Here is a 144,179-nt window from a genome sequence, read left to right as displayed (position 1 = left end):
CTGAAGGAGCATGGTGTCCGGGAAGTCTGCATCTGACACCACAGTCCCTGGAATAGGCATGCCTAGCCTTTGTAGACTGTTCTCCATCACCACCGATGTTCTGTCCCCAAACAATGCAGCGTGACTATTATGATGCAGCTACAGGGGACTGACGCTGGACTCTTCTGCACATGCGCAGAATGGGTCCCGCACAAGCAGCATAGTTCCGCAGTCATCAGATGATTGCATACACCACAGGGTTTGCGTACTAGCCTAAATCCATATAAATCCAGTCATGACCTCTTCTTATGCAGGAATCACTTCTTATGCTTCTGATTGAAACAATTTTTTTTTAAATCTGAAAGTTTCTAAAGCACTTGCTGCTCCTCAATTCTTTTACATCAGTCTGTAAATACGCTCGGTTTTATTACCTTAGTGGGAAAGAGATTACTCATTTTAAACATTTCTGGGGGGAATGTAATAGGATGAGAGATTCAGAAAGTGCGAGATTTCCAATCTCCAGTTTGATTTTGCAGTGTGAATGATTGTCGCTTTAAAAAAACTGGCGATTTCTTCCCAAATCTCTCACTTTCTGAATCTCACATCCTACTGAATGTCACCCCAAAGCTCTTCTAAATACCGCAACTGCACTTGGAGAATTAAATTATGAGGGTAATTCAGACCCAATGGCAGATGCAGCAGGAGGTATCAGCCGCACGGGGGATAAACCCTATGGGGGGGGAGTTGTTAACACTACAGGCGGAGCAAATTTTTTTTGCAGGGGGGAGCATACTTAATAGTTATGCCAGTGCACCTCTCCTGTACTCCTTTCACTGTAATCTGCCAGTTAATCAGATAAACACCTCTTTTTTGCAGTCAGCCTTTCCTAAACACCTTGTTGTGTGGCGCAAGTTGAATATAGTCTTTATTCTAGACCATGGCCGGATTAAGGGGGGGCAGTACCCCTGGGCCCCCCTCTATCTAGGGCCCCAGTGTGGTTTGCATGTATTTAAAAAAAATTGCTAAAGGTTTTGTGCATGGAGTGGGGTAGTGCTGCAGATTCACCTATCTGCCAATGTGACAATGATTAATAGTGCTGAGCATCAGGAGCCAAGGCACACTGGGCCTTATTCTAGTTCACTCTTTCTGACAAAATCCTTCTTAAGCTGTGTACACATGCTTAGATTTTTCCCTGTTTTCGATTCGATTTTGCTTATAGAAGCAAAATCGAATCCACATCGAATGGTTTTTAGGACACTTTCGATCTACATTCGATTCAATGCGCGCTCCCGTTTTCTCAAAATCGAATATAAAAATCTACTGTGCAGCCAAGGAAATCTCGAATTCGATCCAGTAAATCGAATGAGTACATTGTGCCTACATTGTGAAATCGAATCGAATGCAAAAGTACAGATCTAATGCCAAATCGAATGGGATGATCTAATGCCAGATCTAATAGAAAATCGAATCTAACATCAAATCTAAAGCACATCTAAGCGTGTACAGGGCTTGAGATGGACAAAACCATGTGCACTGCAGGTGGGGCAGATGTTACTTGTGCAGAGATTTGTGCGGGGTTTTACTTCAAAGTGAGAACTATATTGCAGTGTGAAAATAAAGCAGTCCGCATTTTCACTGCACAGAAACAAAATACCTCACCCAAATCTAACTCTCTCTGCACATGTTATATCTGCCCCCCTGCAGTGCACATGGTTTTGTCCATCTAAGAAGGATTTTGTCAGAAAGAGTAAACTAGAATAAGGCCCACTGACAGCACTAGTGTGCAGTGCATTACTGGGAGTTGACTACGTCCCATGAGACTTTGCACAAGAGGACAGAGGCTGAGAGGCTTGTGCTGAGCTCTGCTTGGTGGAGCTCATCACATGCTTCTCAGGCCCATGGAGGACAGCAGCAGCAGGCCTATCGGAAGACAGCTCTTTACTTATTGCAGCCCGGACTGGCAGTCCCAGAGGGAAGGGACACATATATATATATGCAAATATAATGCTAATATTATTATAACAGCATACTTACATCCATATGTAATCAGTAACAGCATACTTACCTACTTTTTTTCTCTGCTCTCTGTGAGAAGTCCGGAGAGGAGACCAGATACTGTACAATTCCCGGGTCTGTGGATTGAGGGAGGGGCTAAAATGACATGAAATGGTGCGATTCTTGTAATATTGGCCCCGCCCCTTTACCACGGCCCCGCAAAATCCTGGACTCGGTGCAGCAGTGAAGGGGGTGCGGTGGCTGCGGGCGGAAAGCCAGAGACTTGCCTATCTTCCCAGGGGGGTGAGAGGGGAACCTGATTTTGGGGAGCCTCCCGGCCATTCCAGAAGGCAAGTATGACTAACAGCCAAGGCCTAATAGCCATACTTCTCACTTCACTAGGAAGTGGCCACATACGGATGCTCCACCCACTCTTCTGGGGGCAATGGGGAGGGAGGGTGATTGGTCGCACTGAAATTTAAAGATAGTGTATTAACCTCTTTATTAAAGTTTGTGGTAAATTATTCTATATAATCATGAGGTGTGCTACCGCCAGACAGTAATACAATAGTACAAGGGAAACAACAGAAAGTCTTTTTTTGCGGTGCACCAGGGGGGGACTGGAGGGCTACCCAGAAAATCTGTTCCTTTCAGAAGAGTTTTCAACTTGTTAAAAAAAATATATAATGGGTAGATTATTTATCTGATCACATTTATCCATAGCTCTAAATAATTACAAAAAGTAGTGTATACCTGTGTATTTATATACAGAAACAAGGCTCAAAATTAAAACCACGTTTCCTCATTCCTTATATGTTAGTTGGGAACCCACTAAGCTATTTGCTTAGTTTTCTGCGTCCGCTCGCCACACTATATAAAATCAACTCCACGCCGACATGGATAGTGGGGGTTTGAGTGTACTAACTATAGTGGGCGCCCAACTAACATATAAGTACCAGCAGAATTGTTTGGCACAAAATCTTTTTGGTATATTTGGATTCAAATAAAAAAATTCTAAATAAATATTTGTACACAAATGACAAAAAAGGGGAGGGGCTATGAAGAGAATGATTCACCAAAAAAAAAATTCCCATTTTGAAATATAAAAACTCCAGGCAGAGAGAAGTGTCAGGAAACAGAGGGAGACTGAATTATTTTTCGAGGAACTGTATACAGACGACCAGACTGCAATCATAATTTACTTCTTTTTGGATTGAAAGGATTTGTAAAATGTCTGCTTGATGTGAGACCACTGAAATCCCCATACACTTCCCCAAGTGTATGGGGGTCTTTAACCCTTGACAACTATTGTACCTAGATTTGTTATTTATTAACTGAATTACATTAATACCTGCTTTGTTCATATGTTTGTATGCTGCAGTGTGCAGTGCATATGTTTTTTTTGCTGCAGGATCTTTCACACTGTGAGCACTAGCAGTCCAAGTTAAACTTCTTCTGACACCATGTTTTGTTCATATGTTTGTAAATCCAGTCATAAGGACACAGAGACATGTGAGTTCACTGCTGTGCTGTTTTATTCCATCCAACTCCAGACACAGTGGGCAGTATTCAATGAGCATTTTGGCGATGTGCAGCGAATCCTGTTTAGGATTCGCTGCACATTCGCCACTGCTCGCCACGTTCCGGAGCCTCACCGGCTCCAGTATTCAACGAGTCAGGGGCTCGCTGCCCCTGACCGGCGAATTTTAACTCCTGCGGCGATGCCGCAGGGTGCCTGAGGACGGTGGCAGGCAGGGAGATGGAAGTCTCCCTGCCTGCCCCAGCCTTCAGTTACACCTATAGTGACATGTTGTTTCTTTTTTTAAATGATTTGGATAAACCATGCCCACCACATTTGATTATATGCTCAGTTGTATTAAATATAGAACAACATTTTTATATTGTTATGAATATAAATGAAAATCAATCAAGTAAAAAATTGGTATATAATAACGCTTATGTATGATTTCTGCGAGCATAACAAAATAATGTGGGGTTTGGTCTTATTTAAATGTGAGCAAGTAAAACTTTAATAGATTTAAATATTACCAGTATAGCTTATTGCTAAATCCAGGTTTTTAATATCTTCTTACAGCTTTTTCACCAATATTGTACTTACTTTTTACATCATCAGTCACGTGCGCCAGAACACCCACGGAAGTCCGGCCTGGCGTCCAGCAGTTTATCTGGTAAACTATGGCGATAACTTTAAGTGACTGTTGTAAGTGGCCCTATTGGTCTCCAATTGGCCCCGCCCCTATTTGAGTACTTACTCATCAGAAGTAATGCAGTAGCCAGGTCCCACACTGAGCACATACCTCCCAACTAGGGAAGCCAATCCCGGGGCATTTTTTCAATCCCGGGATTCGGGTTTGAAAAATGCTCAATCCCGGGATTCCCGGGATCCCGGGATTGGCTTTCCTAATAAAAATACGCCCTGGCCACCACGCATTTACTTACATTTGCAGGGGCGGCCGGGTTGATGGGTGGGAGCCGGGATGCCGGGTGGGCAGCTTCATCCGGCCGGCGGCAGGGTGGGAGCCGGGATACCGGGTGGGCAGCTTCCTACTTCGGGAGCCGGGTTGCTGGGTCGGCTGGCTAGGTGGGCGGGCGGGCGACTTCATAATGCGGAGTTGCTTGCTTGCTGGGCTGGCTAGGTGGATGGGCGGCTTCATCTCTGCCTGCCTGCACAGCATGACCTCTCGTCACGCTGAGAGGTCACGTTGCGCAGGGTTGCTCTGCCGGCCGGGTATGGGAGTATCCGAGCAGCGGCTGAGCGAGTGCTCAGACGCTGCCCGGCATTAGACTGCGCATGCGCAGTCTAATCCCGAAAATCCCGGGATTGGAGACTCCAATCCCGGGATTGAAATCCCGGCGTTTTGAGAGCCAAATACCGGGATCCCGCCGATCCCGATCCCGGGATTGGCCACTCTACTCCCAACATGACCGTCTCCAGGACTTCACATTTTCCACTGTCACATTACTCATGCGTCACCTAAGAAATATTTACAAAGTAGTCTATAGATTGACATATATTGCCGATAACTGAAGGGCTTCTGAATAGGATGGCCCAGAGTTTTTCTTTGTTGTCAGGTTTCTGTGACCCAGCTGTAGGTACTGGTTCCTGATTATTTGTTGTAGTTTAATGGGTATAATAAACCTACTAATATTCCCTACTGTTTAAAAGAGGGAACATGGTGGCCCTATTCTGTTAGGAGCCAGGATATGAAACTTTCATAGTGTTACATCCCACTCCGTACAGACAGATGAAGCTCCTCCCTCTTGTTGGAGACAGTAGTCCAATGGCTTTAAGGCCCAGCCATGTCCAAACTGTGGCCCTCCAGCTGTTGTGAAACTACACATCCCAGCATGCCTTGCCATAGTTTTAGCATACCTTAATAGCAAAACTGTGGCAAGGCATGATGGGACGTGTAGTTTCACAACAGCTGGAGGGCCGTAATTTGGACATGCCTGCTTTAAGCTGAAGTATTTGAGCTGCTGTGACATCACTGATCGTCTCCTTGTGTGTAAACTTGAGCTTTTCATGTTTCTTTGTCCCAAATTATAAAGTAAGTCTACATAGACACCATATTGTGTAGACTGTCCTGCTGTCCTCTACCTAACCTAGCAGCTTTCCCTGCTTGTCTTGTCTTAAGCTCGGTTGCTGTTTTCTGGGATGTTGGGGCCTATTTGGGAAAAAAAGACCAGTAAATGAAATATAGAAATACTCTCAGTGATGAAACAGTCAAGGCCTCAAATATCTCAACCAGACCAGCAGGTTCATCAATAGCGCCTAAATTAAATTAGATTCACCCCATGCAACTATTCCATTTAAAAATAAACAGCATACTTCTTTCTTTGAAAATACCCCCAATATTAAATGAATAACTAATCCTTCACAAACAGCCCCTGTGAGGTCAGCAGGGTACATGAAGGAAGGGTCAGTACAATATGTAGCCACAAGTCAAAGAATTGCTGGACCTAGAAGAGGGGCCAGACGGTTAATCAAGCAACCAGCACTTTCCTGGAGTGAGAGGAAGTGTTTCTAGGCAATGGAAAACCCACCCTAGGTGTGTGCCTAGTGAGGACAGCTGGCATTTGTTTCATTGCCTTACACAAACTGAATGATTAAGCTGCTGTCAGGAATCTGGGAACCTTTCAGCCCGGGGCAGTACTAATTGATTGAGTAGCTTTCAGTTTGATTTATTTTGGAGAGGCATTGATGGGACCTGTGGTACCACAAGGAAGATCTAGGGGTGACTCCTGGTAAGCTGGCAAGTGGACTATTCATTTAGATATAATTGTATGTGCTATTATCATATAGCCATACAGGATACATATGTATATATAGCCCACAATGGGTGCTGATATCATGCAAGAATCTTCAGTCTTAGATTACTGGGGTTCAAGTCTAAGGCCTGCGACACCCCTAAGCCAGCCCACCAAAATCTCTAGTGAGAGATAGCAAGCAAAATTTTATAGAGTATTTAATAAGTTAAATAAGCTACTGTGTGCCCGGTGTGTTACAGGGGAGAAAGATGTGGGGAAAATGTTGCATGGATAAAAAGTGCTAAAATAAGCAGCCCAGTCAAAGCGTGGACTAGTGGTTCTAACGAGGCTTAGACATATTGCTTGTAACTGGCTGGGACAAGCAGGGCTGCCATTAGGGGGATGCTATGGGTACAACTGTTCCGGGCCCTGCCGCTCTGACAGAGGGTGGGGCCCAGGCAGCTCTATCCCCAGCACCCCTGCCCCTTCAATTGACTACAAAGCAAAGCCACTGAGCTGCTGCAACCATGCCCCCTCATTCACCACCGGGGTTTGGGCCGCAGTTAGTATGCAGCCCATGGTGGCCAGAGTGCGGTGGCTCCGAAATCATTATCATCAGCGCCTGCAGGAAGCCGGGACGTTATGCGAGACAGACGAGAAGGCGCTGCGTGCCTGTCTCACTGTCTGTCACCGCGCGTCACGAGCCTGGGGACCGGAGAGAGGAGCGGTGATGCACAGTGACAGCACACGTGCAGCCCAGCTGCCCCGGCCACCCTTGCACTGCCCTATGGACTGCTAATTATAAAGGTAATAAAGTAATTGTTACACATAAAGGGGGTTGCGAGGGCTAGGGGGGGAGGGGCTTCCTATTTTTAAAGATATTGCTGGTAGCTGTAGTGCTGCAAAACCAAAATCTTGGTTTTGACATGGAGTCAATCTGCATGTCCTGAAGATCTGAGGGGCGATGGCAGACGACGCAAGGGACCGCGCATCACCATCACATAGACAGATCGCTTAGAAAATGGGCTAAAATTGTTGCCCCATGTGTACGCCCTCCAACGTGCAACACAGGAGCAGATCTGTGGAATGAACTCCTAAGAACACAGGAATCCCTGGAGATCACAGTAACTGGGGGGGCCTGATTCAGTACCAATTGCTTAGCAGCGGCCATTCGCTAAGCAGCATGGTTCTACCCATCTGCAGAAATTCCAGCCTTGCTGACAGATCTGAATCAGACTCATGGTGAGATTGTTACACCTGTGAATTGTCATTTTTCTCTGTTTTGTTTCTCGTCTTATTCATAAAGAACCGAACGTTCTGTAACAGCTCATTTCTGGGTTATGTAAACAGTAGTTAAGAACGTGAGTCAGACAAAAGGACTTCTAGTCTACAGTGGGAATTCCACTCCACACCCACTCGTAAGAATGGGGTAAAAGGGTTTAAACTTTTTAACAATCTTTCTTTTTAAAAATATAGGTAACTCTTGTTCACTTGGCTGAGGGCATAAGAAATGCATTATATTTATATATATATATATATATATATATATATATATATATATATATATATATATACTCCACGTTTGGCCGGCACTCTCTTGGCCTCAATGACTTACTTGCCCGGTGCCATCCGATAGGTCCCCGTCAGCATGGTGGGTACATTTGTATACATACAAACACGGCGGCACTCTCACACGAAATGACAACAATGACACGGCTGTCTAGTGTTCCTAGACAGCCGTGTCATTGTTGTCATTTCGTCTGAGAGTGCCGCCGTGTATATATATATATATATATATATATATATATATATATATAATTCATCCAAATAGGACAGCACTACTCCTCCACAATGTAAACTGCCGGGGTGTCCAAATCCAGAGGGAATACCAGCAGATATTCCAGCAAACACAGTCCTTAGTGTAAAGTAAGATGCACTCACCAGTCTTCTCAGTTTTGCAAGAAGGTATTTAATACATACCACAAATGTTCACATGACAGTGGGTTATGGTCGACGTTTCGGTCTACTGGCGAGACCTTTTTCAAGACCTGCCTCTCCTGCCCTCCTCAGTGTGCGCACACTGAGGAGGGCAGGAGAGGCAGGTCTTGAAAAAGGTCTCGCCAGTAGACCGAAACGTCGACCATAACCCACTGTCATGTGAACATTTGTGGTATGTATTAAATACCTTCTTGCAAAACTGAGAAGACCGGTGAGTGCATCTTACTTTACACTAAGGACTATATATATATATATATATATATATACTAGGTGATTCATCGCGCCCTACGGGCGCTCTTCACACCGTCGTAAGGGGCTGCGCCCCCTTAATTTGTGAACGTTTGTATATGAGAAATATGGTTAGAATTGTATGAAAGATGCCCTGTATTGCAACTTAGGTGTCCGCGAATCGCGGGAGGGGGGGTCGCGGAGGGTGCCGTGAATTGCAGGAGGGGGGGGTCGCGGGGGGTGCCGCGAATTGCAGGAGGGGGGGTTGTGGGGAGGTGGATGCTGCGAATCGCGGGAGGGGAGGGATTGCAGAGAATCGCGGGAGGGGGGTCGCGGGGTGGGTTGCCGCAAATCGCGGGAGGGGGGTTACGGGGGCGGGGGTTGCGGCGAATCATGGTAGGGGGGGTCGCGGGGGATGTGCCGTGAATCACGGGAGGGGGGGTCACGGGGTGGGGTGCCGAGAATCGCGGGGGGGTGTGTGTGTGCCGTGAATCGCGGGAGTGGGGGTTGCGGGGGGGGTGGGGGGGTGTGACGCGAATCGCCACAAGAAAAAATCAACACAGAAAGGTCAACACATGTAAATGTTGACATAAGTGTGGCACTTCATTGGTGTCCATGTCGACACATGAGAATGAATATGAAAATATTCAAAAAATGACAAAAAAACTTCAAAAACTCATGTCAACCTTTTTCATTGTCGACCATAGCCATGTTAGTGTTTTCCATGTGCAATTTAATTCTGGAGCTGCCGCGAATCACGGGGGGTGCCGCGAATTGCGGGAGGGGGGGGTCGCGGGGTTGGGTGCCGCGAATCGCGGGAGGGCGGGGTTCACAGGGGATCCGGTGGGGGGTTGCCGCGATTTGCGGGAGGGGGGGGGGTCGCGGGGGGGTGCCGGGGTGCCGCGAATCGCCGGAGGGGGGGTTGCGGGGGGTGTGACGCGAATCGCCACAAGAAAAAAATCAACACAGAAAGGTCAACACATGTAAATGTTGACATAAGTGTGGCACTTCATTGGTGTCCATGTCGACACATGAGAATGAATATGAAAATATTCAAAAAATGACAAAAAAACTTCAAAAACTCATGTCAACCTTTTTCATTGTCGACCATAGCCATGTTAGTGTTTTCCATGTGCAATTTAATTCTGGAGCTGCCGCGAATCACGGGGGGGTGCCGCGAATTGCGGAAGGGGGGGTCGCGGGGGTGGGTGCCGCGAATCGCGGGAGGGCGGGGTTCACAGGGGTTCCGGTGGGGGGTTGCCGCGAATTGCGGGAGGTGGGGGGTCACGGGGGTGCCGCGAATCGTGGGAGGGGGGGTTGCGGGGGTGTGACGCGAATCGCCACAAGAAAAAATCAACACAGAAAGGTCAACACATGTAAATGTTGACATAAGTGTGCCACTTCATTGGTGTCCATGTCGACACATGACAATGAATATGAAAAAATTAAAAAAAATTAAAAATAAGTCTTCAAAAACTCATGTCAACCTTTTTCATTGTCGACCATAGCCATGTCAGTGTTTTGCATGTGCCATTTAATCCTGGGGCTGCTGCGAATTGCGGGGGGGGGGGGGGGTCCGCGAATCGCGGGAGGGGGGTCGCAGGGGGGGTGCCGCCAATCGTGCAAGGGGGGGTCGCGGGGGGGTTCTTTTTGCCGCGAATCGCGGGAGGGAGGTCGCGGGGGGTGTTTTTTCCGCGAATCGGGGGGGGTCAAGGGGGAGGGTTTGCCGCGATTCGCGGGAGGGGGGGTCGCGGGGTGGTGGATATGCCGCGAATTGCGGGAGGGGTCGTGGGGGGGTTCTTTTTGCAGCGAATCGCGGGAGGGGGGGTCGCGGGGGTGTTTTTGCTGCGAATCGCGGTAGGGGGGGTCGCAGGGGAGCGGGTATTTTTGCCGCAAATCGCGGGGGGGGCGCGCGGGGGGGGAGGTTTTGCCGCAAATCGCGGGAGGGGGGCGCTCACCTGGTGGCTGTGGAGTAGCAGTGCTGGGCAACATGGGAAGGCAGTGGGTGTCTGGCACTGTCTGTGGGCTCACTGGGCTGGTTCTCTGTCACATACCTCCCAACATGACCCTCTCCAGGAGGGACACAATGCTCTGTTTCTAGACTTCCCCTTAATGTATGATTGCCATCACCTGTTTTAAACAGGTTAATTTCTCAGAAAGGTGTTCAGCACAGATGAAGGCAATCACACATTAAGAGGAAAGTCCAGGAACAGAGCGTTATAGACACAGACACCCACTTTGAGTGACAGATGTAGCCAAATATATAGGAGATATATATATATATACACGTGTTACCACGCTGTTACCATGTCAACAGGTGTCGGATAGAGACATCAGGCAAACAGGTGATTTTGATTATTTTAATTTGTTGCACTATATATATCCGGGCTTGCTGGAGGGTCACTTATGCTCCTGAGGATGGTGAAACAGCATCGAAACGGCCGTCGGGCATCAGTGACCCTTGCAGTGGACCACCATGCTTAACTTGTTGGATTTGGTAACCCCTATGTACATGGATTGTATTGCTATGTTACTGGTGTGTCCACTCCTTGTCTGTTCCATATGGAATTGATTTTTTCTATAAAGAATTTCATTATTGTGCTGGCTTCTAATTTTTTGATCTATCTATATTTATATGGCCTTAGCACTTTACAGTTGAACTAGTTTTGTGTGCATACTGCTTTCACCACCAGTAACATTTTTATGCAGCTTGCACCTGGATTTAAAGCTACAGTACGTCATTTTTGTGATTTTTCACGTTTTTTTCTTTATTCTTTTTTGATTTTGGACTTTATTATTTTTTTGCTTCTTTGGCGATTTATTGGGTTTGGATGGACAGTATGGACATTACAAGTATCTCTCCTGATGCCCTGACGGGTGTCAAGAGATTTGACAGCAAAGATGAAGCGAGAATATTATTCACTAACACCGAGTCACTGGCTTTTGATGTGGACACACCGGCAGAGATTTATTCTGATTTATTGAAATTGAGAAAAAGGAAAGTTGAGTTGACATTACATGGTTTAACACTGTCTCAGTATTTCAAGGATAAAATGATACATCGTGGGTTCCGAATACGGAATCAACCTACGATAGGCAGAACCAATTTAAATTTCTGCAAACAGTTGTGCCAGATTTTGAATGACTGCTCTTTTCAACTTATTTTGTTAGCGATAGAACAGGTGAACGCTGACTTAGAGATACTTGATCATGAAATTAAGACTTGTGAAACGATGGGTCTAGATTTGTTAAAAAATGACCCGACAGGTGACATGATTGCCAAGCTAGAAGAATCAATTAATATTTTTCATACTGACCTGCTAGCTTTCAAAAAAAAGCAAACATAAGGTTGTCAAAGAGGATTACAGAGATATGAGGGTTTATGGCTGGGTCCAGGGGAATGAATCTAAAACCAACTGGAGGGAACATTTTAGAACCAGACGTAGGCGTACGGGACGCATGGATAAAGACTTCTCTGATATAGAAACTCATACTTCTGCCAGTGACTCGGATCACTCTGGAAAACGGGTTTTTCCAAATACAAAGTCCAAGGAGGAGAACTTGCAGGAGGGGTGGAGTCAAACACAGGAGAGAAAAAACAACAAGGGCGAAAATACAAAGGGAAACCATAGTGTTTAACTTATCTAATTATACCCCTAACAGTGATGAATTAGATGTACTTAGCAAAGGTCTTTCCTTTGTTAGGACACACAAACAGCGTCCTTTTGACTTCGAAATAGAATTGTTTTGATTTCATAGGTTATTAAAACTAAATAATTACTTATATAAATTTCCTCAAACAGACAGACAACAGAATCCCTTTAAGGTTAAAAGCACCTTTGAGCCCCCCTACTCGAACCCCTCCATTGAAATCTTCATTCATTTGGTTAAACGTGATACTTTGGATTATATTGGTAATCAAAAAATTTCTTATTCTAACTTAACCAAAGAGGAAAACCGAGCATGAAAGAGCTTGAGTGTCAACACCGAGATCACCATCCGCCCCGCTGACAAAGGGGGCGGAGTGGTGATCCTCAATAGAAGTGACTACATAATAGAGGTAAATAGACAACTGGCTGACTCATCGTGCTATAAAAGCCTGACATATGACCCGATCTATAATTATAAAAAAGAAATAGACTCAGTAATAACTCTAGGTCTCAACAATGGTTGGTTAGATGAAGCTACAGCTTTTTTCCTCACACAAAACCATCCCCGCATACCTATCTTGTATATTTTACCCAAAATTCACAAGACCCTAGTCAAACCCCCTGGACGCCCAATAGTATCCTCTTGTGGCTCGATATGCCAGCCCATATCTCAATACATTGATTTCTGGCTTCAACCGGTTGTTCAGAACACTCCCTTTTATTTACGAAACACCACGATTTCATTCAGAAATGAAAGAAACTTGATAACCTACCCACCAATGCCTTGTTGGTAACACTAGACGTCTCTAGTTTATACACCAGTATCATCCACAGGGAAGGTCTTGATGCTGTCAGGAGTTTGATTTCCACCAGTCCACACTATGCAGGTCCCAATGTTAATTTTCTTTTGTTGCTGATGGAGATTGTGTTAACCAAAAATTATTTTCTTTTTTAGAGTAAATTTTTTTTGCAGTTACAGGGAACGGCGATGGGGTCCAACATGGCCCCATCGTATGCCAATCTTTTTATGCACATGTACGAAAATCAACATAGGGGGCCAAATGTAATAGGGTGAGAGTTTCAGAAAGGGAGAGATTTTGGGAGAGTTTCCCCATGTTTTTTTAAAGCAGCAATCAATTACATGCAAAATCCACCTGGTTTTGCAGTGTAATTGATTGCTGCTTTAAAAAGGGGGAAAACTCTCCCAAAATCTCTCCCTTTCTGAAACTCTCACCCTATTACATTTGGCCCATAATGTCTAATTCCCAATTTTCAGCTTTTGTGTTTTTTTATGTGAGATACATTGATGACCTCTTCATGGTGTGGACTGGTGGATCTGAACTCTTGACACTCTTTGTGGACTATTTGAATGACTTAGACACCACCATACGCTTTACCATGGCTTACAGTGATAATTATATTAGTTTTCTTGATGTGGGGGTCTCGCTCAAAGATGGTTCCTTGTCAACCTGTATATATAGCAAACCCACCGATAAAAACACTTTACTGATGGCTGATAGCTTCCATCCTGCACCACTCAAACATGGTCTTCCATTGTCACAACTATTAGGAGTGAGACGCATCACCTCCGATGATAGTGAATTGTTGCCAGCACTTACTGAAATGGGGGAGAGATTCATTGAGAGGGGATATATGTCACATGAAATACAGGATGCCATCACGCATTGTATAAATTTGTCTCAGGAACAATCCCTGGTGTCTGCCACTAAGAGTAATCAATTTGAGAGGCTTACTTTTGTGAGTACATACTCCATTGCTTCCAAAAGAATAAGGGATGTGATTCATCGTCACTGGCATATACTCCAGGCAGATGACACCATGGGACAATTCTGTCACAAATTGCCTATGTTTTGTTATAAGAAGAGCGGCAACATAAAAGATATGGTTGCAAAATCTGATTTGTTGCCCATTAGAACTGCTGGATGGCTTGTCCCTAAGAATGGCAGTTTCCGCTGCTCTAAATGTGTGAATTGTCAGTTTATAACAACGTCTCCTGTCTTTTTAGATCCTCGAACCTCTAAAACATACCTTATCAGACATCATCTCAATTGTGATACAAGATATGTTATATATGCCATCACCTGTCCATGCAAATTGGTTTATATCGGTAAAACGATAAGGACATTAAAAGAGCGAATTGCAATGCATCAATCCTCCATAAAGAAAGCCATGATTTCAATTGATACTAGTATGCCTCCTGTTGCCAAACACTTCCACAAATGTAAACATCTGATGAAGGACTTTTGTTTCCAACCCGTGGATCATGTACCGCCACTGAGGAGAGGCGGGGACCGTGGGAATCTGTTGCTACGCAGAGAATGTTATTGGATCAACCTGCTTGACTGTATGTCCCCCAGGGGACTTAATGAAGAACAATCTTTACATTGTTTTTTATAATATGTGTCATATTGACTATACCATATATGTTCTATCCTTCACCACTATTTTTGCCTATTTCTGGATTATATTTATGTGTATTTTTTGTTTTTTGCATGACTTTCATTGTATGTGATAGCGTGTTCCTGTATGCCTGTCTCTCGACACTTTGCCTGGTTCATAGCCGTTTATCTCTTTTCACCAGGTCTTACGGTCATACTGAGCGACGGTTGGATAATATATCTGGCCTGCGCTTTGTTTGGGCAGTAGATCTGTTGCTCCACCCAGTCTGATAGGTGTCTCTGGCTAATGTCGGTGACACCGTCTGAAATTGTGTGCTGGAGCATAGTTTGTTATGGAGACGCGTTACTATGGATATGGACGCCGAGACGGGTTTCCAGCACGCCCGGCGCACTATCTATGATGACTGCAATATCCTCACAAAGCGTTACCCTGGTGATGGCGCCGCAACTAGCCCTGGCCGGAAGCGGTGTCACTTCCGGGATACGCTGTAAGCTTTTACACGCTGGCTACGTGTTACCACGCTGTTACCATGTCAACAGGTGTCGGATAGAGACATCAGGCAAACAGGTGATTTTGATTATTTTAATTTGTTGCACTATATATATCCAGGCTTGCTGGAGGGTCACTTATGCTCCTGAGGACGGTGAAACAGCATCGAAACGGCCGTCGGGCATCAGTGACCCTTGCAGTGGACCACCATGCTTAACTTGTTGGATTTGGTAACCCCTATGTACATGGATTGTATTGCTATGTTACTGGTGTGTCCACTCCTTGTCTGTTCCATATGGAATTGATTTTTTCTATAAAGAATTTTTGGTACTTCTGTAGTTTCACGGCGCCACCGCGCGCACAGTCTGTAACAGAAACTTGTCAGCCTACCAGAGGCTCTGTTTCACTGTGCGCGTGCCGCTCTAGCTCTGTCTGACTGAGCTTGTTCCGCTCTAGCTGTACGTAAACAGCGTAGCGGCCGGCCAGCAGCAGCAGCGGCGCTGCCCAGGCGCTGACAGGTTAATGTCACTGTGGCACTTGTAGTTCCACAGTGAAATAGGCAGCGCCTGGGCACCGCTGACAATGGGGGTATGTTAAAGTGGACACCCTGGCACAGCGATGCCGGGGCTTCTAAACTGTACGCGAGATTCAGACACAACTGCGTCTGAATCTCGAGTCACATAGATAGCCGCTAAGAAGTTTAGGTGGCCCTAGGGGAACACTATTGAAACCCACCCTCAGTGCCACTAGTGGACGCCACAGCTGTGGACCGTGTAAATCCCACTATCCACGCCCACCCGAAGCGTGGCGAGCGCAGCGAGCCCCGCGAGGGGCGGCGGTACGCGTCCTACGACCTTTTCATACCCCCACTATCCACGTCGGTGTGGAGTTGAGAATAGATTAGTGTGGGGAGCGCAGCGAGCCACCGAGCCCGAAGCGTGGCGAGCGCATGCGGATACCTTCACAGCTATCCGCGTCCCCTCGTGGCTTCACAGGTGTCAGCGTCCGCTCGCCACGCACCGAGCCCGAAGCGTGGCGAGCGGACGCTGACACCTGTGAAGCCCGCGAGGGGACGCGGATAGCTGTGAAGGTATCCACGTCCGCTCGCTGCGCTCGCCACACTAATCTATTCTCAACTCCACGCCGACGTGGAAAGTGGGGGTATGAAAAGGTCGTAGGACGTGTACCGCTGCGCTCGCCACGCTTCGGGTGGGCGTGGATAGTGGGATTTACACGGTCCACAGCTGTGGCGTCCACTAGTGGCACTGAGGGTGGGTTTCAATAGTGTTCCCCTAGGGCCACGTCTGAATCCAGGCTTTCCGGCTTGTTAGCGGCTATCTATGTGACTCGAGATTCAGACGCAGTTGCGTCTGAATCTCGCGTACAGTTTAGAAGCCCCGGCATCGCTGTGCCGGGGTGTCCACTTTAACATACCCCCGTTGTCAGCGGTGCCCAGGCGCTGCCTATTTCACTGTGGAACTACAAGTGCCACAGTGACATTGACCTGTCAGCGCCGCCGCTGCTGCTGCTGGCCGGCTGCTACGCTGTTTACGTACAGCTAGAGCGGCAGAAGCTCAGTCAGACAGAGCTAGAGCGGCACGCGCACAGTGAAACAGAGCCTCTGGCAGGCTGCCAAGTTTCTGTTACAGACTGTGCGCGCGGTGGCGCCGTGAAACTACAGAAGTACCGAATTTTTTCTGGACATTTCATTATTGTGCTGGCTTCTAATATATATATATATATATATATATATATATATATATATATATATATATATATATATATAAGGCGCAGAGATATGCTCAGTCTGTGTTGACACAATCTCGGATAGATAACGCATTATGCACCTTGGAAAGACTTGTACATGTAATGACCTCTCTCGCTCAAGTCTATCATTAGATCAAGCACCAAGAAGTATGTTAAAATGGCAATTGGACTTTCCTGACTTAACTATGAAAACCATGTTAAAATCTTATATGGAGATGCACCAGAAGATCTTACATAGATCTTATTTGAACCCAAGACTTAAACACCTTATAGGGGAGGTCCCCGATGCTAACTATTATAAGTGTGGTAACACTAATGCAGATCTTGTCCATTGCATATGGTCTTGCACTGTTGTACAATCCCTTTGGTTCTCCATTCAAGAATATACAGTATAACGTCGACACTGAACATAGACTTTAACATCTCCATGTCTTGGGCATTCTCGGCACTTATTCCTCCTTATTCTTATGACCATAAGAAATTAACTACTGGCAATGGTTTATGGCACATCAAACTGGCAGCGAACATTAAAAAATGTCTCCCCCGATCCGTCCCCCATGTCCCTGGCCTTCCATAGAATATCCCATCTGTTCATGATGGACTGGACAGATATAACACTTCAAAAGAAGAAACTAACGGCTACATTTTTGACACATGGTTGCCATATGTTCGAACCCTCCCCCCCCCCCCCCCCCCCCCCTTAAAAATGGCCTTTAAGAACTTTCTCGCACACCTCATGGTATCTTCAAGAATCTTTTAGTAATGATCCTCCATTTTAATATTGTATTGATATTATCTAGCCCTTGCTATATTAATGTACCTGCAATATATCATTATAGTTGAGTTTACCATCCTTTTTTATTTTACGTTACTGTTTTTAACGGAGTTTATTGTATTACTTGATGAATACATTTTGTATTATAATGATTTTTCCTGTCAATTTAAATAAAGAAATGCATTTAATGGTGAATTCAGGTAGCGAGCACTTTCTTACAAATAGTTTTGTATGATGATAGCGTGGTCTGTATCTGACACACCTGGAGGTATATTTACTTTTGTTCAATTTGGGATTTTTGGTTGTTTTTTTAATTCAATATTATAATTTGGAATTTTACTGAATGTAAGATCGAATATCCAACCTGGGGCGAAAGGTCTGATTTTTAGACATGTGCGATTTTTTTTAGACAGAAATGGCCAGAATCGCACATTTTCTAAAAATTGCACATGTAATAGGGTGCACAATTCCGATTTAATTTGAATGTTTTGCAGTAAAAATCGCACATTTTGACATGTCCGCACAAAATCACATATTACAAATTGCATCCAGATGTTTTCTCTTAGAAAACATCTAAATCGAAGATGTAACCAAAAATTGCACACAAAATAGACCAGGGTCAGGCTGTCTATAAAAGGGTGTACAAGTTAAAATGGCATGCGGTCCTCCGTGAGGATAACCAGCCCCGGGCTCATTTAGCCGGTCCTGGTTCCCTAGATATGGGGGAAAAAAATGTGTGGGGTTCCCGTGTATTTAAGAAACCAGCACCAAGCTCAAACCGCAAACGTTGTCATTCCACAGCCGGGGGACACTTTTTATGCAAGGTCCCTTGTCGTAACATGCTCAACATGGCTGGTAAGCCATGAATGGAGGTACCTGGGGGAGTGGGGACCCCTCAATAAAGGGGTTCCCTCCCCCCAGGCTTCATCCATCCCGGGCTGAAGCCAGGGCTGTCCCCATCATCCCTGGGTGGTGGACGCTGGGCAGATAAAATAAGTGTAAAACTTAGATCTAAAAAAAAATGCTTTTTACAGTAGAACTACAAGTCCCAGAAGGCAGGGCATTAATGGGCCCCTTAAACTTGTAGTTCACCTGTAAAAAGAATGTTAAAATAAAGGCACGCACACACGCACGCACGCACACACACCTACAAAAGTACATACATTTTACACTAACCCATTGACACATATATACCGTTTATCGCTAACACAAAGCTGGTCTGACAGCGTAGTGAGCCGGGTCTCTGGCACGGCTCTCCGTTCTCTGTTCAGGCTGCAATGCTGTTTGGATGTTGATTTAATCAAGCTGATGATTATGCACTGGGCATGTGTACGCAGATGCTATGCCCTTGCCATGACGTTTGCTCCAATGGGCATCTCTGCACTTTTTAGAGTTGCTGGGATTCTTTTTATTATTTTGCTCATACCCAGTGTGCACAATCGCAGCTGCAATTGATATAGTGTGCATAAGGGGCACTACTGTGTGGTGTAATATGAATCAGGGGCCTTACATACAATGTCAAGTGAATATGATTGTGATACTGTGTGGTGTAATTTGAATGGTAGTACTATTGTGTGACCAAGCCCTTTCCTTATGATAACACTGTCCTTTTCAAAGTATGGGAGGTAGCTCACATATTTATAGTTTGCAGGGGGTTCCAAAAAAGTCTAGAGCTGGCATGGGCTCTGCCTAATGAGACGTTGGGAGTCAGTGGCAGGGAAACTCCAGTTCCACCACCTCTCAAGGACCTCTTTAAGCCCTGGGTGGTAATCAGTGGCAAAACAATAGCGCCACAGACCCCGCGATGACAGGGAGTCACTGATTGTAGGCGCCGGTGGTCTGTGGGGGGCTTACAGCTGCTGCATCTGTGGCTGGGAGCAGTGACCCGCAGATCTACTAGTCTGCGTCCCAGTAGATAGTAGAGGAGGCGGCGGCAGCACCCTCCTCTAGCATCCTTAAAAAAGTATGGGTAAATTTTACTTATGCTTCTAAAAGTGAAGAGGTTTTGTTGCCCATAACAACCAATCTATCATGTTCTAGGATGCAATAGAGAAATTAGAGACAGAATCTGACTGTTGGTTGCTATGGGCAACATCACCTTTTTTCAGTTTCAATTTTAGAAGCTTTAGTAAATTCACCCCCATTTGTCATTGTGTGGAATTTCCCAATTGTTCTGAGGTGTTTTCTTTGGTACAAATCTGAAACACATTACTTATCTTATCAGACTGGGAGATTTATCACGGCTTGGAAAGTACCAACCAATCAGCTCCTGTCAATTTTCAAATATAGTTCGTAATGTGAGTTAGCTTGTATAGCTTGTAACGTGAGCTGATTTGTTGGTATTCTATCTCTATCGAAGCTTTGATAAATCGTCCCCAGTAAAAGTGAAGTACTATATATGGACAGCTAACAATAAGCTGTACAGTCTGACTCTGGGGAATGCCCAGCTAACTGCTAACTTCCTAAGAATTGTGAGAATTGAGGACATCACTGAAGACATCATTCGGAGTCTCGGCGAATACCATTTTTAACTTTTGTATTTCCAAATAAAGGAAAAAATATTTTTTAAACTAATACTATAACCTATAATTTAAGTTACAGCCATTCGCCAATCGGGCAGAGCAGCCAGAACACAGCAGCCAGAGGCAGGCCAATTCTGGCCACAATCCAGAGAGTGAGGACAGTGGCTCAAGAGTAACAGCTTTTAGTCACTGACTAATGGGGGTATTCAATGTTGGGTCACGGCTGTCGAGCTGGCACGACAGCTGTGACCCTGTCCCGTTCTCGGTCTGCTCAACCGAGAATTTGCAGGCAGTTTCAATGTCCCTTTGGAGGAAGTGTTTTTATTCCGCACTGAGTGCTCCTTTTGTTCAGACCCTATACAATTCCCTGCTGTTTCTTTAATCCTCTTATTTGTGTTTTACACGCTTGGTTGTGTGCTTTCTCTTGTTTTCTATTTTTGTATACAGCTATGGTGCTACCCTTCTCTAGATATGTTTACATATGTAATGGACAAAGAAGAAAAAAGCTAGAGGTATCTTGGGTGCACTCTGGTTTCTGTCATGTGGTCCTATCAACTGATTTGAAAGAAATATTTATTAAAAATTAGCCTTTATTATTATTGTTTAAAAAAGAGGAAAGATATGTATATTCTCTCCTCTCTGCAAAAAATTAAAGAGAAAAAGAAGTGTATTAAAGTAGGAAATGGTGGGAAATAGGAAGAGGTGATTAAGTATATAAATAAAAAAGTAAAGCCAAATATACCCTGAATAAGGGAATTAAAGTTGGAACACAATAAAGGGTACAAGATATACAAATATTAAGTACTGTACATGAATAACGGCACATGAAGACCAGAACCTTACAATCATTTTTCTTTTAAAAGCACCATTTCCTACTTTAATACACTTCTTTTTCTTTCATTTTTTGTGGAGAGGAGAGAATATACATATCTTCCCTCTTTTTTAAACAATAATAATAAAGGTTAATTTTTAATAAATATTTCTTTCAAATCAGTTGATCGGACCACATGACAGAAACCAGAGTGCACCCGAGATACCTCTAGCCTTTTTCTTCTTTATCCATTACAGATTCAATGTCCCACCTGCAGCGGAACGAGAAGGGGGGTGGGGCCGTGAGCTGCGGTCGGGAAGAGGTGAGCTGCGGCCAGGAGCTCGTCACTTCCGAGCCGTTCTCGGCAGAACAAGCCCGACTGCTTTTATTTTATTAAAATGGCAAGCGCCAGAGGTACGTTTAGACAATACCTCGAAATAAAGCCCTGTGTTTGTTTTTTATTTTTTTTAGATCTGTCTTCACCTTATCATCACTTTTTTCTATACCACCTTTTTCCAAAAACACTCCTTTCCCTAAATATTTACTTACGAAAGGCACTTTCACAAAAAAATGTTTCTGTAAACTCATACATTGTTGATTTGAAGCATAAGTGTAGCTAGTATTTTAATATAATGTATTTCATTTTTAGAAATTATGACCCCTGATGAAGTCTTTTAAAGATGAAATGCGTAGGTTTAAGTTGGGAAAATACCAAAGAAATATGGTACATTAATTGTTGTATATACCTGTGTTCGTTTCCTTTCCCTTCAAGGAAATATAGTGTAAAGGATGCTTATTTCATCAATTTATATACTTTAACCATTTATTAGCGCTTGTGGGAATATTGTAGTGAAATAAGATGACACTACACTCAGGAGTCTTGCATTCAAAGTGTATGGAAGACAGGTTTATTGCAACATGTTTCGGGTCATGGCGTCATAAGGAATAAACATAATGGGGGAAATTTACCAATATGAAAAACCTAGTTTTTCGTATTGGTATTTCCCCTACGGCTGCATACGACTGTTTTAGTCGTATGCAAAGTCGTGTTCCGGAGGGGAAATTACAAAGCAGTCAGATACAACTGCTTTGTAACCCTCCGATGGTGTAACCATTCGTATTAGCGGCACAAATATACGGCCGCTAATACGAATTATTTGTAGCAGTCTGCACGGATCAGTCAGATCCGTGCAGGCTGCAATGTGTAAACAAATAGAAAAATTAATTAAATAAAAAAAAAACGGCGTGGGGTCCCCCCCACAGCTGTATCCAGCACCAGGCTGAAGGAGCCGGGGCCGGTAATTAAAAATCAGGGAACCCGACAAATAGGGGTTCCCCGATTTTTAACAACCAGCCCCAGGCTCCAGGTCCGGGGCTGGTTCCCAAAATACGGGGGACAAAATGACTAGGGGTCCCCCATATTTTAAGAACCAGCCCCAGGCACAACCAGCCAGCAGGGTAATGCCACAGCCAGGGGGAGACTTTTTATACAAGTCCCCCCGGCCAAAGCATTAACCCTACCGACCAGTCAGCCTGGCCAGGGGCCCAGGGGGAGTGGGGACCCCCCCAATAAAGGGGTCCCCCCCCCTCCAGGACTTACCTGACCAGGCTGAAGCCTGGTGCTGTCCTCGATGCCCCTGGGCGGTGGGCATCGAGCTGATAAATGGTGTAAAAAAAAGATTAAACTATTGTCTAATACTGGGGCACTATGAGTCCCAGCAAGCCTCCCCCGCAAGCTGGGACTTGGAGAACCACAAGTCCCAGCCTGCGGGGCATTAAAGGGCCCGCTGGGTCTTGTAGTGCCACAGTATTAAAAATAGTACAATAAGACACATACTTAAAATAAAACTTTAATACATACAAAGCCCACACATACTAATACTTACCTATCTTCTTTCCGTAGGTAGCCCTGGTCCTGTGTAGTCTTCTGGTCCTGTGTCGGCGGTCTTCTGGATCCATGTCGACGTCCTTCTTCAAGTCGACGTCGCTGTCGGCGATGGCGTCCGGATCCGACGAAATCCATGTGGAAGCTGTGGAAGGAAACCATACTCACCTGTCCCGGGGCGACGTAGTCCAGGTAAGGGTCTTGGCAAAAAAACAAACCGAGAACGCGAAACCAGCCGGACAGTAGGGAGCCGCACGGTGTTTGTGTACATCGTGCGGCTCCGCCTCCCGAATGCCGCTATTGGCCGCCTTGCGGCTCCTGATTGGCCGCTAGGCCGCCAATAGCGGCATTCGGGAGGCGGAGGCCGCACGATGTACACAAACACTGTGCGGCTCCTACTGTCCGGCTGGTTTCGGGTGTCGGTTTGTTTTTTTGCCAATACCCTTACCTGGACTACTTCGCCCTGGGACAGGTGAGTATGGTTTCCTTCCACAGCTTCCTCCATGGATTTCGTCGGATCCGGACGCCATCGCCGACAGCGACGTCGACTTGAAGAAGGACGTCGACATGGATCCAGAAGACCGCCGACACAGGACCAGGGCTACCTACGGAAAGAAGATAGGTAAGTATTAGTATGTGTGGGCTTTGTATGTATTAAAGTTTTATTTTAAGTATGTGTCAGTGTGTTTTATTGTACTATTTTTAATACTGTGGCACTACAAGACCCAGCGGGCCCTTTAATGCCCCGCAGGCTGGGACTTGTGGTTCTCCAAGTTCCAGCTTGCGGGGGAGGCTTGCTGGGACTCATAGTGCCCCAGTATTAGACAATAGTTTAATCTTTTTTTTACACCATTTATCAGCTCGATGCCCACCGCCCAGGGGCATCGAGGACAGCACCAGGCTTCAGCCTGGTCAGGTAAGTCCTGGAGGGGGGAGTCCCCACTCCCCCAGGGCCCCTGGCCAGGCTGACTGGTCGGTAGGGTTAATGCTTTGGCCGGGGGGACTTGTATAAAAAGTCTCCCCCCGGCTGTGGCATTACCCTGCTGGCTGGTTGTGCCTGGGGCTGGTTCTTGAAATACGGGGGATCCCCTAGTCATTTTGTCCCCCGTATTTTGGGAACCAGCCCCGGACCTGGAGCCTGGGGCTGGTTGTTAAAAATCGGGGAACCCCTATTTGTCAGGTTCCCTGATTTTTAATTACCGGCCCCGGCTCCTTCAGCCTGGTGCTGGTTACAGCTGTGGGGGGGACCCCACGCCGGTTTTTTTTTTTAATATTTTTTTTACACTAAAGCCTGCACAGATCTGACTGATCCGTGCAGGCTTAAAGCAAATACGACAGGGAAAGCAAGGTGTATTTTTCTGTCGTATTTGCGTGGGTGTTTCACACCACTTAGCAGCCGTATTATCAGTACGGCTGCTTAGTACATCAGAAACCACCATTCTTTTGAATGGTGATTTCTGTCGTATTCTATCAATGGTGTAGACATTCGTATTTGTAAATACAAATACGAATGTTACATCTTTAGGAATACGAATTGTTGTATTTTTGGGATTGTAAATCCCGAAAATACAAATTCGTAAAAAAAAAGGTGTATTTCTGCCTACGAATACACCTTTTTTCTATGAATCCATTTTGGTAAATATCCCCCTATGAGTCACAGTGCTTGGTTATATACATACAACGAAACTCCCTTCACCAATCCCCCAATTCAATCAACAGGTGTCTATAATCAAGTATTCAAATGACATTCAATAGGTGTGTTTAGAGTACAAAACTCATCTATGTTGGATAAGATATAGAGCACAAGCTCCAGCACCATTGGAGCTAGCAGCTTGGGTCAGAGGTGCTGCCATCTATTAAGGGACTATGATGAAGGGGCAGTCACCTCTGAGATGGTAGCTGCAGCCATAACCGCTTGGGCAACATATACACATCATTTTATTTGCGGCGGTATAGGGTAATGAGTTACAGAATGGGACTGATATTGTGGGAGCAAAGCAAAACCAACTAAGCATCTTTCAATTATGTTGCGGTGAAGGTAGATTTAAATTGAGAGAGGTAGATAAGGGAACAGCAGGATCGAGCTCAAATCTAAACTGCAGTGTAATATAAAACTGTATCTGATAGGGGGAAGGGAAGTGTAATTAATGGACCCATCAAAATTCCATGCATCAGGGTGCCGCCGTTGGTATTCTGGCTATCAGCATCCCCACCACCATTCATCCGTATATACAGTTAGGTCCATAAATATTGGGACTTCGACATATTTTGAGCTCTATACACCACCACAATGGATTTGAAATGAACCAAACAAGATGCGCTTTAACTGCAGACTTTCAGCTTTAATTTGAGGGTATTTACATCCAAATCAGGTGAACGGTGTAGGAATTACAAATGTTTCTATATGTGCCTCCCACTTTTTAAGGGACCAAATGTAATGGGACAATCGACTCAGAAGCTATTTCATGGACAGGTGTGGGCTATTCCCTCATTATTTCATCATCAATTAAGCCGGTAAAAGGTCTGGAGTTGATTCCAGGAGCGAAATGTAATAGGTTGCGATTTTATCGCACAATTTAAAATCGCATTTTTTGCTGCAAATTCGCATATGTAATGAGATGCAAACTTGCGTCAAAAAGTGTGATATGTTGCGATTTAGTGACTTGAAAATTTGCGCATTTTCAGACACACAATTTTGTGTAAAAAAAAAAAAAAGCGTGGGGTCCCCCCTCCTGACCATAACCAGCCCCGGGCTCAAAGAGCCAGTCCTGGTTTCATAAAATCACGGGCCAAACCGAGTAGGGTTCCCCTTGACTTTACAAAACCAGCACCAGGCTCAAGAGCTGGTCCTGGTTCCCAAAATACGGGGGATCAAATGACTAGGGGTCCCCCGTATTTCAAAAACCAGAACCGGGCCCAACCAGCCAGCAGGGTAATGCCACAGCCGGGGGGAGACTTTTTATACAAGTCCCCCCGGCCAAAACATTCACCCCCTGACCGGTCAGCATGGGCAGGGGTCCTGGGGGGAGTGGGGACCCCCCCAAAGAAGGGGTCCCCCCCCCTCCAGAACTTACCTGCCCATGCTGAAGCCCGGGGCTGTCCTCGATGCCCCTGGGCTATGGACATTAAGCTGTCTTGCTGTGGAACTATGAGTCCCAGCAAGCCTGCACCGCATGCAGGGACTTGGAGAACAACTAGTCCCAGCATCTGGGGCAAAAAAGGGCTCGCTGGGTCTTGTAATCCCACAGTAGTACAAATAGTTAAATAAATACACACACCCACTGACAGTAAAACTTTATTACACACGGAGCCCATTCATCCAATACTTACCTATGTTGCCACAAATTATCGGTCCTCTTGTCCAGTAGTATCCATGTGGGTACCTGTGGATAAACATACTCACCAGCCATCTTCAGGGCTTCACCGGGATCCGTGCACCACTCTAACCACGATCCGGTCTTCTGTTTACTTTTGGGGCTCCGCCCCCCAACCGGGACTTAGGCCCCCCCACCAGCCAATCATGGTCCGGCATCGGGAAATCCTGGACCATAATTGTGAAAGTGCACATTTGCCTGCTTTAAGTACTGACACTGATGCTAATTGGTTGGATACCCTGAATACTCAGATTGCAGTATATAAGCGAGCGTTGATTCAATTAAAAAAGGAGAAATTATCTAAAGTACAAGGCGATTATGATTGCCACACTGTCTATCGCTGGCTTTCAGGGATGGTGGTAAACGGACATACTTCAGGAGAAATAAACCTTATCCCAAAAAAGGTCTAAGTCAATTTGATTCTGAAGCATCCCAAGACGCACACAGTTCTAACAGTGATATGGAAAGGGGCCACTCTGGTGACATCCCTTTAGGGGTGACAACCAGGCGAGGCAAAGGTCCATCAATACAAAAGGAAATTCACCTGCAAAGGGTGCCAAAACGAAGGCCACCCAACAACAAGAAAAAATAATATTTATTCTATCTTCGCATGATTTATCACACAGTGAAATGAAGCTGTTAAACCGTGGCCTGTCATTTGTAACCACGGTACCTTTCCACGACTTCCAATGGCAGAATGAAAAGCACAAACTTGTTCATAAACTTAAACAACTGTTTGCAAATCACCCAACGTCTTCTACAACTGAGACACCCCATTCCCTACGTCCATTAAAAAATTGGTTATGGTATAAAACATAGACTGACTCATGATAGACAGTCATATGGTCGACAGGGTCAAAAGGTCGCCATGAAAAAGGTTGACATGGTCAAAATGTTGACAGAAAAGGTAGACATGGAAAAAGGTCTACATGAGTGTACCGCGTCCCCTCGCATGGCTCGCTGCGCTTGCCATGCTTCGTGCTCAGTGCCTCGCTGCGCTCGGCACACTATTTTATTCTCCCTCCACGCCCTAGTGGATGGTAAGATATGAAATACCGCCTGTTGGTACATGTCGGCTGAAAATTTTGTAAAAAAAACTGCATGGCAACCCTTTTCATATTGACCTTTTGACCCTGTGGACCTATTGTGTGTCAACCTTTTGACTGTCGACAATTAGTGGTCGACCATATGACTGTCTAACACAGTGGTAGCCAACCCTAGCCCCCGAGAGCTACCAACAGTTCACATTTTCCAGACAACCTAGCTGCTGCACAGCTGCACTCGTTAAACACTGACACATTTTAAAAGATCCACAGATGGAGCTAATTAGTTTACTTGTGATTCTGTGAGGAGACCTGCAAAACATGCACTGTTGGTAGCTCTCGAGGACTAGGGTTGGCTACCCCAGGTCTAACATGAGTCCGTCTATAATCAGTTCGGATACCTAAAAAATTCAGCAAGGCGTCATCCAATGCGAGTATTAAAACTAGAGATGTGCAAGCTCCGATTTATACCCCTTTTACACCAAAAACCCTGGTCTGACCCTGCTTTATACTCCATTTACACAGCACTGTGACCCAGGTCGGACCCAGGTCTGCGCTGTTTACACTAAACCTGGGTCAGCACTGCTTTTCCCTATGGATGACATTAAAAATGTCCATTTTAGGACCGATAAACTGCCATCTTCCCTCAATGATTTAAAATAAAAATTAAAAGACATGACAAGTTAGCATTGAAAAATGTTGGTTTGTTTATTATGTAAAATATTTTTCAAAAAGTTTTATTCAGTGGTCAAGCCTACATAGCAGTATAAAAGTGCAGCATCACCCATGGGCTCTCCCCAGCCCCTTCCCCTTCCCCTGCAGCAGCAGACATAATCTCCCATGTGCTCCCCCCAGCCCCCCCCCCCCAAAAAAAAATATATATAAATGATACTGCATCCAATTATGATTTCTGTGTGCACTGCCCGTATCCTTCCTGGCTGCTGTCTTTTGCCACAGCAGCGCACTGTGGAAAGGCGTCCAGGGTTGGGACCATTTACACCGCCCACGACCCAGGTCCAACCAGTGTTCAACCCTGGTCAGGACCTGGGTAGGAGACCAGTGTTACTGGACCTGGGTTGGCCCCTTTTACACCAAAGCTGACCTGGGTCTGACCTGGGTTATTCCTTGGTGTAAAAGGGGTATTACTCTGATTTCAAAGCAGGATCTTATTGGCTATCCCAAATCACATGACAGTTGTTGACAGTTGATAGCCAATAAGATCCTGCTTTGAAATCAGAGTAAATCAGAGCCTGCACATCTCTAATTAAAACTTTCGCAAGAGATCCCTCCTGTGATTGACAATATGGGCATACAACACCCTAATCGTTCTGTTGAAGAGCAGAGTGCTCTGAACGGTTTGAGAAACAATTCCACTTTAATAATCCGTCCTGTGGATAAGGGCGGTGCTACTGTCCTTCAAGATGTCCAAAATTATCACAGAAAGATGATGCCGCATCTTTCAGATGAAACTACCTACAAACAACTTCCTTGCAATCCGATCAAGGAATGTCAACAACAACAACTTTCCAACATCTTACAAAGAGAGCTAGATGCTAACATTATTATATCATCTATCAAAGACATCCTCCTTCCCACTTTTCCTGTAATACCGGTTATGTATACTTTACCCAAACTACATAAGGGCATCATTCCTCCACCGGGCTGCCCTATTGTTGCTGCACAGGGCTCTTTGCTTCGACCGGCTGCCATGAATTTGGATGAACTTTTGCAACCATTAATACAATCGCAACCTTTTCTTTTGGATACAATGGGGAAAATTTACTAAGAATACGAATACGAAAATTTGTATTCTTAATACGAATGAATAGGACTGGCATCGCCGTTGCATTTTCTTTACAAATTCGTATTCCAGAGGGAAATTTACAAAGCAGTAGTATTTGACTGCTTCGGATTTTCCGATGGCGTATGGATTCGCATTTTTGCCGATACGAGTTCGTATTTTAAATACAAATTTGTATCGGTAGCCTCCACGGATCAGTCAGATCCATGCAGGCTGCAGTGTAAAAAAAAAAAAAAAAGTGAAAAAAAATCTATTTAAAACATGGCATGGGGTCCCCTCCGTGGCCGTAACCAGCCCCAGGCTCAAAGAGCGGGTCCTAGTTAAAAAAAAAAAAAAAAAAAAAATCAGGGAACAATTTTCAATATGGCCACTTAGTAAATGAGGAATCGCCATTCTTTTGAATGGTGATTCCTATACGTATTCTGTCAATGCTGTATACATTCGAATTGACGTATTTTCGGGACAGTAAATCCCAAAAATACGAATACAATAGGCATATTTTGGGATACGAATATGCCTATTTTATAAGCTTTTTTGTTGGTAAATTTCCCCCAATGTATATCAACTCCAGCGCTTTGAGAATGTTCCAGATAATTGTTGGTTAGCCACTATTGATGTGGTTAACCTGTATACTGTTATTCCTCATTCTTTAGGTCTTATCGCTATGCGTAAATTCCTCAAATCGCATAGTGATTTCAGCATTGATAAAATAGATGTTATGATTGTGTTACTAAAATTGATTTTGACTAACAATTTTTTGTATACAATAACGAATTTTATTTACAGATAGGTGGTTGTTCTATGGGCTCATCAGTAGCACCTTCACACGCTAATATTTTCTGTTGATTTCTGTTTTCAGATTTAACTATTTCTCAGCATGTATTATTTTTGGTACTGGTTTCCTAGAACGGCACCCACGATTTCCATTGTATGGGCTCCTCACAATCTCATCGCATCACATCCCCCTTGAATATAGCAGCATGCGATGCGATTTTTAATTGTACAAGCACCCATGAGATGTGATGGGTGCTTCCAATGAGATTTAACCCCCCGTATCCACGCCATCCTGAAGCGTGGCGAGCGGCGGCGGTACGCGTCCTCTGACCTTTTCATACCCCCACTATCCACGTCGGTGTGGAGTTGATTTTAGATAGTGTGGCGAGCGCAGCGAGCCCCGCGAGGGAACGCGGAATACGAGTCCGAAGCGTGGCGAGCCCCGCGCGGGGACACGGATAACTTTACATGTATTCCACATCCACTCGCCACGCTTCGGGCTCAGTGGCTCGCCACACTATCTAAAATCAACTCCACGCGTACCGCTGCGCTCACCACGCTACGGGATGGCGTGGATACTGGGGGTTACATCTCATTGTAAGCACCCATCACATCTCATGGCATGGGTACTTGTACAATTAAAAATCGCATCGCATCGCACACCACTAAATAAGGTACACGATGCGATGGCGCAATGCTAGGAAACAAGTACCTTATTTTTTTAAGGTTTCATTGATGATTTGTCATTTGGAACGAGGACAACGTTTCTTTTTGTGATCTTCTCAAAATAGATAGAATCAGAAAGTGCTATCAAATTAACATATGAGATTAACCAAGATAATGTGCATTTCTTTGATGTAAACATTAATTGTTCCTTTAATAAATTAATCACTAGTGTTTTTGTTAAGGAGACCGACCCAAACACCATGCTTCAGCCGCAATGTTGCCGTCCTAATTCAGTGATGAGAGGGGTTCCCTTCTCACAGACCTTTTAACAGTGATCTAGTTACCTGAATGGGTCAATTAAGACAAACTTATTGCCAAATTTGACACAAGTGGATATAATAAACAAGAACTCATTGCCTGTGAAGCACGAGTAAAAATCGATAGAAATTCCTTTATGTATCCCAAAAGGAAACCTGCTTCTTCCAAGGAATGTAATTCCTTGGGTTAATCGTTATAATACTTCTGGAGCAATAACCAAAATTGTTAATTTATATTGTCCAACATGATAATTCTTTACCTTTCAATAACCATCGTCAGCGGAATTTAAGAGATATGTTGGTCAAAACGAACGTTACCTTTCAACCACAGATATCAGCACCCACGTGGCTGGTTACTATACAGTACGTAAGGGTTGTTTCAAGTGGACTTGTGTCAATTGTCAGTTTTTGCTAACAGACGACCCTTTCAACCATCCTCATACCAATCAAACCTTTAAAGTTTGTCACCACTTTACCTGTTCTTCCTCATATGTCATATATAAAATTATTTGTCCTTGCAGCCTCCAATATATTGGAGAAATGCACCACTGTTCTATTCGGCAAGCGCCAGCATCTGGTAAGAGCGATCAACCAGTAGCGAGTCATTCTTTAGAACAGAAACATTCGCTGAATGGTCTTTGTTATCGTATGATCAACTGCGTACCAGCAACTACTTGAGGGTGTAATCGTGGTCTGCAATTGCTACAATGCGAATCTAGGTGGCCTCATCGCTTAGATGTCATCGCACCTCGCGGTTTGAATGAACAGACCTCATTCTCTGTGTTTCAATAAGTTTGATAGTTTCTTAGTTAGCCTCTTGTTGCATTGATTCCCAGCCATATATTGGAAGCTGCACTGTTTATCTACTATATTTGTATGTATTTTATTTGCCATCATAGATTTTCTTATGTATTTCTGGTTGCTATGGTGGTGGTATGCACGCTATAGCTTAGAATCCATTGTTGATGACATCGGATCTCACCGACGTCCCACCTTTTCCAGTCTGACCTGCACGGGTGTCTATAAAACAGGTATGTGTTTTTGTATATATTATGGTGTCTAAACGTTTTTTTTTATTTTTTGCTGTGCCCTAGTTGGTTATATATTGCTTCTTCTTGTGGGTTTGAAGGTTGACACAAGAATTATGTCAACAATGGCAAGTTCAACAGTCAAACGGTCAACATGAGTTTTTCAAAACATTTTGAGCCGAAATGTACCGACAGGCAGTATTTCATGCCCTACCATCAGCTACAGAGCGGTGCAAGAATAAAATCGTGCCCGGAGCATAGCGAGCCATGCGAGGGGACGCGACACACATTGGCGGTATCCATGTCGACTATGTCAACATTCGGGCGAAAAAAAAAAGTTCTTTGGGCACTAGCTTATTCTTCCACCATGCCATAGTGGATGGTAGAGCATGAACTACCACCTGTCGGCACACTTTGTCTTTAAAAATGTTTGTGAAAAACTCATGTCGACGTTTTGATTGTTAACCTAATGGACCTAAGCCCTGTTGAATTTCAGTGCATGTCAACTTAAATTGGGTCGACCCATATACATGACAGCAAGTATGTTTGCGTGTGCGCATGTGACTATATATGCAAGACCAGTTTTCTCGGGATTGTCAACATTTCAAGTACTGTCCCGTTAATGGACTTCAGGGTCACCTGTTGTGTGCGCAAGACTGGGAAAGTGATGTACATTCCACCATGGTGACATAACATGGGGTTGTGATGGGGTTGTGATGTGTGCCTCAAAGGCTTACACATGAGAACTAGATCCCCATGCTCCAAATGCTGCTCTCCTGCAGGCCCCAGACCTGAGTGTCCTGACACACACCCCCCCCTCCCCCCCCCCCCCCCCCCCAACCTTAACCCAGCTTCTATGCACAGGGTGCACCGTCACCCTTGCTATAGTCTTCTGTTTCTTAAACTTACAAATAAAAAAGGTTTCATTGCAAAAATGGAAGCTATTATAAAACGATTCATGCAAAAATTAGATATGGAAAAATCACAATATCTTTACCATATTTCATCCATCTTTGTTGGGAGTGAAATGGGTATAAATTACCTTTGAAAATGATATATGCTAAAGTCCATATTTTTGTTTTATATCTTGATTATGCTTATAAACTTGTGAATGCAAATCCCGTTCCATATTTTATTAAAAGCCAAGAAATATTTCCATTTTTGGTGTACTACTGCCAACCAGTGGTAGGAAATTGTAATAACACCATGCATAAAGTCAGTATTCTATTGCATTATGCTATTTTTCAGGACAGCCTTTTTCAACTGGAGTGCCGCGGCACACCAGTTGCTAGGTGTACCACCAGGCTGCAGCGAATCACTCATCCTCCGCAACGGCACTGACAGTTGACTGCCAAGAGTAAGCCGGCGCTGGGAAATGCTTTCATCTCCCAGCGGTGGCTCAGCCCCTGCCGCCGGTGACTTCACCCTCCAAGCATTGGGGCGCTGGTGTAAAAGGTGTCACAAGTCGGGTCACACCCGGGCCTAAAATCCTGGGTGTAAAAGGGGAATCACAGCGGTGGCCAGCAGGAGAAGGACAGATGTTCCATAGTAGTTAAGGCTGAATAAAGACTTCAAGTTCAACCTTCGTTATTAAAGTGCATGATCTATTTGGTTCATCCCTTATATAACTGATTTAACCATTTACAGAATTTAATTGTTATTAGTACCTCTTGATATTTGTGCCCAATAGATAATTGTTCAACCTTATTTTAAAATAATTTATTGTCTCTGCCGACACCACTTCTCCAGGAAGAGAGTTCCACAATTTTACTGCTCTGGCCATTAAAAAAGTTTTTCTTTTAAGGGTGCAAAATCTTTTTTTTCCCTTTCGTCTAAACTCATGCCCACATGTCCTAGACTCCTTCCTCAAAGGAAAGAGAGTGCCTGACAGTTCATTATATTGGCCCCTGATATACTTATACATGTTAAGCATGTCTTCCCTTAAATGTCTCTTTTCTAGTGTAAACAATCCCAAATTGTCCAATCTGTCTTCATAATTCAATTTTTCCAACCTGGTTTTTAGCTTTGCTGCTCTTCTTTGGACTTTTTCCAGTTCCGTGATGTCTTTTTTTGTAGTGAGTGGACCAGAATTGTACTCCATATTCTACGTGCAGTCTGACCAATGCTTTATCAAGTGGCATAATGCATCCTTAGACACCATACCCCTTCTTATACAGGCTAGTATCCTATTAGCCTTTTGTAGCTACATCCCACTGAGCACTACACCCCAGTTTGTTGCCTATATAAACTCCTAGATTCTTTTCCAATTCTGTTTTACCCAATGCCACCCTGTTTAGGTTATAACTAGCACACTGGTTATGTCACACGAGATGCATAACCTTGCATGTGCGAGTTAATGGTTATAGAGCTAATTTAGAAACCCACCAATCAGGACAATGCAACTTCACCAAGACAGCACAGCATCATGGGAATTTTTCGAGGTTTCAAAAGAGCTTGCGCAGGTCTGCTCATATTAGTCACTGGCTTTGCTTAACATTCAAAAATGATATTAGCATGTTGTGGTCCCCTGTAGATTCTTCTTCTGTAGAAAAACTTACCCTGATCTAAACTGTAAAACGTTCAAACCATAGGTTTCAGTTGATGGCATGATATCGTATTTAGCTGTGCACTCATTGTGTACAATATAAGCAGGCCCTTGATGCAGGAAACATCACCTATCAAAGATAAGCAAAATGTTAAAAACAGACAGAAAAAAAAAAACTAAAAACTTTCATTTGTAAAAAATTCATCTGCGCAGTGAGAAATGCTTATATGCTTTTCTGGGTATTTTGGTCTTTAGTGTTCCATGGGTGGACTTTAGGTGTCCATGCACGGTGCGATTGCCGTGTGCAATGCCCGCTCCCAGGGACATCGCATCGCAAAGTTTAAAAAGTATGTGCTGCACATACTTTTTGAACTAGCTTTGGATTGCATTGCATGCAAATCGCATGTGATGCGAAGTAGCCCAAAACGCATGCAATTATCGCAGCGTGTATAAGCACCTTTAGGCTCAGAGTGCCCTTTGGTACTGTAGTACAGTAATGGCTTTCCCCTACCTGTATTTGTATTAATTACAAATTCTGATATAAACACTCCTTTAACAATTGCCCATTTCATATAATACCATAATCTAAAAATTTTAACATCCTAATTACTTTTTTTCACCTTTTTAGCACTTTTAGGACTGAGCTGCTACTTATTAATATAACACCATTTAATAATTAATACTTCTCATTTGTGTGATGCCTTGGGTAGGGTTGTGCTGACCTGGGGAGTCCTGTGCTCTAGATTTGAATCTAGGATTGTTATGAAGGAACCTGATCAGATCATCCTTGGTTGTGGTAGATGGAACCATGGGGCAGATGTATTACGCTTGGTGAAATGAATAAAGTAGAAGGTGATACTGCACCAGCCAATCAACTGTTTGAAAAATGACAGTTAGGCATTGATTGGCTGATGCATTACCACCTTCCACGTAACCTCTTCAGCAGGCTTATTTGGCTATAAACCTCAATTTTACTCCACCTTAAATTGCAGAGGTTATTAGTTATATTTGCCTGCGTTCTTAAGGCCCCCCTACATAGAGCCGACTTGTCCTAAGGACAAGTCGGACCCAATTCTCCTCCGAGCCGCCCGGCAGCTCCCCGGGAGGCTCACATACGATTAGGACTTTGATGGGCCATTTTTTACATGTGATAAATCGCATGCGATTTATCACATGTAAAAAAAAAATAACAGGGCGGTGAGGAGCAGTGGGGGCGGGCGGCTGGGGAGGAAGCAGCGGGGCGCAGCAGCGCGTTACCAGATCAGTGCTGGGGCGGGCGGCGGTGACAGTCAGTCTCCACTGTCTACTATAGCGCCGTAGCGGGCAGGCAGCCGCAGCAATTACAACTTTAAAATAACATGTCAAATGACTGCCCGGCTAATGATTGGCTGGGATAGAGCACTCTCAGCCAATCAGTGGCCTCCCTCCGCGGCCGCTGATTGGCTGAGATAGAGCACTCCCAGCCAATCAAATGCAGGAGAGTCATTTGACATTATTTTAAAGATGTAATAGCCGCCGCTACCCGCCCGCTACAGTAGACAGTGGAGAGTCTGAGACTGACTGTCACCGCTGCCCGCCAAAGCACTGATGTGGTAACATGCTGTTGCGCCCCGCTGCTTCCTCCCCAGCCGACAGTGGAGAGAGACTGTCTAGCGCCGACTGATTTATTAAACATCGTATGTCCCGCCGGTCCGACCCCTGGGGCCGGGTCCGATATGCAAGGGACCGCGCATCGGACCCCAACCCCATGTCATGAAGAACCGATTTGGTCCGATTTATCGGACCGATTGATCGCAATCGGCCGAAATCGGTCCAAATCAGCTCGAGTTTACTGGTCAATAAGACCAGGTTGAAGCTCACTGAAGCCACAGAAATGGCTTCTACTGATGGTCAGCACAGAGAACAGCGACCACCCCCTAGGGAGAAGGTTTTGGTGAAACTTCTTGTGAAACTGCCTGAAGGCATGAATGACTGCAGCTTTTTACCCAACAACATTCCTGAGGGCTAAATATATTCCAGTCATTAAAGGATTGCAATGAACCCTTGGAAACTCCAGAATCTAGAAGGTGTTTAACTACAAATTCCTCCCCCTCTCTCTCTATGTTCAAAAAAAAAAGCGTTGGTAAAATGATTATTAATGAGAAGCTTAGACAATGAAATGTAAAACACGTTGAGTACTGAAAGTTGGAGGAAGTTTGAATAAGACAAAATATGTCAAAAGTACCAATGTAACAAGGTGCAAACTTTATACTAGAAACTCTTAAGGTGCTCATACACACGTCCGATTTGGGCCAATTTCACCCGATTCTGATCGATCAGGCCAATATATGCAATATGCGCAATGGATCAGATCCTAGAGATCCTGTGTGCATTACATAAGATAACCCAGTATAGTACTATTAGCAACATATTGTGGGTGCTTTTTAGCACCTGCGATGTATCGCATCAGATTTCCCGTGAACTCCCCTGGCAGTTCTTTTACATACCATTGTGCGCGCGTAAATAATGGCACATCAAGTGGAAAGTCGGATGGAGACCTCCCAGAGAAGTTCAACTGTGCCCCTGCCAGGTAACCTGAAAAACGTGAACGTTTGAAGACTTTAAAAACCACTTTTATATTTTTGAATTATATTTAGTCAAATTTATTTTAACTTTATATCCTCTGGCCTACCTTATTATATTATTTGTTTCACATTAATTGTGCATACTACAGTTACATCGAAGGTCATGTACATTATCCCAGCTCCCGCCTTGTGTCCCAAGCGCAATTTCATTATTTTACCTCATCTCCCCAATTGGGGGGTGATTCATGTCCATTGTGTGGGGGTTCCCTCATATTAACCAATGGGAAAGGGGGAAGGAAGAGGCAGTCGGCTGGGCAGCTTTAAGACACTCACTAAGCAGCAAATGACCGCTGTTTAGCAAGCGGTGCTGAATCAGCTCTTGATGCTTTATGCTCAACAAAGGCCTTACAAGTAGGGTAGCCAATCCCGGGATCGGCGGGATCCCGGGATTTGGCCCCCAAAACGCCGGGATATCAATCCTGGGATTAGATAGCGCATGCAGTCTAATGCCGGGCAGTGTGGCTCTGCGCAGAGTGCCGATGTCACAGGCTGCCTCCATGCTGTCCCCGGCCCGAACACTCGCCCAACAGACCAGACCGCCGGCGCCCACCCGCGGACCAGCCCACTCACCATCAACCCAGCTCGTCCTCCCACCCTGGCTCCATCTCCCCTGTTCGCCCACCCACCCGGCCACACCACGCATCTAAGTAAATATGCGGGGCGGCCGAGGCAGGTTTTTTTTATATTAGGGAAGCAATCCAGGGATCGGGAATTTTTCAATCCGGAATTCCAGGATTGAAAAAAATGTCCCAGGGTTGGCATCCCTACTTCCAAGTAGTTTGCCACAGGCTGCATCAGGATGACCTGTCAAAAACAAGTGTCATGGGCCCTGTGATGCCATTTAGGCTGCTGTATGAAAGACACCGAGCATCATCCAGACAGAGGGGTTTGAGGCACAAGAAAAAAATGATACCACTCAGGATTGGGCCAATGGAGAATTTAGTTTCTCCAAATGAGGCCTGTGGCTTGAGAGATCAGTAGTTTATCCACTTTATTTCCAGGTGAGATCGTAGTAGCATCCATGTAAGATTCTGATGCTGGTAAAAAAATGTTTTTAAATAAAACCAGTAGGACTGTGCAATGTATTGAATATATGTGGTTTGGAGGAGAGGGATGAATCAAGGATAACTGCCAGACTATGTACTTGTGGGCTAAAGATAATTGTCAAAAGATAATGAAATTGTGTGAGGTAAGATTATGCCTGAAGTTGACCTGCAGAATCATAGACATCTTAAACTTAGTATAGCACTAAAGCTGGCCATACATCATAAAGATCGATCTTAAGATCGATTGCACTCATGATTGTGTACAATTTCCCTTGAAATCCCCAGCAGTCCTTGGTGGTTTTTGGACACACAATCTACACACAATCCATCATACAATCAGTCATACAATCCATCTGCTGCATGATTTTGTACACAAGATGTGCACACAATCTGCATACAATCCATCATACAATCTGCATACAATCCATCATACAATCAGTCATACAATCCATCTTATGATAGATTGTATGATTGGGTACAATATCTTTCTGATGTATGGCCAGCTTAAGACATCCAGCAGATAGCAAAGAGACAGATACATGAGGAGGGAGAAGGTAGGTAGATTTAAGTATTACCAGCATAGAGAAAAAAATTGAACACCTACAGGTAAAAGTAGTGAGAAGTCATGAGGAGACAGAAAGAGTAGTCATAAAAGTAAAAAAAAAAAAAAAAAAAAAAAGGACACGCCAGAAGAGGACCAGGAGTGAAAGATTTGCAGGAGGATAGTATGATCCACAGTGCTAAACGCAGCAGAGTGATCTAGAATAAGAAGAAAGTAGTTCCCCTCAAATTTGGCAACATATAGAAATCATTAGAAACTTTTATGAAGGAAGGTTCAATGGATAGGACAGAATCTAGACTAAAACAAGGGCAAGTAGGGAGTAAGGAAAGAAAATCAAAAAGGAGATTGTAGACATTATGCTCAAGGAGTTTCGATGCGAAAGAGGCCAGTGAAGGATAGGACAGTAGTTGGAGAAAATATTAGGATCACTGGCAGATTTTTTTACATTTAATTAAGAAGGCAGAGAGGACAGTGTCTGTTGAGAGATTGAGGTATGCAAGACAGGCAGAAGGAGAAAGGGAAGATGGATGAAGAGGGGGTAGATGGGAAGATAAGGAGGCAGGTTGTTGAAGGTCTGGTGGATATGATGTTCCGATATATGGATTCCATTCTGTATTTGAAGTAGGTGGCAAAATCAAAGGCAGGGTGCGGGGAGAGAGAAGGAAGAGGACAGAGGTAAAGCGAAGCTGTGATCTTGAAGAGGAGGTACTTAAACTACAACTGTATACAGAGGGAGAGGCATATATTTTAAATGGAGGAAGTCTGCCTTAGAGCGCGATTTCCTCCACTGCTGTTCACAGTACATTGAAGGACCTGCAGGTCCTCAGACAGTGTTCTGGCTGTAAACAGAAAATTGTTCCGGTGGGGAAAAATCTTGACACCCGGTTGAAGAAAGCCCACCACCATCAATGACATCTTTTTTGTGACTACCTAGGGTAAGAGGCAGACATTAAAATTGGAAATACTCAAAAAACAAAACAGATAAGGGGCTGATGACATGTAGGGAAGAGTCCTCTTCACGCCCACAGATGCCACAGCTTTTACAGGATCTGAGGGGATACCTGAAATAATAAAACAGACCGGTTGGTGGGCCCAGAAGGTCAAGCATGTACCCTTTGCATAAGAAGCTGCAAACTCACCGTTTCAAAAGACAGCAAACACCATTGATCACTGAACATGAGCAAACCAGCCCCCACCAGATAATGATCCAGAGGGTGCAGAAGAGGATGGGAATCGTTTATCAGTGGTCTTGTCAGATGGCTAAGGAGCTGAAGGTCACCCTAGACCTGCCTGAGTACTCTGGGTCAGGATCGTCAGGAGGAACCTATATGGAGGAACCAGGAGGCTACATGTCCCTAGACAGATGGGTAAAAACTCAAGCCTACCCTGCATACAAAAGGCAGGCTTTGGTTCAGAGCCATGAAAGGTAAAAGACCCAGTCATATATGCAGCTCCAGGGTCATCCTGATGTAGGAGCTGCAATCCTGGTGGTTTAGCATTGCAATCCCCCCGATCTTGGCAACTGCCCCCCTGCACCAAGTGCTCAACCTAACAGCCAGAACAGCACCATAGGAATAAAATACAGCGCTTGCAACTATATACGGAATAAGGTGTATAGCTCGGTCTAAAACAATGTACAACATAATGGTAAAACTAGGAAGCAGGTGCGCAAACTGTCAAGCACTAGGAGAAAAAAAACCCGGGAAGGATACAGTTGGTGGTATAGAGTGGGAGGGGCCTGCGCTGTAAGTTCGTTGGTAGCGGTTACACTCTAACTGCGCAATCATTCATCATGTGACAAACTCAAATGGAGAAAGTGTGTAATTATGGCACTTTACAGGCTGTGGCCAATCAGCGCAGCTCTACTTATACCGATTCAGTGTGTACGCACATTAGTGGCGGGGGACAATCTGGGTCATCTGAAATCGGGATTTTTGGGCCAAGAACACATGGAATATATTCATGGCCCAAATAGAAGACTTCCCTATGAATTATATACCTAATAAACGGGCAAATGAAGGTGTATAGGTCAGTGTTTACTTAATGAAAGACTTTCAACAGTGTTTGCTTCCATGGTCTTTTAATACTTTTTTTTTTTGCCTTCACCTGAAAAGTTTGATAAGGACTATAAAGCTTTCCTCAATTTAAGGATAGCTACATTTTTAGATTTAACAGTCGGTGCTCAAATATGGCTAATCACTAATACCTGTACTGATAGCTTACCTTGAAAACCACGTTTTGGAATCCATGATCTTGACCAACGGTTACCAACACAAGTCCTCAAATACCAAACAGGGCATGTAAGGTGGATTTCTGTTCTGTTCATCTGTTCTGCTGGGTCAGTAATTACTGCACTCGCTTGCACAGACCGAAAACTTCCAAAACATGAACCTGCTGAGAAAGCTTGAAGGCTGAAGTTGAGAACCACTAGCCAGACTGATCGCATTGACGAAGAAAGGCATTGTTACACTGCGCAAGAATCCATTTTAAACTGTAGTTCAAAATAGAAGTACCCCTTTAAATTCGGCCTGATAGCGGTCTTTGTGATGGAACACGATTGGCGATACATGCAAACGCCAAGAGGAGACCAGTCAGCGCAGGCTTAAGTCCCAGACAAGTAAACCAAGGCCATATAATATAAAAAAATAAAAATGTTAAACAAATCAGAGTTGACAGGGTTTGGCGTGTATATAAAATGTGATCAGTAATGTCCTTATTGCTTCCAAAGGGTTATAAATTACGAGCAAGGCAAATGCTGACTAGCTAACCGATGCAACGCTAAAGCATTAATTAAGGTAAGGTAATTAAAAACTTGTGGCGGCAGTTACCAGGGTTACAGAGTAATACTCATGGAAATTGACAGATTATAATGCCTGGTTGAGTTACCGGCTGAAAATACAACGGTTATAGCGTATAACTCACGCAAGAGCTTTCCAAATTCCCGATTCTCCAACAATATGCCCGAAACCATATTGAGCTCATATAAAAATGATCAAAATTGCTTGCTATTAACCTAATCCCAATGGCAGCTACATAATTCTTACCTATTATTCTGCTAGATCAAATTATATGTGTGCTGCTCCCTTGGTTTTTCCTTTCGTTCCTTTTTCTGGTAACCCCTCCCCTTAACTTTAATTCCTAAAGTTCAATAAAAACTGTATAAAAAAAAAAATTCAAACCCAGCCTATAGCGTAGCAGTTAAGAGCTGATTGGCTGGTGCTTTATCACTCCACTTTAGCACTCCACATTATCACCATTTGAAGCATAGTACATATGGCTCAGAACCAACCTTAAAACGGTCTGTTGAAACAAGAGCATGACAACTAAAAAAAAAGAATGGAAGACTCATAAAAACAGCCGATTCTTCTGCCATACTAATGTATTCCATCTTTCAAAAAGAAAGACATGATTTTAATATTACTTAACAATATGTTAAAAAAGTAGCCACTTGGGCGTCAGTGTTAATACAATTATACACTCTAGAACAGATTGATATTGTGAGTATTTTTTTTTCCTTTTTCTTTTTTTTGTTTTTCCTCGGTTACTTTCTCATTCTGCAGATATTCTTACACAAGCTGGCTACAAGTCTGGAGAAAAAAAACAAAAAAGATAAAAAAACACAAATAAGCGTAACTGGTACACTTCATTGGACAGTAGATTGTGTGCACTGGAAAAATGCATGTCCGTTATGAGACGGTCTCCGCGACAACGGAGAAGTGATAAACAGGTGAGCACTATGAAGTCCGTTCCTTTTGCCAATAGTCCGTGGAATAAAACGTAGCTTACTGCAGAAGTGTCAAGAGCCATCATGGATGATGCAAGGAGCCTTATTTACGCCTCCGCCCAACCCGAGTAACCAGTCTCAAGTCTGAGGCCAAGGCAATTAGAAGAGAGCGTATTGCTACAACCAAAGTCTCACTCACAGACTACAAGCACACAAGCTAACAAATTCAGGTAGAAAGTGGCATTTTTTTTCCTTCAGATCAGCAAGACTCATCAGGCCAAGGGGGGGTTCAGTGCAGATCCACACAGCACTGGGGGGAGAAGGCAAGGCAGCACTGGCTCAAGGCCTGATTAAGCGCTCAGAACAGCAGGGCATAAAAATCAGTGGGATTGGTTCCTGCAGGGTGACCCCCCACCCCCCTCCTATTTAACGGTTCCAGCTCAGTGTGCAGCATAGGTCGTCTTCTTCAGGCTAAAGTTGGACCAGTTGATTGACAGTCTTTGTCTCGTCTGCCGGGCAGAGTCTAGACAGAACCTGCGAAAACACAATGCAACCAGATTACTTGGAAATTCAACTAAAGGTTGGGAACGACTGGCATACAACCTCTGGACACGAATTGTAAAATGAATACACATTTAAGCCTGATCACATGACTTTAGCTGGTCATACATCTACAGATTGTCAGATCTGACTGGTTGGAACGAAAACCTGGTAATCGATGAGAGCAAATGACAGTTGACCATTTGCTTTGAAATGCTGCCAAACGGTCATTCACTCACTACCAGGTTTTTGTTCCAACCAATCTGTAGATGTATGGCCAGCTTAACATTTGAGTATCTAAATATAGATCACAGGAACGGATCTTAAGCTGCCCATACACGTCCGTTTTACGGATCCGCTCGGGACTTAAATAGTACATATCGCATCGCATGCCTTGTGCATGCAATGCGATCCGATGCGATGTATAGCTAAGTACAAAAAGTATGTGCAGCACATACTTTTTGTACCGTACTATGTGATGCGTGGGAGCGCGCATCGCATAGTACAGAATGGAGCCGGCAAAAACGGAGCATCTATGGGCTCCTTTAGATATTTGCAAGGTGCGCTACTTGCTGGAGAAGTCTAGTTACTACATTGCTGGCATATATTCAAAAGCTCAAGAAACTATACATAATGGAATTAAGGGAAACATATAGAAAGAGAAATACGAATATATGGGCTAATCAGAAGAAAAAGAAAACACTTTGGAGAAATAGCTGAACAACAACATGAAACCTGATTGGATGTTGCATCTATCCAATCAGGTAAGATATCCACCGCCACAGTGAAAAAAGTTGAAAGGACTCCCTTTAAGGATTCGGACTGAACAAGATCTTCAGTGAATGAGGGCTGAACTTGGCAGTCATATTGGTTGGGGGTCTCTTCACTGCATATAGCGGATACTTTGACATACAAAATTGTCTAGTCCCCAAAGTTCTTGCCATTTACCTTTTAAAGTATTCCACTTCTCTTTCAGTCTCATCCATCTCCACGCTGTCAAGATCAATGTCTTTTGGAAGAAAGACATCGTCTGAAAAGCAAACAGATGAAAAATGTAAAATCTCCCCCCAAAAAATAAAAATCATTCAAAAGAAAAAAAAAAAAAAGTATGTAGGAGGTTACGTTACTGAATACTACAACAAGAGACCATTATAGTTGGAGAAAAACAAACCTGTATCAAGGGCATGATCAGCTAAATTACCGAATATTTAAAATGATCACTTTCAGCCTAATCTTAATACCCAGAATATTTAAAAAAAATAAATAAATCTCAACAGTGCTACAGGCAGACGCAAAATAATGTGTAAGATTAGGATATAGAGAATACAAAGAAATCGGGCGCAGTTCAGGTGTGCAAAATTAAATAAATAATGACCTGTTAAATTTATGATCACCAAAAAATTGGAAACGCAGCTCACCCATTAGTTAATAGGTGTTAAGGCCCCCATGCATTAGTCCGACTTGTCCTAAGGACAAGTCGCACCTGATGTCACCCTGCAGCTCCCCGGGAGGGGGACACCCGATTAGGCACTTGATGTGCCAAGGTTTGCATATGATAAATTACATGGATTTATCATATGCAGTCCCCGGGGAGCTGCAGGAGGAGGGAGTCGTGCAGCGGGCGGGGGATTCCGGCTAATAGAGAGCCGGGCAGGAGGAGGGTGACAGCGGGAGCAGCGCGCCGGGCAGGGAGGATGACGCTGGCTGGAGCCGGGAGGAACACAGATAACTTGAAAAAAAAAAAAAAAAGCCCATACAGAATGACTAGCAAGCCATTGATTGGCTGAGACCTCTCTCAGCCAGTCGCTGATTGGCTGAGAGAGGTCTCAGCCAATCAATGGCTTGCTAGTCAACTGTATGGGCTTTTTTTTTTTAAATTATCTGTGTTCCTCCCGGCTCCCGCCACTGCCCGGCAGCCAGCGTCATCCTCCCTGCCCGGCGCGCTGCTCCCGCTGTCACCCTCCTCCTGCCCGGCTCCCTATGCAGCCTCCCCCTGCTCGGCTCGGCTCTCTATAGCCGGCATCCCCTGCCCGCTGTCACCCCCCGCATGGCTCCGGGGCTGCACATAAGATTTAGCAAATCTTATGTGCAGCCCGTCCGACCTCCCGACCCGATGCGCATGGGACCGCGCATCGGATCGGAGGGGATGTCTACAAGTGCGATTTGGGCCGATTTCACTGCCCAATTTATCCGAATTGGGTGAAATCGTGCCCAAATCGCATAGTGTATGGGGGCCTTTAGTTACTTGCTAAGAATGTCTAATCATTATGATAGGCTTACAGGATGCTGAAGGAACAATTTATACATTTGGATTACAGTAAAAGCAATAGAGAAAACTAAAAAGGTGCCCATACACAGGCCCAGTTTCACTCGATCGGGCCAATAAATTGGGTAAACTAGGAGGTGTTTGACATGCGATTGGATTAGAAGTGCATTCCCGAGCGCATTGGATCCTGTAGATCATACATGCCGCATGTATGATATATATCGCAATCTGTTGCATCAGTGTACATCTCAGGTACTTTTTTTAGCACATGCCAAGTATTGTATCCGATCTTCCTTAAACTCCCCCGGCAGCTCCCCCAGGAGTCCTTCTACATGAGCTTTATCTCATGTAAACAATGGCACATCAGGTGCCAGATGCTATGTAACCCTTCCATGGAGCTGCCAGGGAAGCCCAAGAGAAATCAGATCCCACTTCTCCCTCAGACAAGTCGGACCTGTGTCTGGGGGTCTTAATGCTTCCGATGTCAGGATAAGAAGAACACAAAAAGCGGGGGGGGGTGGGGGGGGAAACAAACACCATACGTCTCTTCTTACCAATAGAGTTATTGACCTTCTCGCCTTTCTTCTTTTTATTTTTTTTGCTCTTTCCCTTGGGCTGTGGGGACTCGGCGGTGGCCTGCGGCTTATTGTTCTGCTGCTCGGCCATCACCACGGGCTCACTAGCTGCTGGTGGCTTTTCCTCCTTTACGTGGTTTAGCGGTTTCTTGTTGTTACCGTTGCCAGACCTTTTCTCCTCTTTCTTCTGTTCAACCAATGGGGCAACCTCTACAGCTCGGACTTTGGCTTCGTTTTGGTATTTCAGTTTTGGTTGTACCTCGACAGGTTTGGGGGCCTCCGACTTCTTAACTTGTTCCGGGCTAAGCTTTGGGGTCTGTGACTTGGGCTGCTTCTGCTTGACGTTGTTCTCCTTGTGGTGGACCAGGTCAAGGAGGAGGGAGAGCTGCTCCTGCTGTTTTGCTTTCACCTCCTTTGGGCTGTATGACTTCAAGTCTCTGCCATTTGTGTGATTGGGGAGCTTGCTGATGGCCTCTAACAACTGATTTGGCTCAGTTTTGTGAGGTTGTCTGCCTGCTAGTGGAACGGAGAAAGATTCCTGCTCTAGGATGCCATTGGGAAGTACCTCTGAGGTTGGCTCCTTACTGGACAGGGTGCTGTGTGTCAGCCGATCGGCCTTGTGAGTGTCTTTATGTGAACGATCTTTTTTCTTTTTCTTATACGCCTGACACTCCTGGTGCCGCTGAAACTCTCGTTTCAACCTCTCCTCGTGCTGCCGCTCCTCTTCTAGAAGTTGGAGTTCCTCCTGTTCTCTGGCTTCTGCTTCCTGCCGCGCCTTCTCCGCTAGCTAAATAAGAATACAATAAGAATATAGAAAAATGCAAACAAAGGCTCCCACCACAGACATGATACATAGGCCCGCATAGCAACATATACATGAAACCGCACATCATTAAAAAATGTTAAAGGTCTGGATGAGACCAATACATCTAGAATTATGACGTACAAAGTGTATGTACTCATTTTTGTTTAGTGTCGTTGACTTCAATTGAGTTTAACAAAAACGATATTAAGGAGTAGGATTAGGCAGGGGAAATTGAAGTGCAGTTTAGAGGTTCTTCACCCTATGATTAGGCATTCCAAACAGGACATGTTTTCCAGATCATCCCACCCCACTAGTAATACACCTTTCACATAGCACACATAACCTGGGTTATTGATGGGTCGACCCGGGTCAAGGTGCATCGTGAAGGCACCAATGTGAATATCATGGGTCAAGCAACCCTGCAATTCAACCCAGGTTAAATAAAAGGGGTAAATCTGGGTTGCTCTGTGTATAATGGGCAAACCAGGTTCAATGTGAAAAGGTGTGACCCGGGTCGGTCCTGGGAGGTTTGCGATGTGAAAGCTGCATAATAGAAGCAGTTATGACCCTTTAAAGCAGGCATGTCCAACCTGCGGCCCTCCAGCTGTTGTGAAACTACACATCCCAGCATGCCTTGCAATAGTTTTAGCATTCCCTAATACCAATATTATGGCAAGGCATGCTGGGATGTGTAGTTTCACAACATTTGGAGGGCCGCAGGTTGGACATGCCTGCTTTAAAGGCTGTTGCCATGGTTTCAAAACATCCATAACTGAGCCCAACATGTGATGCAAAGGGATAGGTATAAGCTACGCCGCTAACTGTAGAAGTTCTTTAGAAAACAAAAATAACCGGGAAAAAATTTATTTATTCTGTACATACTGACATAAGGTGGATGCGTCACTACATCTAACGTTTGTCTCTGTAAAAGACAAGCCATTTTTAAGCATGCTTTTGTACATGAGCTGACAAAGCATGGAAACACCCCCTCATTTTTCAAAGGCCGGTTGGGGGGGGGGGGGGGGGGGGTCATGCAGAAGTGTCACCGACTGCTCAGATTTTCCACCGATTTATTTTATTTGTTAACAGTTTTTTATATACCGCAGCAAATTCTGTTGTGCTTAAATGGCTATCTTACATTAATACCTGCCGCTACATTAATAAATGGTTGTGACCTGACGGGAAAGTGCCAATAGGTAGACTGTGGCATTTCATGATCCCTTTGTTATTATTTTGATATAGCCGGTCATGAAAAACCATGTGTCAATGTTTTCTATGTTGTCCACTGAGCCTTATCAACCAGTTACCGGTCGACTTATTGCCCTTAAAAAAACCTTTGACCTATTCACTATAGATAAACATGGTCGATCCTCCATTTGGATACATTACAAAGAATGGTAAGCTATGACTATTAATACATGTGTAACATATTCTGAAGACTGAGGCTTATGTGAGGAGGTTAGAGGGCAGCGCAGACAGCCCTAGTAAGTGGCCATAACTGCATTGTTCGATGCCTCCTAATGGCCGGAGATGTACCAGGTGGTTGTGTGCACGTGTCACAATACGGCGCTGTGTGTTTGGTACCTTGCACCTAAGGATGCTTCCCAGACACTGCTGGCCCAGATGCTAACCTGCTGCTTGTCCGGTTGTTCTCGGTCCGGCTCAGCTTCTGCTATGTCAGTCTGATCCTCAGCCGTGCTGGTGCAGATGCCCTGCATGCTCCCGTCTGAGCCGCCAAGCACATGGCTAACAATAATATTCATTGATGGGCTCGCCCCATACTCCTATGGGGGTAGCATATGGGTAAATATAGCATTAGAATAAAGATATATATATATATTTAATAATGATTTACAGAAAAATATGCAGCATTGTATTAGTAGCGGAATAATTGTATAAGTCCTGCAGTGGAATGGCCCGTTCTCCCCGTGGAAGTATCTGGATGTGAGAACACAACCCTGTTCCAGCACGGAGGGCAGGTTCCAGCAGCACCGGCACAACAGGTCTGGCTGACATCACTAATGTGCACATGGTGTCTGTGTGTACAAATCAAAGCATTCCATAAGCGGCCTACTAAAGGCTAGCATGACTACTGGGCACGTGGCAAGGCCAGCGTGCACTCGTGTGGTCTTACGTGTTATGCCAAACTGTGTGTGTGTGTGTGTGTCAATAAGCGTTGGTGTGTTAGTGAAAACGGCAGGCACTCACCTTCCGCTGCTTGTGCCTGGCGCGCTTGGCTGCCCGCGTGCTGCTCACTGGTTTGCTCTCGGAGCTGTTGATGAACTGCACGAGGTCTTCTACTTTCCGATGGTCAATCACCTCCGTTTCCCTTTCAGAGATCTGGTCTGGCTTTTTGGGCTGTTCCTCTTTCCTCTTTGTGAGCCTTAGACGGAGTTTCTCCCTCATTTCTGTGTAATTTCTACTGGTTGGTGCTGACGGAGGCTGCACGTGAGAGGAGATGCATTAGGGAAATATAACAGCGCAGGAAAGGCTAAAACAAGGTGGAGAAGTGAGGGCTACAGGTGTTACTATGGAAACTATTGAAACACAAACTAGGCTCCTGAGATGCACAAGCGTTCATGACCTCACCCCTCCATGACCGAAGAACTCGCAGTAGCAGCAGTCACAGTATTTGCCCTCTTTCTGGTTAGTGGATGTGGATGTGCTGGAGCTGTGTTCTGAGCAGCTGTCCTCGTCCTGACTTTCCTCGCCATCGTAGTGCTGGTGGTCGTATGCCCCGTTGTTCTCACACCGATGACCCTCGCAGTCAGGGTCGCTAGAACACAAAAGCATCCGATTTGTTAGAGACTACGGCGTACTGGACACAGGAGAAAATTATTAGCTGGGTAATTCCTGGGAGAAGCAGTATGTGTGCCGATACTGGTCAGTGTCCCGAGAACAGTCCCTCACCTGCAGACACTGGGAGGACCACTGAGTGTGCCCTCTACAATAGAGGTTTGTGAATAGATGACCTCTGAGAACAGTCCCTCACCTGCAGACACTAGGAGGAGCCCTGAGTGTGCCCTCTACAATAGAGGTTAGTGAATAAATGACCTGAGAACAGTCACTCACCTGCAGACACTGGGAGGAGCACTGAGTGTGTTAGTGAAGAGAAGACCTGAGAACAGTCCCTCACCTGCAGACACTGGGAGGAGCACTGAGTGTGCCCTCTACAATAAAGGTTAGTGAAGAGAAGACCTGAGAACAGTCCCTCACCTGCAGACACTGGGAGGAGCACTGAGTGTGCCCTCTACAATAGAGGTTAGTGAATAGATGACCTGAGCACGGTGACTCACCTGCAGACACTGGGAGGAGCACTGAGTGTGCTGTCTGTAGTAGACGTTGGTGGTGCAGCAGTAGACGGACAGAAACCTAGATGTGGATCCACAAAACCAGGCGCGGTGGCAGCTGTCTTGGGGAAGGGCTGAGCAGTTATATTTGGGAGGTGTGGAGTGGAGGCTGTTGAGTGTGTACCAGGGGAAAGGGAAGGAAGAGTTGCTAAACTTGTTGGACTGTTTCTTGGTGCTACCGGTGTAGAAGGGTGCCTATGGTCTTCCTTTATGTTGTGAAATACATCACCTTAAATAAAAATGGGGTGAAAAAAGGAGTTAGAATTGAAAGTTAATTTAAAAAACACAAGTGCTGCTTAAATGCTAACAATTCAACGTACAAATATGACGTTCCGACCTGCCGAAAACCAGGTGGGTTGGTTGAACAGCTGCTTATCCACCTGTTTTAGACGGAAACACAGCCAAAACCGAAAGGTCAATCCGACATAAAAAGATGCTGGATTGAGGCAGGGAGGACAGCGTTGGATGAGCAGCAGCATCTTACATGGGCCGCCGTCCTCCTTTCCGTCAACTCCCGTACCCACCCGCCGCCGGCATGGGTGAGAGGCTCACCCAGCCTCGAGATCACCTGTTCCCTGCACAGGCCGGGTGAGCATCAATCAGCGGCCAAATCAGACATTGGATTTGGACGCTGCATTGAATAATGGATGCCGGATCCATTCCAGCAAAAGAATTTCGAAATGGATCCGGCTTCAATTAAATATATACCATAGTCTCATCAAGCACAGAATAATCAACAATTTTTCATTTAAAACTACAGAATGTTTGTCCAGGATATATCCAACCCAGTCTGTGGTATTCTAGTAATGTTTTAACCTAAACTATGTACTTATTTTATAGTTGCCTGTTGTGTATTATACATTGTTTATCAAATGTTGTATGTGTACCACCCTGTACTGGACAACAGACACTCTGTAGCTCCTTATAAATAAAAAAAATTGGGGGGTTGTCCCGTTCCACGGAAATAATTTTCCTCAAAAAAAACAAACTTCTACTGTAATTCTCACTGACAGGTAACAACCCAATTAAATAACTCAGGAGTGCGGCTTTGTGGCAAATGACAAGATATCCAGTGTTTAGAATCCGGTCTTTAGAATGAGTGCTCTAACAAAGGCTGGTGCTGGAAACAGACAAGGGTCTATGGAAAATACTGCATGAAAGCAAGCAAATTGATTGGTTCTCACCTATAGAAGAAGGCCTCTTGGAGGACACCTTGAACTGGTTGCTGCTAGACTGGACAGTGGTGGCTGTGCAGGAGACGGAAGAGGTTGCTGATGAGGTTGCCATGACAACCTTATTGGATTCTATAAAGGCATCCTGGAAATTATAAAGACATTTCTTCTTGGCAGTGTTTTTTTTCTCCTTAACGTCCAGAACCGGTGTGGTATCATTACTAGACGTAGTAGGAAGTGCTTCTGGTCTAATTTCTGGGAGTGCTGGCCCTAAAATATCACCACCTAAAAAAAAAAAAAAATTTTGAAGAGGTAAGGTTAAAAAGTTTTTGGGATTACATGGCCGTCAAAAGATATTAAATACTACAAACACGGCGTTAATATCTTTATGTAATTTTTTTTTTTTCAATATTATATTTTATTCTCCATTTCAATCTTCACAGAGTACTTGCACAGATATTTCCTTTTCAATTTGGTTTTGGCAAAGAACTTTAGCTATATTCCCCCTAGAGCAGTGGTTCCCAACCCTGGTCCTCAAGTACCCCCAACAGAGTGCACGTTTTCCAGGTCTCCACACACAATTACAAGTGACATAATTAGCTCCACCTGTGGATCTTTTAAAAATGTGTCTGAATAATGAGTGCAGCTGCTGGGTGACCTGGAAAACGTGCACTGTTGGGGGTACTTGAGGACCAGGGTTGGGAACCACTGCCCTAGAGCATGCATTCCCAAACTCGGTCCTCAAGGCACACTAACAGTGCAGGTTTTCGTGGTATCCCGGTTTTAGCGCAAGTGTTTAAATCAAAACAGCTGAAGTACTAATTAAGTCACCTGTGCTCAAGCCTGGATATCAGTAAAACCTGCACAGTTGGTGTGCCTTGAGGGCGGAGGTTGGGAACGCCTGCTCTAGAACAATGATAAGGTATCAGTGATGTAAGCTTGACCAATAGTATCACATATAGTGGTTTAAAAATATCACAAAAATCTGGGCCATAAAGGTGCATACACACCGGGCGATATATATCGACCGTTCGAATGAATGGCCTCTATATATCGATGCACCATGGCTTAGTGTGTACAAGCGATATATATCTGAACAGCGTCGTTTCGATATCGCGCCAGCTGTGCACCACAGCCGATGCCTGATCTATCTAGAGATAGATCAGCACATCGTACTCTGTGTACAGCCAATAGGCTGACCACCTGGACAGAGGTGGTTACATTGAAGTCCTTCATTTTATATGGTTGGCAGACTGCTTTAGTCAAGTCTGACCACCTGTACAGCCAGGCCGGGAGCCTCCAGTGATTGACAGCTCAATGGGTGGACGCAGGTTAATATGCCCTCACCTTTTTTAGGTCTGTCACTACAGATCGGGGAGCGTGCATGGAGAACATGTTGCCCAGTCTGTAAATATATCTGCATATCGATTAATCTGCAAATATAGCTACTAGTGGCCAGGTTCTCAAAGTCGGTCCTCATGACCCCCACACAGGGCATGTTTTGCAGGTCTCCTCACAGAATCAATTGAATTTAGCTCCACCTGTGGATCTTTTAAAATGTGTCAGTCAGTAATGACTGCACCTGTTGGGCGCCCTGGAAACCGGGAACTGTGTGGGGTCCTGTGTACCGAGTTTGAGAACCACTGTACTAGTGTGTACCCAGCATCAGTGTGCCTTGATGACCGCGGTTGGGATGCCTAGGGGTGTCCTAGAGGAGAACCAAGAACTATAAGTACATCCTCATTAAACCATATTGACCTAAAATACGGTCACAACCTGTTCACCATACATGTAGAGTTACTCCTGGTATTGTAAAACTACATTCAAGACTAATGGAAACCAGTGCAAGACTTGACTAAAGCAGTCTGCCAACCATATAAAATGTAACCACCCCTGTCCAGGTGGCTGTCCTTTCACCCCTCTGCTTTGCAGTTAATACTCCAGCAGCAAAAATCAATGTGACTGCAATGCAGTGTCCTTTCTGCTTTAGACGAGGCTAGCCATACTCAGGGAAATAACAAAAATCTGTATTTGCACATCTCAATGTTTTGCCCTGTAGACTTTATTATGTAAGCTTACGAAGCAAAGGGAGAAATTCAAATGGTTTACGTGCGCCCAATCTCCCGTCTTCAATTCATTTTTTGTGCCTTCAGAGCACCCTAACAGTTGACTTTCCACACGTTTTTGCTTGCAGCATGGAAGGCAGCGAGCAGAAATGCCGGTGCCGGCAGCTGTCCGTTCTGATGAAACAACTGTACTACTCCATTGGGTGCCCAGTACTGACAGCCGCCAACACAAACAATTGAATTCTCCAGAAAGCGTTTAGAACAAAAAAAAAGTGAATTAACGGCAACATCTAACACATTCACACTATACCCTATGTTCACATTGTCCTGTTGTTGCATCATGAAATGATTACACAGTGCAAGCTCTGGAAAAAGCTGCAAAAGCCAAGAGATATTTCCCCCCTCGCCATCAACACAGGTTTTAAAAACAAGATGAAAAGAGACGCGTTTCGCTCCGGCCTTACCGGCAAGCGGGTCTGGTAAAAAAGAAGCTGGATTCCAGTTCTTATCGTTCATCATTTCTGACCCCCAAAGACTTATAAATTTTGACCGGTTCCACTCGGGAGAATTGCCGAAACAGCTGGGGTACATGTGATCTTGTAAAGAGGCGTTGAATACCTGATGTTTGTTGGTGTGGTTTTGTACAGTCGTTGGTGGCAAAGCCTAGACACAAAAAGAGCAAATTATTGGTAACATTCATAAATCAAAGTATAGAGACAGAATGTACCGAGTAATAAACAATGGGATTTCACCACACAGAGAGGTTCTTAAAGGAGGCAAAATATGCAACTTTTAATTTCCAAAATAGTGCGAATCAGGTTCTCGACTTTAGACACTAGCAAATGTAAAACATATATGGCATCTAAACACAAAAGAAAAAGAAAATCCCTCTATACAATTTACATAGAAGATGATTATATAGGCATAGTATATTCAATGTGTGCAGAAACTTCCACTGGCTCCAGAATACATGTATAATTCATGGAGATATTCTATCTACGCCACAAAATACTCCAGTGGCTCGGGCTAGAAAAATAAAATGTATCCTTTTTGGCCTATTACACTCGATTTGAACAGTGGAGTAAAAAAAGGATGAATCAAGTGTTTTCTGAACTACAAATACATATTTAATGTAATAAATTGATGGTACTTGTTTCCTATCTGGGCGCCCGCTACGTTAATTGCGCACCATGCTATTCTCCGTATAAAAATCGGATCGCATCGCATCGGATACCACAAATGCACATACACGATATTGAACGATGCGATCCGATTTCGTTCCCGCTTTTATGGTTGGCCCATAGGATATATAGGAAACCCCCCTGATGGTTTAAAATGCGCCTCCATTGTTAACGCCACCCCAGTATTGACGTCAACCCGAAGCGTGGCGAGCGCAGAGAGCCCCGCGAGGGGCGGCGGTACACGTCCGACTTTTTTCATACCCCCACTATCCACGTCGGCGTGGAGTTGAGAATAGAATAGTGTGGCGAGCGCAGCGAGCCACCGAGCCCGAAGCGTGGCGAGCGCAGCGAGCCCCGCGAGGGGACGCGGATACTTCACAGGTATCCGTGTCCCCTCGCGGGCTTCACAGGTATCCGCGTCCCCTCGCTGCGCTCGCCACACTATTCTATTCTCAACTCCACGCCGACGTGGATAGTGGGGGTATGAAAAAGTCGGAGGACGCGTACCGCTGCGCTCGCCACGCTTCGGGTTGACGTCAATACTGGGGTGGCGTTAACAATGGAGGCGCATTTTAAACCATCAGGGGGGGTTTCCTATACAAATCTTGGGTTTGCGGGGTTATTACATTGAAATCAATGTAAAATCGGGTCTCAGGGACCATTTAACATTGATTCCAATGTAAAAATCGGGGTTGATCGCGTCACCGCATGCGATGCGATCCGATTTAAAATGAAATCGGATAGCATCGTATGCCATCGTACATCATCGAGTACCGAATCCGATGCGATCCGATTTCATTACGGTGCCGTACGTTGAAAACCTGGGCGCCCAGATAGGAAACAAGTACCAAATTGATATATGCCGCTTTAGCTACATCTGTGACAAAGATGAACTGAAGGCCCCCACACACTAGAGCGATTTGGCCCGACTTCACCCGATTCCAACGTATCGGGCCATATAGCATGTGTTTGACATTGCGGTCCCATGCACACCGGGTCGGAGGTTGGATGTGCTGCAGACAAGTTAAATCCTATCTGCAGCCGTCAGTGGCACATCGCAGGTGCTTTTTCAGACTTCCCTTGAACTCCCCGGAAGTCCTTTTAAAACGCAAAAAATCGCATGCAATTAATTGCATGTAATAAATAAAAAAAAAACGTGGGGAGCGCAAGGGAAATCGGGTCCGACTTGCCCGCAAGACAAGTCGGACTAGTGGATAGTGATAGCTTATCTTGCAGTTAGGAGCTGCTTAGTAACAACCATGCAGCTCCTAACGGCCAAGTTATAGGCTGTTTTTGTTACAATTGGCGTGTTTGAAGGAGACTGGTTAGTACTTTATCGCTCTCTAAGGGTACATCTGTCTAAAGTCTCTACTACCTTTGTACATCTAGGTATTGCAAAAACTTAATTTTAAGCATCCTGTAAAGCTTTTGTCTGTTATACCACTGAATTGGCAACCAGACAAGCTTATGCTTATTTTGGTATATACATTGAACACTATTACATAGCAATGCACAAATAAATTAACTAGCATATCTGTCCCTGCCCCAACGGAGCTTACAGTCTAATTCTCTAGCACACAAGCAAAAACAATCAGGTCTAGGTGTCTCAGCCGTTCGCCGACCAGGAGTTTCTTGCACCACCCAACACCCACCCCAGTAGGGTTTATTGCCTGTAGCCAACCATTCTCTCATGATGCTCAGCTTGTGAAGCATCAGTTCATACAAAGTTCAAACCCAAACACGACAGTTATCACAGGGAGAGAAGCGGCGCTAAGCACTTCAGTGGCAGAGAGAAAGAGAGGAGGTTGGCAACCCATTGAGGGGCTGTGGAATCACTTACCTTGTTGTGTGCAAACGGAGAGGCTGCATACAGCGTGGGGTGGATAAGGGGCCGCGGCAAGTGAGGGATTGTATGTAAGGGTAAATGTCCATGAATATGGGGGTAGAGGTGAAGTGCTGGATGTGCTGGTTTGTCGGGATTAATGAACTGATGCCCCGGCGGGAGACGTCCCGATACGAGTGGAGACTGAGACAGGCCAGAGGCTTCCTGTTTACACACATGACACTCACAAGCATTTGTTATGGGTTCCACCTACAACATGGAGAGAGAATGCATCTTACACCAACCTGCAAAGTCACATCGTATAACAGAACTGGAAAAAGGTAGACTTGGAAATAATCAGATATTGGGCAGGATGTAATGGATACCGAGATTTTTTTTTTTTTTTAAAGGGGCAATACATGGTTTTGACTTGCCCCTTTAAAAAAAAAAAAAAAAACACACCCCCAAGATCGATCTGCATCCCGTATCTCCAGCAGAACTGAACTTCATTACATGCCGCACATGTTCTTAATCAAACCTGAAATAGCCTTAGTTTATAGGATATATATTTATAAATCCATCACTTCCAAGTCACAGAGAAACTCATTCTTTGAAATGGCTCATAGATCAACGAGTCATACATCCAGTTACGTATGATAACTGGTGCTCCAGTCAAGTGAAAAACAACAGTTGGGAGCTGGAGCCCCATTTAAATCATACGCAACAAGTTTTAAAACTCTTTGCATGTGATAAATGGTGCACCCCGTCGTGGTGCGTAATAAAAACATCAGTAAGGGGGTAACGAGTGCAGCCGGCGAAGATGGAGAAATGATTTGCACCTTAAGGCTAATTCTGCAGCTTCCCTATACTCTAATGGAGGACAGATAAATTCTAGGGTAGGGAAAGTTCTGGTACGAATATACTGAAGATAAATCCAGTTCTTTATGATCATCTTCCTATAGAAGGACTAGCACGGATTTAATAAAAAGCTAAAACCCTGAAATCTTTATGTCCGTATCACCATGAAGTAGAAAGATCACTGCAGTCAAAAAACCACCACCACCGAAAAGTTAAACATACACATATATACACACATACACACACCAGGAGCTACTTGAATATAAAATAACGATAATAAAACCTGATGCCGTATAAGATCTAATGTAAAAAGTGTCAAACGATATGAAGTCTTTGTAATTAGAATTATTATAGTGCTGGTTAGTCCATAGGTTGTCAAAGTGTACAGCAACATCAAATTCCTTCACAGCTGATATTAATTAGTATCCAACAATCAAACATTAATACAGTTCTCTCTCAACTGATTTTCTTTGTAGGTTAGACGTATGGGCCTGTATTCAATCCTGGCAAAAATTTGGGCAGGCAAAAAAAAAAAAAAATCTGCAGTTTTGGCCACTTTTTGGGGCAAAAACGGATTTGCCTTATTTAATCCCAGCGCTGATTTTTCCCTTGGATGCGAAATTGCAGCAAATTCACAGCAGTTTTCACCAATGCAGATTCACCCGCAAAAAAACTGAAACGGCATGGGCGTAAAGTACTCAAAAGCAGGTGTGTTATTGAATACTGAAAGGGGAATCGGAAGTTTTTTTTCACCTGGTGAAAAAAACTCGACCAATATTGAATACCCCCATGGACTCTTTGTAGGGCATATAAGATTGTTAGTGCAAGCACTTGATGTTAGTGAAATGAAATACTTATACTGCTTGTGGAGCAAAGGAACCTTATAAGCTGGTCAGAATAATCCAGAGACCCAGTGGACACTCTTGAGAAGGCAGTCATTTCTGGGAGGCACCAGAGCCATAGAGAACAGGGGGTGGAGGACAGCAGGGGCATTAATACCCATCTGCAATTATAATTTGAGCTCCACAAGCAGCATTAGTATTTAAGCAAAATTGGTCATTAAGGAGAGTACCCTTTAAACATGCAAGTAACCAAATAAGACCTGTGCATGACTGAATATAAAGAAGAACTTTAAAACAAGACTCCAGCAAAAAGTTTTGACTCCAGCAAAAAGTTTTCAAAAGCATATCCCGAAAAAAAAAAAAAGTAAATAGTATACAGTCTTAAGTTTTAGGCCATTTAATGTTAAACCAAGGAAAATATAAGTTCATAGGTTATAGAGCTGAAACAAGCCACATACTAACCGTGACTAAATTAGATCCGAAACAAGTGACTAAGGAATAGGAAATCCACTTATTCAATACATTTTCCATAAATGTTTACGTTTTATATTATTTTTTTTAATATATATTTCAGCAAATATCCTGTATGTATGTGCGTAGCTTTATCTAGATCTACACATACATCGCGGGACATGTTAGGAGAGATTTCTAGAAGTCATTTTATGCCAATTTCAAAGATTGTCGTTTCCTACACTTTTCTTAAACATTAAGTAGTTTAAAAAATCAAAAAGGATTGCTCAAGGAAACAGATGTAAAATAAGGGTTAAAAGAATGGTTAATTTGGGTATGATTTGTGGTTAATGAGATGCATTGTGTGCCCTCATTAAGATTAAGCTGAGTACACACTAAACTATAATATGTTGCCTGGGTACTTGTGTATTTTGGCGGCGCCAAATCGAATCGCATACTACAAGGCATGCGATGGTATGCGATGCGATATCGCGCGATATTGTACAATGTCATACAACTTTAAAATTGTATGACATTGTATATGGCATACAATGCCCTACAATGCGATGCGATGCAATTAAACATGGTATAAGCACCCTAATGGGTGCTTACAATGTTAAATGCACCCCCACGTCACCCCCCACTATAAACGTTAACCCGAAGCGTGGCAAGAACGCGAGGGGCCGCGGTACGCGTCCCACGACCTTTTCATACCCCCACTATCCACGTCGGCGTGGAGTTGAGAATAGAAAGTATGGCGAGCGCAGCGTGCCACCTTTAGGGTGCTTATACAAGGTTTCATCGCATAGGGGGCAAAAATCGCATGCCATCGGGTGCATGGCATGCGATGCGATAAAGAAATCGCGCGATGGACATCGGGGGCGCCGCCAAAATACACAAGTACCGTTGCCTGTTCCCGCAGATCAGTGACATATCAGGTATATCGTCTAGGGCAGTAGTTCTCAGCCTCGGTCCTCAAGGACCCCCAATAGTGCAGGTTTTCCAGATCTCCACACAGAATCACAGGTGAATTAGTTAGCTCCACCTATGGATCTTTTAAAATGTGTCAGTAAGTAATGAGTGCACCTGTGTAGCTGCCAGGAGACCTGGAAAACGTGCACTGTTCGGGGTCCTTGAGGAACGAGGTTGAGAACCACTGGTCTAGGGCAGTGGAGGCCAAAGCTGTCCTCATCTACCAACAGTACATGTATAGAAGGCAACCTGTGGATCTATAGTAGGAATGAATGCAGCAGGTTTGAAAATGTGACAGTTAGTAATGACTACAGCTGTGCACCAGCTAGGTCCTTGATTGCTAACCTTGACACTCCAGCTGTTGTTGAACTACACATCCAAGCATGCTCTGCTACAGTTTGCCATTTGGCCATGCTCCATCTGATGCAGAGCATGCTGGGATGTGTAGTTCAAAAGCTGGAGTGTCAAGGTTAGCCATCAATGAGCTAGGTGAATTGGGTCATGTGACAGTTATTAATAACTACAGCTGTGCACCAGCTAGGTGATTTTGGGTCACGTGACCGTAATGACTACAGCTGTGCACCAGCTAGGTGATTTTGGGTCACCTGACAGTAATAACTACAGCTGTGCACCAGCTAGGTGATTTTGGGTCACGTGACAGTAATGACTACAGCTGTGCACCAGCTAGGTGATTTTGGGTCACGTGACAGTAATGACTACAGCTGTGCACCAGCTAGGTGATTTTGGGTCACGTGACAGTAATGACTACAGCTGTGCACCAGCTAGGTGATTTTGGGTCACGTGACAGTAATGACTACAGCTGTGCACCAGCTAGGTGATTTGGGTCATGTGACAGTAATGACTACAGCTGTGCACCAGCTAGGTGATTTTGGGTCACGTGACAGTAATGACTACAGCTGTGCACCAGCTAGGTGATTTGGGTCACGTGACAGTAATGACTACAGCTGTGCACCAGCTAGGTGATTTCGGGTCACGTGACAGTAATGACTACAGCTGTGCACCAGCTAGGTGATTTGGAAAACGTGGACTGGTGGTAGCTACCGAGGACTGGTTTGGCCAGGCCTGGTCTAGGGTATACTCATAAGCACGCTGACACAGGTCTCTAGTGACATGCAACTGCAAACCCCCATCATTCATCATTATAATATTGTTTCTATAGCGATAAGCACCTTTTTAAATATACACCCCCCCCTTCTGGCCTGAATCATTTTTAAAGTGTAGACTTTATAACACTTTTAAGTTAAAAGTAGGTTTAAATAAAAGTTACCAACAGTGCACCACAATGTGAGAAGCTGGTAAAAACCGAATGTATAGAGATGGATATTTTAAGTCTATTTAATTACTGAAGCGCACCCAAAGAACAGGGAGAAATGGCTTCACTCTAAGCTGCATAGTAAAACGACATTTCAAACATGGGTCCTATCAAGGTAAGTGGAGCTTTCACGCAAAGCACAAGAAACATTCATATCAAATACTTTAGTACCAGCAGTACTTGTTTTTGAGCTACAATAGCGTTGAACAGTAAAGGAGTTTACAAATCAAATCTTTAAACCAAAAACCCAACAGAGCACTCTGGGTCTCCTGGATACTTGTCATAATATCAGTGAGGTTGTGTCTCTGTAACCAGCATGAACTGGGCAGTTGGTCGTCTTTCTAACTTATGTTCTAAAAACCTACTTGGGTAGAGCAACGGACCTATAGGAACTCCTAATAGAATGGGTCAGATAAAGCAACTGTAACTGGACACAGTCATCATCCTGTCTGAAGCAGTAACGCCACAAATCAGGAAGGCAACTGAAACGGCTCCGGACAATTGTGCAAAACACATTAGGCCATCAGTCAACAAATTGCCTGGCTTTCTTCATTCCATCTATACACAGAAGTACTGGATTGTGTTAATCTAAAAGGGCTCCTTGCCACAAACCATAAACAGCTGCAATGGACTAGACACGGACAACACGGCGAACTGACCATTCTTTTTCTGAGATCTGACATCGAAAAACACGACACAAAGTCTGACATAGAATCTGAACAGCCAGTTACTTCAATTTCTCTAAAACAAAGTTATCAGCCACCCGTACCATAAGACGATAAAGTGCAGGCAGGAGTGTGCGCAGCCGAGTAGTAACCATCAAACAACACGATAATAACAAAGACACCTGGTCTCGATAACTGGGCAAAAACTTGAACAGACACTGCCACACACCTTCAGTAAACAAAAAGAACATATGTTCATACAGAATATGGCAGATTCAAATTAAGAAAGAGCAGCCGGTGTCCACTTGTCCAGCAAACTAATGGTAAGTTAGGGTAGAGTGTTCCTGCTGGCACCACCATACAGCAATAATCAGCTACTACTGCCAGTTTGGCGCAATAGCCTGACAGCTACAGGCATTAACTAATTCCAACCCCAATTACATAAACCAAGTACATAACTCGTTCTTTTAGTCTCGTACCAAAAGCCATGAACACGTCCCTTAGTAACCAATTTTCTCAATTTCCATTACCTACCAGTGTCAACATGTGCTAACAAGGAAATAGAGAACATTAAAAAAAACACATTTGACGCCCAAACCAAAGGTTAGGAGCCTAGCTACCCAGCGGCAATAGGGACATGGCATTACCTGTGGACTGAGGTAAGACGGAGGGGGACTGTCCGTCTTTGCACCTTCCTTCCTAGACGGCCTCTTCCCAATGTGAATCTCTTCCTTTGGGACGTCCAGTTGCTCACCCCCGCTCTCGCCATCCGCTTCCTCGTCATCCACCTCTGAGGAGCTGCTGCTCGTACTGCTCACCGAAGGGGACTGCAAAACGGACACCATGAGAATCTCTACTGTGACAGAAACAAGACCGGTGAGAGGGGAACAAGCGGCCAAGGGAAGTATCGCACCTCGTCTTTCAGAGCCATGTTTTCCCCGCCGCCGTTGAGTTCATTGTGAATACCATTCATGTTGGCTACCACCTCTGTGTCATCATAATTGTTCAAGGGGTAAATATCAGCAAATTTTGCTGATAAAGGGGTACCATCTTCATCATCACTACCACTGTATGGAGAAGAACAAAATTCAGTTTCCATTAAAGTTGCAGCCCAACACTCAGTTTTCAGCGTGAACAAAAGCCAAGCCTAAGTGACACGCAAGCTGGGCAATTCCCCCTAAGATGCAAGGAACTCCAAATCATGTGCAGCACAGTGGTCAGAATTGCTGTATCAAATAGTGCTGGAGCCATGGGTTACAGTCTAAGGGGGTATTCAATCCGGTGTCACGACTGTCGGGCTGGCTCGACAGCTGTGCCCCGGTCCCTCTCTCGGCTGGCTCGATGTCAGCTCGGCAGACAGGATTCAATGTCCTGCCTGCCGAGCGCTGAAAAAGGGGGCGTGGCCACAAGCTATGGCAGTAAATAGTCGAGCTGCAGCCGGGAGCTTAACAATTCTCGCCTGTTCTCTGCAGAACGGCCCCAACTGCTTGTAAAGTCGGGCCCGTTCTGCCGAGATCCCTGTTCAATGCTGTCGGGGAAGATACCCAATGAGAACGCGCCAATCCGTCCCTACTAGACAGCATGGATTGTGTGCAGGATAATTCTGGTACGCCATTGCCATTTAGAGATACACACCAGCAGACGCTTACGCAGAGCAAGAGGTACTCACAATGTGGGTGCAGAGCCGTTGTCTGCAAGGATCAGCCTGGGGTGCTGCTGGAGAGTGATGGGAGAACTGGGACCCGACCCTGAACTGGCGGAGGACAAACTGGGCTGGTGTATCTCAGACAGATAATCTTGAGTTGAGTCTACTTGTAGGGGTAACGGGTTCAAGTGGATATCATCTGTTATAGGCGTGTCCATGATACCACACGTAAGGATGTGAGAGAGGCTGCAGTCATCGCAGGTGCACCTGGAGGGGAAGATTAAGCCAGAAACATTAAACGCTCCGTTATTACAGGCTACAAACTTATTGGCATGCAAATCCTAACCCAACAGCAAACTCACCTCCTCCTGTAATTACAATTCGGACAGTCGGACATACACATCCGTGTCGACAGCATGTGCCTCATTTTGTCTGCAAAGTTATTTTCGCCCGTTAACGCCTTCTTGTTGTTTAGCTGGAAAAAAGGAATAGTGAAAGTAGACATAACCAATACAAGAACAAAAGCCTTTATAGAATGCAAAAACGTCCAATATTGACAATCCTCATTTGCAGACTTAAAATAATCCTTACAAAGGAAAGGGTTATGAGGTCACTCGCTAATATTACAGCCAATTTGGAATGTTTCTATCCCAGTCTAGAAATGGATTTGTAACACCAATGCACAAAAATATACGTGTCATTACGTATAAGCAAAAATGTAAAAAATAAAGAAAATGTTAAAACATTTAGTGTGAAATTATGCAGATTGGCGCCCGTCACTTTTTGTTTGTATGTAGCATAATTTCTATATACGTTAAGCTTCCACGTGATACAGAGTATAGCCACCCCTACAATATAAAACAAGGATACCACTTTGATGTTTGGTGGGTTGGAGTTTCATAGAGAGGCTAATTAAGGTGCCAGCTGACACTACGGTTGTTGTGAAATTTTGTACCCATTTAAAAGTCTATTAAAAATAAAAAATAAAAATTTCACAGTGGCCAATTATATATGTTATATACGTAGTCTAAAGGCCCATAAAAGCTCAGCGACTAAGCTGAAAGCAGCTCAATTTTCTTGTTTGAGCAGCTTTCAGCTCAAAAGCGATAAACGGTGATACGCGCTCCCGCATAATCGTTGGCCTGGCGGAGTGGACAGCTTTCCATATAGTGTCCTATGGAATGTAGTCCACCCTGAGGGAAGAAGACATTTTTTTTAAAAATAAATAAAAAAAAAAAAATCGCTAGAACTGTTGAAAAATGCTGTGTGTGTATGGACTTTAATACAAATCGCCCTATTCTATAAAATTGACAAAGCGATTCATGCTTTCATTTTGCTTCTTCTCACTAGGAAGATAAAAATTGTACTTTTTTCAAAAAATCAAATTAAAAATTGAATGCATTCAGTGACAGCGCAGCAGAGCCAGCAAACGGCGCGACTAAATGCTAAATTATTCAGCCCGAAGCAGGTATCAGCGGCTTTTTTCATCATTCTCCGACGGATACTGGCAACTAAAGTCAGGAAAGCGGTATAGCTGCCTCTTCCAACGCCTAACGCATAAACCAAGCAGGGATAAAACAAAATCATCATCATAGCAGGTAAAGGAATTATTCTCCAACTCTCCAGACAGGATTCTGCTTCATCAAAAGAAAAATCTGAAGCACAATGAAAGCAATGGGTTGCAGTCTTACTTGTTCTTCAATAAACAGCCTTTGCTTAAAGTATTCCCAATCTTCTTTTATCATTCTGTGTTTGGTTTTCAAAGCCATCTAAAATGAAGTTTAAACCAAAATAAAAATGCTTTTTATAACACCTGTCTGTCCATTAAGACGGGCAGAGTACGGACGAGAGTTCCGACTCAGGACTTAAAAACTCAGATTGTGGTGTTCAGAAGAGATAGGTCAAAACTCAGTGGAATGTCCTACAATAGCACCCGAAAGACACCCCCCCACCCCTAAATATCATAAGGCTATTGTGTGACCAGCGTACCGTATTATTGTGCGCTAGTCATTCAGGTCCGAATTAATTTATTCTCCTAGTAAAACCAGAGGTGTCTGGTGTAAGAATTGGTCAAGGTCCTAAGGGACAGATGTACGAAGGCTTACGGGGCTTCCACACAAAGCGAGTGTGTAGAGGGATCTGAGCGATGCTAGATCACAGCACGAACACAGTGCTATGTAGCGCTGTGTGCTGAGCGAGCTGTCAGAGCCAGTGTTCTCTGGTGAGAGAACACCAGCGATGATCAGATTCATGGTCTGTGCTCATTCTTTATTCTACCGGCGATAATGCAGTGTACCGCTATCGCTGGCGCCTACACACACACACACAGCGATATAGGGTCGTTTTCTAAGCCATCTAGTCTACAAAATGGTTAAAAATCGCTATGTTATTAGATAGTGAGGGAAAGATGTACTAAGCTTGAAAAGTGATCAAATAAAGGGGCAGACGTATTAAGCCTTAACAAGAGATAAATGCAAGGGTGATCAGGAGAGATAAACGTCCAGCCAATCAGCTCCTTACTGACTTTTTTCAAACACAGCCTGTAACATGGCAGTTAGCAGGCGATTGGCTGGGCTTTTATCTCTCCTTATCACCCTTGCATTTATCTCTTGTTAAAGCTTAACACATATGCCCCATTGAGTGATAAACCACCAATCAGCTCCTATTTGTAATTTTTATCAAACACAGCCTGTAACATGGCAGTGAGGAGCTGATTGGCTGCTGGTTTATCACTCTCCATTTTATCGCTTTTCAAGCTTAGTACATCTGGCCACGAGAGTGGAGAGAAAGTATCAACCAACCAGATCCTGCCATTATTTTTTGAAACACTAGCCTGTAACATGGCCTAATTGGCCGTTTTTAAATTACCTTCCACTTCACTTTCCGAGGTTTAGTAAATCCCACCACCCCTAAATGTCACAATTCTAGCAGTATATTTCTTCTGGGATCTCTGAGGGGCCCCACCTCTGTTTCCTTCCCCAGGGGTGACGGGTGAGTACCAGAAGTGCATGGCTCTCTGGAGCTATTTTAGAAATCATAACTCTTACTCAGACATAAATACCAAATCTTTAGCTGTATAAGCTGAAACCCAGCGCTGGTGTGTGACGCCGGAGGGTTTGGTGTGACAGTGAGAGGGAATAAAATTGAAGCATGTTCATTTCTTTTCTACAGAAATCTTACAGATCCATAGCCATTTTAGCAAAGCATAGAAAAATAGATGGGTTGTGTTAAATCAAAGTGACAATCTGAACAGTCCGTAATGTATATGGCTATTTTTCATTAAAGTACCCTTTTAAATACACATGTGTAAGATAATGGATATCACTTGTCCCCAGTAAAATTCCAGCCAGTTTTCTTACACACTGGCTGTGTGATGGTGTGTACACACGGTAAGATATGCCTTCCGATGTTGACGATAAAGTCAACATAGTGTCGGCATCGCATGCAGATCGCAAGGGTTTTAACCCTTACGATCCTGATGCGCGTTCACGTATCGCGAGACAGATAGTCTTGGCTGCATTGACTATATAGTGCAGATCTGCACTATATAGTCAAAATTGTGCCATTACATGCATGCCGTGCGATGCGAGTCCTGATGCCATCTGATCGCATCGGGACTCGCATAGCACGGCATATCCTACCGTGTGTACACACCTTAAGACATAGGAAAATCTTAGCACACAGCTCCCCAGTCACATCCGTGTTACTACACAAGACTGAGGGGTAGATGTATGAAGCAGTGATAAGGCAGGAGAAGTGATAAAGTGCCTGGTACTCTATCACCGGCCAATCAGCTCCTGACTGTCCCTTTTTAAACCCAGCCTGTAACGTAACAGTCAGGAGCTGATTGGCCGGTGATAAAGTACCAGGCACTTTATCACTTCTTCATACATCTACCCCTAAATGACAAACCCCATAGGTATCATCTTTATCGGGGCAGTCAGTCTGTGGCATGGAACAACGATCCAGAAAAACAGCGGTTTTCATTACAGTAACGTCAGTCTGAACTCGCTGTTTAATTTGTACCATTAGACATTATGATGCTCTAAAATCTAGCTCCAGCCCTCTGAATGTGCTGGCAGTTTACCATGATCTGCACCCTCTTGAGTAGAGTTCGAATTGTAAGGCCGGTTCTATAGAAAGACATCGTAAGAAATGCCACACAGCCGCTCGACTGGAGAAAGTTAGCGCATGCCCCTTACCTGTTCATCCACATAGTTATCAATTCTTTTCTGACACTCCAGCCACTCCTCTGATATTTGACCCATTTCTCGTTCCAGCTGATGGTACCTTTGTAGTAAGGTATTGTACATATCTTCGCTATATGAGTCATGTGACGCGGTTCCAAGCCTAGGGCAACACACAAAAACAGTGGTGAGCGGCTGGATAATGGTGGCCTTAGTGCATGCAATGAATGATACTGTTGAGCAACACCAAGGCCGAAAATAGGACTTCCAGCACATGACCAGGGGAGGCTCCATAGGGAGGGAGGGAGGGGTGCAGCAGAGTTCATAATTTAAATAGGGCAGCCACAGCAACTGCCATCCCAAACTGACTCGCTGGCAATTGGTGTTGCTGCCCCTTTTGAATTTTGGACTGTGCTGCAGCCCCTCCCTTTGAAACTACTACTGCTCCTGCCCCTTGTGTCCTGTTCTATGGGTGGTATGATACAATATTTTGTTTCAGTATGGATATTAAATTGTACAGACTCACGGTTTAATGTATAGACAAATAAAAGTTTCAGATTCCCAGAATAAACCCACATCAAACAAGACCAGAGTTCTCAGTAGACTTAAGGTGGCCATACACACACAGATTTATCTTCAGATCTGTCTGGTTGGAGCAAAAACACGATTATGGATGAGAGCAAATGACAGTTGACCATTTGCTTGGAAATGCTGGAAAACTGACAAACTGTCACTCATCCATAACCATGTTTTTGTTCCAACCAGCCAGATCTGAAGATAAATCTTACTAGTGTATGGGTACCTTTAGTTTTGAGCATTTGGAGGTTGTTACCTTAACTGTGAAACCAGGGCCGGTAAGCTGTTCTGGAGCAACGGTTCAGAAAACACCAAGTTCTCAAACAAATGCTTATTGTGCAATTCCCACGTCACTTGAAATTTCTTCAAATGCTCATTTTCCTACATTAAGGGGGGAGAAAACAGGAAACCTGCAAATGAAACTCTCGAAAGGCATTGCCGGTCATCAAACACGTACTACTTCCAGGTTGTAAATGGATCATCATTATTTATTTTTGGTCCTACCAAAGTGACAAGAAAGGTGCCGATTGTGCATGCCGCCTGACACAGTGCGCTGTATTCTTCCAGCAGGAGGGAGATGAACTGGTGAGCTTGTGGAGGCCCCTGTATGCTGGGGGTCACCTTAAACCCCAATGACAAGTGCTTCAGCAGACGGACTTTCAGTTCCAATACGTATTCGCGCGCTTGCTGCTCTAAGCGTTGGTACAGCTGATAAGGGTCTCGCTCACATAACCTACACAGAGAGTAAGGAATATAAATGCACGTCCTATAGAATACTGAACAGAGAGCACATAGACAGTGTCTAGGAACAATCCTGTGCTAAATAGAGAAAAAGAGAAAAATCTAAACCAAAAAACCTAAGCTCAAGATATGTAATAGGGGTCGTGTGTAAATTACAGTAACATGAAGGAAAACACAGATTTGCAATCAAGACAGTGACTCTTATTGCTGCTTTACTACAATATTAACAGGTGTGTGACAATCACACAAAAGCGCCAATGGGGTGTGTGCGAAAATGGTAAAGGTTTGGAACTACTGTCCTGGGACACCCATATGCCAGGAAGATTCCAGCATTCAACATAATGTTGCTAGGAAATAGCTAAATATATACAGGTTGGGTCTTCCTTATCCATGTATTGCAAAAACCGAAATATTCCGAGGGGGGTATTTGACCCAAATGACACTGCACACCATATACAAAAACTAACAAATATTCCCACTGAATTACACTAGAAGAACACGTGTAGTTTGCTAGAATTACCTATCCACCAAATCTTTCATTCCATCTTTTTCTGGCACTAGTGACTGGTCCTGGTCATCCGCCAGCGGCGTCCCGGCTTGACGGTATATACAGCGAACCATGTACCGTACGTCGGACCAATAATTTTGTAGTTGCTGGGATTCCCGTTCAGTCTCTGCTGAAATTTCCCTGGAGAAAATAAATAAATAGATCAGGGGTCTTTATTTATTCAGTGCTGTTTGACTGTAATTATGAAACAATCCCGGTTCATATAGTGGAATACCTTGCGCTATTGGCTTCCTGTTCCAGTCTGAATGCTTGGTTCTCCAAGGAAGGTGTAGACCCATAAACATAAAATTGACTACTGATTGGACACAGAAAGAGGCCTATCTCAAACACACACACACACAGTTCTAGCATTTTCCCTGTCCATTTAATCACAGTCCTTCGATTGAGGCCATGACCTTAATCAAATGCACCTAAAAGCATGGGTGTCGGAATGGCTGCACCATCTATTTCACACACTGATCATCATGAGCAGTAGCTTATGCCCTTTGTGGACAAGTATCAAGTCTCAATTATTAAGAGTTTGGTTATAAAAGCTAATTAAGAACCAAATTTAGTGACAGGCGAGGAAAAGTGCTCTTAGGAAGTGCCAAAGCGCACATTTCCAGAAAGGCACTAGTGTTCCTGGTGCAGGAATGATCACATTGTAACCAATGAATCCTAGAGTGGAACACTCCATTCAACCAGCCAGTGATCGCATGGACTTTATACACTTATAAGCTTATACAAGTCTACACCACCCCTCCACTTTTTATTCCATCCATGTTCTCCAAAAACCACATTCCCATTAACATAAGTTACCACTAATACCCCGTTCTCACTGCTAGGCAAATACCCAGGTCTAGCATGTCGACCCGGGAATTTGCCTTTAAACTCATGTTTTTTCAGTTCAACCCGTGTCGAAATTGCCGGGTCTCCAACCCTGCTTTTTACCTACGTTGGAGACCCGGTTATGCAGACACGGGTTGACCCGTTCACACTGCAAAAAAAATAAAAAAAATCATCTTAAAAGGCAAACCGGATAGAACTGCTTGCCTTAGCAGTGAGAACTGGGTCTGGCGCTGCAGCCCCGGCCGTGATGCTCACACTGGCAGTGCAAACATGGCATTAGTAAACACATGAGGATTTTAGTAATACCACTTTATTGTCCAGTTACCAAGTCTCAAGTACTTCCATCTGCATTAGTGAGTTCTGCAAGTAAAGCAGTTCACAATAGCATTAAGACTTCAGCTCAGAAATGATACATTTAGACATTAGCAGGAATGTAAAGTTTTTATCTAGACTAAAGGCCCCCGTACGACTGCCCGTCACATGTGATTTCCTTTGGAACTCCCCGCAAGAAGGCATATGATACACCGTATGCTGTGTTTTTACATCCATTGTATTGTATGCAATCCCAGCCAAGGCTGCGGGATCTGCCAAAATCTTGAAGACAGCCACCGCGACCTGGACCGTTCTCGGATCGGAATTAGAGATAAAAATTGCGATTTGACACTTTTCACCAAAATTTCTCAGTTACATCTGTCAAAATCGGGTGAAAAAGGACCCAAATCGCACTAGTAAATGGACACCTTTACTCAATGCTGCCTACTTGTCCATCTTACCTGCGCTCATTACATGCTTCACAACTACATGTTATGTCAGGCGGCGCCGTGTTATTAAGGGCCAAAGTGGGTGCGGCACTCTGAGCTCCAACCAGCATTCTTCCTCCGCCGACCGACTCCTGTTTGGAACCACTGTTTCCAGGCGGCATGTGCAAAAGAAAATCTTGACTCTAAAATGAAAAATAAAAATACCCAGGCATTAGAAAATCGATTATTGAGAATACATTCACATAAAATATACATTTAACGCAGCCACAGTTCTTTAACAAAGTAATCCACGATACAGGCCAACCAAACGACTACAGAACAGAGCATTCTGGAAAGCCTACAGCCTGATGCAACAGGAAATGACCAGACGAGAGTTTCATTCATGTTGCCGCAGAAGGCGAAGAAAGGAGACTAGAGGTATGTGTATGCTTACAGGGGATCAGCATAGATTTAGATTTCCAATAATTTAAGTGGTTCACATTTTCTTCAAGACACTGTCTATCTGGGTGTACCATCAGATTTCCTAATTCAGGTCTTTAAAGCAATTATAAAAGGAACCTGCTAAAATCATTTCACCTACCTAGAAAAATAATAACAACAAAAAAAAAAAATGGAACATTATCCCCAATTATACCCCATCATTATTTCGGTGCTAGCAAGACAGAGCAAATCCGCAAGAGACATCATAAATAAGTGTCTTCGTTAAAAGCAAATTAAAAAAATGGAGACCGCAACAATGTAGACAAAAGTTGTACCACTTGACATAAGCAGGCTTTAAGATGCCATCAACATACTTTAAAATTAAGGGAATATTGAATCCCGGGCTGAAATAGTGGCCAACAGTGTTCAATCTTGGCCCTGCGTCGCATCCACGGAAGCTTCAGACTATTAGTGCCTGTTTTCTCCGATGCCGGGACTTTCCGACTGGTGGAATATATCCCGCCAGTGGGAAGAATGGAGCACACATTGAATAGGTCGAATGACATTCAACCTAATAATGTCGGAAACGGCCGCTACTTCTGCCCGGTGAAAATAGTAACCACACAACAGCTAGAAGGTCACTGCTACCAGCTTCATGCCCATTGTAAGTTTTCTTATGTCATTTGTAAACTGGTATGACACTGGAAACAGTAGCTTCTAGTGTTACCATACACCCTGCCATCTTTGCTTGCTATATGTTCCACTGCTGCAATATTTTTCAAAATACTATCTACCCTACTTTTTTGTATAGGTCAACTTAAAATTAAAATCAGGAAGGCTGCAATAATCTGGAAAATATGTTACTGCTTGAAGTGAAACAACAGTGGGTAATAACCTGGTTCCTAATATCCACAGAGGCAAAAAACACACAGAAGGCTCTTAACACGTAACTGAATTTCACCCATGACCGCTACATCGGGACACGCTGCATTCGCCCACGTACAGATGGTCAGATAGTTACATTATATGTTTGATAAAGTATGTGTTTGTACATGTGAGAAGTGTGTGTCTATATTACGGAGAGGAAAATAAATTCAACTTAACCAGTTCCATGGTCGGACCTCTAGAACATAAGCCTTCCAGTGTCTCCATGGCAAAACCCTAGCATACATTGGATATAGTCTATTAATAACTGAGGCAGATGTATTAAGCCTGGAGAAGTGATAAATTGAAAGGGGAAAATGTAGCAGCCAATCAGCTCCTAACGGTAAAGACAGGGTTGGAAAAATAGTTAATTTTTTTTAAAAAACGGCAGTTGGGAGGGGGATTGGTTTGAAAATGAAAGTTCGGAGTTAATTGGCTGCTGCATTATCACCTTCCACTATCACTTCAAGGCTGAATACATCTGCCCCTGTAGGTATGAGGTTCAGGATGTAATGATTCTATACAAGTACACTCTTCATTCTCCTGCCCTGTGATTATTGATAGAAAGGAATCTATCTGCAGAAGCGAGTAAAAGGTGCGGATGAGAAGCTGGCAGGAGTAGGAGGGTTCCCAGAAAGCCACCACCTAGTCTGTCTACAGACTTACCACTAAAGATTGGTCTTGTGTGGGGTGGATATCTTCGCTCTCTACTGTCCGCCGGCAGTCTGAGCATACCCACAGCGGAAGGTGCATCTTGGCATTGGCTTTTGGAGATGTGGAAAGTGCTAATTTGCTTGAGTTTTTTGTGCCACACTCTGAAAGGGTGAGGTCCTTCCGTTCGCTCCTACAGAGAAGGCAGTGTTCTCCTGTTGTGTAAGGAGCCCTCTGGCCCAAGCCAAAAGTAAAGGGAGCCTGTAGCAAATATGAAATTAAAAAACACTTTACATTTTGTAAATGTTTTTGTTTTTTTAAATAAAATTTTTATTTCTATACAAATACAACTATGAAAAACACCAACAAAAAGACACCAGTTCCTGGTTGCTACTCAAGGTCTTGTGAAGAGGACAACCCATTTCCTACAGCTGACGTAATTAATAAACTTCGACTCCTAGTCAACTATCATTCGACCTTGGTAAAACCCCATGCAGTTCAATCGACAATGCTGATTGGATGAATATTGTGCTGTCCAATCAGCACTGACGTTAAGATCTAGTAAACCTGCCCTTCTGTGCAAAGTTATTTGACCTAGCAGAAGATACAACGACCAAAAGTGGTTGTAAGCAGTCTTTCATGTCTCCACATACCATGGTCTCTCTTCATGACAATCATACCACACCACTGGGAGCTACAGAGAAATGCCAGTCACCAATGGCTGCTTTATACAATGCTAGGTAATAAGCCTCCTACCCTAACCATCTTCTACAACATATCAGCCAATCACATCAGCCCCAACATTGCAGGTTTTCAGGCACACCTCTCTGGGCTGCGAGGAAAAAACTGCGACATAGATGGATGCGATTTACCATTTCGGAACTGTGGATTGCATAAATTGCTGAGAACACACAATTAAACTGCAGAAATGGATACGGTACTTGTTTCCTAGAACGGCCACAATCGTTAGTACTCGTGTACCTTAAGTTAAGGTACACGAGTAACGCGATAGACCCGATTTCCTTTGAAATCTGGTCCATTTTGCCGGCAAAGGCAAAATCGCGTTAATCGCGTCGGTCGCGTGCATTAACATGGCACGCGACGCGACCGACGCGATGAACGCGATTTTGCCATAGGGTTCAATGTTAAAATATTTTTAACATTGCAATCGCGTTGATCTTGTGCCATTATAATGGCACAAGATGCGATGGACGCGATTAACCACATTTTACATAGGAAACAACTGGAAATGGCCCAATATACGCGTCCTCCGACCTTTTCATACCCCTACTAACCACATCGTTATATCGCGTATTTTACCCTAAAACGGTCCCCGGGGACTCAGTTTTTAAAACTAAAGGGGTCCCCGAGGACGCGCTGTACTAAACCTATGAGCCGCCGCTGCGAACCAATCACTGTGGCCGCCCGGCAGCCAATCACTGTGCCGCTGCGCACCCTAAAGCTGCGCGCCCTGCATTTTGAGAGCAGGTTACAGTTTCAGTCACTCTGCGACCGCGTCCTTCTGCCTCCCCCCGCCATGTAAGTTCATTCAGCTGCTGAGAGCGGGGAGAACAGGATGGGATGCGGCTGTAACATCAGCTCTCAGCAGAGTAGGTGAGCGGGCTGTCAGGATGACGGGGGACTGGATGTGGCTAAAGCAACTCAGAGCAGCGTGTCAGCTATTCCAGCCACATCCAGTCCCCCGCCGCACTGATAGCCTGCTCACCTACTCTCCTGAGCAGCATGTCGGCATGTTTTACAGCCCTTGGGCAATGACACCCCCACCCCTCTCCGTAGCAACAAGCAAAAAATGCCCCCCTCCCCCACCTCATAGGGCAACCAGCAGAAAACGCCCCCTCCCCTGTGGCAACCAACCAGCATAAAATGACCCCCCCCCAGCATGTAACCCCTGCAAGGAACATATAACCCCTAGCAACAAGCATGTAGGTAAGCAGCACTTATGTGCTATAATATATACTGGGCATTACGGTGTGTGCTTTAATATATACTGGGCATTACGGTGTGTGTTATAATGTGTAATGGGCATTACAGTATGTACTATAATGTGTACTGGGCATTACAGTGTGCGCTGTAATGTGTACTGGGAATAACTGTGCGCTGTAATGTGTACTGGGCATTACAGTGTGTACTAAAATGTGTACTGGGCATTACGGCGTGTGCTGTAATGTGTACTGGGCATTACGGCGTGTGCTAAAATGTGTACTGGGCATTACGGCGTGTGCTGTAATGTGTACTGGGCATTCCGGCGTGTGCTGTAATGTGTACTGGGCATTCCGGCGTGTGCTGTAATGTGTACTGGGCATTCCGGCGTGTGCTGTAATGTGTACTGGGCATTACGGCGTGTGCTGTAATGTGTACTGGGCATTACGGCGTGTGCTGTAATGTGTACTGGGCATTACGGCGTGTGCTGTAATGTGTACTGGGCATTACGGCGTGTGCTGTAATGTGTACTGGGCATTACGGCGTGTGCTGTAATGTGTACTGGGCATTACGGCGTGTGCTGTAATGTGTACTGGGCATTACGGCGTGTGCTGTAATGTGTACTGGGCATTACGGCGTGTGCTGTAATGTGTACTGGGCATTACGGCGTGTGCTGTAATGTGTACTGGGCATTACGGCGTGTGCTGTAATGTGTACTGGGCATTACGGCGTATGCTGTAATGTGTACTGGGCATTACGGCGTGTACTATAATGTGTACTGGGCATAACTGTGTGCGCTGTAATGTGTACTGGGCATAACTGTGTGCGCTGTAATGTGTACTGGGCATTACAGTGTGTGCTATAATGTGTACTGGGCATTACAGTGTGTGCTATAATGTGTACTGGGCATTACAGTGTGTACTATAATGTGTACTGGGCATAACTGTGTGCGCTGTAATGTGTACTGGGCATTACAGTGTGTGCTATAATGTGTACTGGGCATAACTGTGCGCTGTAATGTGTACTGGGCATTACAGTGTGTACTAAAATGTGTACTGGGCATAACGGCGTGTGCTGTAATGTGTACTGGTCATAACTGTGTGTGCTATAATGTGTACTGGGCATTACAGTGTGTACTATAATGTGTACTGGGCATAACTGTGTGCGCTGTAATGTGTACTGGGCATTACAGTGTGTGCTATAATGTGTACTGGGCATAACTGTGCGCTGTAATGTGTACTGGGCATTACAGTGTGTACTAAAATGTGTACTGGGCATAACGGCGTGCGCTGTAATGTGTACTGGGCATTACAGTGTGTACTAAAATGTGTACTGGGCATAACGGCGTGTGCTGTAATGTGTACTGGTCATAACTGTGTGTGCTATAATGTGTACTGGGCATTACAGTGTGTACTATAATGTGTACTGGGCATAACTGTGTGCGCTGTAATGTGTACTGGGCATTACAGTGTGTGCTATAATGTGTACTGGGCATAACTGTGCGCTGTAATGTGTACTGGGCATTACAGTGTGTACTAAAATGTGTACTGGGCATAACGGCGTGTGCTGTAATGTGTACTGGGCATTACGGCGTGTGCTGTAATGTGTACTGGGCATTACGGCGTGTGCTGTAATGTGTACTGGGCATTACGGCGTGTGCTGTAATGTGTACTGGGCATTACGGCGTGTACTATAATGTGTACTGGGCATAACTGTGTGCGCTGTAATGTGTACTGGGCATTACAGTGTGTGCTATAATGTGTACTGGGCATTACAGTGTGTACTATAATGTGTACTGGGCATAACTGTGTGCGCTATAATGTGCACTGGGCATTACGGTGTGTGCTATAATGTGTACTGGGCATTACAGTGTGTGCTATAATGTGTACTACTATGTGACCACACCACTTCCCCCCCAAAAATGCCCTAAATTTTTTACTAAATTTTTTAAACTGTCCCTGTTTTCAGGTTTATTTAGTTTCTAGTATATATGTATCTTTATGCGAGTGGGCCAATTGATACTTACATACCCACATGTGCCATGCTGGGGAGAAGGGGAGAGGAGGCTTTATTCCCTTGGGACCCAGAAAAGGTCCGGTAGGACCCCAATTTTTAGAAGTGAAGGGTCCCCGGGACCCACTTTTTTGGGTGGTTTTCGCGAACACTGGACCCTATTCACATTTAAATCAATGTAAAATTTGGGTCCATCGCATCAGTCGCGTCGCATGCGATGGAAGCGATTTTTACGACCCGATTAAAATCGGTGTGGCCGTGCTAGGAAACAAGTACCATGGATACATATATGGAGTGTGACCTTGAAATATCATGGAGAGGAAGGAGGAGAAGACCACCCAGCAAACATTATCAGTTGCTCAATCAAGGAATTTCCCTTTACAGCCTGTTAGTCTACAACCGTCTCCGGAATCCATGCAGTAAGTACCACATAGTGAAGGTGTTATACATACACACAGACAATGCTGGTGATCACCAGAGGAATAAATGGAACACTGTCACATGTCGCCGCACCGCCTATGGTCCGTCTGTTCTACACTTACATGAAGATGCAGTATCATTCTAAGGGCAGTATTCAATGAGAAAAATTCGCCCTGTTTTATGGCAAATTTGTGCTTTTTTCACCCTGGACGGAGCATTTTGCTCTCCAAAAGCGAGCAACCCTATTCAATGTGAAATATTTGCCGTCTTTCTAAGTGATTTTCACCGTCTCTCTCCGTGTAGCAATTCTCCATCTTTTCATGGAGAGCTGGAATGTGAACTTTTAAACTAAAAGGTTTTTTTTTTTTCATTTTGGTGTAAAAAAAAAAAAATCAGGATTTTTTTTTTTTACAGAGCAGCCAGCAGGGGGCCGGAGCTCTCGAGCCGCTCATTAGATATTCATGTATTCACTGCATCCGATCATTACATATGCATGATCGGGTGCAGTGAATACTGGGTCCCCCGCTGGCTATGGGGGGGGGGGGAGCCCACCTCCCCTCCACATATGTTCTGGGGCAGCCAGGGAGACTTTAATCTCCCTGGCTGCCACAATCCCACGGCTCCCTGCCAGCTCCCTGCTGCGGACGCTCGTCCACTGCAGGGGTCAAGACTCGCCGCGAGTGGCGGCGAGTCTTAACCACATTGAATAGAGGGAGCAGGAGTGGCAGCGAGCCCTCCGGAACAGGGCGAGTGCATGGCGAGAGAAAAAATCTCTCGCCATGCACGGCAAATTTTTTTCATTGAATACTGCCCTAAGAGTCAATGGAGCCAACAACAGCCAGGGACTTAACAGTGTGCGACCAATATTAATTAGCAAAGCATTTGTATTCAACTACTCAATGGTTATTGAAAATGCAATGCTACACAATGCAGTAGCACACACATACATTACTGGTCTACTCCCATAAACATGCATTCACTCAATGGGGTCAATTCAATACGGTGCGGAGTGAGTAGTGCCAGAGGGAGCTCCTGCAGCGATTCTAATCAGCGCAACGCTAACGATGACTAGTGGTAGAAGAAGAAATCCTAAACACCCATGAGTGCAAAGAGTACCAGCATTCTCCAAATTAGCAGCACACTGACAGTTTTAGCATGGCCAAATAGCAAAACTATAGCAGGGCATGCTGGGATGTGTAGATAAACAACAGCTGGAAGGCCAAAGTTTCTCCATCCCTGTCTTAGACTATAAGCTCTGGAGAACAAGTTCTAGCCCTTTGTACTATATTATGACAGCTAGTCCTAACATACTGCTCTCCTCTGCCAATGAATTATGAAATGGTAACACTTCAATGCAGCCTTCCTTGCGAAACACAGGCTATTCTATACATGTGCAGGTTTACACAATGTAACATGACTATATACAGAAAACTGCAGGAGCAGTGAAAACTGTGACCTAACTCCCTCGGCACAATTTTCTCACTGGGGGATTGTGGGTCTTAGAGGGGAGGAGCCTGTATCCCCTAATTAATATTAAGAAGTGCCTAGCTCCCAGCATTCCCAGCTCTAATACCCGATGTGATTCCAGTGGTCCCTGCTGCATGTCAGAGAAAAATAAAATAAAAAACTTGTGTTTTTAGAAAAGCCGAGAAGCAAGACTAAGGGGGGTATTCAATGCCAGGGGAACGTGCCCCTGCCCCGTCCTCGTTTTGCTTGCCTGGAGCTCGGCAGTCGGGATTCAATGTCCCGGCCGCCGAGCGGCGAGAAGGGGGCGTGGCCGCGAGTTGATGACGAAAATAGATGAGCTCCGGCCAGGAGCTCGCCTATTTCTGGCTTTTCTTGGCAGAACGAGCCCGACCGCTTGTGATGTCGGGCTCGTTCTGCGCAGAACCCCTGTTCAATGCTGTCGGGGAAGACAGCATTGAATAGGGCCCCGCAGCCATCTCCCCCGTCGGGAGATGGCTGCGGGAGCACGCCTAACATTGAATACCCCTTTAAGTGGGGTATTCAATTCCGAATGACTCGCCAAGTTTTTTAGTCATATTTTGCCGATGCAGTCTCGACTTTTAAATAAAGATGTGAAACAGGTCTAAAAACTGTCCAAAAACAGCAGCAATTGAATAGTAAATCCATTTTTCCCCCGAACACCCCCTATATCTCTACATACAGCTCCCTGCCTGCAAGTATAACTACTGGCCGGTCTCACTCAACCTTGTAGCAGAATACGGCTGATCGCACTGCCTGTAGCTGCATATCAAATGCGAATTCAAGTCCAAATTCTGTCAAGATAGAACTTGTTTTACAGATACAGGGACTGCTGTGTTGTATTGCTATTAGCATTTAGCGCTCTTTTAAGGTTCACTTTTCGCTGTGTCACAACAGGTGATAATGCATAAATAATTTGTCAGGTACATTCAAGGACAAAGTGGCATTTGGTAAACGATAGCCTGCAATCAGAGGCAAGAAGAGCGTCGGGAGAGAAGGGCGCAGGTGTCGCGTATTGCAGTGACCTGCCAAGTGCGACTGGGGACAGGACAGCGGCGGGGTCACAGTGCACAGTATGGAATCCACAGACCCCATCTGTGCCGAGAGAGGACCCTGTTCTTTCACCGATTGTTTAGTAACACAGGGCAGTATCTTCAAGTCATAAAATATCACCACAGGGAAAACCTGTTTGTTCCCTGCAAAGTGCAAGTAAAATATTTTTAAAAAAGGGGGACGTCCATACAATAACTGACAATATCTGTGCCACTGCTTATCATTTAGATGCTGACTAGCGTAGCACTAAAGTAAATCATCCCCTTTATAGAGTGAACAATAGCGTATTCTGCAATCACACACACTCTGTCACTTACTGATCTACACTGAAGCAGCAGTCTCTCTCTCGCTAAAGTGGAATTCCCAATTAACAGTGTTTATCCACATAATGCACTGGGAAGTTAGTCTAGATGCCGCAGGCCAGATCTGACCTTGCGCTGTTCCACGGACTGTCGGCAGGCGGCTAATTTATAACAGGTGCTCAGTCACACGTCATTTAAATACTGAAAGTCAATGCAAACTAAAGAGGGGAAATAAAACGTAGGCAAACGCGCTGCATGTATGTGATTAATGTTTGCATAAGCCAACCCACTGAATATTAGCGTCAGAGCACACTGCTGGCAAGCTTGGTAACCTTTGGAAAATTAGTTTCTATATTAACATATGCAACATGAATCACAAGGTTTTTTAATTGCATCGGCATTGAGAACATGCCGCGCTCTCTGATCAGTCACAGGGGGGGGGCACTGAGGGAACCTGAATTTTGACAAGCCGGAGCCAGTTTACCCTAAACAAAAACAGCTATGTTAAATCGTGAGCCACACATGCAATGACAATGGCAGTGTGCCCTCTAGAGGCCAGACAGGTCATATTGAATGGGACGGCCCACAACAGGAAACAGCCATTAGGGTGACAGTTAATGACCAGGGCTGCCATGTGTAGCTTTTCTGCATCACCTGTAATGTTGCATAAGGAAGGGTAACCTGAAATAACCACTTTCATCATTATGGAATGTTAAGCGTGCAAGAGTCAGGGCCATTGTCCGTGTTTAGTTTGCGTGACGTGCTTTCAGTCCACGAACCCATATGAATAAACCTGTAAAATCAAGGCTGGGTAAGTTGCAGGAGCCAATCAGTTATCGGAGCCAAGGAAACTACTGCAATTTTGAATGCGTAAAAAAGATGCAGAAAAGAGATCCTTACATGATCCCCACTGGGTTCTGAATTCTACATTACTAGGCCTGTCCAGCTAGAAGAGTAATGTTATACTGAAATTAGCTGTAGCAAGCTAGTACCTAAATGCTGGATAGCCCGTTGCATGCAGTGACATGATAGTTGTGTGTGTAATGACTACCGATACCAGCATACATTGCTCCAAGAAAAAAAACAGCAAAAAAACAGTTGTGTATGGTGGATGAAAAAAAAAGTTTATTTTAATATTCATAGCATGTAAGGTAAAAAGTTATTTTTAACCAAGACGACACAGGAAAAATGACTGCACTCCTGCAAGAATATTCAATTTTTATTACATTTATTGTACCATTATTGTGTTTATTAGTTAGTGTTCACTCTAGAAATTGTGCCGGGCAGGGCGCCGGGGCAGCCGACGGCACACTTGTGGGTGGTCCCGGACCGCCGACGTCACTAAAGTGGGTGGGCCCGGCTGCGCCGAAGATGCTGACACCAGAGGGGGAAGGTGCCTTGATGCCGGGGAAGCGCCGGGCATCGCCGTCTAAGGCGGCGCTGGGCTTCCGCGTGCAAGGAGTCGGGCAGGCACTAGGCTGTTTTAGCGGGGCGCTGCTAGAGGGGCAGGGCGCATTTTGAACAAGAAAAAAGACAGAGTGGTACAGCGCTGTGCTTAATATAATTAATGAATTTATTAAAACAATTTCATAGTTTGAATAAATTTAAAAATATTAAATTTTCAATGTGGCCAACATTGGGACAAACAAGACTAACAAACATATATTAGAATGAAGCTTCCCTCAAGTAGACCCCTTGTAGGTGTTAGTGGGGGTAATTAGTAGCAGCATGCAGTTAAGTAGCAATAATGGGCGCATTTTGCCCTTTAAAAAAAGGGCATGGCGCAGCGCCCCGCTAAAACAGCCTAGCGGGAACACTATTAGTTAGTGATTTTTATATGCGTCAATCTTGGTTAAAAAAAAAATAATTTTTACCTTACATGTTGTGAATATTAAAATTTCATCTATCATAAACAACTCTGCCCTGCTGTTTTTCCTTATTATTCAATCAGCAACAATGAATGGCAAGCAGCAGCAGAGACCTGCCTGACGGACTCATACACAAGTTTTATAGCAGAGCAGGAACTCCAGTGCCAAGAGTACCGGTTCCATTTACATTGCTCCAACATTACATTGTGGCCGCCGCCGAGAAGTTATGTGGCATGAGAAGACGATGCAAGAAAGAAAATGCTGTTGATCCATAATGGTGTCTGCTAAAACTAAATAGAAATATTCTACACTATACCATGACATAACGCCATAACGTATGGTTGGACACATGGATTCATGCGCACACATGAAGGTAACATATTGATCCGTCTTATGCCAGCTTTATTTTTTTTTCTATAGCATCAGTCCGACAGGGGCAAGATCAACAGTCTTAAAGGTTAACATGTGTTTTTCGCGACCGATATTAGTGATTAATCCTGTGGTTCCCAAACTTTTTTGAATCAAGGCACTCTATGGGCAGTATTCAATGAGAAAAGTTCTCCGTGTTTTGTGGAGAATTTGTGCTTTGTTCGCCTTGGACGGAGCATTTTGCTCTCCAAAAGCGAGCCACCCTATTCAATGTGAAATATTCTCCGTCTTTCTAAGTGATTTTCTCCGTGTCTCCCCGTGTAGAAATTCTCCATCTTTTGATGGAGAGCTGGAATGTGAACTTTTGAACGTAAAGGTTTTTTTTTTTAATTTTGGTGTCAAAAAATCAGGTTTTTTTTCCTGTGAAGGGGCATGTTATTTTTATTCATGTGCTTATAGACAAATGAATATATATTTAATTTAAAAAAAAATATTTTTTTACATTTTTTTTTTTTTTACACAGTGCAGCCAGCAGGGGGCCCGAGCGCTCGAGCCGCTCATTAGATATTCATATATTCACTGCACCCGATAGTTAATATGCACGTTCGGGTGCAGTGAATACTGGGTCCCCCGCTGGCTATAGGGGGGAGCAGCCTGTGCTGCCTGGGTTCCGGAGAGCCCCCCTCCACAGTCCTCTGGAGCAGCCAGGGAGACTTTAATCTCTCTGGCTGCTTCCGTGTCCCGGCTCCCTGAAAGCTCCCTGCCGCGGACGCTCGTCCGCTGCAGGGGTTAAGACTCGCCGCGAGTGGCGGCGAGTCTTTAAAACATTGAATAGGGGGAACAGGAGGCTCCGGAACACGGAGAGTGCATGGAGAGCGAAATAAAACGCTCTCCATGCACGGAGAACTTTCATATTGAATACTGCCCTATATGATGAGAATTTTATCCACAGCACCCCTAGGCCAAAAGTGAGAAATATTGAGAAATTAATTGGAAAAAAAAAATAATTGTTTTCATAGGTTATCTTTAGGCTTAATTATGTGGTGAGGGACAAGATTTTAAGATTTTCTTCTGGTTGGATACATATTTTATGATTGGTAGCCACAAGCAACTGGTTTTGCCAATTACATTGACCATACTTGAGGTACCCCTGAAAGGGTTCCCACGGCACACAGTTTGGGAACCAGTGGTTTAATCCATAGTTTTCGGGTCACCGAGATGAATAGTGACACTCCAGATGCCATTTAAGTCCAAGTTCACTCCACATCAGCACAAAGATGTCGGTGATTTTTGACAGTGAACCAAAAAATTCACCGACATCAGTGTCAAATTCATAGTTTACAGGGCCGCCAAGCTGATTGGTGACAGTCCCAGTGACATTTAAGCGCAAGTTTAGAAAAACAAAATAAATAGAACCTACTGGATATTTGTTTGTTTGTACGAGATCAACTCAGGAACTGCTGAACGTATTTTGAAAATTCCCTTCCGGACCAAAAAACCCAAGCAACGCCAAGTAAGGGAATGGAGGCAACAGGAAGCCACAAAGTGAGAGTTATATTGTGGGAGGAACAGGGTCCCCAGCAGCATAGAGTATATAAGGAGATGCATGATAGGTAATTGAGGACAGGGCTACACGTGACCGGGGCAGTGACATGATGCGATGAGGGGAATGGAGGCAGCAGGAAGCCACAGACAGAGTTATAAAGTGAGAGGAGAATTGCCTCCAGTGCCATGATCTCTTATTTGTCGTCTGTTATTTGTCTGTTTGTCTGGTATACATTCGGACATTGCAGCACCGATTTTGACATCTCAACCAACTGGGGGCCCCTAAAAGGTGTCCAGCCACTACACAAATTGGGTCGGGGAAGCAAGATATGGCATAACAGAGTGGGTAGAGGACAGGGTCAGAATCACCAGCAAACCACAGAGGCGTATACCGGGCACACCATGGGCATTTGGAGCATGTTCAGGGCCTTCTGCTGGATGGATTTGGAGAAGAGCTTCAGAGAGGGATGGATAGTGGTCTGGGGTGTCTAATGGAGTGGCCAGGACCTCTAGTTATTTTATATTATTCAAGCCAGTTTTACTTGCAAGAAAACTAAATAGTTTGTTTAGTAAATACTAGTAAACAAAGTTGTTGTTTTTAGCGTTAAAATGAAAGTTCATAGTACTGTAATAGTGTGTACACACGGTTAGATTTGGCTTCCGATGTTCCGAATATAGGGAACATCGGAAGCCAAATCGCATGCTTTTTTAGGGCTTCCGAGCCCGATGCGCTGCCGATGCGCGCTCCCGCGTGAGCGCATATCGGCAGCCAGATAGAGAGGGCAGGCAACACTATATAGTGCAGATCTGCACTGTATAGTGTAAATTGTGCCCCTCTGGCATGCCGTGAGGAGTCCCGATGCGATCTGATCGCGTCGGGACTCGCATCTCACGGCAGCATTTGCCGTGTGTACACACCTAAAAGGTGCCCATACACTAGTAAGATTTATCTTCAGATCTGGCTGGTTGGAACAAAAACATGGTTATGGATGAGTGACAGTTTGGCAGTTTTCCAGCATTTCCAAGCAAATCGTCAACTGTCATTTGCTCTCATCCATTACCATGCTTTTGTTCCAACCAGAAAGATCTGCAGATAAATCTGCGTGTGTATGGCCACCTTAAGAGCTGTAAATGAGAAGAGGGGAACGTAACCTGCAGTGTATACAAGTGCCACAACATGCACACATAAAGCAATGACACCCCTCTCAGACACACGAATAAAAGAACTCCAATAGTAAAGCTCATTTTAAACTGGACCTAAATGACTGTTCATATTGGACGTCCCCTGCCATGGGGGGTCCCACACTAGTGGAGTGCATGGTAGTATACCTGCGCACCAAGGGGGGTCCCACACTAGGCAAACGGCAAAAGGACTCATCAGCACTATTACAGATGGAAAGGAAGAATAAATAAAATGAAAGACCCATTTAACACTTCTCAGCCATTCCAGCGGCTCACTGACACCAAAAGACTTTCTTTCCACCATTATGACGCAACCGTGACATCACACCAAAGCACTCCGGGAAATGCCAGTGTTGCCTGCACTGACTAAAATGGATCACGATAGGTTGCAGTATCTTATTCCCATTGCCCAAATATCATACATGTTCTGCAAAATGATCTGTTCAAGTTCTTTGCATGTTGGCAATATAAACTTCTGATCACGGGTTCACATGTAAATGAGCCATGTCAATATCTCTATAGAATTCATATACATTAGAGAGAAAAGTCTGTATGCAATCCCTTACCTGTGGGACTCCGGTAAAGTCGGCAGCGAGCGGAACATCTGAGAAAGGGGTGCCATTTAACGCGATCTGGGGAACAGAGAGATAAGAGCAAATATTTAAGAACATTGAAATGACCGTTCCACAGAGCAGCTAACGGCCAACAGAACCCTTTCAACAAATTGGTGTCCCCGTTTCAAACTTCTCAACATCAAGTAGATGAAACGGTTTGTTTTTAAAGTTGAGACAAAAAAAAAAAAAAAAAAACACCTCTACATTTACCGGAAAAGCTACAATAAGTCTCCAAAGCTCACAAGCCGCATACACAGACTAGTACAGGATGATATGGGTCATGACAGGCAACAAGACCACCAGGAATTAATATAAGGGGAGGTGGCACCAGTCATGCCGACACTATACACAAGTCACCCATGAAATATATTAAGGCAATCCACTAGTTAAATAATATCACATTATCACTATAATCTATAAAGCAACATCTCACAACACCACACCTTACAACTTGGGTATACTGAGCTGCCACGCCAAACATCTGTGCCCCAGCTCCAGTGGGACGTGGCTTCTGTCCAGCAACTTTTTCATATGAATGTGCATGAATCGCGGTGCAATAACCAAATCACTAGACTGCACTGATGAAATGGATATACAACACTTGTGTGAGACAGAGTCTGATTCTATATACAAAGTGCTGCAATGTAGCAGCTGCAGTTTTTTTTCTTCATCCCACGTTCCGTTGTGCTTTTGTACACAGGTTCAGCGGCAGTCGTGCAGATATACAAGTTTCACAAAAGGAAATTACATTCGGAACGGCGTATCTTGGTCTACATAGGACACCTGTATATTGGTTTCCAAACTACCCCCTTCTAGTGGCTTGCACGCATTTACCAAATAGCGTAATTCTTAAGCCGGGCTATATTTCCAGGCACCCTACAATATAGTCTTTACACACACACACACACACACACACACTTCCAAATGATTGAAAGGCCCTGATTCCCCAGTTGTCTCGTCGTCTCAATGTTCTGGTGCATCACAAACAGAGGCTATTTCCTAAACAGCATTACTTTGCAGGCAAAAAGGATACAGAGGGGTGATCCAATGGCACAAATGGGAGGAAATCGAGATCTGAGAAGACGGGGAAGGTGCTTCCAGGACACATCACAGCAATGACAATACATTCCTAGATCCACAAGCTACAGCTGAACGCAGCATTTAACTGAATCCGAAGAGACAGAACAAAGCCCTGCACAATACAGGGCGATGATGGATGCTTTTAAAGAATCTCCCGTTAAATAATTAGGACACACGGTAAAAGCACCCCGGACATAACCATTATTACATACTTAAAGTATGTGGCCCGAATCTGAGCAGCCTCAGCTGTCACCAATATAATAATGTACAACAGCATAACATATCTGTCTACATATGTAACATAGGGCTAAATACATGCAAAACACAGATGCTATCATATCAGATAATAAACACCCAACATGGCGCCAAGACTAGGTGCCCACCCAGCCCCCAAAATTAAACTGCACTAGCAAAACATATGGCGCAATTGCGGCTTCACACAGACTGGATACCTGAATATTCGTTAAGGTGGAATGCACGCGATACTAATTAGCTGTGCCAGATGGCTCATTACTGCAAGGGGGGCTGTTGTATCACACTGCATTTAAACTGTATCCTATGGTACTTAATACGCCGCTCTGTCAGCCAATGTTTCCACCACTGGTCGTTATACAGACACCACTGCACAAATAATTAGCTGAGCAAAGCAGAGCGAACATGTCCGATCCAAAAGGAACTCCAACAAAAGTAAAATTCCTGTATGAGGAATATGACCATGTAGGACATCACTGACCGTGAGGTATAATGCAATATTAGTTGTTCTGTCAATAGAAGGTCTATATAAAATACAGCCTTTTATATAAATATGTGTACTAGTAAGCCCGCTCAAAGCAAATGCTTCGAAAGCTAGGTGTAGTTTCACTTGCTGCCAACAGATGGTAGTGTAAAGCCTGCTTGAAAGCAAACTCTTCGAAAGCTAGTAGATGTAGTCTCACTCGCTTCCAACAGATGGCAGTGTTTCGGAGCTGCATGGACACTAGACATATACTGTATATCGATAACTATATAACTGTGCACACGGCTGCGATAGGGGCTGATATCGCTGGGAATATGGTTGCTGGCGACCATATTGCCAGTGATGGGAGTGTGCCCCGGCGATTTATCGTCAGGTGCGCGCTCCCGTTTTCAGCCCCGTTCTAATCGCTGGTCGCAGGAGCTTGCTCCTGGAACCAGCTAATTACCTCTGCGGCACCGCGGCAGAGGTTCCCTTTCATCAGCGACCATCTCTGGTCGCTGATGAAAAGGAGACACTGAGCAATATATCTCCCCGTGTGTACGCACCAGTGACCACTAGGCGCCACCCAACAGACCAAATTACACCTTTGTGTGCTAAACAATGTCATTACAAAAAGTGAAAACAATTTTTGCAGGGACACCAATCTGTTTCAAGCTTACTGGATATGGAGAGGGGGAGATGAGCAGACAGATTGGAGGTAGGAAAAGATAAGAAAGGGACTGGGAGGGGGTGGAGAGTCTGTGGGCTTTCACCACTCAAAAGAAAAGTACAATGCAGAAGGCCTCACTGACAGACTGTGAAACTAGCGTGTGTGTGTGATAAATAAAGAAGCTGGAGGATTAGATAGATGGGTGCTGTAGTCCTGTTTGTACAGGGTGAGTATTACATAGCTGCCACAAAGCGCATCCGGCCTTACACAAAGCACACTGAGGTCCGAGGTGCATAGGACAGTGGTAAATCAAGAATTAGGAACGTCATATAGGCACAGGGGTGAAAACAAATCAATGTTCAATATACAGACCCAATATGAATGGTTGTTTATTATGTGCTTATGCGATTATATTTACATCAGAAATGTGTGCAAACAATTTTACACCTATGCAAGCAACACCCGTGTATTTAAGGCAACACCTGTGTATACCAAGGCGCAATCCCCATATATGGAAACCTATGCTTTAGTCCAGTGATGGATAACCTCGACACTCCAGCTGTTGTCGAACTACACATCCCAGCATGCCCTGCATCATGTTATCATGTATTTTAGCATGGCCAAATAAATAGTAGAACTGTAGCATGGCATGCTGGGATGTGTAGTTCAATAACAGCTGGAGTGTCAAGGTTCACCATTACTGCTTTAGTGATTACACATTTGTCCGTATAGAGACTTTGATAACGTGCCTCCAGAAGGTTTGCCACACTGAAGAGACTGCCCACTACGGTCTTTAATACAAGTGCCACGCTTGACCCTAATTAGGCAACCACTACCACTTGTGCATTCTCACACAATTACAGATATAGATACATTGGGACAGATGTATTAAGCCTTAACATTAGATAAATGCAAGGGTGATATGGAGAGATAAACGTCCAGCCAATCAGCTCCTTACTGACTTTTTTCAAACACAGCCTGTAACATGGCAGTTAGCAGGTGATTGGCTGGATGTTTATCTCTTGTTAAAGCTTAATACATATGCCCCATTGTGTCTTAAGAGCGTACACTGTAAAGAGAAGAGCGTTACTGGTGGTAGAGAGAAGTAGGGGTGAGGTATTGTGGGTAGGTCAGAAGTGATCATGCTGTAATTCCAGGATGCTTGAATGAAATCAAGTGGGTTGGAATATGTATGCGCTATATAAGAACCGATTAATAAATAAATAAATAAATAAAGAGAGCACTTAAAGCAAAGGAGTTTGGGAGTACAGCAGAGGGAGAGCGTGGTCACTGCTTGACCAGAGAGTAGAAAGGAGCGTAGGAGGACAGGAAGTTGGAGATGTAAGTGTAAGAGATGACGAGCTGTATAGGTGAGGAATTTTAATTTTGTAGGGGTACTGGCAGAGGAGGGACGCAGAAGCATAGACACATGATAGATCAGACAAGCACATGCATTAGGGATAGACAGAGCAGGAGAGTGGAGGAGGGGGAGGGGGGGGGTGTGAACTCAGTAAAAGATGCAGGAGAGAACCTTCGGAACAATACTTTGCTTAATAACCGCTCCCCAGCACACAGCAAGACTGCATTGCAGTGCAAAGCGCTATAAGCCATGTGGCCCCTTTATAAAACACAAGTACAACGCGCATGCTACCTAGCTTGGGAACAGGGGGCGAAAGATATGCCAAGGTTCACCAGCCAATATATAGTAACAGAGGTCATCCCCATCACACACAATGCCCTGGGGTACGGTGCAGTGTGCAGCTATTGCATACATAGGGAAACCAAGCATTGTGCATTTTCCTGCAGATCCCTATGCAGCACAAGGTAATATATACATTTGTACAGGCGAGGTAAGAGTTCTGCTGCTGATCACATGTAACTGAATTGCCCCATTACACACACAACGATCAGATTAACGTTATCACTCACAGCTGCCCTGGAATGCTTGGCAATATTAGCGCCGCAGATGAATATTCAGTACCTCTGTAAGAAATCAGGAGCAGAATAAAACATTAGAAAGCTGCATCCTGTTATCAGGCTCTGATCATGTACAATTAGCAGAGGAGGAAGAATAGAGACCTAGCTGAGAGCAGCGGGTAGCACAGCAGTGTCTGATCGCTGGTGACCAGGTGTGGAACAGGTCTACAGTTAGCGGTTAGACCAGAGTCAGGAAACAAAACTGGGTTCCTGGAAACCACTGTGCAGTAATAAGCTGCCCTGCCACAACGATGTTCAGGGACAACCAAGGTCTTAAGCCCTGTACACATGGTGCAATTCTAGCAAGAATCACAGGGGATATGGACGCTGAGCGACCATATCCCCGGGCATAAGGGGCGACTGTCGCCGGGAGCATTTTCCCACGGCCAGTCCTGCAATGGTCACTGGAGCATGCTTCTGAGACCAGCGGCTTCCCGGTTACCAGCTGTGTCCCCCTGCAACTTCCCCCAGCAGTATCTCCTTTTCATCAGCATCTATGGTCGCTGATATAGAGGAGAAACTGAGCAATATATTGCTCCAGGTGTATGGAGTTTAAAGGTCCATACACACTTGGACAACGATGATCGCGGTGGGGGAAAGCTGCTCAGCGCATACACACTGAGCGGCTTTCCCCCTGCCCGGCACTGTCAGTAGGGGCGGACGGCTTTGCATAGCGCAGCCGCTTTATTTGTGCATGAAACAAGGTTTCATATAATTTTTTCGTAAAAACTGCCGAGGGGAGTTCATGTGCAATCAGATGCAATACATTGGAGGTGCTTTAGCTGCTGATGATCAGATTACAATAGATGCATGCTGCATGTATGACCTACAGCAGGGGTGGCCAAACCTGCCCAAGATCTACCAATAGTTCATGTTTTCAGGCAACCTGCGGATCTAGAGTAGGAATGAATTCAGCCTGTATGAAAATGTGACACTTAGTAATGACTACAGCTGTGCACCAGCTAGGGGATTTGGGTCATGTGACAGTAATGCTGGCCACACATCAGACCAACTTTTCTCCAACTATCCAACTAGTTGCTTGGATGGAATAAAAATATGGTACTGGATGGGAGCAAATGTAATATTTACTTAAAAAATTTGCTCCCAAAATCTGGAAAAGGACAAAGGACTGTTGCTCAATGTACTGTAGTTGAACCTGTTTGATTTAAACAATTTGACTGAATATTTTAGTCCATTTTCCTCGGTTTGTGAGCACATTTCTGATTGTCCTTTGCTCCCATCCAGTTCCAGATTTTTACTCCATTCAAGCAACTAGTTGGATGGTTGGAGGAAAGCTGGTCTGATGTGTGGCCAGCATTAGTAATGACTACAGCTGTGAACCAGCTAGGTGGTTTGGACCGTTGGTAGATCCCCAGGACCAGTTTGGCCACCCCTGAACGTCCCAATCACGTCAAAACACCTCCGATTTGAGCCGATGTCACACAATATATCGGCCTAATCTGTCAGAATCGGGTGAAATCGTCCCAAATTGGACCTGAGTATTGGCACCTTTAGGCAACACCTGTGTGTATTTTATGATGTCTGAGAGTGTCCCCAGGGCTGGATGTCCCCTCGCCAGGAGAAGAGTTATTTTCTATTGTATTTTAATTTTTAAAAGGAAGACTAATCCTGATAAAAAGAAGATTGTGGACTGATCCATACCAAGTAATTTTATCATACAGAGAAAAGCTGAGCTGGCAGCGGGGGGGCGAGGAGACAGGTAAAATCATCTAATGTTGACTGGCATATGAAGTGCCCAATTGGAATCAGCTTTTTGTAAGTGGCAGGCCGCTAGAGACCGATATGGAATTTGTACAGTTTTGTCACTGACAACCAGATTAGGAACCAGCTTAAAGTTACTATGAAACATTACTAAACAATTTAATGTCAAAATAACTATTGTGTACATCTAATGTGGTGTTTGATCAAACCATGCATGGACATGAGCCCCGTTACTTACCCCAGCTACTATCGCTACATATTTCCTGACGGGTTTCCTTTTCTACGTCAGAAACTCATTGGCAACGGCAAATTATTTATAATACAAGTTATGCAAATACATCTATAACTCATTAACAGTGAGTTTTGAGCTCATCTAGTTAGAAAACTCATGTATAAGACATACTGCTAATTAAGTATAATAAAAGTCACCCTGAATAGTGTATTCCAATGATGAAAATAAACCAGACATCATGGCCTGGTCTACCACTGCTGTGGAGATAATTACACAACTGTACCTGTCCTTTACAGGTACTGACAACCCAGTAACAACCCTAAACAGCTTCCTGGCTGAGCTCCAGGAGATGAGTGCCAGGTGGTAGTGACTGAGGTGTGAATTTATGAAGCTTGGAGAAGTGTTATCTATCCCCATAAAGAACGTTATGAGCAAGGTGATAATGGTTCAGCCAACCAGCTCTTACCTGTCAATTTACATATTGTAGCTGATTGGCTGAACCATTATCACCTTGCTCATAACGTTCTTTATGGGGATAGATAACACTTCTCCAAGCTTCATAAATTCACCCCTCAATCCTGATGGAACAATACCGCTTCTCCCCTTGTATGAGAACGTCTGGTAAATGCATCCCCTGTATGTATTGGTGCTGTTATCTAAAGGTTAGCACACTGATCTGTAGGGCAATGTATTAACGGTCAGCAGCGCTGACCGTTCCACCTCCTGCAGCTATAGATGTTGAGAGCTACAGGGTGGCAATGCCATATCTCCACAGCAGGGACAGTCAATGGTCAATGGTCCCTGCCAGTTCCGGGCTGCGCAGGTGCTCTCGCATGAGTAGTGAAACCTTGGGCATGCCCAGTACAGCCGGCAGGGTAGACTGTAGTAGCAAAGCAAACCAACAGGACATACACTTGGGAGTTCAGAATTGCAAGACACAGACCATGGTCAGAATACTGGTATTGCTCTGGATAGTGGCTGTTACTTAAGCATCATGGACAAATAATGATTCTTTTATCTGAGTGTCACAGCCGGGATCTAGCACTTTATTACCTTAGAACATGGGTCTTCAACCTGTGCCCCCCCCAGATGTTGTGAAACTACATGTTCCAACATGCATTGCCACATTTTTTCCTATGAGAGCATGCCAAAACTGTCAGGGCATGCTGGGACATGTAGTTCTACAACATCTGGAGGGCCACAGGTTGAAGACATGTGAATGAGAAGCTCTACCTAAAGTCAGTATCATCACACCTATACTGCAGTACCCTCTAACCAGGTCTTCCAGACTGCACAGCTTGCAGCCAGAACAGAATGCAGCTGCCAGGCCGTTACCTAGCCAGCCCTATGTCACTAACATAATAATCCCGTCACAGACTGTAACATGGCGAATCTTTGTAAGATTAGTTTGCAGACTTCCAAAGCCCTTCATGGTCAGAGCACCAAGTTCTTGAAGCTGTTCTTGATTTCTAACAAGTAGTAGTGGTTTGTTTATTTATAAGGTGCCACAAAGTGTCCGTAGCGCCGTACATAGCCAACAAAAAAAATAAATTACAAGGTAACTTACAGGGTGTGTTGATAAAATACAGCATAAATAGGGGTAGATATATAGAACTAAAATCAGCATCAGTTCTGAAGTAGGTGTGGAAATTGTCGAGGAGACTGAAGATGAAGTAGAGGAAGGGAAGAACAGGGCAGGAGCGCTGGTGAGGTAAAGAGGTAGGGTGAGTACGTGAGGAAGGAGGACCCTACTCATAAGAGGTAACAGACTAAAAGGAGGTGGGTGGACGAACGAAAAACAATAGGATAAGTAGGAACGGATGGAGGGGTAGGGTAGGCAGGATAGGAGGAGCAAAAGAGGTTAGGAGGAGGGATAGGCTAGTCGGAAGAAGCGGGTTTTGAGGGAGCGCTTGAAGGAGGTAAGGGAATCAGAAAGCCTGATGGGTGGCGAGAGGTTGTTCCAGTGCAGGGGGGCAGCGCGAGAGAAGTCTTGGACACTGGAGTGGGAGGAGGTGATTAGGTGAGAGGTCAGGCGGCAGAGCGAAGAGGACGGGAGGGAGTGTGGATAACAAGCCAACTTGCTTACTTCCATCTGCGCAGTGCCTTCCTAGACCATCCTGTGCTTCAATTGGGGGTCGGCCCTTTCTGTATCAGTTGATACCTAAATTAAATTCATATCATGTGTTTCATAAATGCTATAGAATGAATATGATCACACAGGGATGCTGCTTCATGCATAGGTCAACTAAACTCCCATGTGACTTGGAAAAGGTATAATAACGCCTTTTAATTGTACCTGACGTTTAGAAGCTGCAGGGCACAGAACATTAGTGGTGATTGGACTGAATCTTGCACTGATTTGAATGCAGTAAGGTGCAATGCTGGGCACAGAGATAAGATGCCGCCTATCTCAGCTGGGTGATGAATGCAGTGTACCTAGCAGCCAAGAGCAGGTAAAACCCTTAGTGCATAATGTATTATGGCGAGTAACCTAGATAACAGCAACATACATCTGTGGGGAGCATTCCCCTAGCGCCAGAGTCAAGGTTTTATTTACACGCAATTGGGAACATAGAACAATTAAAACAGTGGTTCCCAAACTGTGCGCCGTGGCTCCCTGGGGTGCCTCGGGACACATGCAGGGGTGCCCTGGGTTGGTAGTCCAGGACCAACTAAAATTATTAATGGTTAATTATTTATAAGCAAAACCAGTGCTGGTGGCTGCCAATCATAAAATGTGTACAAACAGAAGCAATTCCTGCCCTTTTCCACATAACTGACCCTAAGAATAGCATATAAATCCAATCTAATTAAAATAAATTTGGCCTAGGGGTGCCGCGAAAAAAATTCTTATACTCTAGGGTGCCGTGATTAAAAAAAGATTGGGAACCCCTGAATTAAAAGATAGATCGAACACACACAACCATTTGCAGATATAGGTTTCAGTCTAAGAAACCAGCCTTAATGTCTAGTCAATAAACAATCAAGGAACAGCCTTTTGGTACAAACCTTTGAGGTTTCAGCTAACATGACAATGGATCAGTGATGGCCAACCTTGACACTCCAGCTGTTGAACTACACATCCCAGCATTCCCTGCTACATTTACTATTTGGCCATGCTAAAACTGGTGCAGGGCATGTTGGGATGTGTAGTTCAACAGCAGCTGGGGTGTCAAGTTTAGCCATAACTGCAATCAGTGCCGTCACTAGTATTGTTGGGGCCCGGGACTGACCTTCAGCCCGGGCCCCCAGCGGCAGTATCAGTCCCATAGACACATCCTGCACACCATATACAGGCTCATCAATATTTCTATAGGCAAACAATGGGAATGAATACACACTAGAGAATTCAATTGTCTATCTATGAGGCCGCCAGTAGATGGCACCCAATGAAGTTATTCAATTGTTTTGTGCACAGCGAGACATTTCAGCTTTCTGCCCCAGGGGGCGGAGAACCAATTGGTCTGGACGCGATAAAAAAAATTGCACTCTCTTTACACAGGAGATCGAGGGTGCACAACAACTGAATTGCCCTCAAACACTTCTGATATTAAAATCTCATGCTCTATACAAATCATCAGGTGCCTTGTTATCAGATGTTAAAATATTTCACATCACTGTGTAATTGATTATACATTGGATATAAAAAGCTAAAAGCTATAGTAACACCATATAACCAGCATTTATGATGCAGATTTAAAATAGGGAGGAGCCAAGTAATAACTACAAGGTCAATTCAATGAGGCAGGCAGTGAAGATCGAACAGAAGGAGGTCACAGAGCTATTCAATTCAGCACGCTGCTATGCCCTTTACAGAAGGATTACTTCACGCACCTTTTCTGGGGTACAAGCAGAAATCTGAATACACCTCAGGCATTTGGGCAACCAAACTGACTTTATGGCCACACATCAAATACTTTGCAGTCTGTTTAGCTGCTTTATGGGGGTCATTCCCCACAGCTACAAATAGTGAAAACCAGCAATTCAATTGTTGCTCGGCTTAGGAACCTACTCTGTGGTGTAAGAAGAAACGTGTGCAAAGCCCATCGTTTATTTAATACCAGATACTTATATATAGAGCGGCTTTACAATTGGAAGTGTCGTAATGTAACAAAACTGGGTAAGAGCAGAAGTCAAAGAATGGAAGGAACCATTTCTTTAGACTGGTCACCCACGTTGCGAGGATATTTTCAATTGTAAAGTGCAAAGGAATCCATGCACTATTTAAGAAACTGTTAATACCACTTGGTGCTTTTAGGAGCGTCAATACTAATTTGCACCCAAATGGAAAGACAATTGAATTGCTCGGTTGGGAACCAACATTATAGATGCTCAGCACGGGGCGCAAAACAAACTTGAATCACCCCATATCAGTTTAACCCCAGTGCATAAGCAAATGGGAAGCTGCAGCACTTGCAGAACAATTGAACATCGCACTGTCGCCCATTACTTAGATCCACCCACAGATAAATAGAATCAACCCACTTAAATAATTTTAGCACATTTTAAATCTGCCCCACCAGCAGCGCAGCATGGTCTTTCAAGGAGAAAATTAGCTCCTGGGTTTGCTTTGCTCCAAGCTATAACATCAGCTGCGTTGTGAGATCATCAGAGAAAATAAACCAAAAGCACAAACTACATCCAGACATCATATGCTAAGCGCACAGCTAAAGACATTTAAATATGTCGTCAGCTCGTGGAACAGTTATATATAAGCGTTAACTGAAGGCAGCTTAACCTCATGTAGTCAGGGATCTAGTCAGGACAGTAACAATGGGGCTGGATGTGTAAGAAAATGTGAATGAACAGAGGATACTTCCTCCTCCTCCTACACACCTCCCAGCCCTTCCGTGTACACATTCCACTTCCCGATGTATATTTACATAGAATCAGCATGGGAAAAGCACTCTGAGGTGCAGACTGCTAGCACATGAGGTTCACAGCCAATGAAAGCTAAAACATTGCTCACTTCTTTCATCCAATTTACACCTTCAGCATCAAGGCAACAGAGACCACAATTATCAGTTCTCATAAGTCACAAAAAACATTACTCTCATAAGATCTAGCGATATTTATCGAGGCGCGAGACCATCTGTGCCTCAGCTGTATCGTTACTGCATAGTAACTTTATAAGTTGTGTTCGAGATTTTTGACTCAAACTACCATGGTAAAAAGTATCCATCCAAGCGATTGGGTTATTTCACAGATAGATCGGCACTCCATGATGGTATGAAGACAGGCGGCAGGAAATGCCAATGGGGGATAATTAATCATTTAATAAGTTATTTATATCGCTCGCACACTCCGCAGTGCTTTACAGATGACATTTAGCCACTCACATCGGTCCATGAACAACAGTGATTATAAGCCATGGCTTGGCAATTTTTTTTTTTTTTAATCTAGGAGCCAGGATGAAAATTTAGGAGCCAGACAAACGAAGGGTGCCCATATATGGTGCGATGCGCCCCATGCATTTTGATCGCATCGCAATTAGTTTAAAATGCATGCAATGTGTTACAGCAGCGTGCATTTTGAACGAGATGCGATCTAGTTAAAAAAAGTACCTGCCGCACATGTGCTGTGCATTGGCTCGGTATAAACTCAGAAAAGAAAATCATGTCCATCTACAGAAGTTTTGCCTCGTACCAGATAGAGCAGCGGTTCCCTTTTTTCTCTCCCGTACCCTTTGATTAGGCCTTTCAGTTAGGAGTAACACCTACTCTCAATTTGAAATACTGACAGTACCAAAGAGTGGAGTGGAATTGAGCAGTGTGAGTGTCCTTACATTAAGGAGCAGCGGAGGAGTAGTGTCCGGTCAGGAATCGGGTCCCTCTGTGTCCGGCCGCTGGCTGTGTACTGTCTCTGAGGTTCCCGTTAACGCCCGTAGGATTAATGCGGCTGCTTCCTCCACCTGTGGCAGCATGGGGCAAATAGTCACTGACGTCAGAGGGCAGCGCGGGTAGCTCCTAGTGGATTGATGTTTGGACAAAAGCATGAGGAGACGAAGGAGGAACACGAAGTGACGCAACATTGTTAAGTCTCCATGGAAATGGGAGACTTCTTACGCCATCGGTAGATAACTTCTTCTGCCAATACCAATATTTTTACGTACCCCCAACCAGTCTGCAGATTACCCCAAGAGGTACGAGTGGCCCAGGTTAGGAACCGCTGCTGTAGAAGTATCATGTGACACTCCAGTCACCTTTTATGCAGACCTTTTACCACTGAAGTCTACGTGATAACCATAAGGAATGATATACATACTCATTCAACGGATGTGACTGAGCAAAAAAGGGGAAAGTGGGGGTCAAAAAACAGGAACATTCACTTGAGCAGTGTCCAAGATGGCTGCCATTGGACTATAGAAGGAAAATTAAAACTTCTCGCTGACTTGACATTAATGAGACCTAGCTGTGCACCAGCTAGGTGATTTGGAAAACATGGACTGTTGGTAGATCTCGAGGACCGATTTGGCCACCCCTGCGTTAGGGAACTAGCCTGCTTTAAAGGTGCATGGCAAAAAAAAAACATAGAACTGCAAAGCACGATATGTCAGGCATGCTTACTGCTAAACCTTACTGCCTAGTGTTAAAGTAGGAGGAAAAGTCATCACTTAAGGCATGAATTTGATTAATAAAAAAAAAAAAAAAAAAAAAAGGCGCTAGTGCCAAATGTTGCAATGAAAACACTGAAAAATTGCAGCAGACCATCCTACTGCAAAGAAGCCAATACACATATTAGTAAAGGGATTTCATCTACTTAAAAAAAAAAAAAAGCTATATAAACATGCAACACAGATTTTGTATTTCCTTCCTTAAGTGTCTTTGTGGTACGTTTTATGCTGCGGCGACCACAAGAGCATTTATAGCATAGATTGGTGAACATAAACCAGTTCACTCCTGCAATTTATTGGAAGACAGACAAAAAAGACTTTAGCCCAGTGGTTCCCAAACTGTGTGCCGCGACTCCCTGGGGTGCCTCGGGACACTTACAGGGGTGCCTTGGAATGGTGGTCCAGGACCAATTCAAATTATTTATGCTCAATGTAAAAGGCAAAAACATTGCTGGTGGGCTGTAAATAATAAAATATGTGGACAAACAGAAGCTAATCCTGTCCCTCATCTATAAATAAACCTTTGTAAGACATATAAAACAATGTACTTAATTTTTTGAAAACTTTTGACCTAGGGGTGCCATGAAATAAATTCTGATGCTCTAGGGTGCCGTGATTTGAAAAAGTTTGGGAACCACTGCTTTAGCCCTTAATAGTGTTCCCTCTAGGATTTTGTGCAGGCAGGGCACCGGGGGTGGCAGACCGGGCCCACTGACGGTCACAGCTGTGGGTGGTCCCGGGCTGCCGACGTCACAAAAGGGGTGTGCCCGGACAGCGACACCATCAAAGGAGACGGGTCCAGCCACCGCCATCATCAAAGGGGGCGGCCCCGGCCGAGTCGCTGTGCTGCCGGGGAAGCGCCAGGCATCGCCGTCTACTGGGCTTCCCTGTCTGGGGTGTCGGGCATATTGTATGGATCAGTTTTTCCTCTGACTTTCTTGCTGTTTTAAAACTACATATCCCAGGACACCCCGCACCAGTTTCAGTATACCTTAATTGCAAACCGGTGACTGGGCATGCTGGGATTTGTAGTTTCACATCAGCTGGATAGCCACAGGTTGCCAAGCCTTTAAAATTAGTTCACTCTAATGGTGCCCACACACGCACCGATTTCAGTGCTATGCGTTTTTGGCTGTACAATGGTTCTTTACAATTTTTCTGCCAGAATTAAGCATGACCCGATACGATGGTTATTTTGCTGTCTGCGATGCGATGCTGTGCGATTTACGCACATTTTTTCACTGGCTTTTTCTGACCTTTATTTTGTTCGAGTTCACATGTTTTAAACCTGCAATAAAGTTGTTGATAACAATTTGTATGTAATTATTTCCCCCCCAAAAAAAAACCATCGTATAGCATCGGCTCGTATGCCTGTATAATGCTGAGCCCGATGCTATGCGATAATGTCCAAAAAAGTACCTGCTGCACATACTTTTTTAGACATCTAAAATCGGCCCCCGGGAACGCGCACAGCATCGCGTCGCACACGCCGCACGAATACACCCCGATAATTGTATGCACGATGCGTTTTGTACTTTAAAAGTACAAAACGCTATCTAAAATCGTGTGTGGGCTGCATAAAGCAGGTTTAGGTCTCTTAGATGGACAGTTACAGTGTTCGCTGTGCAACTACTCAATCCAAGATGTGTGTGAGGAATGTTGGGATGTGTAGTTCCACAGTGGCTGGAGGTCTGCATGCTGAACACCCCTGACATATAGGGACAGAGATTTCCACTAGGAACAGAAAATGTTCTTCCGATGAGACCTCTCTAAAGGTGCGTACATACGGGGCGATATATCGCTCAGCATCCCGTTTTTATCAGCGACCACTGATGGTCGATGATGAAGGCGAACCTCTGCTGGGGGAGCCGCAGAGGGAATCAGCTGGTCGAAAAAGGGCTAAAAACTGGAGTGCGACCATATTGCCAGCAATTTTTGCTCATGTGTACACAGCTTAATATAACTACATATTGACTGGAATATGAGGTCATGCAATCAAGTCCTAATGAAGGTGTGGTCTCCACTGAAACTGATGTGGAGCAATAACACATTCAGAAAGATCGGGCGTGGACTGATTTGGAAGTCGTAATCCATAAATTAGGATCAGGTCATAGAGCAACCTGCCTGCCACCAATTATAACCAATGTGCTTAAGAAAAGATCAATAATATAGCGATCCAAGCATATTAGAATGTCTAATTATATCATATTAATAGCATAAAGACAACTTTAGGATTGACATCTATGATGCTCTTGTCCTAGCAGGGTGCGTCAAACAAAATGAAGGAATTGAAATCGATAGATTAGCAGAAAAATATTGGCGTTAAATGACTGCTTTGTTTTGGAGTTATGTGGACAAATGTGCACCATACCTTTACAATGCATCACCATTGTGCTCTGGAAAATATGACAGTTAGTGATCTCTTCCTGTGCACCTGCTGGGTTACCTGGAACATATGACCCAACCAAGCAGGGATTTTTCAAAACTCGACTGTTAAGGGAATGAAGAAGGCAAGTCAGATGCTTGGTTGCATAGGGAGAGGTATCAGCAGTAGAAAGAAAGAAGTAATAATGCCACTGTATAGGTCATTGGTACAACCTCACCTAGAGTATTGTGTTCAGTTCTGGAGGCCATATCTCCAGAAGGATATAAATACATTAGAGACTGAACAAAGAAGGGCAACTAAAATGGTGCATGGCCTACATCACAAAACATACCAGGAAAGACTAAAAGATCTTAATATATAAACTTTAGAGCAGAGAAGGGAAAGGGGGGACATGATAGAAACGTTCACATATATCAAGGGTTTTAACAAGGTACAGGTGGGAGACATTCTTCACAGGAAGAGGAGCAGCAGAACACGAGGACATGCACTGAAACTAGAGGAAGGAAGATTCAGGGGAAATGTGAGTAAGAATTACTTCACAGAAAGGGTAGTGGATAAGTGGAATAGCCTCCCATCAGAGGTGGTAGAGGTAAATACAGAAGAACAATTCAAACATGCTTGCGATATAATATAATAATGATATCCTTACAAAGAAATAAGTATCAAATATGGTTTAAGGCTGGGGTAGCCAACCCTAGTCCTCGAGAGCTACCAACAGTGCATGTTTTGCAGGTCTCCTCACAGAATCACAAGTGAGCTAATTAGCTCCATCTTTGTATCTTTTAAAACGTTTCAGTGATGAGTGCAGCAGCTAGGTTGTCTGGAAAATTTGAACGGTTGGTAGCTCTCGAGGGCTAGGGTTGGCTACCACTGGTTTAACCCCTTCCTGACAGAGCCAGTTTTTGCGTTCCTGACAGAGCCCTTTTTTTCAAATCTGACATGTCTCACTTAAGTGGGGATAACTTTTTTTTGCTTTTACTTATCCCAGTGGTTTTGAGATTGTTTTTTCGTGACACATTGTACTTCAAATTAGTGGTAAATTTGGGTCAATACAGTCTGTGTTTTTTTGTGAAAAATACCAAAATGTCGTGAAAAAATGGAAAATTTAGCAATTTGCAAAATGTTAAATTTTCTGCTTGTGAGACAAATAATCATACCACTCAAAATAGTTAATAACTAACATAGACCATATGTCTACTTTATGTTTCCATCATTATTTCAACTTCCTTTTAATTTTTTTGGACACTAGGAGGCTTACAATATGAATAGCAAATTCTCAAATTTTCAAGAAAATTTCAAACACTGATTTTTTTAGGGACCAGTTCAGTTCTGATGTGACTTTGAGGGACTTGTATGTGAGACACCCCCATAAATGATACCATTTCAAAAACTGCACCCCTCACAGTATTCAAAACAGCATTTTGGAAGTTTGTTAACCCTTTAGGTGTTTCACAGGAATTAAAACAAAGTGTAGGTGAAATTTCAAAATTTCATTTTTTTTGCAGATTTGCAATTTGAATACATTTTTCTAAGGAACACAGTAGATTTTACTAGAGAAATGTGACTAAAAATTGATTCCCCCAATTCTTTTGTTTTCATAAATATCCTATATGTGGCCCTAGTGTGCACGTTGACCAAACCACAGGCTTCATAATAGAAGGAGCACCTACTTGATTTTGGAGCCTCCTTTTTATGAGATTATTTTTTAGGCACCATGTAGGTTTCTAGGCACCATAAGATGCTAAAAGTTAGGAACCCCCCCACAAGTGACCCCATTTTGCAAACTACACCCCTCAGGGAATTCATCTAGGGGTATAGTGTACATTTCAAACCCCCAGGGGTTTCACCAATTTTGATACAAGTGGGCAGTGAAAATGAAAAATTACATTTTTTTTACACTAAAATGCAGTTCTGGCTCAAAATTTTTCATTTTCAGAAGGTATGAAGGAGAAAAAGCACCCCAAAATCTGTGCCCCAATTTCTCCCGAGTACGGCAATGCCTCACATGTGACCAAAAAATACCAGTTGGGTGCATGGCAGGACTCAGAAGGGAAGGAGTGATTTTTGGATTTTGCAGCACAGATTTTGTTGGAATGAATGGTGGGTGCTATGTTGCACCAATACAGTGGAACCCCCCCACAAGTCACCCCATTTTGCAAAGTACACCCCTCAGGGAATTCATCTAGGGGTATAGTGTACATTTCAAACCCCCAGGGGTTTCACCAATTTTGATACAAGTTAGCAGTGAAAATGAAAAATTACATTTTTTTACACAAAAATGCAGTTCTGGCTCAAAATTTTTCATTTTCAGAAGGTATGAAGGAGAAAAAGCACCCCAAAATATGTGCCCCAATTTCTCCCGAGTACGGCAATGCCTCACATGTGACCAAAAAATACCAGTTGGGTGCATGGCAGGACTCAGAAGGGAAGGAGTGATTTTTGGATTTTGCAGCTCAGATTCTGGTGGAATTTTGGTGGGTGCTATGTCGCATTAGCAAGACCCCCCAAGCACCAATACAGTGGAACCCCCCCACAAGTGACCCCATTTTGCAAACTACACCCCTCAGGGAATTCATCTAGGGGTATAGTGTACATTTCAAACCCCCAGGGGTTTCACCAATTTTGATACAAGTGGGCAGTGAAAATGAAAAATTACATTTTTTTACACAAAAATGCAGTTCTGGCTCAACATTTTTCATTTTCAGAAGGTATGAAGGAGAAAAAGCACCCCAAAATCTGTGCCCCAATTTCTCCCGAGTACGGCAATGCCTCACATGTGACCAAAAAATACCAGTTGGGTGCATGGCAGGACTCAGAAGGGAAGGAGTGATTTTTGGATTTTGCAGCACAGATTTTGGTGGAATGAATGGTGGGTGCTATGTTGCACCAATACAGTGGAACCCCCCCACAAGTCACCCCATTTTGCAAACTACACCCCTCAGGGAATTCATCTAGGGGTATAGTGTACATTTCAAACCCCCAGGGGTTTCACCAATTTTGATACAAGTGGGCAGTGAAAATGAAAAATTACATTTTTTTACACAAAAATGCAGTTCTGGCTCAAAATTTTTCATTTTCAGAAGGAATGAAGGAGACAAAGCACCCCAAAATGTGCCCCAATTTCTCCCGAGTACGGCAATGCCTCATGTGTGACCAAAAAGTGGCAGGACTCAGAAGGGAAGGAGTGATATTTGGATTTTGCAGCACAAATTCTGGTGGAATGATGGTGGGTGCTATGTCGCATTAGCAAGACCCCCAAAGCACCAATACAGTGGAACCCCCCCACAAGTGACCCCATTTTGCAAACTACACCCCTCAGGGAATTCATCTAGGGGTATAGTGTACATTTCAAACCCCCAGGGGTTTCACCAATTTTGATACAACTGGGCAGTGAAAATGAAAAATTACATTTTTTTACACAAAAATGCAGTTCTGGCTCAAAATTTTTCATTTTCAGAAGGTATGAAGGAGAAAAAGCACCCCAAAATCTGTGCCCCAATTTCTCCCGAGTATGGCAATGCCTCATATGTGACCAAAAAATACCAGTTGGGTGCATGGCAGGACTCAGAAGGGAAGGAGTGATTTTTGGATTTTGCAGCTCAGATTCTGGTGGAATGTTGGTGGGTGCTATGTGGCATTAGCAAGACCCCCCAAGCACGGTGAAATGATGAACCTAATAATCCATAGATGTGTGGTATATTTTAAAACACTCCTTTATACATAGGCCGGGTTTGTCGGGGCAAGTTTCACAGTGGAAAATAGTTTCCTTTCTTATTCCCTTTTTATAGCAAACTTTGCACCTTTTTTGTGTCCTGCCCTTTCTTGCAGTGGAGGGGATTTCGTTCGGAAAATGCTGCCCTGGTACAATACGGGGGCCAGTACTAGAAGTACTGGGGCCCTCTGCCTGCTGGTTCCCAAATACTAGGCCCTTTATGACTTCCTCTTGAAAGTGCATAAATGTCCCCCTCTGGCCGGTAGAACGGAATAGCACGTAAGCGTTATACAGTGCCATCTGGATGATATACACGGCCAGCTTCTTGTACCAGATTTTTGTTTTCCGCAGGGCACTGTACGGCTTCAGTACCTGATCTGAAAGATCCACTCCGCCCATGTACCTATTGTAATCCAGGATACAATTAGGTTTTGAGGTGTGGGTACTGGTACCTCGTACAGGGACGGAGGTGGTACTGTCTCCGTGAATTGTTGTCAGTATAAGGACATCCCTCTTGTCCTTATATTTGACCAACAACATATTTTCGGTGCATATTCCCCTGCTTTCACCCCTTCTCATTACTTGGGCAATGTGCGTTTTTGGGAGGCCTCTTTGGTTCTTGCGCACAGTACCGCAAGCTGCTGTACCTCTTGAACCAAGGGCCTTAAACAGGGGGATGCTAGTGTAAAAGTTATCCACATAGAGGTGATAACCTTTATCCAGGAAGGGGTGCACTAAATCCCAGACAATTTTTCCACTAACACCTACGAGGGAGGGGGGGCATTCTGGCGGTTCAATTCTTGAATCCTTCCCTTCATATACCCTAAACCTGTGAGTGTACCCTGAGGTGCTTTCACACAGCTTATACATTTTTATGCCATACCTTGCCCTCTTACTGGGAAGGTACTGGCGGAATTTAACCCTTCCTTTAAAATGTATAAGGGACTCGTCTATGCAAATGAATTTATCTGGGATGTACATCTCTTCAAATTTGGCACTGAAATGATCAATGACCGGCCTGACTTTGAATAGCCGGTCAAAGGTGGGATCATCTCTGGGTGGGCACTGTGCATTATCGTTGTAATGCAAAAATTTAAGGATCGTCTCAAATCGAGCCCGGGGCATGGCCATACGGGTAAAATGGGGTGCTGTACAGAACATCTGTACTCCAATATTGCCTAATTTCTGGCTTTTTTACTATGCCCATATGAAACACCAGACCCCAAAACGTCATCATCTCTACTGCATCTACAGGGGTCCACCTAGCAAATGATGACGTGGGGTTTTGAGCAATAAACTGCTGGGCATATAAATTAGTTTGGTCCACCATTAAATTTATAAAATCAGAGAAAAATAATTTGAAAAAAAGTCAATTTCTCTGAGACCTGTGGAATCAAATTGGATTCCTGGCATGGCCAAAAACTCAGGAACCTGGGGCTCAAAATTGTCTGGTGGTGGGGTCCATACGAGATCAATTATTGGGGGGGGGGGGGGTCTCAGCTGCTCTACGGGGGCGTCTTTGAGGGGGTCCCTCATCACCAGAGGAGGAAGAGGAGCTTAAGGCGAATCCTTCAAATTCCCCGCTTGCATCACTGGCTGTGTCAGAGTCATAAGCAAGCATGGCATATGCCTCCTCCACTGAATACATTCTTCTGGATGACTGGGATGACATTTGGGATGACATTTGGGATGCCATTTTTATTTTTGTGTTACTGGTAGTGAAATGTTTCAACACGTGTATAGTGTAGGGGGGGTACAAACTTTATTTCAACCAGGGGGGTATGTAGTGTGTATGTAGTGCAAAAAAAAAAAATACTTTATACAAAAAAAAAAAAAAAAAAATGAAGGGGTTTAAAAAAAAAAAAAATTGAAGGGGTTAAAAAAAAAAAAAAAAAGGTCCTGCGCCAAAAATTGAGCACAGATGTTGGTCAGTAACGTCCGTCACTGAACAGCGCTCAAAGGCAACAGGAATTTGATCAAAAAAAAAAATAGATCAACCCTGTGCCGAAAAAGATGATCAGTGATGTACGTCACTGATCAGCGCACAGCGGCCACAGGACACCCCCAAAATCAGTGTGTGTAAAAAAAAAATTAAAAAAAGACCCCACAGCACACACAAAAAAAAAAAAGGTTATCAGTGATGCGACACTGATTACCAGTGAGGGGCAGCAGGTGCACAACCTTTGGTGCAACTGACAGTGCAACTGGCAGGTATATATAAAAAAAAAAAAACCTCTGCACCCCTAAAAAGTTGCTGATCACCTCAGATATAGTGATCAGCACAAAAGGCGGGGGCAGCAGACACAAAATTTAGCACTCTCTATCACTCTCTGTCACTATCTCTCTCTCTATCTCACTATCTATCACTCTATGACACTGCAGCAGCAGCACTGACAGTTATATATATGAAAAATAACCCCTGCACCCCCAAAAAGTTGCTGGGGGTGCACAAAAGGGGGGCAGCAGACAAAATATAGCAGTCTCTATCACTCTCTGTCACTATCTCTCTCTATCTCTCACTATCTATCACTATCTATCACTCTATGACACTGCAGCAGGTATATATATATATATATATATATATATATATATATATATATATATATATATATATATATATATATATATATATATATATATATATAAAAAATACCCTGCGCCCCCAAAAAGTTGCTGATCAGTTAATTTATACTGATCAGCACAAAAGGGGGGGCAGCAGTCAGTTATATAAAAAAAAATATAGCACGATCTGTCACTATCTCTCTATCTCTCTCTCTCTCTCTCTATCTCTCTATCTATAACTCTATTACACTGCAGCAGCACAAAATATAGCACTCTCTGTCACTAGGCCTCTCTATCTCTCTCTCTCTCTATCTCTCTCTCTCTCTCTCTCTCTAACTCGATGACACTGCAGCAGCACAACACAGCACAGGATGTCACAAGATGAAGCAAGATCCCAAGCAGTGATCAGGTAAGTATTGAGCAAGGTTCTGGTCAGTAAATGGCGACAGCTGGGCACGGTGACCGCACTGCACGCTATTCCAGACCGGAATGGCGTCTGCAGTGTAGTCCCCGTTAGTTTAAACCCCCCTCCATGGCTGTGATTGGTCCGTCGGTCCGACGGACCAATCACGGCCTTTGGGGGCGGGCGGGGTGAGGTGGGGTGACACCAGTGTCACCCTTACACCCCGCGGTGTTTGGTGCTGTACTTTACAGCACCAATCACCTCCGATCCCGTGTCACCGGCGAACGTTATTCGCCGGTGACACAGAAAACGCTGTAATTGGCTGTTCACACTGAACAGCCAATCACAGCGATCGCCGACGGGGGGGCGGCATCGCAGCCCCCCCTGGGCATGCAGGGACATGTCTGCTGTCAGGGACAGCAGACATCGTCCCTCTGTCACTGCGTCTCTAGACGCAGTGACAGTTAGAAGCCATGACGTATATATACGTCATGTGTCGGGAAGTACTTCCCGGCCATGACGTATATATACGTCAAATGTCGGGAAGGGGTTAAAGGTAACATGTTTAAAAAAGGGGCAGACTAGATGGGCCAAGTGGTTCTTATCTGCCGTCACATTCTATGTTTCTGTGTTTCTAAGAGAGCGAAAAGGGATAAAGTATACCACCTATTGCGCTGCTATAAAAAAAAAAGTATGTTTTTCTGGAAGTGCAGTCTCATTTAATAGCACAAAAAGACAAAGCACAGTTACCTATTTGCGCACACTGGAGCAGCAGTATATACAGAAGAAAAGAAAGGTCACCCAACCTTTAGCATGAATATCTAGAAATACAGGGGGATTTTTTCTGTCGCACACTGCGCTCACAATCTAGTACATAAACAAATATGAGTCCATGTATATGTTATGAGATCCTTTGATTCTTTTTCCACCAGGTTCGTTCTTTTTATTCCTCCGTATTTAGAGTACATGAAAAGGAGAAAGATACCAAATATGGTGTAGTACGTTGATATAATTTATAGGATATATAGCTTAAAACCCAATAGGGGTGTGTTCGCTATTTTGGAGGTAGCGTACCCTACTCACACCAGAGTGGGATGTATTTCCTATTATAAAGGTTTCTTTAAAAATGTACAGATATCGCACCGAAACTCGCATAAGGTGTATGTGAAGACCTCACATAAAAGGTATCTCTTTCTCAGATCAAGTTCACCTTCACCAGGGGTCTCCAGTACGGTGTATGGGTTCAGTATAAATGTAGACTGGGATGTACCCTACTTACACAATACAATGCGAATTCAATCATGTAAAGGTATCTTTATAGAGTCATCTGACCCAAAGACATTCCCTCCTACATGGATGTACCAGTATAGAAATCAGAGAAAAAAAAAAAAGTACAGTCGGTACATAGAAGGAGAACAAAAGCAGTTTATTACTAAAAATGTATTTGTTTAAAAAAAAAAAAAAAAAAAACGGTACACAAAAAAAATTGGGGTATGGTCAACACACTAACTGCTTGGTAAGATGGAACCACTTAACTTATTTCAGGGGATCAGGTCCGGACTGATACCCCTGAATCTGAAGGAAAGTGCATGCAACAGTTAATGGCCTCTGGACTCCCACGACTCTCCACCAACGCGTTTCAACCGATACAGGTCTTCCTCAGGGTGTGAGTCTGGGAAAACTGAAGGTAATTTATACCTGATGTACGAGGTCCAAAAACCCGGAAGTGTGATAAAAGTTTTTTAAGGTAGTAAAGAATAATATAAACTTTCATGAGATGAAACTAGCAGACTCCGGACCATAGTTAATATAAATACAGATTACAATGATCCATATGTGGTAATAAAACACAGTTAGCAATGTGTGGAACGCACAACCTCTGGCCGGTCTTGCTGATCCTGCCGGGGAGGTGAAACATACCCAGAAATCGCGCACTCCGGACCGGAAGTGCGGCTATGACCCACAAAAACTCCAGTCGGACGTGCGTTATGGGGATAATCTATGGAGATAGCAGTGAGCTGCAGTACTTCCGGCACGGTGGAATGCATAATTTAATAGCACATTCGCAGCAGATTGAGGACGACTCAGTTTTGGGAGCAAAGTGAATGTATGCTCACAGACTCACGTGCGGAAAGTCCATAGTTTGGGCATGCTATTTGGGACTTAAGATGGGTTTAAATGGAATCTGTTTAGATGAAACAAGCGCAATAAGCAGGAAGAAACAACCCACTAATTAGCTTGGCACGTAAAATAATTCAAATACCTCCATTGTCTGAATGGATTTTACTTTTTTTTTGGGGGGGGGGGGGGGGGGGGGGCGGCATATGGGTATCAACAACCAAATGCTACTAACTGCGTAGTAGTTCTGACCTCGCAGCTACACACAACTGATATTGCTGATCTCAGAGAAATGGATTTACCGGTAAGTACCAAAATTCTCTTTTCTCTGACATGCAGCAAGGACCACTGGCATCACATCGGGGAGTTTCCAAAGACCAAGACCCGGGAGGGAGAGTGTTGGGGATTCTGCAACACCAAGCGACCGAAGGTCGAGGCTGATGAAGCAAAATCAGATACGGAGGTTTACATGAGAGCACTGAGCTCCGACACTCGGCGAGCCGGGGCCAGTGCTAAAAGAAGAACAGTCTTCCAACACAAGAACTTTAGATCCTCTGTCCAGTGGCTCAAAGGTCTCCGAACGGAGAAACTCTAACACTAGATCTAAATCCCACGGCGCTGTAGGAGGGATAAAAGGTTCCTGGACCCGTAGAACCCCTTGGAAGAAGGTCTGCACCTCCGGAAGAAGCGCCAATCTTCGCTGGAAAAGAATAGACAAAGCTGAGACCTGAACCTTAAGAGATCCAAGCTTCAGCCCCGCGTCCAATCCTCTTTGTAAAAACAATAAGAGGCGGGACAACCTGAATAATCGAAAAGGCCAGCCTTTTGATTCACACCAGGAAGCATAAGAGCGCCAAATCCTGTGATGAGCCGCCGAAGCCGGCTTCCTAGCCCTTAACATAGTTGGAATCACCTTCCTTGGAATCCCCCTGGCCCGCAGGACTGCGGTCTCAACAGCCACGCCGTCAAATGAAGCTGAGGTAGACCCTGATGGAAGAAGGGCCCCTGTTGAAGTAGATCGACCCTGAGGGACAGACGGACCAGTTCGTCCGCCAGCAACCTCTGAATGTCCGAGAACCAACTCCTGCGAGGCCACCACTGCGCGATCAGGATTGCTTGTACTGACTCTGTTTTGAGCCTTTTGAGAACCTGACCTAATAGAGGTAGAGGGGGAAACAGGTACACGAATCCGAACTCCCACGGAGTTGACAGAGCGTCTACCGCTATAGCATGTGGATCCCTTGTGCGAGCCACGTATGCTGGCAGCTGATGATTCTTCCGAGAAGCCATCAGGTCTACCTCGGGAACTCCCCACCTGACTGAGATCCCAGAATACTTCGGGGTTCAGGGACCACTCGCCTGGGTGGAGATCCTCCCGGCTGAGAAAATCGGCCTCCAGATTTTCTAATCCGGGAAGGAACACGGCCACTAGAACTAACTTCATCCGTTCCACCCATTGAAGAATTTTTGATACCTCCTTCATGGCTCTTCCGCTTCTTGTGCCGCCCTGTCTGCTTACATAGGCGACTGCCGTGGCGTTGTCGGAGCTTATCTTCACCTGCTGTCCCTGAAGGAGATCCTGAGCCTCCTGCAGGACATTGTAAATCGCCCTGATCTCCAGCACGTTGATGGATAAGAGTTGTTCCTGAGGCTTCCATCTGCCCTGAAGACACAGATGTAGCACCACAGCCCCCCAACCGCGGAGACTGGCATCCGTCGTTAAAACAATCCAGTCCTGGATTGCAAACCGACGTCCCTCAAGTAAATTGTCCTTGTGGCGCCACCACTTTAAGGAGCGTCTCGCCTCGGCCGACAGGCGAATCCATCTGTGAAGCTGTAGATGCGATCCTGCACCCTTCCTGAGGAGATCCCACTGAAATTGCCTTGAATGGAACACCCCCATGTCAGAGCCGGAAAAGCCGCCACCACCTTTCCTAACAACTGTACGCAAAGAGGAAGGCTGACCCTGTGAGGAAGCAATACTCTTTGACGTAGAAGCGCCTGGATCTTGTCCGGTAAGTAAACTCTTTGTGCATCCGTGTCTAACCAAAGGCCCAAAAAAGAGGAATTTGGTACCTACCGGTAATTCCATTTCTCTGAATCCGCAGGGGACACTGGCGAGCTCTTTTTTGTCTACCGATGCCAGAAATTCCTGTGATTCGAGTGAGGCAATCACAGAATGGATAGACTCCATTTTGAACTTCTGGTATTGGACAAAAAGATTGAGGGATTTTAAATTTAGGATGGGCCTTGCCGACCCGTCCGGTTTTGGGACGAGAAAGATATTTGAATAGAATCCCCGTCCTCTTTCCGCCACCGGAACAGGTACTATCACTTGAGCCCGAAGGAGTTTTTGAATGGATTGCTGGAGCAGAGTTCTTTCCTCTGGAAGTTGAGGAATTCTGTAGCTCGCCAGTGTCCCCTGCTGGATGAAAGAGAAATAGTGTCCTCCTGGATGGAACCAGGGAGGATTTCTTGAAGTTCATTATCCATCCCAGATTCGTGAGCGACTGGGTTGTCAACCTCGCATGCGCCCAGGTACGGGATTATCGTCACTCCCTGGCTTCTGAGTGACGCAATGACCACCGACAGAGTCTTGGTAAAGACTCTGGGAGCCGAAGATAACCCGAATGACAGAGCCCTGAACTGGAAATGGTCTCGACCGATGGCAAATCGCAGGAACGCCTGGTGATGAATACAAATGGGGATATGCAGATAGGCATCCTTGATATCCAAGGATACCATGTACTCCCCTGGTTCCAATGATGCAATTACCGAATGAATCGATTCCATCTTGAATGGTTGATAGGAGACGAGTAGGTTCAAGGACTTGAGGTTGAGGATGGGCCGAACTGACCCATCTGGCTTGGGAATCACAAAAAGGTTTGAATAATAGCCTGTATTCCTCTGGGCTGATGGAACCGGCATGATGACCTGAGAATCTAACGAAGTCTGGATTGCCTGGAGGAGGCCAACCCTCTTGTCTCGGGCTATAGGCAGTGCCGTGGTGAAATAACGGCCCGGAGGTGTAGCATCGAATTGAATCAGATACCCCTCTGAGATGATTCTGCAAACCCACGGATCCTCCGACAGGGAGAACCATTGAGTTCTGAAGGCCAAAAGACGAGCACCTACCGGAAAGTCGCTGACGGAAGCTGGTAAATCGTCATGCCACCGGCTTCTGGGGGGGCTTGGGTTCCTGAGTTCTCGGGGCGGACTGGGGCCGAGCTCTGGCCCGGGCACCTCTGGATGAGTGAAAACCTCTTCCCCGGTCTCGAAAGGGCCGTTGTGCCCGAAAGGACCGAAACGACGGACCTGTAAACTGTCGTCTAGGAGGAGGCGCTGCAGAAGGGAGAAAAGCCGATTTTCCCCCTGTTGCCTGCGAAATCCACTTATCTAATTCTGGGCCGAAGAGGATGTCCCCCATAAACGGAAGGCCCTCCACGGCCCTTTTGGATTCCGCATCCGCCTGCCATGAGCGAAGCCAGAGGGCTCGCCTTGCAGAAATGGCATTTGCAGAAATACGCGCTGAAATCAGGGAAATGTCCTTTGCTGCCTCTCCTAAGAACGTGGCCGACTCCTTGATGTGTTCCGCTAGCTGGCGCAGTTCATCAAGCGGTATACCCGCCTCCAAGCCTTCAATAATTAATTCAGCCCACTTGATGTTGGCTCTATTCACCCAGGCCGACACAATGGCTGGTCTAAGCGGAGTTCCCGCTGCCACATAAATGGTCTTGAGAGTGGCTTCCATCTTGCGATCCGAGGGATCCTTTAGGGTAGAAGCACCCGGAACCGGCAACGTAGTCTTCTTGGATAGCTGGGCAACAGAAGTGTCCACTGGTGGCGGGTTTTCCCATTTACTCAGAGCTGCAGGATCAAAAGGATACAGAGATGGAAACCGCCTCGGAATCTGATCTCTTATCCGGGTTTTTCCATGCCGCCAAAAGCTGGTCCTGATTCGGGCAAGGGAAGACTATTGAAGTCTTTTGTGTATTGCCAAAGAGGTCGAATTCCTGAGGCTCAGGAAGCGAATCCTCTGGCAACCGAAGGACCTCCTTAACAGCCAAAATAAGGGCTTCTATACCCATTGGAGTAGGTTCCGAATCAGGAAGGATATCCTGTACTTCCTCCCACTCACCATCCTCCATTTCTTCAAATGGTTCGTGCTCCTCATCCAAATCATTGTCTTGAATTAGCGCCTGAAAAGGGCGCTTCTGGCTTGCTGCAGCAGGTCTCTGCGGTCTGCTCATGGAGCCCGCCAAAACCTCCACCGATCTCGCCAAGGAAGCCGCCCAAGCGGGTTCCTCCCTGCGAGATACCGCAAGCTCTGACGACAGCTTCGACAGCTCCTACCAAGACCGAAGCCCATTGAGGAGTCTGAGCGCCTGACTGAGACGCAGAAGAGGCATCGGAACATGTCTGACACACAGTCGCGTTCCCATCTGCCGCGTACTGCGAAAACTTCGCTTTACAGATAGTGCAAGTGAAAGCCTTCTGCGAGGCCTTGGACCTGCCCGTCATGGTCACTGAAAGAGTCCAGCCTCCTCCAAACAGAAAAAGTACAACACTCACACTCCCAGATAATCAGCCGCAGACCAATACCTCTGGGGTCTGAGGGCCCTGGAAGAGAATGAGCCCCCCGTGCACAAATTAAATATATACAAAATACATACATACATATATATTACTGACAATCCCTCCAGAACACACTAGGCTGCAGTAATCCTGTGAAGAGGGAAAAGAGTCAGCCTTAGCACAGGGACATGTGTGAGTGATATTCATAGCAGTCCTACATCAGGTTAAAACCTGTAACCTGTCTACCTAAACGCAGACCACAATTGCTAGGACTATCACCATATCTGGGCCACGCCATGACCGCCTCAAGGATTTAATACGCCATACTCCCCTCTCCCAGTACTTGCCTGCGCCTCCGGTGCCGTGCTGGGAATACTCACCGCTTTCACAGAGACCCAGCTCCCCGCGCTCAACAGCCCCTGCAAACTCGCCTACCAAGCAGGGAAGCCGCGGGACACGTGACGCGAGCACGGTCTCTGTAATGGCGTCTCCTCAGCCACTGCCGCTATACAGCGAGGCTGTCTGTCAGAGCAGGGGATGGCTTAGGGGAAAGTGCGCCCAGCGCAGTACTCACCCCCGGAGGCTCCGGAATCGTGACTGGCGTCCCCTTTGCAGCAGGGGCGGCAGGTGCACGTAAAAGTCCGGGCAGGCACCTTTTAGAGGTCCTGACCGACCGACCTGGATGTCCAGGGGCGCAGGATACCCGGACCCACACTTTTCAGCAAGTGGGGAAGGGATCCTATCTGTTTAAATCAATTATTCAAAAACTCTGCTAGGAGCAGTGAGAACTGTGACCTAACTCCCTGGCACAATTTTCTCACTGGGGGATGATGGGTCTTAGAGGGGAGGAGCCAGTATCCCCTAATTAAAATTAAGAAGTGCCTAGCTCCCAGCATTCCCTGCTCTAATACCCGATGTGATGCCAGTGGTCCCTGCTGCATGTCAGAGAAATTATAATTATTGACTTCTCTACTGTAAGAATAAAGACCAATGCATGCAGTGCCTCACGTAACCGCAAAACGAACACGTTAAGTGACCGTGAAAAAGCATGCTTTTCATGTGCTTCACTATATGGCACGCAACGCACAATTCGGAGCACCTTATAATACTTATAAATATATTCTCCCTTGTAGTTTACAGCTTATTTCCAACGTTCAATAAGGTTTTCAATACCTCGTTGGTAGAAATCACCTGGTGTAGACTCGAAAAATTCATTCAACCAAGCTCTCCCACCATACGCACAACATCTTTTTACGCGGATGAAGATCTTGTTTCATGCGCGGGGTCGTTTGTTTACCTTGGCTAAGTCATTCCTTACGCTGGTTCATATTGATGTACAGGCACCATTTTTCGTCGCCAGTTACGATTCGGTAAAGAAATCGTTCCTTATGTCCATGAATTGAACAGTGATGAGCAAGCAAACCAGCGAAGATTGTGGCTCGTTGATTTTCGTTGTCGTCACAAAGCATGCGGAACTCATGCTCCACACTTCTGAACCTTTCCTATTGTTTTTGTTCCCAAAACCACCAAATAATGTGGTTTTTATCTTTGATCTTTTATCTTTGTTCCTGTTCCTGATGTTTATGCCTACTGCTACGGAATCGGGACATCTGTCAGAATGAACTTAGGTCTACAGTCATTAGGTCGACCCCACTAGGTCGACTGGCAGGAAGGTCGACCTGACTTAAGGTCGACATGGGCCAAGGTTGACATGACTTAAGGTCGAATTTGCATAAAGGTCGACATGAGGAAGGTCGACAAGGGTTTTTCACTGTTTTTTGATCCGAATGTCGACACAGTCGACATGGACACAGTTGGCAATGAGAATCGGACCCTCGCATCGCTCGCGATGCTTCAGGCACGGTGCCTTGCTGCGCTCGGCACACTATTTTATTCTCCCACCACGCCCTAGTGGAAGGTAGGGCATGAAATACCGCCTGTCGGCACATGTCGGCTCAAAAAACAGTGAAAAACCCCATGTCGACCTTATGACCAGTCGACCTTCCTCATGTCGACCTTTATGCAAATTCGACCTTAAGTCATGTCGACCTTGGCCCATGTCGACCTTAAGTCAGGTCGACCTTCCTGCCAGTCGACCTAGTGGGGTCGACCTAATGACTGTAGACCTAAGTTCATTCTAATAGATGACCGCTTCCCTACTGCTACTATCCAGCCATTTAATTAATTAATAAAAAAATTAATAAAACGTTTTCATTGTGTTTGTCCTTTGCTTAAACCAGGCATGTCCAACGTTGGCCCTCCAGATGTTGTGAAACTACACATCCCAGCATGCTTTGCCACAGTTTTGCTAAAACTATTGCAAAGCATGCTGGGATGTGTAGTTTCAAAACATCTGGAGGGCCAACGTTGGACATGCCTGGCTTAAACTATTCAATACAGTAGACTGTTGGCTTCCCAGCCTCTAGTTTCTGTAGTAATAATATGTATGTTGCCTTTCTTTCCTTCAAGGAATGTATCAAATACATTCGCATATTAATACAGAGGAGTCGGAGTCGACATCAGAAGTACGAGGAGTCGGAACATTTATCTACCGACTCCACAGCCCTGGAAACTCCATTAAAATATTTGACAATGCCAATTATTTAAATTTCTAGCTCAACCATGCAGAACGGTATTACAATTCTATGTTAACTTATGTTGGCGATTCAAATGTTTTAACGGACACCCAAAGTAACGGGGACCAGGTTAGCCGCAGATAGCTACTAAACCTTATTTCAACGTCCATTACAACACAATTACTTTATCATTGCACTTGGACTATATATTGCTGCACAATACTGGTCTCCATATCATCTTGCATAAGTAGGAGCACATGATTACAGCATCTATAGGCCTAAGGCGGCATAGAAACTCATAACCTGACATCTTTCCAAAACAACGTAAGCCACGCTCTACCCAAGCACAGGGAACGCAGCACACCGTATACTCCTCCAGCTCCTAAACAGGTCTATAGTCCAGGTAAGGGAACCAAATATCACGGACTATTCACACATTTTGGACCTTATTCTGGTCCGATCACAGCCAGTGCTTGTACGCACGGGGACTGATGTTTGGCATATGCGCAGCCACATTTCTGCACATGTACATACGACAGATGCGCGCTGCCACGGTAAATAGACTGTTCGCCGGGTGCATGCACCCAAGGCTGCGGGTTGGGGGGTGGATAGACGCGCCCATGGGAACGTAGTTGATGTCAGCTCCCCGCCCACTTCCTCCCAGGGGTGCACGCAAACCTAAGTGACCTAAGCGTCATTCAGATATGCGTGCACGTTCCTCATCATTCGATTGGTCGCCGATCATCGAATGATGTGGGTGTTCATCCACAGGCCCTGCGTGCGTACCACAATTCGCAGGACAGGTTCAGGTTGACTCACAAGGGTGTGAATTTGCATCCGAGCGTATCAGCCAGAATAACCCCCTTTGTCTCCCCACGTTAGCTGGTTGCAAAGAAAACACAAGGCACCAAATGGAGCACCAATTGAATTGCTCCATTTTGCGCTTCCCAGTGGAAAACATTTCAATCCCCCCAATATGTGAAGATGTTGAAAGACAGACTAAAATGGACTTACAACATTGACCTATATTACAATTATATAGATTATGGGTCCTCAAACTGCGGCTCTCCAGATGTTGTGAAACTACAAATCCCAGCATGCCTTGTCACAGTTTTGCTATAAGGGAGTGGTAAAACTGTGGCAAGGCATGCTGGGATTTGTAGTTTCACAACATCTGGAGGGCCGCAGTTTGAGGACCCATGATATAGATGAAAGGAAAACACAAATAAATGGGGAACATACACCCCCCTCACGACCCAACCAGAACACAGACGGCAGGCCCATTTAGTGGTCCGTAAAGAGCCTTTGAGCGCATGCAGTTTACTAAATGCATTGTAGTGTTCATTCTAGCACATTGCATCTTTTCAAAACACATGCAGTTCCTCTTTCCTGCCTGAGGTGTCGCTCTCTGCACTCTTCTAGCACAGTACTGGTCTGCATATCTGTGCTGAAATACAGAACAATCTGTGCTAGCAGCACCACAGTAGAGAGTGACACAGCAGGCATGGAAGAGCACATGGGTTTTAGAGTGCTAGCATGAGCACTACATTGCTTTAGCTGTTCGACTTCAGTTTATGTTGTTCGCCTAAGCTTTTATTCATTTGTTGCCCAATGATATGTCTGCAAGGGTATCCATAAAACCATTGTGTAACATGGAAGAGGAACACAAAAAAAAAAAAATGTGTAATTGTCAACCTGTAAAAGAGACCAATTTTTCTGAATTTTTAGCTGTTAGGGTGAACAAATTTGGAAGCAGTCATCTTAAAAAAAAGTGTACTCCATAATTCTTCCAGAAGCACAAACACCAATCAAGTGCTGTTTGCGATTGCCTTTGTATGCAGGAGGACCAATCAGCTTTATTGATATAATGCAGAGACTCCAGAACCCCGGAGTAATGCTGCCCATACACTTATGCGATCAGATGCGATGGGACATCAGCAAACTGAACAACAGTTCTGACAACACACAATGGAGAAAGCAGACAGATATAGTGAATCTTCCATGAAATAATATAGGAGAGAGGAATTGCAACATCCTGCGAGAAGCATTGCAGCAAGAAAAGAAAAGAAGTGTAGCAACAATATTCTGTACAGTCATTTTCACTACCTGAGGCCCTGTTCGCACGTGGTGGTGTTTATAGGAAACTTTCATGAGACATCCTCTTTACACATCAAAGCAAGCCGTCATATGAAACTTATGGACAGCGTTCACAAGAGAAGTCAAACCATAAAGCCTTGGCACCAACAACATGACCTGAAGATACAATAACACAGGCGCTGTCCAAAAACCAACTAGTGCGGGGATGCTGCAAAGTCTGAGAAGATAAAACATAGGCTTCACGTGAACGTCACACACACACACACACACACACACACACACACTCACACTACAGACAGAAGTCACCAATAAGCTACATAAACACTGGCATGAGAACATTCAACATGCAGGCGAAGACAAAGATCATTGTACCGAGTAAGATCATATATATTTCTGCGCATGGGCATTAAGCCCCGTACACAAAGGGCAATTTCAGCCAAAATCTCCAGGGATAGGGTCGCTGAGCGAACAGGGCGACAGCAGTGTGCTCCCAGACCTGCAGTGGTCACTGGTTGCAGGAGTATGTTCCAGTGACTTCCCATCGCTGCTGAAAACGGGACACTCAGCAATTAGGTCGCTGAGCGGCCAGTCGCTTCGTGCGTACGGCGCTTTACAGCTAAACACGTAATAAACAAAGCGCTTTAAAACAAAATCACTGCTCGTACAATTTACCAATACAGCGGTAACTATGCATTAACCATCTGGTGCATTTCAGGGACCAGTCTCCCAAATATTAAAGAATGGCTACTCAGAATCAATTTTGATAGGCTTCCTGTCTAAAGGTAATCTCTCAACAGTTATCCACAATTTGCAGCCTCATATACACAGGAGTCTTCTATTTCACTCGGGGACCCCATCAGACATATAAATGACAGGACCCCAGCAAATTACTGCAGAAGGCCATCACATCACATGTGTAGGCAATAGACAGCACATACATGGCAGCATTGTGGAGGCACAAAATGATGGGAGGAGCCTAAAATAACAGACAATTCAACAGACTTTTCAGAATTTCTCCTTGAGATTAGAAAAGTCATCAGCCTGGTAGTCAGCAACATGGAGTCGGGACCCACAGTTTGAGAACCACTGCACTAGAGGATATAGTAAATGATATAGCTCAGCAGGGGCTTTCTGAGTGATCTCTCTTAGTATACAGTACTTTTTAGTGTGAACACTCAATATCGTTAGCAATGCACGCTGCCACACATCGTTAACGACCCCTGCCTTCTGAACAAGCAGGTCATTGGCATATATAGCCAACAACCTGCTTGACATGCAGGTTACTGAATGATATAGTTTACCGATATTGTTCGGTGTGTTACAAACAATATCGGCCACCCATGTGTATTGGGCTCTAGAAATGAAAGACAAACCCACATATAGGGGGTTATTAAGATTCACTCGGAAAGGCAATATCACTAACTCTATCTAATGGACAAAACCATGTGCTCTGCAGGTGGGGCAGATGTAACATGTGCAGAGAGAGTTACATTTGGGTGTTTTATTGTTTCTGTGCAGGGTAAATACTGGCTGCATTATTTTTACACTGCAATATAGATATCAGTTAGAAGTACAAACCCCACCCAATTCTAACTCTTTCCACATGTTACATCAGCACCACCTGCAGTGCACATGGTTTTGTCCATTATAGAGTGATTGTGCCTTTCCGAGTGAATCAGAATAACCCCCATAGTTCCTTGGTGTCGGTCTCTCCTACAAGGATTGCCATGCGATTATATCCCACGTCTGATAGAAGTTGTAGAGACAGCTTTTGCTAGAACCTGGACATGCAGACTTTCTATAGAATGTATCTGCAACAATTCTGCACATGGCCCCCTAACACGAATTAGATGCTGCCACTCCGTGCCATCATTGCTGCGGTTCCAGTTCTTTACCATGTTCCCGACTAATCTGTGCAAGCAGGGTCTCAGACATCAATCAGCTCCCCCATTTCTTTCTCGTGTTACTGATCCTGACACTTCTCTCAAAAGGGAGGATTTATTTTCAAGGATTATTCAAATGTATCACTTTTAAATAAAAGGACAAAAAAAAATAAAGTAGTAATGAGCACATTTAAGATCCATACACACTGGGCGACTATGCCCAGCGTGTATGGACAGCGATGATGACAATCATCGCTGCGGGGAAAGCTGTTCAGTGCATACACACTGAGCAGCTTTGCCCCTGCCCGGCACCCACGGAGGAGGGGGAGGGACAGGATGGCGTTGCATAGCGCAGCGCTATGCAACGCAGTCCTGAAAGCCGCTCATCTGCTGGTATTACCAGCAGATGAACGGCTTTCCAGGCGATGTTGCCGGAGCGCGCAGCAGCACTCATAGCTCATCGCTGGGCCGCTCAAACCGGCTTTCTTGAGCGACTTTCAATGTGCGAGAACAGGAAGGACTATGTTACACGTCAGCCAATGTGCGAGAACAGGAAGGACTATGTTACACGTCAGCCAATGTGCGAGAGCAGGAAGGACTATGTTACATGTCAGCCAATGTGCGAGAGCAGGAAGGACTATGTTACATGTCAGCCAATGTGCGAGAGCAGGAAGGACTATGTTACACGTCAGCCAATGTGCGAGAGAAGGAAGGACTATGTTACACGTCAGCCAATGTGCGAAAGCAGGAAGGACTATGTTACACGTCAGCCAATGTGCGAGAGCAGGAAGGACTATGCTACACGTCAGCCAATGTGCGAGAGCAGGAAGGACTATGTTACACGTCAGCCAATGTGCGAGAGCAGGAAGGACTATGTTACACGTCAGCCAATGTGCGAGAGCAGGAAGGACTATGTTACACGTCAGCCAATGTGCGAGAGCAGGAAGGACTATGTTACACGTCAGCCAGTGGCAGGTATTCAATGAGGCCGGCGAGGGGGTTAAACAGCGAGGATTGCAGAAAACCAGCGATCCTCGCTGTTTAACCCCCTCGCCGGACGCTCTATTCAACGTTCTGGGGAAATCCTCACCATCACAGGACGGCGAGAATTCCCCAAAACAGCGAGACCCGCGGCTAATGCAGAAAACTCGCTGTATTTAGCCACGAGTCTCGCTGCTTCTGGAGCCGCATAAAACAATTTTTGAGCGTGGGGGAATTGGCGTACGAGGGGGTGTGTTGAATACTGACAGGGTGAGTGCTGACAGCGAGCAGGAAGTCCTGCTCGCTGTCGCCGCTCGCCCACAGCATTGAATACCTGCCAATGAGTGAGGGCAGGAAGGAGGTACTTATGTAATATCTGGGCTCCCGTTTTTCTTATGAGACCGTGTCCGCTCGCCATACTTCGGGCACGGTGGCTCGCTGCGCTCGCCACACTATATAAAATTGACTCCATGCGTAGTTGGATAGTAGGGGTATGAAAAAATGGGGTGCATTTAACATGGGAGCCCAGATAATACATAAGTACCAGAAGGACTATGTTACACGTCAGCCAATGAGCGAGGGCAGGAAGGACTATGTTACACGTCAGCCAATGAGCGAGGGCAGGAAGGACTATGTTACACGTCAGCCAATGAGTGAGGGCAGGAAGGACTATGTTACACGTCAGCCAATGAGTGAGGGCAGGAAGGACTATGTTACACGTCAGCCAATGAGTGAGGGCAGGAAGGACTATGTTACACGTCAGCCAATGTGCGAGAGCAGGAAGGACTATGTTACACGTCAGCCAATGAGGGGGAATTGGCGTATGAGGGGGGGTGCGTTGAATACTGACAGGTTGAGTGGTGACAGCGAGCAGGAAGTCCTGCTCGCTGTCGCCGCTCGACCACAGCATTGAATACCTGCCAATGAGGGAGGGCAGGAAGGACTATGTTACGTGTCAGCCAATGAGTGAGGGCAGGAAGGACTATTATATATGGATTGGAGAAGGTTATAATTTCCAGGGTATAATATAAGGTGTCACAGTAGTTTTATAATATAAGGCATCACATTAAACCCTGTTCTCACTGCTGAAAAAACCCGGGATTTTGACAGGGCAAGCAGAAATTTCCCATGTCCTGTCTCAGTGTGAATGGGTGTGAGTGAATTTCCCAGGTGTAATGCCCTGGGAATTTAACATGTTTTTTTTTTGCAGGGTTATTCCTGGGAATTACCCGGATGTCCATCAGTGTGAACAGGCACGACCCGGGTTTTTCACACAGGACAAGAAAAAGCAAGCTGATTGGGGAATGAGATCAGGTGACATCCATTTAATGCTGCAGAGAGATGAGGCTCACTGGATGGATGAGGTGGTGCTGGAGCTGCTGGCTGTGATTGGGGAGGAGGAACCAAGTGACTGACACAGTCAACCGAAGGAAAAGTGGTGGTGCCCGTAAGGACAATCATAACAGCCAATAAAATCTGCTCTTAAATTCCTCACACTTGTTGGCAGGGCAGACACAGGAATTTCCAGGGTCTAATTTGCAGTATGAACGGGGTCTGTGAGTGGAGATGTTCTGTGCCCCGCCAAAAACCTGGATCTTGCAGGGGAGGCAATGAGTACATGGTTTAAGTTACAATGACAAGGGACAATAAATAATTTATTACAAAAGATACTTATATAAGCACCCAAACATGATGTATAAAATACCAACTACAAAACAAGGGGCTGAGACTGGGCATTGAACTCATGATCTCAGTACGCTAACATATCTAGCTGGTTGTTCCATCCCTGCTCGGGATTCAGCTAAATATGGAGTCTGGCCACCTGCAATTGCAAAAAGGGACACTGCTGAACGTAGCTAAAAACCCCATCTATACATTAACAGAGGAAAACGTGAAAGTAGTTTAGTGTTAAGCCAAGCATGTCCAAAATATGGCCCTCCAGCTGTTGTGAAACTACAAGTCCCATCATGCATTGCCACAGTATTGCTATTAGGGAATACTTAAACTATGGCAAAGCATGCTGGGATGTGCAGTTTCACAACAGCTGGAGAGCAACAGTTTGGACACGCCTGTGTTAAGCGCTCAACAGAACTGAGTGCAGGTGCACTATATACTGATGTATCGTCATTTCTACAGTTTAGAGAACATGCAAAAGTATATGTTGTAAAGCAATAACATAAAGCAATATATTATGTACATAGACTATGACAAAGTAACCTATAATCTGCCTATAGGGCAGTGTATAATATACACACTCCTTAAGCGTGACATGAGGTACCCAGTCACATTACAGGACATGCAGTTTGGACAATCAAATGCTAAGTGAACATCTATAAGTATAGTAACTACGGTGTGGGGATACATAACCTATGTATGAAGTCATCAGCCAAAAAGCAACGGTACTATCCACGTAAAAAAACAAGAAACTGCAAGCAGAGTGAAGACCAGACAATAAATACACACACCCCTAGAGAATCCAAAGGGATTTAATTAGAAGTGATACAGGAAGACCACACACAAAGCCTGGGGCTGCTACAATAAAGTCTCCCAGTTAATAGATTTCAATTGGAGTAAATTAAACTCTATGTTACGACTTAAAGGAAAATAAAAGTATTCCTGCACACTGACATCCCTTCCCTCCAGCTAGTAAAATCGCTGGGTTACTATTCCTGAAACCCCTGAGGTAATGAAGCTGCGCATCCCTATGGCTTCTACACTAAACTGCAGGGAATCATGCATTATGATGAGCACTTTCTGACCTGCGCAATCCGCAGCACCTCACCAACCGCACAAGCCCTACACCTGCAGAAATAGGAACTTGGGCAGTTTGGTCAAATAGGTCAGGAAACAGGAAGTGTCTAGTGACAGTCTATCTGGTCTCCTACTTATCCAGACATGCTGACTGTGTAGGTGCTGCACTTGTCAAAGCAGATCCTCACACATCCATAGACGGGGACCAAAGAAGCAACTAAATCAGAGACATAAAGCGCAGTCTCAAGTCTGGGAATGTATTAAATCTTGGTGTGAGCTAAAGAATGGAGTGATAAAATACCAACCAACACAGCCTCTGTCATTTTACTGGCTGTGACATAAAAAAAAATAAAAAAAAAAACAAACAGAAGCTGACTGGATGGTTCTTTGTCTCGCTCCATTTTTTGATAAATCTCCCCCTGTTTGTTTTACTGAATGTGTATAGGCTCAATTGATTTACATGCCACGCTTATTAATGGACACCCAGAGTAATTTAATTGTTTTTGCGTGTCCATTAATTTTTGCGCTTGAGATAGCCAGCATTTAGCCTTGGAAAGCCCCTAAACTTGACTAAAGTCGCGGCTAGTGCTACCCACCCCAGGCGGATGCAGAAATGTGTGCGCCAGCGTCATTCACACCCAATCAGGGCAAAAATTAAATTGTTTGCCCTGATTGGGTGCGAATGACGCTGTTAAATTGTTAAATTAGCGTTGTGCGTAACTCAAAAAAAAAAGCCAATCCTGATGCTTATTACAGACCGATCCACAGGCAGCGTGGGTGGAAATCCACAGAAATGAGCAATTGATGATGTTGTCATTCCACAACATGAGTCTGGGACACAGAATAATGGTAACAATGACAGGTTATAATACAACATTAAAGCGAAACATAACGACGGCGATATACAAGTAGCTGATAACATGTTTACTACATGATGTGAAAGGTTAAACCTGCGCTAAAAACTGTGCACGGCCAGCTCTCAGCAGTACCCAATACAGGGGCACAACAAACAACCAACTTGTAGATAAATTAGAGGCCGTGTCAAGTTTTGGTGAGAATATCTGCATGAAAACGGTAAACCGCCAGCACTGCCTGCTAGTAATGTTCATAGTACCATATGAACATCAAATAACTAATGTGCCCATTAATATAAAATCTACAGCAAGTGCACGCTATTTATTTGCCCTATACCAATCTCATTTCCAAAATACTGAGCTTAAAAAAGGTAAATTGTAACACTCCCAATGTTTCCAGCGCTAGACAAATAAAAGCCTGCGTTTGCTCAGTGGCTGGACTAATTGGACAGATCTGACAGTACCCGAACAGCTGAACAATCAAAACATTACACATAAACAGCGTCTTTATTTGCATGGAAATGACATAACCTGCCAGAGTGAATGTGAGAGGATAACACAAAGGTGACATAGCAAGGAACTGCAGCACAGTATCAGCACCTGAACGCCTGCAATAAGGAAAGACATTCTACCAATAACATCGGCATGTGGGCACTACTGCACACTGAAGGCCAAGTTATATAGAGAAGCCAGAGATCATCCCCCCCCCTCCAGCAGAGTTTGGCATGAATTAGTAAATACCATTACTGCAAAACAAAGAGGTGCATGGGAAAAATTTGAGCAACCTGTCACTGAACAGACTTCATACAGGGCCGGCTTTTGCACAGGGAAGTGCTAGGAGTTGCTTGGAGACCAGGCCCCTGAGACGCTAAGCTAAAAGTGGTTTGAAAAGATCATTATGTATTAGCTCAATGTAGAGTCATAGCATGCTTCAAACAGATGAAGTGGCAGTAAGGACAAACACCTAAAAGCCATTTGGTGATACGCAAAATAACCTAGTTATACACAACATCAGAGAACAAAGAAAATAATTAAGGACAAATGAAACACCATCAAAGCAGTTCAGTGGAAAAGTGACCAGCCAGCAAGGATACATACACAGCATCCGTATAACAGGGTTACTGTAAATGCAAATTAGTACTAACATGGCCAGCAAGTGACCCTGGGATGCAATATTGATTAGGACTTGAATAAAAGAAACATATATATATATATATATATATATATATATATATATATATATATATATATATATATATATATATATATATATATATATATATATATATATATACACACACACACATTCCATATATTAGGAACATTACATTACCTGGGTCTAAATGCACCAGCATTTTCTGATGAAGCACATAAAACGTGGGATATAGTAAGATCACAGAGCCAACACACTTTCGAAATACTGACAATGTCTGCGGATCTTCATATACAAATTTATGCATACAGAGAATTTAAACTATAAAGGACAGAACAGAGCAGAGCAGAGGGATTCCCAAAGAACGTTACCCAGGCCAGGCAACATACAGCTCACTCCTGATATTGTACAGCTACAAGCCACCCACCGGTAAGCAGGAAAAACTGTGAGGTGCAGTCATACACTGTTGTAGGTGGTAACTCGGTGTGTGTATATTATGTAGATTATTCAAGACAGTAATACCATAACACATAGTGCGACCCTGACACAGGGTCACTGGGTACTGCATGGCACATGTCACAGCATAACACAGGAGTGGGGTGGTGTTATCCCTGCAGCACACTCACCCAAAAGTCCCCAATACCACTTGCTGATAATGGGCCTGAGTTGGGTCCCAATGCTGCAGTGTGTTGCATGCCACAATGTACCTGTGCCCAATATTGTTCCACCCAGCAGCCAGGGTAGCACTCCAGACCCAGGATAGCATCTCCCAGGCCCACCACTCAGGATAGCATCCTCAAGCACAGTACACCCCAGATTAAGCATCCAGGTAAGAACCCTCCCCAGCACCCAGGATAGCACCCACAGATCCAGCAGCAGGATAGCACCCCCTACCCCAGCACAACATAGTCCCAACACCCAGGGGATCACCTCTCCACACAGATCCAGCATAGCAACCCCGACCCCAGCACACCCTAGACCCAACACCCAGGGGGATCACCCCTCCCTCAAACCCAGCAACCAGGATAGCACCCCCCCTAACCGGAGCCCGTAACCCAGTACCCCACCAGATCCCAATTCCCCTGCAGGTACTCAGGCCAGTGGCTCTGCTCGGCGGGGTGGCAGCTTACCTCGGCCCCGGGCGGGGTGGGAGTGCATCTGCCGGGGGCGCCGCACAGGAGACCGCCTCCGCTCCCGCTTCCTGCATTGCTTCCTCCGCTCACCGCGCCGTGCTGTCCCCGCAGTGCCGCCGCTTTCACCTCCCCGGACGCGCTGCTGCTGCTGCTGCTGCCTCCGCCCCGCTTGTTCTTCCTCCGCTTCGCCCCTCTCTTCGCGTCGGCCGGGCTCATCTCTGAGCTACAGCAACGCCTGTTCCGCCGAAAATCCGCACGCCGAGCTGCACCAGGAGGGCCGAGACGCGGGTAGTGACCGCAGTGAGATACGAGCTTCGAGCGGGGCGGCGGAGACTCCGACTAGCCGAGCTAGACTCCAATATGGCGGACTACAAGGAGGAAAGCTATTCCCGTCTTACGCACGGACGTCACGACGCAATCCCACGTTGACGTGCTGCTGCCGCCTCACTCCGGGCACGGCGGGACTTGGAGTCCAGGCGGCAGAAACACCGCAGTATCTGGGCGGTAGAACTACCATCCCTACAATGCACCGCGCGTGAACATCAGGTAGAGGTGACTGCGCTGCAGGCTGAGGAGAGGGCGGTAGGCATGCCGGGACTTGTAGTAAGCAGGCTGCTAGGCTGTGTCAGGGCTGGGCAAAGTGGTGCTGAGGAACTTCATGGTCATCATTTTTCTTAGAATGATACAGAGCCTCCAGGATGACCCCTTCTGCCCTGCACAGGGTGCTTTATGCCCAAACTTTGCATTTATAAGCACATTTATATAGAGTACACATATTATACAGAGAGAGTGGTCATTTACACCAGTCCCTGCTGCTCTGGTGGAGCTTGCATTCTGTATTCCCTATGTCATGTACACAGGGTGTGGTATATTGTGTCGACATTTTTTTTCATAATTAAGTTGACATGTTGTGCACGTCAACATGCACAGGCTAGTGTTGATATGTCAATGTCAAATATCGAAATTAGATGTCCACATTGAGCTGCCCAATTTCCATTTTAAATTCAGCCTGCAGGCTTTAGCCCTTGTAGATTACCGTGTTGTTTCCCCCAATAATAAGACCTACCCCGTTAATAAGAACTACCCTTCCTTCTGAAGAACGGTCCAAAATAAGCCCTACCACAAAAATAAGACTTAGCTAAATCCCCATTTTGCCCCGCCCCTGCGCTATACTGCAATGCTCCTAGCTCCGTTCTTCCGAACCCCCCGGCCATTACAAATTTAACAGCGTCGTCCAATCACAGCTTCAGCGTCTCACTCTCTCACAGTCAGTGCACACCCTCCTCTTTTCTGTGAATGACGCTGACATGTGTGCATTATTGAAATTGCTGTCAATGTTAATTAAAATAAGACCTACCCCAAATATAAGCCCTATGGTGTTTTTTTGGACCAAAAAAAAATGAAATCAAGGAAACACAGTAGTTAGCCTGCATTTATTAACCATTGCTAACTGAATCAGGCCCTAATCATTACCCTAAAAAGGTGGTTCGACATTATGTCAGTGTCAACATTTGAAATGCATACGGCTTGAAGTCAGGACCTGGCACACCGGGGGCAGGGCTGTGCCCCAGAAGGACCAGGGCCTCTGGTAGAAGGGGCTGAACCTCACGCCACAACTCCTGTTTTCACCATTTTGTAAGCACGCCCAATGCTCCCTGAGTAGATGGGCAGCAACAGAGATTCCAACTGTAGTGCATACCCCCCAACATGACCCATTCCGTTAGGTACAAAATTCTCTGCTCCTAGACTTCCCTCTCCATGTATGTCTGCCAGCACCTGTGTTGTTATTATTATCTTTTATTTATATGGTGGCACAATGTATCCGCAGCACCCAATTACAGAGCACATAAACAAATAAGAAATGCAGTTACTTACATTTGAATACAATAGAGGACAAGTGTGTGGATAAGGGCTCTGGCAGAATCCTGTGTGAGAAATGTTCTGATCCTGGAAATATTTTGGAGATGAAAATGGCAGGTATGTGAGAGGTGCTGAATGTGTGGTTTGAAGGAGAAGAAGGAAGCAAGGATTACTCGGAGACAGCATGCTTAGGGGCTAGAGGAAATAGTAGTGCCATCAATGGATAATGAGATTGTGGGAGGTAAGATTGTGTTGGACGGTGAAAAGATGATCAGTTCAGACTTAGGGCAGTATTCAATGAGAAAAATTCGCAGTGTTTTATGGCGAATTTGTGCTTTTTTCGCCTTGGACGGAGCATTTTGCTCTCCAAAAGCGAGCAACCCTATTCAATGTGAAATATTCGCCGTCTTTCTAAGTGATTTTCGCAGTGTCTCTCCGTGTAGCAATTCTCCATCTTTTCATGGAGAGCTGGAATGTGAAATTTTAAACTAAAAGGTTTTTTTTTTTAATTTTGGTGTCAAAAAATCAGGATTTTTTTTCTGTGAAGGGGCATGTTATTTTTATTCATGTGCTTATAGCACATGAATATATATTTAATTTAAAAATATATATTTTTTTAAATTATTATTATTATTATTATTTTTACACAGAGCAGCCAGCAGGGGGCCGGAGCGCTCGAGCCGCTCATTAGATATTCATATATTCACTGCATCCGATCATTACATATGCACGATCGGGTGCAGTGAATACTGGGTCCCCCGCTGGCTATAGGGGGGGGCAGCTTGTGCTGCCTGGGTCCCGGGGAGCCCACCTCCCCTCCACATATGTTCTGGGGCAGCCAGGGAGACTTTAATCTCCCTGGCTGCCACCGTCCCATGGCTCCCTGCCAGCTCCCTGCCGCGGACGCTCGTCTGCTGCAGGGGTTAAGACTCGCCGCGAGTGTCGGCGAGTCTTAACCACATTGCATAGAGGGAGCAAGAGTGGCAGCGAACCCTCCGGAACAGGGCGAGTGCATGGCGAGAGAAAAAATCTCTCGCCATGCACGGCAAATTTTGTTCATTGAATACTGCCCTTAGACCATACCTCCCAACATTAGGCTACAGCGATGCGGAACAGTGCGCGTGCCGCAGTCGTGCGCCAAATTTTTGGGGGCGTCACCTATCAAAAGGGCCCCCCATTTTCATTGCTGTGGGGGCATGCCCTGGCTTTGCCCTCAGCCCCTCTGGCTGCAATAAATGTACCCTGTGCGCAGCGTCTAGTCACGGATGACAGGGGGACCCGGGGGACCCCCCCCCCCCGTGGGACACTGACAGCCCCGGGAGGGATGCGGGAACGTCCCAAAAAAACGGGACATTCCCGTGATAAGAGGGACAGGTAGGAGGTATGCTTAGACATGTTATGTTTAAGAAAGCACTTGGTCATCCAAGAAGAGATGCTGTAGCAGGGAGACATTTGGAGACACCAGGTAGATTTGAGTATCATCAGCATAGTGATAGTGAAGAGCTGTCACACCTGAGGGTCGACCTGTTGACCTTGTGTTTTTGGAGAATCAACCTCAGGAGCTGGCTTGTAACAGAATCTTGGATTCCTAATATGTGTAACCCACATAAATGGGAGGACCTCAGGCTAAGATAAATGGAGTATATGGAAGATGAGTAGTGCTTGGGTGTAAGGGTAAGAGTTTAGGACAAGGAGTATGGTGAACACTGGCCCGGACTGGAACTGGGTGAAGGTAGGAGTTGGCTGGAACCAATCCTGGATACATCGATGTTGCATCGATGGTAAAAGCACAAAAAGTATAGCTTGGAAGCTGAAGATAACACAGGAGTTCGGCTGGGACTGATGGAGCAGATGCAGTGTAACAGCTAGGAGTCAGGCTGTGCTGCAGATGACAAAGCACTTGGTCTGTAGAATGGATATCACAGGAGCAGATCCTAAGGTGCTACTAGGCTGTAGACAACATTCACTGACGATTCCTTGGCCTTCTACCAGCATCCTTATAGGATTGCTTGGAGAGAAGTGACGTCAGCAAAGAGTTTCCCGGGTTGGCGGCTGAACGTCATTTAACTGCAGCCAAGGTAGCTGCGCACATGTTTGGGAATTGGAGGGAAATGCGGGAAGCATGGCTGCGGCCTGTGACTTTGGAAATGGAGATGGAGACTGTGGAATACTGTCAGAGGTAGCGGACTGCAACTTAGCGTTAGAGATTATGATATGTGGCATAGCGGCACAGGTGTGGTATAGCTCTGTGGATTCTGAATTTCAGCAGCCCAACATGGGAATCCCAACTGCTGGTACCCCACAGGGGAACAAGCTAAACAAAGCCCCTTGCAGGCTCGGTGGCTTGCTGCGCTCACCACAGTTTCTATTCTCAGTCTAAGGTAGAATAGCCCCACCCAGTCAGGGCTGTTATTTCTTTAAATTGTGTGTGTGGTGGCGGCCGGCGGTCTAATGGGTGGTCCGGTGCACCCCCGGACCACCACTTAGGTTCGCCTATGCTCATATGTTTCTCCCTCCTCACCACCTCCCCATCTGACCCTATCCCCTCCCAACTCCTACCCTACTACTCTCGCCTTGTCTCCCCTATACTTCACTTAGTCTAAGTGTTTCTGTAGGCTTCATCTGAAGGTCATGGTGCGGTAAACAGCGCTCCAAAGACCCGGAGCCCGGCTGAACTTCTGGCAGCGCTGATCAGATCCCACTGGCACATACCACTCTGCTGCATCCCGCTATCTCTGGCAGCACTGGTCATGTCACATGCTAGGGGTACCAGATGGCCTCCCAACAGTCAGGATCCCGACTGTTGGGAGTTCAAATCAAGTTCAAACCAAGTGAACTTGACTGTGGAAGCGCTTGGAGATCTGTCAGTACATTCTTTAATTTATGCGATGTATATATGTTGGTGACATATAATTGACAGCCAGAGATGCGTCCTAGCGCTCTAAGATTTGCTCCTACACCATATATTTTAGATATTTCTAGATTCACCTATGCATATGAGGACAGTTGGTAGGTGTGGAAATGTCAGGAGGTGGCAGCCGGATTAGTACTGGGGGTGGAGGGGAGTGATAGAGCAAAAGTGGGAGGTGCTGAGGAGCGTGATGATGCACCTGTACCCTTGTAGCACCACCTGCTGCTTCACAGGGCCTCAAATACTGTCATCGTGAAGCAGAGTCGCAATGCAGCAATTCGACATAAATTGCATCATAGTCCGCCTTTACTGCCCATTTTCTTGATTTTTATTTAGGGCACCTTCACCAGCCCTCACTGGTATCCACAGATTACACAGATGTTCCCTGCTGAGCTCCCTGCTCTACCCCATAATGCCCATAATCATCCATAGCTTTTCTGGATTTGATTCAGTACAAGCTTATTTCAGTGACCTGGGGTGGAGTTTTCATCATATATTAAGCCCCATACACAATAGACTACTAGGGGCACCGTTGATACAGATAAATATATCGTCAGTTCATTTGTTATGGTTTTGGTTGATAGATCTACAGTATCTAGATAGACAGTCAATAGGTCTACCCAAAAAAGGTTGAGAGGGTCAAAACATCGACAGGCAATAGGTCAACAGAGTCAAAAAGGTTGAGAAAGGTAGACACATGACATGATTGTTTAACAATTTTTTCTTAAACTGACTTGTTCTTACTTTACCATCCATGCTGGCACAGGGGTAGAATATAATAGTGCCAAGCAGAGCGGGGCACTGAGCCCGAAGCATGTCAACATTATTTTTAGTTTTTATAATACAATCAGAAATCAGCATACAAAAATATGTGTGAACCTTTTACACTGTAGCTGTCCGGTGGTGCACCCTAGAGTAATGGTTTAGAACAGGGGTCCTCAACAGTGGTGTAGCTAGGGCCCACGGTGCCCGGAGCAAGGGCATGCTTCGCCCCTCCCCCCCCCCCCCCCGATTTGTAGTAGGCCGGGCTCTTGTGCAGCGAAAAGGGTGCGTGGCCTAACACTATACCACACACCGTAAGGCTATGGTGAGAAGATGAGAGGTTAGGGTTTGGCACTAGCCTGAGATTTAGTGTTCGGAATGGCATACCTCCCAACTGTCACGATTTTAGAGGGACAGTCCCGATTTTCGGATCCTGTCCCGCTGTCCCACCCGCGGCAGGCATTGTCCCGCTGCGGGGGGTGACAGTTGGGAGACCCCCAATCTAGTAGAATAGACGCTGTGCGCATGCGCACAGCGTCTATTCTCGTATGAAAATGAGGTCGCTGCTAATTAGCATAAGCCGCGCCCTCATTTGCATACGCCCCGCCCCACGCGAGTGTCCCTATTTCATTCGGACAGAAGTTGGGAGGTATGGAATGGGGAGAACTTACCAAAACTTATGTCCAGCACTTGCATAAGAACTGATAATAACATCACCACCAGGACCTAGGAGAAGATGCCAAAGCTGTCACTGACCTCTGGATAAGGTAAGACAATGGGGTTATTCTGATTCACTCGGAAAGGCACAATTACTCTCTAATAGACGGAACCATGTGCACTGCAGGTGGGGCTGATGTAACAGGTGCGGAGACAGTTAGATTTGGGTGGGGTTTGTACTTCAAACTGATATCTATTTTGCACGTGTAAAAATAAAGCAGCCAGTATTTACCCTGCACAGAAACAATAAAACACTCAAATCTCATTCTCTCTGCACTGGTTACATCAGCCCCACCTGCAGTGCATAAGGTTCTGTTCATTAGAGAGTAATTGTGCCTTTCCGAGTGAATCAGAATAAAGCCCTGTACACACACACATCGATTTGCTTATGTTAGATTCAATGCTCTATTAGATCTGGCATTAGATCTTTCCATTCGATTTGGCATTAGATCTGTGCTTTTGCATTCGATATCGAATTCGATATACATTCATGGTACATTGTACACATTCGATTTACTAGATCGAATTTGATATTTCCTTGGCTGCACGCATTGAATCGAATGTAGATCGCAAGTGGCACAAAAACCATTTGATTTCGTTTTGGATTTGATTTGATTTTGCTTCTATAAGCAAAATCGAATCGAAAATTGGGAAAAATTGATGCATGTGTACAGGGGCTTTACCCCCAATGTCAGACCACAGAGGAATGTTTGTGGACAGTTCAATTTGTTGACATGCATTAATGTAGAAATGATGAATGTCAACATTGCCAGTGTTAACATTCTGAGCATGCCAACATTTTGCATGTCGACAGTTTGACCCTGTCAAGATGATGGATGTCTTGATTGCTGTCAACTATTTGTACCCAACCCATTATGGGTCACCTTACCATTACAACTAATCTGATACAACAAGCAATTAGGGTAACTTGTCCGAACAGCGAATGATGGATGCAGATTGCAGTGGTGTGGCATCCGATGATTGCAGGTAATATGATACTGTTCTAAGTATGTAAGCAGCGCTACTAATGTAGGCATTTTCTTTGAAGGTGGTGCTACTACTATGGGCATTATGTGCAAGGGGCACTACTGTGTAGCTGTCATGAACCTAATTTATTTTGCAGGTTGTCTTCAGTTTGCAGTGTTCTCAGAATTTCTAGCACAGTGTGAATGGGGCTTGGCCGATTGTTCACCTCATACTTACCTACTGTTAGGACGGGTGTGTACGGAACCCTGTTACGGAACTCTATTGTCCTGGTGGCCTCCTGCAGGCTAAGGCTTCATCTCTTACAGTCATGGATAGGGGTAAATTAGGTTCACCCCAACCCCGGTGCCGCCAGGACTTATGGGTGACAAGGCTGCTGCAGGAGGTAGAGAGTTGCAAAATGGGATAAATAGGCTTTGAAAACACACACTTTCCAAATGCTGGTTAAACCCACCAATGCAAGAAGATAATACCGAATACAAGAAATAACAATGACAATTAAATGTAACAATACACAAGCTGATACCGTGAAGTAATAAAATGGAATGCAACAATGCAAAAGGATGACACTAGTAAAGTACACAAAGAGTTTAGCATATATCTCCTGACTTATCTGTGAGGTGGGAATGGCAGACCAGACCAGGACACACACATAGCTGGTACACTGGGACAGCAAGGCAATGGGACAAGGAACATGCAGGACTACAGCACAAGCAAGGGCTCAGAACGCTGGTACTCCAGGAGCTGGCACACAGGGTATAAGACACTGGAACAATAGGAGCAAACAAACCAGGGACACCAGGGGCTAGCTGAATCGCTTACAATCTGCTATCACCGGCCTCTGGGTGAAAGGCAGCATCGGAGATAAAGGGACCATTCCCAATCAGAATAGCAAGGCTGACAAGCTCCCTTAACGAGGAGACTTAGTACAGGTGAGCAGCCTGTCACCTTGTGTGTCCAAATCTAATGATCTAATTATACAGCAGCTGCACTGCACATTGAGGACACAGGAGTCAGGCTGCAGCTCCAGAGTGCCAGAACCATATACCAGAAAACATGGTATGCAAACAGACAGAAATACGTAACAGGAATGAGCCACTGCTGTGGCTCATAACACCTATTTTTTTGTCTCCTCTTGGGAGAAGTGTGGTATTTGAACGATGGTAGAGGGGGAAGGCAGTGTCCAGGTATATGGGGGAAGCTTGCTCACCTTTCCTGGGTAGGTAAGCATCACGATCACTCACCTGATCAGCTGAGTGATCGCAAATGTGTATGTACAGCTTAAGCTGCAAGAGGCAATAAAAGACCAGTATTGTTCTCTACAGATTGGTACACACCATAGGATATATCTGCAGATATATTTCTAGATGGATCGGGAAGTGTGTAGTGACGTCACAACGGGGTTGTCTGTTACGTGTGAATCACCACCAGCTTGTGCATCTAGTATACGGCTTGTCGCCAATTCAATCATACACAAAGCATGGCGCGCCATACATTGGCCATCAGCTGTGTTACACCACCAAAATGATATGTCTGTTCACGACGCAGTTCACAGACATATCACTAATACACACTTGCCAGCCATATATCAGTCAGCCATTGTGTACCCAGCATAATGCTATTAGCATTGTGGAATTTCAGAATTGGAGTGCAGAGACCACGCCCACTCGGGTTGTAGCTCCGCACCTTTATCGTGCTGGCCATGCCGCAGGTCCTGATTTTAGAGATGCAAAAGTTGGGAAGTTCTGAGTAAAATAAATGTACACATTTAACAGTCGGGTGTTAAACCCAACCCAAATTATCAGGCCTGCCACTAGAAATTGCGGGGCCCGGGACGGATTTACTGTCCGGGCCCACCCTTCAGTTTCCGCTGCCACCTGCGCTGCCCCATGCACACACACTCTGCAAACACAAATACAGTATTCACACACACACACACAGAACATGCACACACTATATACATATACAGCATACAGAACACACACACAGCATGCATCCAAACACATACACACAGAACATTATATATATATAAATATATATATATATATTCACATTTACTGTGTGCAATGTGGCCACAGGGAGACTGATGCCCGGGTATCACCAGAGTCACTGCTGGTGGCCTGCACAGAGCACTAACAGGTGACGGGTGGTGGCTCCTGACCAGCGGTCAGAGCCGAGATGTACACAGGCCACGGGAGAGGGTGGGTAGTGGTGTGTGAGCTGCTGCTGGACTGCAGTGTATCCCAAGCTGCTTCCGGCACGGCTACGCCGCAACCCGCTGACTGCATCTACCTCAGCAGAGGAGCGGGGGTGCGGTGGGCAGAATTGGTTGCCCGGGCCCTTCACTCTCTGTCAGAGAGGCAGGGCTTGAGACAGCTGTGCCCGCAGCACCCCCCTGTCGGCAGCCCTGCAAATTATACATTGATTGAATCTAGGGCAGGCTTATGCAACGTAGGGTTCTTTAGGTGCCGTGGGACCACATGTCCCAGGATGCCCTACCAGCCAGAGTCCATTGTTACTGCTAATAATGAAATAAAAACATCCACCAATAATGATGCAATCCAGCCCTATCGCACAAGCAGGTAGTGCTGCGCAGCTCATCTATGTCTTTGATTAAGAAATGCTGAACATCTGTAGCAAAGCCCAGCGGAGGCCTGCTCAGTAGCACAGGGCGTGTTATTACTGTTAAGCTGCAGGTGTAGTAATTATCTTATTAACTCTGCCAGGGCCAGCAAAATAAGGCAAAGTGTACAGGTTTACTGACTGGAGCATTTAGATAAATTACTCCACCGGGAACCATTAACTAACAGTATCCCCTCCACCACTGCGCTGCAGAAACCACAGCAGCAATACAGCTCTCCTGCCAGCTTACAGCTTATTTCTATCTCCTAGTAAAAGTAATATTAATTATATCATTGGAGAGTGATATAGTAGCAGGCAATCAGCTCCTGTTATTTTTCAAACACAACCTGTAACATGGCAGGTAGGAGCTGATTGGCTGGTACATCTCCCCCATAGACACGCACTTATTTTGTGCACCACAACTGCACAACTTTATTTATTATCTTTATTTTCTGTATAGAATATGTCATTGGTACATGTAATTTTAGAAATACACCCGGCTGTAGTATACACAGTAGGAGAATTGGTATGGTGCCTTGCTACAAATACAAGGGGGAAAACAGATGGTGATGTCCCCAGCCAATTGTTACTGTGCACAATCACAGTCCTGTATATAGGTACTTATTCTGGTTTAAACGCAGTGCTGCGTGTCCTTTTAAGCCTGCCTGCATTGCCGCCCGCCCCCCCCCCCCCTCTCTTTGCAGGGCGAATTCGCCCGCATGGCTGTGAATGGACGTTTTGCCTATGGGGCAACACCCAAATCATTCGATGGTCATCAAAACCTAGACACTCTCAAGTGTCTAGTGTCCCGTTTTCATCAGCGAAAATTAAAATGACACTATGCCGGGAAAAGAGGCAATGGAAGTCGCTGGTGGGAGGAGCATCCTCATCCGTCCAGCCACCATCAGGGGGCTGAAAACGGGAGCACGGACCCGGCAATTAATCGCCTGTGCACACTCCAATCGCTGGCAATATGGTCACTCAGCGACCATATTGCCAGCGATTTTTGCCCATGTGTACGCACCTTTAGTTTCGCTTGTGTCCAGTGCGAGGACAGGGCGGGCAGCTGACAACCAGTGATGTCAGCTGCCCGCCCCTAGCACCCGCGTCATCGGGGCATTAGCATGAGAATGCCCAGTGGTTTCATCGGTATGTCCATGAAATGCTGGGTGTTCCCATGAACGAGTCCCCCAGCCCGCTGTCCCCCGGCCCGCTGCCCCCCACCTGCACTGTTGTGTTCGCCGTGGCCCCTCACCCGCAGCGCATGCACAGATGAAAAACATTGCGCTCCCGAGCTCATGAATCAGAATAACCTCCATAGTGAGGATTGTGCACACAGATCAGAAGAAGAGGGCTGATTGGTTGGGTTGTTATAGGGAACAAAACCTTAGACCAGGGCCGGTGCTAGGGTGTCCGGCGCCCTCCTGCACCATACATTTTGTGCCCTTTCACATTGCCATTGCAACAAGCTGCAGCCCGATTGTGGGAGCGTATGCAACATGCGATCCTATGGAGGATCTCGGGTGCATGTACATGTATGCATACACCATCTCAGTGCTGTGTCCGCAAAATGTTGCAGGCACTAAAGGTGCCCATACACGCTGCAAGAATCGTATACGTTATGGGCTAGATCGCATCGCACGGCATGAATGCAATGTGTGTGCGATGCGATCCGAAAGCAGTACACAAAGAATATGCAGCACATTACACCCCTCTCGTGACTGAAGGGGAAAGGAGGGGAGAAAAGGAGGAGATGGAAGAAGAGGGGAGGAGATAGAGGGGGCGGAGAATTGAGGACTGGCAGTGGCAATTACACAGCACACTGAGAAGAGGGAAGGAAGGGGAGGCGGCGCTGCTGCCTGTTCGTCATTTGATTGACAGGTGCATCGAGCAATGGGTAGGGGGCAGATCCGGACATGACATGTCATCCAGGCATTCACAGGCAGCGCTACATGCCTCAGCGCAAGTGTCGGTGAGGAAGAGGGGGCAGGTCGCAGGAGGAGGACAGTGTGTGCGCGGTGCTCAGCCTCTCCATACTGTCGCCCAATGTCAGTCAGGTGCTGCGAGCGGCGTGCAGGAGGCAGTGACAGTGAGGGCTGAGGCAGCTTTAGCAGAGCAGGAAGGGAGACAGCGCCTTTTCAGCATGGCGCCTCCCTACTTTGCAGGAGCTGCTGAGTGGGTAGCGCCGGCCCTGCCTTAGACCCCCTTAACCCTTTCTGTGAGGAGGATGAGTGTGGCTAATCATTGGCATAATATATGGGTGCAGTAGAAAAAGAAGAGATCATTACCTTCTCCCAACCTGTTCTGATGACCGCTGGGGAGTGCGGCCCACCGGCTATGAGAACTGGGAAGTGACATCATTGTGCATATGCAAAAATAATGTGACTTTTGTTAAAAACACAATCACACTACATGAATGAAGAGTTGTCACGTCCTCTTTAAAACTAGGCGCCTCACCACTGCCGCTCCTGATTGGCTACCGGACCACGAACGACGATCGGCTTGTGAGCTGGTGCGAGATTTGAAATATCCTCGGACCTGCTCTGATTACAGCCAGGCTGCCCACCGCTGCTGCCGGTCTGTGGCTATTTTTAAGTATAAATTGATACTCCACCCAAATTGTAACTCCACCCACAATAGCCACAGGGAGGGGTGCTAAAATCTAAGTTTGCTTCCCAAAAAAAAAAATTATGCTCAGGTCGGTCCTGCTCACCACCCTAGATATGGCCCTGCCTTTAAGTCCATAGCTAGCATCGCTGCACTATTTTAACACTGCAGCTGCTGGTTTACAGTGCAGCTAATTGAATAGCCCTCCGGACACATCTCAGCGCTATATAACAATGCGCTGAATTGAATTGCCCCCATAGTATCACAGTCAGCATTTCCTCAACCATGTTTATGTTTTATCCGATCAATTGATGTTATTATGTTGTTATTGGGTGATTATCAGGAGTGTCTGTGCTTTCAGCATGAGATGGTATGTGATCAGTGTGATGCTGGTTCTACCCGGAAGTGACATCACTGACACTGGTGGGAGGGGTCAGATGCCATTTATATACCAACAAACTTACATAATGATGATGCACCTGAAGATATAACATTGAAACATTGGCAAGTGTGAATTAAAACATAAATTGAAGTGGGCTCCAATGATGTCATCACTATTTCCTTGCTCTGTTGCATTGATGATAATAACAACATTTATTTATATACGGTATTGCCAGAATATTCTGTGTTCTTGTGTATTTTGGCGGCGCCCCCGATGTCCGTCGTACGACGAACAGATCGCATTGCATGCCATGCACCCGATGGCATGCGATGCGACGCGATTTTGACCCCCTATACGACCAAAAATCGTATAAGCACCCTAAAGGGTGCTTTTGAGCACCCAAATGGGTGCTTACAATGTTAAATGCACCCCCACGCCACCCCCCACTATAAACGTGAACCCGAAGCGTGGCGAGCGCAGCGGTACGCGTCCTACGACCTTTTCATACCCCCACTATCCACGTCGGCGTGGAGTTGAGAATAGAATAGTGTGGCGAGCGCAGCGAGCCACCGTGCCCGAAGCGTGGCGAGCGCAGCGAGCCCCGCGAGGGGACGCGGATACCTTCACGGGTAAACGCGTCCCTTCGCGGGCTTCACAGGTATCCGCGTCCCCTCGCCACGCTTCGGGCTCGGTGGCTCGCTGCGCTCGCCACACTATTCTATTCTCAACTCCACGCCGACGTGGATAGTGGGGGTATGAAAAGGTCGTAGGACGCGTACCGCTGCGCTCGCCACGCTTCGGGTTCACGTTTATAGTGGGGGGGTGGCGTGGGGGTGCATTTAACATTGTAAGCACCCATTTGGGTGCTTAACATTGTATAAGCACCCATTAGGGTGCTTATACAATGTTTAATCGCATCGCATCGTATGGCATCGTATGCCATGTACAATGGCATACAATTTCAAAATTGTATGCCATCGTGCACTATCGTACGATATCGCGTCGCATACCATCGTATGCGTTATGGTATGCGATGCGATGGGCGCCGCCAAAATACACAAGTACCATATTCTGTCGTGCTTCATAATAGGGAACAAACACAGCAATAAAACGAGAGCAGATAATAGCAGACATATAAAGAAGTACAAATGCCCCCATAGACTGTATTCACAGGAAGTATCTGTTCAGTTCACAATTCATCTCTCTCTACCTAGTTCCTCAGTGCTTGTTATTTCTTGTAGTATGCTGGAAAGAGTCACAGCTATTGATTCAACATATCTCTGGCAGTACCAACACTCAATAGGAAGTGAGATATATACAAGGGGAGGCTCCGCACCATACCATCTGCTGCCTGCTCCCAGACACTTCTCTATAAGCAGCATCTAAAGATCTGTGGGGGGGGGGGGGGCTGCCTGGGATCTGCGCACTTAGCCATATGTAACCTCATGTCCCCTGTGTGATAACTGTAATGTCTCTGCTGTAACTGTGCTGTCTTTGCGCATGTTACCTACCTGGCTGCTGAAGTGGCCAGTGGCGCCATGGATGGCTGCCTAGGCGCTGTGCAGCTCAGCGGCTATGTGTTCCCTGTGTGATAACTGTACTGTCCCTGCTTATATCGTTACCTACCTGGCTGCTGCAGTGACCAGTGGCGGCGCTGATGGCTGCCTAGGCGCTGTGCTGCTCGGTGGGCATGTCGTCCTCCCCGCATGTAATGTCTCAATATAATGTATGTAATGCCCCCCCCCCCCCCTCATCCCTGCTGATGCTGCACTGTAAATCCACAAAAAATTCCTAGTGTGCGCAAGCACGCATGGCCAATAAAGTTGATTGATGTTTATTTTGTGTGCGGCATATTTTTAAGAATGGAGATTTTTTTTTGTATTACTAATAGAATAGACGCACCATGTTGTGGTTTGATTACTGCTTACTGGGTTTAGGTCCGGGTGCGGCTGGTCCCGCGTCCACAGTTGGAAAGTACAGATTTCCAGAACTTTTCGCATGTGCAGGACCCATTCACACACGCACAGAATTGGCATAGGGCGTAAAGCGATTGGCTGTCAGTTATTGGCAGTCCGCTGCTTTAATTGGCGGCCATAGATGCTATTTGTCTGAATATGTATTATTCTAATATTTTTATAGTCAAAACTCTGGAGCGTACTGTCTATGACAGATGAGACTCTGCCTCTCCTGACCGTATATCTCTGATCAAAATTTCCAGCAGGATATGGATTGGGCCTCCGAATTGGCCCTGGCATTTGTGCATGCGCACGCACACCCTGGACATACCTGGACTGACAATCCCAGCGTGCAGGAGTGAGGGGCATTGCAGCATGTGATGTGCCCATCTCTCCTGGACCTGATGCACAGAGAGAGAGAGAGATGCCGGACCCACCGCAAGTCCAGCGACTCTCCCTGTGCGCTGATCAGAAGGAGGTGCTTTGAAACGGGTTCCAACCTGGATGGACAAATCGGCACTCCTGGCCATTGACCCCTGTGGCATTTGCCAGAAGTGTGCGCCAGATGGTCAGTCAGGCCCTGTGTATAATGCCCACATGGACCCTCAGGCTCATATATTGTGTGTAAATCTGGCTGTTACTAGTCAGCGCTAGCCAGCAATTGACATACCTCCAAACTGTCCCGAATACAGCAGGACAGTCCCTTTATTTGGAGACTGTCCCGCTGTCCCTCCTGCGGCTGGCAATGTCCCGGGGGCGGGGGGTAGTTGGTGGGAGCCTTAGATCACCACGGTGAACGCTGAATAGATGCCATGCGTCTGCAAGTCGCCAACACTGTATTTCCCCGGAACAAGACAGGAGTGTGATTTGGGGAGTAATGTTGGCAGGAGAGCTCCATGTCACTCCTAGGGAGCTGCTGCTACAGAAGGAAGTCTGGACAGACCAGAGGTATGTCATGCGACTGTGGGGCAGATTTATTAAGCCGGTTAAGTGTTAAAGTGTCTGGTACTTTATCACCGGCCAATCGTCTCACGTAATTTTTCTAACCCAGCCTGTAACTTGACAGTTAGTAACTGATTGGCTGGTGATAAAGTACCAGACACTTTGGGCTAGATTCTCTAAGCTTCAAAAGTGAAAACATGGAAAGTTATAAACAGTCAGCCAATCAGCTCCTACCTGCCAAGCCACAGACTGTGTTTGAAAAATGTCAGACAGGAGCTGATTGGCTGGCTGTTTATCACGCTCCATTTTATCACTTTTGAAGCTTAGAGAATCTGACCCTTTATCACTTCACCGAGCTTAACCTGCCCCTATGTCAGGTTAACGGACATGCCAGGCATGTGGTTTGTAGATCTCTGCTATCAGATGGCCCTCTCCTGCTCAACACCCTCCGCTCCTTTGGCATCACTGGCACGGTCTTCTCCTGGTTCACCTCATACCTTTCCGATCGCTCCTTCTCCGTCTCCACTCCGAGCTCCTCCTCTCCTACTACCCCCCAGCCAGTCGGTGTTCCCCAAGGGTCAGTCCTTGGCCCTCTCCTCTTCTCCCTCTACACCACCTCTCTGGGCACCCTCATCAGCTCCTATGGTTTTCATTACCACCTTTATGCTGATGATACCCTAATCTATCTCTCCTCCCCCGACTTATCCCCATCACTTCTGTCCAAGGTCTCCGAATGCCTCACGGCCATCTCAGCCTGGATGACCCAACGCTTCCTGAAACTAAACATGGCTAAAACTGAACTTCTAATCTTCCATCCCCCGAACATCCCCTCTTCTCCCACTATCTCCATCAGCATTGGTAAAACCGAGATCACGTCCACCGACCAAACGCGCTGCCTCGGTGTCATCATTGACTCCTCCCTCTCTTTCACCCCCCACATTCGTGCTCTCTCACAGTCTTG

At 45.2% G+C, this 144,179-nt stretch overlaps 1 protein-coding gene across 4 annotated transcripts; it reads right to left on the bottom strand.

Annotated features, from left to right (window-relative positions):
- Window positions 1-41,939: 41,939 nt before the first annotated feature.
- On the bottom strand, window positions 41,940-127,878 carry FAM193A (family with sequence similarity 193 member A). Of its 4 annotated transcripts, XM_083151525.1 has the most exons (23): window positions 127,474-127,878; window positions 85,236-85,301; window positions 72,507-72,752; window positions 70,509-70,678; window positions 68,860-69,027; window positions 68,103-68,331; window positions 67,855-67,979; window positions 67,038-67,185; window positions 64,527-64,604; window positions 63,198-63,310; window positions 62,860-63,102; window positions 62,104-62,257; window positions 61,838-62,017; window positions 56,089-56,340; window positions 53,532-53,730; window positions 51,014-51,286; window positions 49,776-50,058; window positions 49,069-49,255; window positions 48,688-48,921; window positions 48,111-48,263; window positions 45,654-46,461; window positions 43,782-43,863; window positions 41,940-42,827 (listed from the first exon to the last, which is right to left on the bottom strand). In XM_083151525.1, exons 1-23 carry the CDS (start codon window positions 127,690-127,692, stop codon window positions 42,734-42,736), a joined length of 4,704 nt encoding a protein of 1,567 aa, XP_083007651.1. In that variant the 5' UTR covers window positions 127,693-127,878; the 3' UTR covers window positions 41,940-42,733. The 4 variants fall into 4 exon arrangements, with proteins under 4 accessions (XP_083007651.1, XP_083007674.1, XP_083007660.1 ...); XM_083151548.1 differs by lacking the exon at window positions 56,089-56,340; XM_083151534.1 differs by lacking the exon at window positions 64,527-64,604.
- Between the last annotated feature and the right edge of the window lie 16,301 nt (window positions 127,879-144,179).

This window comes from Crinia signifera, chromosome 1 (assembly GCF_055691185.1).
Source record: "Crinia signifera chromosome 1, ASM5569118v1, whole genome shotgun sequence".
Taxonomy (NCBI): Eukaryota; Metazoa; Chordata; class Amphibia; order Anura; family Myobatrachidae; genus Crinia; species Crinia signifera.
This window is presented reverse-complemented; position numbering and strand designations above follow the sequence as displayed.

Coding starts and splice junctions, on each gene's coding strand:
- FAM193A (XM_083151525.1), bottom strand. CDS start 127,692: ATGAGCCCGGCCGACGCGAAGAGAGGGGCGAAGCGGAGGAAGAACAAG. Junction 53,731..56,088: donor CTCCGTTTGCACACAACAAG/GTAAGTGATTCC, acceptor TTTTGTGTCTAG/GCTTTGCCACCAACGACTGT. Junction 48,264..48,687: donor CCAGGCACAAGCAGCGGAAG/GTGAGTGCCTGC, acceptor CTACCCCCATAG/GAGTATGGGGCGAGCCCATC.